This window comes from Crassostrea angulata, chromosome 2, assembly GCF_025612915.1.
Source record: "Crassostrea angulata isolate pt1a10 chromosome 2, ASM2561291v2, whole genome shotgun sequence".
NCBI lineage: Eukaryota > Metazoa > Mollusca > Bivalvia > Ostreida > Ostreidae > Magallana > Magallana angulata.
The window spans coordinates 14130483-14265470 of NC_069112.1; the positions used below are offsets into that span (position 1 = coordinate 14130483).

The 134988-nt window shown below is 32.6% G+C and overlaps 5 protein-coding genes and 1 pseudogene across 6 annotated transcripts; 3 read left to right on the forward strand and 3 right to left on the reverse strand.

Moving 5' to 3' along the window:
- The first annotated feature begins 6960 nt into the window (after positions 1–6960).
- Positions 6961–9134, forward strand: LOC128173380 (lactosylceramide 1,3-N-acetyl-beta-D-glucosaminyltransferase-like). The gene is made up of 2 exons (XM_052839058.1): positions 6961–7012; positions 7319–9134. The coding sequence occupies exons 1-2, from the start codon at positions 6971–6973 to the stop codon at positions 8264–8266; spliced, it is 990 nt and encodes a 329-aa protein (XP_052695018.1). The 5' UTR covers positions 6961–6970; the 3' UTR covers positions 8267–9134.
- Positions 9135–12776: 3642 nt separating this feature from the next.
- On the reverse strand, positions 12777–13618 carry LOC128173924 (uncharacterized). Its single transcript, XM_052839591.1, has 2 exons — positions 13545–13618; positions 12777–13441 (listed from the first exon to the last, which is right to left on the reverse strand). Exons 1-2 carry the CDS (start codon positions 13616–13618, stop codon positions 12952–12954), a joined length of 564 nt encoding a protein of 187 aa, XP_052695551.1. The 3' UTR covers positions 12777–12951.
- Positions 13619–15011: 1393 nt separating this feature from the next.
- On the reverse strand, positions 15012–20100 carry LOC128173376 (uncharacterized). Of its 2 annotated transcripts, XR_008242492.1 has the most exons (4): positions 19984–20100; positions 19455–19503; positions 15397–15499; positions 15248–15283 (listed from the first exon to the last, which is right to left on the reverse strand). XR_008242492.1 is itself a non-coding variant. In XM_052839055.1 (3 exons), the coding sequence occupies exons 1-3, from the start codon at positions 17533–17535 to the stop codon at positions 15246–15248; spliced, it is 1110 nt and encodes a 369-aa protein (XP_052695015.1). In that variant the 5' UTR covers positions 17536–17679; the 3' UTR covers positions 15012–15245. The 2 variants fall into 2 exon arrangements, 1 of the variants encoding a protein (XP_052695015.1); XM_052839055.1 differs by lacking the exons at positions 19455–19503; positions 19984–20100 and adding an exon at positions 16567–17679 and having other exon boundaries at positions 15012–15283.
- Positions 20101–20147: 47 nt separating this feature from the next.
- LOC128173379 (scavenger receptor class F member 1-like) lies at positions 20148–25834 on the forward strand. The gene is made up of 5 exons (XM_052839057.1): positions 20148–20205; positions 21190–21486; positions 21921–22286; positions 25159–25261; positions 25412–25834. Exons 1-5 carry the CDS (start codon positions 20148–20150, stop codon positions 25575–25577), a joined length of 990 nt encoding a protein of 329 aa, XP_052695017.1. The 3' UTR covers positions 25578–25834.
- Positions 25835–28918: 3084 nt separating this feature from the next.
- Positions 28919–61888, forward strand: LOC128173925 (multiple epidermal growth factor-like domains protein 11). Its single transcript, XM_052839592.1, has 10 exons — positions 28919–28961; positions 49245–49321; positions 52194–52427; positions 53163–53414; positions 54255–54392; positions 55899–56036; positions 56769–56909; positions 57643–57780; positions 59334–59486; positions 61866–61888. The coding sequence occupies exons 2-10, from the start codon at positions 49246–49248 to the stop codon at positions 61886–61888; spliced, it is 1293 nt and encodes a 430-aa protein (XP_052695552.1). The 5' UTR covers positions 28919–28961; position 49245.
- A 24445-nt stretch (positions 61889–86333) lies between these two features.
- LOC128171184 (probable ATP-dependent DNA helicase RecS) lies at positions 86334–88243 on the reverse strand (annotated as a pseudogene).
- Positions 88244–134988: the final 46745 nt, after the last annotated feature.

Sequence of the window (134988 nt, forward strand, 5' to 3'; positions counted from 1 at the left end):
TAAAAAAGGGTTATGTACATCATTTCGAGGATGATCATGATTTATAAAACACAATAACTGTCAGATTGTGTTAAAATAATTCAATAACTAAGCACAGGTACGGTTTTACTATATTTTATATAAAAGTATTTAAGCGGATCGAAATGGAATGACAGTAATTTGTTCTATGTTGATTAATCTAAAATTTAAATGATGCCCCCTTTATGCGGCGGTTGCCGGCTTTAGATATGCTTCTGTGTGCCAACATGTACATAATCGTGTGCACGGATTTAGAAAAGGGGTGGGAGTGAGGGGTTCAGACCCTCTCCCTCCCTCCCCCCTTCCAACCCCCCCCCCCCCCCCCCCGAATGAAAATTCGTTTACATCAATAGTAAAATTACGAAAAATACACCTCAGACTCCAATGCCCTTACAGACAAGTAATTGCTCAAACCCATTGCGCTTCAATGTAAGGTAATATTTTTTTGGGAAAATATTATATTTGTACTTTATTGTTTGTTTCAATAGGAAGTATACATCACAATATGCAGGTGTCCTGCACCACCTACAAGCTGTTATTTGCCTAATAAAATAAAGCAAGGGGCTTTGAAGAATAGGTCATAAAAATACATGCATGTTACAAATAACTGATCTTTGAAGTTACGTACACAACACAGGTCTCAATTGCGGGTACTAGTTTTACCCAGCTCTTCGATTTACATGTATGTGTTTTTCATATGCAGAAAAGGATTAGTTAACATGCATAAACAGTTCTTTTGTGTTGATCAGCTAAAGGGATTCATATTGTATTCTAAATGGATTATCATTATAATGTTGACCAATATAGGTAAGCATAATACATGTATAGTGAGTATTATAGTAGCACAATATTATGAGACACCAGTATGTACATAAGTATTACTTTCACTTTCTAAATAAGTGATCTCCCTTTGCTAGCATACTGTATCATCATCTTTTAATATTTAAATAAGCTTATCATCGTCACATATCCTATTGCATTTCTGTTTCTGTCATTTTAATTGCAAAAGTTATTTTTTCATTTGTCTGACTTACACTATTGAGTTGACCCCTTATTGATCCTGTAACAATTTTGTATTAAATTTGTGTATTACATGTATAAGTAAGTGTAGAGACTTATCATTTTTATATGAGTTATAAATAATTGGAAGGAAGGGGTCTTTCTTTACTAATGTATTATAATGCATCAAATACAATGTAGGCCATGACCCTATGGGATTGTTCTGACCCCATGAAACAGGAAAATACAAAATATCTTCTTAAGTTATATTGATGCATCAAATGATGTAAAGTACATGACCCCCAGGTGTTGTCTTTAGCCCCCCCCCCCCCCCTCATGAAATAGGAAATGATGAAACACTGTATATTTTGATAACTTTTGAGATCTTCATCCCTAAACCATATAATTTAATTCTTGCTCTTTGTGTCATTGCGCATCAAATTGTATTTAGACTATGCCCTCTTGGAGACACCCTAACATTCTAGAACAAGAAATAATAAAGAATTTTATATATGTAGTGTTTGATCCATGTGGGTAATTCCTAGCCTAATGATGACACTGCTTTGTTTAGGAGACTTTACAATTGCCCAAAGTAGGCGAATACAAATGCGTATAAAATTTTGTTTTTAAATATATCATGTACCCCGGTACATATATTTGTATTGTTTCTTTGTTCAAGGCATTTCAGATGGTATGTAGGTCATGATCCCAAGTGCTCTTCCTGAAATTATCAAATATCATAAAAACCATTGAGATTCCCACCTTAATCCAAAGATATTATTCCTCCTTTGGTCATTGTGCATCAGATCATTAGTGTATGTAAGTCATGACCCTAAAGGGTCATCCTGACCCCCGTAGATTAGAAATTGTCAATCATCTTTAAATTATTGATGTTTGATGATCCTATCTCTATTTAATCTTTATTATTACGTCTCCCAAATGAAATTTTGAGACTCATTGTTTTTGTACGGTTATTATTACCGGTACAGATATATTATTTTAAGACTTCTTTTTCTTCTTTCCCGCTCTGAACTTGTTTCTCAGAGATGGCTGAACAGAATTGTACAAAACTCTAGGATACAATAGGCCTGCATATCCTAGTTTGATTTTTCTCATTTGGGGTTTGACAACTACTTTTCGGGGGGGGGGGGGGGGCAAAAGGGTGTGGGTCTAACATTGAACCATACTGGAAGAATCATAGACTCTATTGTAAATTGTAACTTGAAAACGGACAAAGATAATAATATAGGTTTTTCATAATCATATGTTGACTGGCAATACATAGGGTTTTTGAGATCTGAACCTTGGGGTCATCCCCACCCCCCCAGGAATTGGACATGACTATATATCTCAGAAAATGTTATAATCATGACTCCCAAACCATATATATTCTTGTTCCTAATATCAAGGGACATCAAATGTTATGTAGATTACGGGCTCTGTTGGTGGTCCTGACCCCCCTCGAATAGCAAGTCCCTTAATATCTTCAAAACAGTTGAGATCCCTACCCTTAAACCATATATATTCTTTTTCCTTGTGTCAAGATGCATCAAACGGTATGTAAACATGGCCTTGGGGGTGGTCGTGACCTCCTTCGAATAGGAAGTGCACGAATATCTCGAAAAAGGTTGAGATCCCCACTTCTTAACCGTATATATTCTTGATCCTTATAGGGCATCAAACGGTATGTAGGTAATGGGCCTCGGGTTAAATTAAATTTTTCAAAACCGTAATGCACATGTCTAGAACAGTTCCTATAATATCCCAAGATATAATGTGTCTATCCATTAAATCATAAGAGGAGTTCTTGGATCTATGTTTTTTGAGTGATAAACGTCAATTTTCTGCTACTATTTGACTCCCTGGATGAAATTTAAATTTTTGAAACCTTATTGCACATCTATAGAACAGTCCGTATCATATCCTAGGATATGATGTGTCTATCCATTAAATCATAAGAGGAGTTCTGGGGCCCGTTTCTCAAAAAGGCGTAAATCTGGGCCTAAGTTAGTCCGACTAACAAAGTTACGCCAATATTTAGTCGGGTCTAAGTTGCGTTTCTGAAAGAGGCGTAAGTTAGGGTTTAAATGTCGAAAGACTTAGACATCTCCGCTGAGTACTAAGCATGCGCATATCGTATTTTGTTTTGCTTTGAGGCTATGATTATATGTGGTGGATCAATTCCTCAATTCATAGTACATGTAGTACCCGAAAGTACGCATGTTATACTTTACCACTGAATGTGCATAGTTCAAGCTGTTCATGACATTTTATATTAATAAAAGTAGAACAAATGCCTATAGATACTTTTCTTAACATAATGGAAATTTAGAGAAAAACAGTTGATTTGAAAGCGGCATATATAAGAGGTTTCAGAAACCAAATATTTGACAATTAAATGCATTGTAGATGATATTGAGGCACAATCTTACATATTAATTGAACGAAACAAAACAGAGAAATTAACTTCAATGTTCGTGTAAACTTCAAATATTTATAGAATACAGGGACAAGGTACAGGGGATATGCCCCAATACGTCTGCAGAATGAGAAGTATGCTTCATAGACACCGTAGATTTTTAGACATTTTCAAATGCTGGGATAAGGCTTGATTCTTTTTTACCAATTCACTATATTATTTATAGAAAATAATATGACCATGAATATAAAAGCAACCAACTGAAATCGAAAATATCTACTGTATAAATAAGATTCCATCCTCTGTTCCAATATTAAAAGAAAGTAGACAATGACATGGAAACTATTCTTGATTTTCTGCGATTCAGATGATAATAGTTTTGAAAGATATTAATAGTCAACAGTTAACAAAACAGGAATTATCAACATCTGAGGCCGGGGTCTCCCCAAACTCCCTTTCCTGTTTTTGGTTTAATCGATCGATTGCTGTTTTGGGGTTTTTTCGGGGGGGGGGGGGGGTGAAACTAATATACACCATAAACAGGGAATAAATCGCTCTGTTTAATTTTCAATCATTTCACCCTCGTTGTCAGCGGGCGAGTTTATGTTGATTTTCAATATCTAATAATAAGTAACTTAAGTAACAGCTATGACTGGGTGAAGTCACGACAGAGTGAAACTGTTTGCAGCGTAGAAGGACGGAAATTACACGGGACCAAAATAACCCTGTATACAGTATCTTGATTAAAATAAAGATATAAAAGCAGTTATCTAAGAACACCCTTAAAAAGGCGTACAAAAATCCCCTATCCCCTTCCGGATAAGACATTTTGCATCTTTGCAGTTTTAACAAGCGCATGTGAGTTTTACTTTTTCCTTATTTGCTTTGGGTTATATGGGAGGGGATGTATACAATTGTTTATATAATAAGTATGACAAACGCAGGCTAGTTAAATTTGTAAATAATGCACACTGTTGTAAAACTGCTAAAACAACGCTTTTGTATTGCAAGTTGACAACTTCGAAATAAACAAAAATCCCTTGATATACGTACATCTTAAATATGATGAAACAAAACTATCATAAATTCAAGTAATTAGAGATCAATTCAGTTAAATGAGTACAAATAAACAATGCATATGAATATGCACGAAGATCATCGATAGTACATGTGCCCCATACCTATTTTAAAAGAATTACCCCGGCCACAAATGTTGTTAAATATGAACGCAATTGATTACTTCTTCCTAGAATTAATAAGATTAATGAATTTGATTTCCAAAAATTCAAGGTGTGCATGTGAAATTTTATAATATTCGATAACCTTGACAAACGCTTGTCAACAGATCTAAAATTGATGCACACTCTGCACGCTTCTAAAACATATTTTTAAGTAATATTTTAACAAACAAAAATTGATTGTATCTAAATGCGAGTTCATAAACATTCCAAAAGACATGTAGCTTTCATACGGTTTTGTAAAGATACTAGGGGTAAAAAAATGAAAATAAGAATGCATACGTGTTGTAAAGTTTTCAGTAATACATGTATAGGTAAAGAACAAACAACCACACACAAGGAGAAATTACAAATGTAAACGTTTTGAGTTGCTCCAATTCAGAATTTTGAAATCAGTTTCGTTTCACAGGTTCAAATTTGATTAGAAACATTAAATTCTAGTTCATGCTTACTGAGTATTGATTAAAAAATCAATAATCTATTCGTACTTATATACATGTACATCTATCTTGTTGGGGAATACATATTTAATTTAAAAAAAAAGCATCTCTTTAATTATTGTGTTTATATCATTTATCGGGGTATACCAATTCTTCACACTTTAGGTAAATTTCATTACGAGTAGTAATGTTTATTACATACGTTGAATAAGGTGAGCCCATTATTTATCAAATTGATTTAATCTTAATTTATTTGGAAATAGAAACAGTTATCGAACAATAGGTTTTTTTTAAGTTATACGTACATGTACAAATATTTAAATGAATGTGAATGTTTTCTTTAATAACACATACAACAAACCAAAAAATAAAATTCTCTGTATATTTTGCCTTAGAAACAAAACATTCGCCATTTTTGTGCACAGACTAAGGACTTAGGCCCACCCATTAGCAGGCGTAGATTTAAACCCAAATTTAGTCCCGACTAAGTTTCCGCCTTTTTGTGAAACGCAGCTTAGTCTGGTTTTGAGGTTTAGTCCCTGATTTAGTCCGGACTAAGCTTACGCCTGGAAGTAGGCCTTTTTGAGAAACGGGCCCCTGGGATCTATGTTTTTTTGGAGTGATTAACGTCAATTTTCTGATACTATTTGATTCCCTTGATGGAATTTTAATTTTTAAAACCTTACTGCACATCTATAGAACAGTCCCTATCATATCCCAAGATATGATGTGTCTATCCATAATATCAAAGGAGGAGTTCTTGGATCTATGTTTTTTTTGAGTGATAAACGTCAATTTTCTGCTACTATTTGACTCCCTGAATAAAATTTAAATTTTTAAAACCTTATTGCACATCTATAGGACAGCTCAAATTATATCCTAAGAGATGACGTAGCTACTCCAAAATTTGTAAGAGGGGTTCTTGGAACCATACTTTTTTGCAAAAAATCGTCATTTTTTGTTGCCCACTGATCCCCTTAGTAAAACAAAAAAATCTGGAACCTGATCACACTTCAATATGACACCCCCAATCATATTCTAGAAGATCATTTGGCTACTGCAAAATGACGTTTTTGAAATCATATTTTTGCGGTAAAAATCATCATTTTTCTGCCATTAAATGACCCCCAGGACAAACTTGAAAATTCCGAAACCTTATTGCGCATCTATAGGATACCCTAAAACATATTCCAAGAGATGACTTGTCTACTGTTGAAAATGAAGGAGTTTGAGGAAGAAGTTTTTTTTGTGAAAAAACCTCATTTTTTACCAATTATTTTACCCCCAGGACTATCAAAGACTTTTTGAAACCTTTTTACAAAACAACATGACACCCCCAATCAAACTCCAAGAGTTCAGTTTGCTGGTTTATAAGATGTAAGAGCAGTTTAAGAAAGTAAAACGTGACAGATGGACGGACGGACGGACGGAACAGGGTAACAACAATATACCCGAACTTTCTTTAGAAAGTGCGGGTATAAAAAAGACTCTGGAATCATTTACTAGAACTTGACCTTAAGATGAGTTCTAAAAATTGATTCAAAATTGCATGGTCTTATTATTAAACAGATTATATCTTACGGGTGATATCTACATATCGTGTTTTCTGATGTTAACCATAATGGAGAGCAGATTTAAGTAAACAAGTAACAAGTATCCAGTGTCCTTGTTTAACTAGCTTAACCATAGTATAGGGCATGTAAATGACGGGCGAATATCCGTCTGTAATTTGGCAATTGCCACATTTAATGTGAGAACAATTGTTCCAATGCTAACGACCTGTTCTCCTTCCGGTGAAGCCATGTATCGAGTGTATCAGTTATATCCGTAATAAGCAATACTTAAAATTAAATTTGATGCACACAAACAATTGGACCCATTCATTCAGAGCAAATAAGGTGCGTAACCATATGATTTCGCTTCTCAATGAATTTTCATTTTAAAAGAATTATATCAGTTGAAAATAATAAAATTTATCAGAAATCAGATATTAAGTGAAATATAAAAGATACAGGTGGATTATCAACTGATTTTTTTTTTAATTCAAAATCCGCACAACGTTCATGTATATAAATCCTTAACGTTCAAGTAGCTATTTCATAGGCAAAGCGTATTGTTTTATAAGAAGTTTCTTGAACTGCAATCTTTGATACTTATTATAACCAGTTTGACTTTGAGTCTTTTTTTTCTCATTTCACCATCAGATGACCATGACGGAGCGTGTGCAATTGAAAAGTTTAACCTTTGTACAAAGTATTAAAACGTTATTTTTCATAACTGGAATAATATCAAGTGTGTATGTTTTGCTTAACATATCAAATGCAAAGTTTGACAATTACAACTATGACTTTTCGTCACTTCTTGCTTGCGGCAAAAATGAACATTCTGTATTCCTCTTAATGGCTGTACCAAGTAAAGCAGGCAATTTCAGAGAGAGGATGGCTATCAGGAACTCATGGGGAAGTGTTGTTAAACAGGATACTTCTATACGGTTGTTTTTCTTTGTCGGAAAAGAGGCTGACCAAAAAATAAATGACACGCTAACCATGGAGAAAGAAACATACATGGACATTGTTGAATTAGATATAAGGGAGACATATAAAAATCTTGTGAAAAAGATAACTGCTCTATTACAATGGGTTACCGTTCATTGTACCAACACCAAATATATTCTTAAAGTAGACGACGATGTGTTTTTGAATTTTAATCTTCTAATAAATTACCTCAGAAACAGCAAACCGGTGAATTCGATTATTGGATGTAAACTAAGAAACGCACCCGTAGTCAGAGATAAGCTTTCAAAATATTACATCTCAAAAGAGGAATACAATCCAGATATTTTCCCAGATTACGTCGGAGGTCCAGCATATGTAATATCCGGTGATATCCTCGGTAAACTTTATTTGGCTACGAACAACGTGTCATCCATTTTTCTGGAGGATGTGTACATAAATGGAATGTGTAGAGAATATATAAATGCTCTGGCAGTTGGACATCCGAGCTTTAGCTGCGTTACCAGAATTAAAGAACCGTGTGGGGGATACTTCAGGAACTTAATAACAGGGCACCCTTATTCAGCTGGGGAAATAGAACGCATGTGGATGCAATTAAATGATAATATTACATGCATAAGTAGTAAATCTTATAGATAATCTGACAAATGTAACATGTATATGATGATATTCACTTTTGATGTGTAAATATCGATATGTTTTTTAAATGAAACCTCTATTTCAATGATACTAAACATACATGTTGTCAAAATATATCTTTTTCTTTAAATTGAATAGATGATATCCCAGGCAAGCGCAGGAATAAACAATTTACATATCAATATTAAACAAAGTTAATATGTTGAACCATATTTTTTTTTTTTTGGTTTATTGTTGTATATACTTTCAGTTTGTCCGGTTTTTTTAATTACTTTTATGACATTTTTTAAAATGAAAAAAAAAACAAACCATCTGTATGGCTGGATATTTAGAGGAGCTGACAGAGGTGAAAAATCTAAGCCGACATTGATGTTATATATACATGTATGTGGTCTTATTTTATGTTGTTGTAGGATTGGAAAAACTTTTCCTTTTTAATTTCAAACAAGTGCATAGGACTTAAGTACATCTTATCTTTAAAGGACTATATGCGGTATAATGTAGTTTTTGCCCCTAAAATCTTAGTTTTTTGAAGAACTTTACAAATAAGGTTGAAATATAACTGAAATCATATTAAAAATAAATAAGTAAAAGGTAATCTTCACAGTGACGTCATAATGTAGAAATGACGTCATGAAAATTGTCCTCATTTGGTAAAACCAAGTTTTGTAGCAAATACTCGTGTTTTTGGATGGTTTTTTGATTGGGAAACATCTAGCACAGGCTTGCTCAAATACCATCTGTAAGATGTGTATAATTAAAAGATTAAAAACATACGTTAACATGGTATTTGAGCAGACCTGCGCTCTATACTTCCAAATGGAAACTATAAGGAAAAAATGACAATATTTTCATTTTTTTTATACGACGCTATTTAAAAATTGGTTAAAATTGGGGGTACATACCAAATATAGTCTTTTTGTTCTTCTAGGTCAAATTGCATCATAATTTTTATTATCATTGTCACAAATAAGAATTTCAGATTAAAGATGTTTTTATTGAAATGTGTGTGTGTGGGTACCACCCCCCCCCCCCATTCAACTTCCCTGTTTTATGAATAATACACTCTGTAGCTGCAGGACTGTAGCTCCCGGTCTAAAAAAATTCGGATGGACGACCTGGGAGCTACAGTGCCTCCCATAGTAAAAAACTGCAATTTACGGCGCACAAAAAATTGCGCTAGTTTTGGACTTATTAACCTTATTTTCACACAAATTCTGTAAAAAAAATTAGTACCATTAAATTCTTCAGCAAATTTACTACTGACATCGTCACTTAACTTGTCTCAGATTTTCTCTTAACATGAAAACCGACCTCGGAAAATGAAGTATGTTTATTTACGTCGAGATCGAGAGTCGCCATTTTTAAATGTAAACAAACTTGCACCACTTCAATTCACAGGGCTGGTGACTATCAGAAGTAAGTGAAGTGACGATATTTGTAGTAAAATGTCCGAGGAATTTTTTGTACAGAATGTGTTCGTAAATGAGATTAATCAGTCCAAAACTAGCGCATTTTTTTGTGCGCCGTAAATTGCAGTTTTTTACTATGGGAGGCACTGTAGCTCCCAGGTCGTCCATCCGAATTTTTTCAGACCGGGAGCTACAGTCCTGCAGCTATACACTCTGTCAATCATATAGTAATATATTTGGACAAAAAATATATGAGACAATGTAATATTGCTTCAACGCTTTTAATATGATATATTGTATCATATGATATTGTTATATAAAATATTGAATATTGTGATACGATATTGTATAATATGGTGTTGTATTATATAACTTATAATACATAGTACATTGTATTTTATCTCAAACACTTGGTGTGTATACAACCCGTGTGCTAAGCCCTCGCTTTATCAAACAGGCGATGCTTTATTAAATACTTCCGGTCCAAAATATTTTTAACACAGCCTGCACTCGCTTGAATGCTTCAGTTAGCTAATTTTTCAAAATTTTCCTGAATATTTCACATGTACAATTTCTACTACCAAAATTGATTTAAAACGAATTTGTCGGAGACAAATATCAAGGAAAACACATACAGTCCCTGAAACGTTCTACTTTCCCATTTTTTCGTCTGGTCACCGTGCGCTCATCGTGCGTTCACTTGTGCTCTCCGCTTCACATCGTTTGCGCTCACCCTGTGCTCACTTTGCGTTCACAAAAAGTTCAGAGTTTGTTCAGCCTTCACTTATCGTTCAGTCCGTTTTCTTTCATTTTCATTCGGAACTCCAAAATGAAAGGATCGGTCATTGTGCTTCACAGCAACATTATAAAAGAACCCGTACATAAAGGTTGGAGAAAACTGATATTACTAATAAAACATCATTTTAATAAGAAGATTGAGAAAACTTATATTACTCATAAAACACCGTTTTAATAAGATTTAATCCAAAGAATTTCAAGTACACATTCTTGAGGAGATCCATATTTTTGTTGCTTTTTATGACTTCATACAGCGATGAATTGCTAAACAATTAATATTTATTGATTCATTCAAATACTTCAGTTTTTTGTAAACAGAAAAAATCAATCAACGAACGATTCCACACCTATAGAAATAAAGAAAATAATAAACAAGCATTCTGAGAGTATTGCATAAGAAATACACGTCCTCTACCGATTTGTATCGTGTGAAAGCAATGCACTGTTACATGTATAGCAGAATATCATTTCTTACCGTCTCAACAGACCAACCCGATAACGAACCCGATTGTATTAATACAAGAAATTTACAACACAATGCTTGACACTATTTTACAGAACTTATTTCTTTGTAATAAAAAATAAAAGGAATGGCACAAGTAATGCACGATATTATTACTGACAACATTCTTTCCTCGTTTATTTGATACACAACGAGCCCGATAACGAACCCGAACATTAAAAAATTGAAATATAAAAAAAATTAATTTTCTCGAAAATATGTCAACTAGACGTTACAAAAGTGTAAACTTGATCTGTAGTTTGACATTTTGAAGCTGTTCAGCAAATTTCATATTATTCCTCAAACGCATAAAGAAAAAAACTGAAGTGGGACATACAGTCAGACAGACAGGTGGACAGACAGACGGACGGACAGACGGACGCAGAGGAAAGCTATAGTCCGCTCCGGTGAAAACCGGAAGGGGAATAATAAGAAACGGGCGTTGTATTTGTATACTTTTCACGATTCATTTAATTCCTTCGACAGGTCTAGGCAACCACCGTTTTTGGAGGATAGATTTTATCCTCCAAAATTGGAGGATAGATGCTTGCGCCCCGGGTGGATCTTTTCAGATGAAAGGCAATTAACTCTATTTTTACAAAGGGAGTTAATTATGAATAAAAAATAATTATTAGACAATTAAAATATCACCTTATTTAGCTATCAATTATTATATCTATTGATAATATTTAATAAATAAGTTTAAATAACTGCAGGGCTAATTTAAAGAAAAATATTTTATGTGAAGACTCACATTTTTTCTTCAATATTCAGTATAATTGGTATCTATAAATGGTATCATTTTGATTAATAAAAACAATGTATTTTTGTGTGAAGGGTTTTAATTTAAATGATACTAAATAAGCTGTAAATTAATCAGAATAAGAGCTACAAAGTTCCTACAGTATATGCAAACATTTACTTTGTACATGTACAATATAGCAGATCAAGATATCCATTATGAGACTCTAAACGTGCATGAACTCATTTATGTTTGAATGAGGAATAAACATCACTATTTTGCTATTTTTATTAAATGTACAGATGTAAATAGTCAATGTCGTTTGTAAAACTGAACACAGGAAGTACACACTTTCAAAGGATATTGTGAAAATACTATACATGGAATTTCAAATCGCCGCATACAATCATTAGTTTATTTCCTTAACTTTAATTTTCATGTGGTCTGGTGCTTGCAGTTTTTCATGAAAGATATGCACGAAGCCTTTGAAATATACACATGCTATCCCCAAAATACGGAGGATAATTTCACCCACAATGCAAAGTGATTTTCCATCTCTGGTAAAAATTGGCAGCCATCTTGAAATTGAGCTATCCTCCTAAAAATGAGGTTGCCTAGACCTGTTCGATTTCCGATCACAAACGTATCTATGCACGGCAATAAACTGAACAGATCAATTTAAGAATTCAAAGCTAACTATGTATATATAAATATATAGATCAACAATAAAAACAGACAATCTATCAATAAATGCAATGCTTTTAAAATGATTTATAAAGTAATTGTAATTTTCCGAATCGTGTTAACTTTACATATTGTAACGTGTCTGCCTAAACACGCTAATATATATTACAGGTCCCCTCAGATAGCTTGCTAGGGTGTTTGATTTTTATGATAACTGTTTAAGATGTATAATTATTTTCCTTGTCGCTTCCCTAGCGTTTATTGATTCAAAACTCAATTAAATATAAGTATTTATATGTATGGGCTCTAGCCGAACTCTATGCGTCGCTCCGACGTGACCCGTCTCTTTTATCGGTCGCTTCAAACAACTCGTCGCTTCTATCGGTCACTTCAAACCGACCCCACGAAGCACCTTTTTTCTGACAACAAATGTCTACCCGCTGAATCTAACAAGCAACGCTCACGAACACAAAATATGAGATACTTGGAACATCAAAGAGTCGGGCATTTGCGACTTCAGAGTGTCTCTCGGTACTCATCACTCATTTTAGTCTGCTTGCCCGGCTACATTCCTTGTAGATGGCTCCAGATTGCTACTTTCGATACGAAACTTCTGATTTTGATTGGTTTCTTCGGATCTGCGTCCAGTGAACAAGACAGGTTGAGTTTTCTTCCTCACTATTCGTCCGATTTCTAGATCATTGTCTTCATCCTTTGCCTTTGACTCTTCCTCTTCATATATCCCACTACAAGATCCAAATAGAACTTCTTCCAGGTTGCCAGGGTCTTGCATTTCCCATTCACTTGGGCTGTCATCTTCTAAACCTGGTGTAGTGAGTATGGATTCGATCCTTTCTGGAGCTTTCTCTACAGACTGAGAGGGGCTTAACTTCTGCTTCTTCGCCAGTGGCTTTACTGAAGCTGGTTGAGCGTGTCTCTTCATGTGTTTCAGAAGATAGCTGTTCTTCTTAAAGCGAGCTCCACACGTCAAGTGACCCGCTGGTCTTTTGTCATGACAATCCAGGAAGATGCACTTCCTTTACAACAATAGATACAACAACTTGTAAAATCTCTAACCCTGTGTCCGTGTCTTTTACTCGTCTGCACACCAAATTGTTCTCTATAGTAAGTATGTCTAACTGTGACCATAAGGAGCGTACAAATACGCTTTGACTAGCTATCTCGCGAAACTTTGGCTTCTTTTCCTTGCCCATCCATTCGTTGACTAATTATGCTCTTTATCTTGTATTGTCTTTATGTAAGGTTCGTCAAAAGCGAAATCTTTACCATCTGCTTTTGCCCTTCGAACATGCGGCTCTTTGTTATCATCAATATCATAGCTGCATTGCCTACAGGGTAGACGACTTGACGCGTCCGCGTTCAGATGTTGTTTTCCTGGTCTGTGTTGTATTTCCATATCAAAGGTAGACAACACTTCAAGCCACCGAGTTAATTGACCCTTGGGATTCTTGAAAGTAGTTAACCATCTTAATAAACTATGATCTGTCCGCAGAATGAATGAATTTCCTCCCATTGATGTAATGCTTAAAATACTTTGTAAAATACACCACAACCAGGAGTTCTTTTCTTGTCTTGTAATGTTGTCTTTCCGACTTTGATAGAACTTTACTAGCAGAAGCAATTACCATCTCTTTACCTTCATGAACGTGTGATCAAAGAGTCAGGGGTTTGCGACTTCATAATGGCTCTCGGTACTCATCACCCATTTTCATTTACCATTTATGTTAAAATATTTCGCCGATCATTTCAGTCGATTACTGTTAAACTCTTTTAATTACTATGGTTAGGGGACATATTGATGTAAATGTGTGTTTAAACAATAAATAAAAGTTGGTAATCTCTTTTTTTGTTATAATACATATATCTAATGAAAACAAAAATATAATCGCTAATTTGTTTATTTACGTAATTGTGTACGCTCCGCGTACGATTTAATATTTCTGATGCACAGGTATTTAAGTTACCTCGCTCTAAAGATGATCGGTTTTATGTTTTTAAGACATTTTTATTATTACATCACTTGATTATTCGTTGAAAATGTTATTACTGTCTTAAGGTTGTTTTTTAACTGTTATTCCTTAACATAAGTGGTATTGAATAAAATACAATAGGATAAATATTATTTGTGGGATATTGGATAAGGTAGGATTGTTTTATCGACTTTCACGAAAGCATCACTGTACATTTAGTTCATTTGACATTTTTCCTGATTACCGACGAAATACAATATAAGGATAACCCCCGAGGCACTCCGAACAAATCGTTCATCTAGCGTTTACAAAGCGTTCATATATTGTTCACCGTGCGTTCACCGTTCACTTTGCGCTCCGTTTTCGCTCTGCGTTCGCTCATCGTTCAAGTAGGAAAGTAGAACGTTTCAGGGACGTGTAAATGTGTATGTTAATGAACTAACTAACTAACAAGCATTCGCAACTTAGACTATGTCAATACACTTGGCTATTCAAGCATTTCGCTTATATTAAGAATCTAAGAGAAAATATTGTTTATATTAGTATTATTTGTTTACATTGATACTCATAATTTGTACCTCCGACTGAGCATATAATATAGCTATCCCACCTAAAATTAGAAAATGAGAACTCAGATTTAAAAATAATACCAATAGGTCTTGACCTTCAAAACATGGCTATATATAAAACACATTTCATTGGTTCCTTGGTTATGAATAATTAACTTGCTATAATCACTAATAGCAGAGTAAAGACTATTGTACCAAAGGGCAATAACTCTAACTTTCTCCCAACCAAGAAAATGAATAAAATGAAAGATAACTCTTACCGTCTGTACTTATAGTCTTTTTCAAAATGTTGAATAACAGTGATCCAGGTTGGTTGTATCTGAAATAAAATAAATAAGAGATAAATAAACATATTACCTTTATATAAAAGAGAAAACAAATACTGTAAATAAATTTATGTACCAAAAAGCAGTGAATGCCAAAAAAATATACCTTTTATAAAAAGATTTCCTTCTTGTATGTCAATATTGATCTCTCTCTCTGTTAGTTCAAACTCATTGCCTTCCTTCTTCTCTTTATCATCCCAGTACACAACCTGAAATATAATTTATAGAATTATAATCCTGCCCTTATCAGGAAAATATTTTATAGTTCAAGTACACAGCCTAAAATATCATTTCTTGTTCCAAAATTTTTTCTATTCTTATTACTTGCACATAATATTTGCAATTAATTAAGGCATGTGGCTAATTCGTTCATAATTACATATGTGAAGTACTGTACATTTATATCAAAATGAATTTACCGGTAACTGAACATTTAGGCAACACACCTTACACCAAAAACATTAATATGAACAAATAACATTCAAAAACATGCACAATTAAGACATAAACATACAACCAATGATGATGAGTAGTGAATGCATCATGATGAAGAATTAAACGTTTACTGATGTATTTTCAAATAGATGTATAAAATTATACATGTGTAATAATATATCAAAATATTAATTATTACAGAGAGTGGGAGGTGATTTTCTTTTGTTTTTTGCACACCACCACCCCTCTTTTTGAAAATCATGAACATTTTCCTAACATTTGGGAGATATGATTAAAATATAAGCTAAAAAGTTAAAAACTAAGCCTGTTAGAGTATGTAATTGTGGACAAAGTTTAAATTAAATTTGTCAGGAGAAACAGACTGAAAAGAGATTCATTACATATATGGCAAACAATTCACAATATTTGTAAAAAAAAATAAAATAAAAATCTTGATGCTTTCTTCTAATAGGGAATATCTGATAATTTTTAGAATGGGAAACTGCTTAATATGGATTTTATTTACACCTTAAAAATCATTCTTTTAGTCGTAGGTGGTAACCATATAGAAATGCATATTATATACAGTATTTTTATAAAAATATTCTCTAATTATTTACTTCGGTGGACCCTTTACAGTGTTGTTTTATTATAAAGTTACCATTTAAAAGGCCCTTTGGGCCCCTTGTATATTTATTTCAAGGATGTTTTACAAAATTCATAATGTTATTAAGTGCCATGCATATAAGTTTAATGCATTGATTATATATGTGAAACAGTGTAAACTCCTCATTGTTAGGATGAAATACTTGACGTATTTGAATATCTGATATTCAATTACTTTGAAAACACCATCTTCGAATCCTCTTATCTCTCCTTCATACTCTTTATTTTCTCCATTCTCCAGTGTCCATGTGTGTATGATGGCTTTGCCCACTAAATCACTTGCTTTGTATTTCGGTGTATTTCTCCTTAACATTATTAGTTTTGTAAGATTTTGTTGTAATTTGCTTATGTCATATATTTTGCCTTTTGATGAGAATTGTAAAAGTTCTTTATAATTTTTGTCGATCTCAAACACTTTCTTGTATATGTTTATTTGTTTTTTTAGGCTTTCCATTTTCCCCTTTTTGGTTCTCAATTTTTCCACCTCCTCCTTGATCTTTTCTTCACTCTCCCACAATCCTACTGTTCTCATGTCCTCTATTGCCTTGTCAATCTGATTAACTTTTCTCTCCTTCTTTCTCTTTGCTTCATTCTCTTTTTGTTCTAAAATCTTCGTTTGTTTAATAAAAAGTTCCTCTTGTCTCTCTCTGTCCTGTTTCATAAAAACTCGATTTTGTGATCTTGCACTATCTATAATTTCCTGCTGCTCTTTCGGATCTTTATCTTTAAGCCAATTTTCTGTTCTGTTGTTGGAATATAAAATGCAGCTTTCTATGCTGTTGACAGTTGAGGTAGAAGCTGCTTTAAGTTTAAAATCCAATTGTCCCATAAGTCTTTCTAAACATATATTATTAGTTGAACATGAGTTACATTCAGGTAAATCACCTTGATGAACATTAAAATACTTCCCTCCTTTTAAAAATTCATGAAACAATTTTGAAACTTTGCTTTTTAAAACAGAACATAAACGTTTTATAAAAACACAAGTAAGATCGTTGTTAAGCGAAGTTTTAAGTAAAAAATCAAAGACACCATCATAAAAACAAGGACCATAAAAAAGTGAAACTTCGTTATTCAATGCTAAAATAGGGTTTTCTACCAATAAATCTAAAACATATAAAAGTCTCTGGAATACACTGCCCATAAGTAAAATGTTTCCAACTTCTGTAGCTTTAACAAAATATGGTTCAGTAATAATTTTACAAATAATACCCAGAGCTCTCAGTAGAGTTAAAAATGTTTTGTTTTGCAAGCATAAAACAATAAAATTCTGAATAAAATTGTAAGAACTTTTCAAAGAATAAAAATACTGCAATATATGTTTATGCATAGAAAAAGTACCAGCAGCATTATAAAATAAAACATTAAAACGGTTACCTCTAATATTTACAATTGGAATATTTTCCACACCATGGTTTTTCATGTAAACCTGTAAAATATTTGGGTCACCTGTCCCATCTTTGTAAAATAATTTTGACACAGATTTTAAAAGAAACAAAATAAAAGGCTCTCTTAAAGAATGGGTATAGCCAGGAAATTTAAAACACAACTCTTGCTCAATATTAAAAATCTCTTCAATGCATACATCAGAAAACTGTAAAAGGGGGTGAACAGAACATTTAAAAGAATGTACAGCATGATCAATGTCTCTAGCTAAAATATTATTAACTTTCTGCTCTGTCGCACACCTGTCAGTCATAAAACATGAAACGTTATTTAAAATATTCTCACTCTCACCCTCTTTCTGCGATATATCACATAAAATTTCTCTTGTTACATCGACATAAGTCTCACCCTTTCCATCACACACCTCTCTCACACCTGCAGACAAAACTTTCTCACCAGTATTAAATTGAACTCCATAAAAATGTTTTCCCTTTTTTGTAGTAGCGTCTCTATGCATTGTTATGTTACAATTATTTTTCATTTCTTCATTAATTTGATTTCTGGACACAACACCCATTTCACTTGTAAAAATTGCTGCTGTACTTTTGGAGGGAAGATTTTCAACATTGATATCAAATAAATCTAAAACACATTGAATTATTGGTCCAATATGAACCAAACCTATGTTTCTGCTTCTAAAATTGTAGTATAAGTTTCGTAATTTAAAATTATATGGCTTCCCTTTCCCACTCTCCCTAAAATCAACATTTTTTTTTACATGTACAAAATCATCATCAACATTTTCATTTTCTTTCTGAGACAACAAATAATCAATTTCAGTTTTTAACTGAGCAATCACATTTTTTATGCTATTACACTGTACACTTTTGTCATTTTTTTGAACATTTTCTTTTTTCTTCATTTTTTTTATGACATTTTCTAATTTTTTTATTTTTTCTGTTTGTTTTTTTTATTTTTCTGTTTGTATTTTTTACATTAAAAGACCTTATTCTGTCTTTGAGACCTGCATTTTCCCTCCTCAAATGAGTAATCACAATGCTCTGCTCAGATATTATCTCCTGCAGCCTTGTATTACATGTATCTTCCTTGAAATTCTCTTCTCTCTCCATGGATGAATTCGACTGTTTTTCTTCACATCCACTTCCATCACTTGAGGTTTTTTTCATATTGGGTAACTCAAATATATTGTTCACATACTTGTTCAACTTCTCTTTGTTTGTGTATTTCTTAAGTTTTTCTATTTCTTTCTGAATTCGCTTCACTTTATATAATAAACTTACTCGGTTCACCTTCGAATATTCAATTTTTAATCTGTCGCACACTTCATGATGTAGACATTTCATGAAGTTAGCACGGTCTTTGCGCTTCAAATATATTTCACTAACATTTAAGTACGTAAGTACCATGATTATGTGCAAAACAGTGAGTGTTATCTGAATTTTTACCATAAATGCTGTGCAAAATGAAATACCAAACAAAAAATGAAGACAGACACACAAACATAAAGTAAACAAAATGTACAAGACAAAGAAATATACTAAAAAGAAAAAAATAAAGAAAACAAACCAAATAAAATAATATGAAAATGATGAAATGAAAATATCAGGCATAAATTGGTTATGCATATGTAATATATATATAAATATATGTATTTACCTTCTATGGAAAAATTCAAGCACTGTGTCACTCTTTACTCTCTGAAGTCCTAAAATGATACAAATAAATTAATAATTTTTTTTAATGAGAATATCGTTGTCAATCTGCCTTCTTAATGACATTATGTTTGAAAGAATATCTGAAGTATAAAAAGAAATGGACTATATCAAGGGCAGGTAATTAGATTGAGACCAAATTACTGTGTTGACCAATCTACTTAGTTTTAAAAAAAATCGTGCAAAAACGTGCAACATTACAGAAAAGAATTTCAATTTCAATAACCATCAATAGCATTTGAAAAATCATTTAGCATGTTTAAATGGATGCTACTTCTTATCTAAGTCAAGAAATCACAAAATATACAAATGTATTGACCTTTCCTGCGGATATACTTATATTGGTTTTATTATTTTTTAAAGAAAATTAGCAGGTTTTAAAGGGTTCTTGGCAAAGCACATAGTAAACCCAAACACCAACACAGCTTACACACCACTGTCATCAACATAAGAGTCCATCAAGTGAAACTTACCTCGATCTATCTATATGATCCAATCTCCGTACACTATAGCATGCAAATATGGCTACCAGGTGCCTTCCGGTTGTTACTATTTTAAGATTAAGATGGCGTTAACTGGAATAGCTATATAATACGTATGACTTAGTATGAATTTCAAATAAACTTCCTGTTCCAAAATGAAGACTGCATTTTGTACTTTACTCGCTGGACTTTACAGTTTTCAGTTTTACTACGGTATTGTATTGCTTTCTTTAGTTTTTGGTTATTTCAGCAAAACATTATTATATAATTTAAGATCAAAAAATGTGTGTTGTTTGAAACCCCTAATTAAAACATATAAATTTAAATACATTACCTGTCTGATTTCATTGATAATAGTAATTTCGTGCAAGTTGCATATATGAAAAAAAAATTTAATAGACAAAATGTTTTTAGAAATATTGTAAATAATAAGGTCTTTGAAATTGGTATAAACAAATTAACAAATTGATATAAACAAAACCATTATAATGCGTTGTTCATGTACAGTGTCCTTCTTACGCTTATATTATCATTACTGTAGGCCTTGGTAAGAAGGAAATGTAAGTGTAACGAAAATGTCCGGCTTGGAGTCTTTTGTGAATGATGTCAAGTCGTTTAAGCGAGGAAATAAATACAACTGATTGCAACAATTTTATTTCTATTAATAATAATAATGATTAATATACTTCACAAAATTGTACGTTAACTACTGTTATAATATTGGAACATTTTTTTTATAAAGAAATACAATATTCAATGAAGTCATAAAGCATTTTCAAAGAACGCTTATTTACACATGTTGAATGATAGCTATTCGATTTGGTTTTATTTTTTTTTTTTTTTTTTTTTTTTTTTCTGATGTTTCATTAATATTCAAGGGTATCAATTTTCTTGGATAAAGCGAAAATCACGTTTTCAAGGATAGGTTAATTTGTGGCCCTTGATCAAATTAATACAAAATCTTAATAGAACTGCAATTCGATGAACATTATACGTCTTGGATCAACTTAAATGTAATCCACAAAAATTGGTATACAACGAATATTGATGAAACCACAAGTATGCCATTTGTTAATTCATTATTTTTTTTCATAATTATTTTTTAATAAAAAAATATGACTTTTTACAAACTAACTCATTTACTAATGAAAATTAAACACGCAATTGAATTAACTAATGCAAACTTCTTGTTTTCAGGAAATCAAGGATGTAGTTTGAACTGCAAAAACAATACATGCGATGAATCACAGAACTGTACTGAAGGGTGTAATGAGGGGTATTGGGGGACTGCTTGTACATTAGAATGTTCATCGACTTGTTTTCGACAAGCTTGTAACCAAACTGTTGGTAAATGTATATACGGTTGTATACAGGGACGATATGGTGATACATGTGAGAGACGTTGCAGTTCCCGATGTCTTGAAAACTTCTGCTACCAAAATGGCACCTGTGTTAAGGGCTGTACACAAAATTGGGCGGGAAATCAATGTGATCGTAAGTATAATATGGACTTGTCGGTAATTAGTCAGAACCCAATTTATTCGTTTTCTTCAGGATGATCACTCTGTTCTTGGCATTTAAGTTAATATTCTTTTACTGTATACAGGTAAAATGCACTTTACACTTTTTGCTCCTGTTTTCAGTGGCAAATTTAAAACTGGGCGAATTACAACCTTAAAATAATATATCTTTAAAGACAACTGTGTCTTGGCGAATATAAGACGGAGCAAAACTGTTCGCAAGAATAGAAGGGCGAAAATTACCCTGTATACAGTAGTATGTATAATAGTTAGTGTGCCGTATTATTGGTGTCATGCTTTTGAATTTTCGACATTAAGTCAGAATGGTGGTGAATCACATTTTTCATTTAATTTGGTTATATAACATAATCGGGTTTTTTTTATATAAAAATCACACAATACTTTCAGAATGCAATTTCACACATTACGGAGCTGACTGTTCCCAATCGTGCAGTGTCAATTGCGTACAAAGCGCATGCACCAATGATACGGGTGTCTGCACATATGGGTGCAAAACAGGATTCTACGGAGACATGTGCAACAGTAAATGCAGGAGGTGTCCACAGGGCTGTGACAGGGAAATGGGGAATTGTAGCGAACATTGTCCAGTTGGAAGATTTGGAGAATTGTGTGAAAAAACATGCAACAAAGGGTGTGTGAATGGGTGTGCCAAGTCTTCGGGAACATGCAACAGCTGTGTCGTTGGAAGATGTGGAGATTTCTGTAACGAGTCATGCTACATATTCGATAAATGCCAATACAACTCATCTAAATGTACGTATTTTGAATATTGTTTTTTAAGGAAAAGTGTGGCCATCTTGTACATTTGAAGAAAAAATGTAAACATTTCTTGAACTGTTTTTTTTATGCCCGAAACTGTCAAAAATGCTACCAAAAGACACAAAAGCAATACATATGTAATGTCCTACATGTCATTTTGTTTAAAACGTATGCATACAAGAACACTACAATGCCTTTTAATCTCTTAGAACAGCTGTCAATTTAAAAAAAATCTGACAATGATATCAAGGGTGTTCACTGGTGTCCTCTCTACAACTATTTGTCGAGGATAAGGTCAAAGTTTGTTTATTTAATTGTAACTTTGCCTCCAGGTAGAATATCCTATTTTTAAAATTGGCATACAGAATTATAAAGTCCCACAAAACATATTTGTCTGTTTCTATGGAGGTACATGTACATTGAAGATTTTTATTCGTAAAAATAATGCATACTCTTTTTTTAAATTTAAGACAATCACTTTTTTGTACCCCAACCCCACTTCTAAAAAAGACTTTAATTAAAATTTACACTATAGAACTGAAATAAATTCTATAAAACAAACATAGGTCAGGTGTAGAATTGTATATTAAATTCAACACGGACTGTTTCGATTTACATTTTAAAAACATAACAATGTGACGTTAATGTGTCTTCATAGACACAGGATTTCCAAGTATAGACTGGATTTTCCTTGTTCTTTAAATAGATTCAATGTCGACTCATAAACATAGGGTACCCTATTTTGAAGCAAAGTAACAATTTAATGTGCAATATTCAAAATTGTTAAACAAATGGTTGTAGAGAGAACATCAATGAACCTATTTCATACTTTTCAGATTACGAAAGCCTCAAAGTCAGTCTGTAGCTGCTCAATTTGATAGCTTTATTGAGCGATATAAAAGGCTTTGTCCTGTTTTGTATGCACAATTTGAATACAAAACAACATGCAAAATCCAACATTTATTGCTTTGTATCATTTGGCAACAGTTTTGGTCAGTTTCGGGCAGACACAAGCCATTTTAAGATATGTTCAAATTCCTATCTCCAAACATATAAAATGGCCGCACATGAACAAAAAAAAAACATTTTCATAATGTTTTCCTTGATTTCATAAAAAAATGATCATACAGCGACTGATTAAACTTTTTATGGTCAAGTATGTAACAACTGTTCTTTCGAAGGTTGCCATTATGCTCTAAAGTACAAATAAAAGCTTTTTTTTATAATAATGACATCTGTTTTCCTTTGAACAAAAATCTAATACACTTTAATTTTTCCGTTTGAATTTTCTTTATAATATACGCAATTTACTTCCGTTTGAATTTCCTTTCTAATATACGCAGTGCCTTTTAACGATAAAAGGGAAGATTTTAATTGCATTGATGCATTTAAGATGGAATAAAATACCTGGAAAAAATCACTCAAAGGCCGAGTGCACTTATGGGCCCCGGTAAAAAGTGAAAAAAATGAAGATTCAAATCAAGCATAATTTTTACCTCATATTATCTATTGATATCTATTCCACAAGAATAATCAAGTTTTAGCGCTGAATTTATTGTATATTAAAAACAAGAAGCTTTACAACATAGTAAGGATCAGCAGACATTCGTGTTTTTGTATAGTAAATCGAGGACGGGCATTCATTTCAAAGTCTTTGTTTACTGTCTGCCTAACAGAGTACAAACTTGTGGAAAAGGCATAATACGCATTATACATTAAAAAAACTCCTGTGAAAGTAAGAAGTTTGTTCTTCATTAGGCTGGTGCCTAAAAAATAAAAAACGATGAAAATTTCAAGGTTTTTCCTATAGAAAGCAAAAACTATTACCTGCGTGACCCATGTTTGAACCCACACATGGAATAAATTATTTCAAACAATCACGTGGGTTCTATCCAGGTAAACGATTGTCAAATATGCTCACTGTATAGTGTAAAACATTGACACGTTTTATTTTGCTCTCCATCATCTTTGTATGGTCAGGAATGTTTGTTTGGTCACTATGGTAATATGCAACTTCAAAGCTTTATTCGATTTTTTTTTCAGACGTAAAATAATGCATAAAGTATAATTCAGCTAACGCGCCAATCGATCAACCAACAAAGCTATGTTGATTTAAAGGTCTCCTCCCTCTGATTTAAATAGACACAATTCCAGTAGCTTCGGTTTAAACTATTTATAGGCATTTAAAAATCTTCACTTTTTAAAAACTGTATGCTGATTTTGGTAAATTTGAGCGTGCATGTAAATCAGAATTATCCATCAGTGCTTAACTATTACGAGAAAAAACAAATTGTTGATATTTCCTGCCTAAAAACGGCACTGAAAAAGGGCCCATTCTCTATTGCTTAAATGCACTTGTTCTTAACAGTAAATTATTTGATAATGATATATAATGATGAATAAAACGTACATAAATCAAATAAGCGTAACATTTACAGTTTGGGGGATAACAAATGAATATCTAAAAGATTCAATTTACAGTAACAACAAAAGCCCCTGTGCGATTCGATCTCGCTATGTACGGGCATAAGCCCAAAACTCTGTCAACTCAGCTACGGTGTATTTACATGTTGCCGTCGATAAAACATTTTAGTAAAACGAAAAGACGCTTTGATCAGAGGTCAGCCATTATGTGATGACGTTTTATTCTACCTTAAAAGATAAATGCTGTTATTTCAATAAACAAAATCTACCATAAAGAGTAATAAACCGTCGACTCGTTGACCACCCGAGCTGCATCGACAACACAACGAGTAACCCCCCTTAACTAGGCTGTTCAGCTAAAAATGTTAAATTTGTTGTTATCCTCTTGCATATTAGCTCTTTGAAAATTAACATTAATATTCATGAATACTTGTTTTCAAAGTAGAGGAATTAGAAGATCGAAATTCAAGGAATATATCTATCATCAAAACTGTGATTGCATTTCTCTGTATAAGTCTCTTTATCCATGGATGCAGCATTATATGGTAAGATTTCATAGTCTTTTTTTAGGTTCCGTACATATTTAATGTAGCAATGCACCTGTATGCTATGGTCTCGTGTTCGATTAATTGTTCAGTAAATAAATGCACCTGGTGTTGCTAAAAATATTAAAAGTATCTCTTTTACTTTCAAAGGATTTTGAGGCAAAGAGTATGTAAAACACGAGAGAAGAAACAGAAGACGAAGAATGATAAATCTGCTTCCAATGAACGCCCGGGAATTTACGATACAGTAGGGGAAAACGGTGGCTATCAAGAATTGGGTTATGTCAGTGGACCATCACATTATGACCGACTCTAAGAAGTTCAGGAGGGACATGGTGATATTTAAAACTCTGAGAGGACACTCCCACCAACAAACAATTTCAGGTCCTGCAATTATCTGAAAGATAACACTGGAAATATACCATTCAATTTTATGATCAAAAAATTTTAATTTGTTAGACTATCATCATTCAAATACAGAAAGTGCTAAAGAGCTTTTAATGAGTGGTTGAACGCGTGATCATAGATCATTTAACTTACAAACTACAGGTTGAAACAGACCGAATTTATACATGTACGAATATATATGTATCAGGGAATTCCAATTTAGCAATCACGTTCAATTTCCAATGTTTTAACACTGCATAATTATGAAATTCTTTACTTTTAGGGACTTTGTTCGCTTACGATTTTTTAAATGTCTCTGTTACTTTGACTGAAACGTTAGAAGAATTCGTACACAAAATTATTAAATGATTGAATCTATGTCACTCTCTATACACCTCTCACAGCGATCGAAGCGAGCTCTTAGAACCATTGTACTCGGGAAAAGAATGAGCTAAATCTACAGATTCATCAATATTTTTTTTGGTCTATGTCCCATAATGCTCTCTTATGTTTTCTCACGTAGTGCTATGCCAAAAACGGCTAAAATTGAACTCATAATACAGGGTGTCTTGAAGTTTAACAATTTTCGTTTAATGGGTACAGCAATTTAATGAAATTTAATTTTTACAGTAAATATGAGAAAAATGTTCTTGTTTCAAGTTAAAAAGTATTAAATCTAATTTTCATTTAGTGGTTTGACTTTGAAATGTTCTCTTAATAAAACTCTTTATCAATTTGTAATGTTTTACCTTTCCAATAACCTTTTAACAAATTTATCGACCTTGGAGTATTTTTTTTTCAAATTAGTTCTTAATTTTGTTTGATTTGTTAATTTCCTCATAGTGTGTTTTGTAAAATAATGTTTTTTTTATAAAGCTCCTATATATTTTTAATATTGTTTGTTTGAGTATTGTTATGCTTTTTTAAAATTTCTAACGACTAAATACCTTCGATCATTTTTTATTGTAATTCAATAAATGTTAAAATTGAAAGCGGTACTTTGTTGTTTTTTTAATGCTCACACATTAAACCTAAACACCACCTTAAACTATATGTCTCTCTCTCTCTCTCTCTCTCTCTCTCTCTCTCTCTCTCTCTCTCTCTCTCTCTCTCTCTCTCTCTCTCTCCTCTCTCTCTCTCTGTGTTGCTTTGCCAAGTTTAGAGAGAGAGAGTAAAACATACGCCTCAAATTGTACAACTTCAAACACTTAATGTGATGTTGCTACTGAAAAACTCAACAATACAAATCACTTTGGTAAAAACGTATATTAAGGTGGTATGGGACACTTCCATATTGTGACATACGGTTTATCGAAATAAACAATTAAATAAAGTGTAATTTTTTAAACAATTGTTTTCCTAAAATAAAACACAGACAGCGTAGCGCACTGGGTCAGAGGGTTCACTTCGAATCTGTAATTCGTTAAAATTCTAAACCGGTGACAGTATTTCAATTATAAATAAAACTGTAATCTATATTTATATCGTCAAGATGTCCCATACCACCTTCACAAATTTGAAAAACATGAAAAAGTTAATAAACTACAAAATACTTCAAGTCAAGACAGTAAACCTGCAACTGACTATGGCATGGCCAAAGGAAAACACAGTAAAGAATTATCCGGATCCCAATAAATATTTAAATTCACCCCCTAAATACATTACCACATCCACCTCATCTGGAAATGTCCCTATACCTATCCACCAAAGCCATTTACATTGAGATGTACACAAAAATATACAACAAATTATTCATTTTAATTTACAATTCTGGGAAAATTGCTACAACATTTTCTTAAACAGTTGATCATTCACATTACAATTGAGAGTTTACACAGAATCTAAATTATCAGAAAACACAATTTGTGAGGTCCATTACACTTGGTCTCGCCGTCCTTTCCCAATTAGGTGTCCATGGTCTGGCATGTCGATTAAACAAGCTCAATCACCAACCGTCATAGATGTACACGCCCCCGCAGCTACATTTACATCTTTGCTAGATATAATTTCAGACTGCGGAGACATCTTAGCATGTGCTACGTTCTGTGCCACGGTGTTTATCTCTGCAGCGGTATCGACCACCGCACTTACTGTAATATCATTTACCTTCACATGAATTTCCATAAACTATTCGTAGAAATGAGCTGTATGTATTTTGTGTGCATTATTAGTGAAATGTGAATATCATTCAAGATAAACTCTTATAGCCCTACAGGTCTTGTATTATCAACAGTTTGCAATTCTTTGGCCCCTGGAGCTAGGGTACATGTACATTATCCGAAATTCCTTCGAATGTTACCTTCCTAATCACATTTTCTGTATTGAATGCTTTTTAAACAATAATAAAAGCGGGAAAACAGGCAAAACGAGTCTTAAAGTATGGTTCAGATTTCAAAGGAAGCTTAATTTGCAAAAATGATACTTTCTGACATGTCAACCTATTAGCGATGGAACACAGGTGATTTTAAGGGCTGTCGGCCTCTTGTTTCATGCTTCACTAAAATTAAAAGTAATGTGGATCCATTTATTTCTATGTTTTACAACCGAGTAAAGTTGCGACAAAATTTTTAATCAATAGTATCACCAAGACGATTTCAAACAGCAGGGCACAATAGACAAATCAGATTTCATATTTATATTGATCGTAAGGTATTTGAAACCAATCGATATATAATTAGATTGGAGGCATTGCTGGAGATTGGATGTGTTTGCGCATTTAAAAAGTGGAATGTAGGTAATCATATAATTTAAACACATTGAATTCATATTTGAATTACTGAATGCTAAAAAGCAAGAATGTCAGCTAAAAAGAAGGCACATTGAAATGTTTGACAAAATTGAGTTTAAAAATAGACCATTCTTTAAAACACAGGTATGAATAAGCATTATACGTCTGACATTTCAAAATGTAAAACAAAGGTTTGAAATAATTGTTATGGTTTATGCTTATCTTCAGTATTCTCTATCATTTTCTAATTGTTCAAATTCCCTTAATCGTAACCCATGTTGTGAAATAAACGTTTTTGATTATACTTTCTAGCGATCAAATTATTTTTCCAATCCATTTCTTCTATTCTTTTTTTTTTACCAATATGTAGGGTGGAAATATAACGAAAAGTTTTTTTTATTTTTTAAATAACTGCGCATATTGGTAGCTATTCATGTTTGAATAAAATCGTTAATCCCTTTACGCAATACCGTAACCCAAACCGAAACTGTTGTCTTTACATATTGCGAACTTAAGCCTGAACAGAATTTTTTAATGATTCCCATACCGATATCTTCTTGAAAAAGCAACCTACCAAAATCTAAGGTAAGATTTGGCATCAATGCGTACTTTTTCTCTTAAGCAAAACATTTATGAATTTGATTTTTTTTTAACAAATAGACAAGATATATAACTAATCAAGGAACCTCTGATTTGTTAAGCTCAGTGTTATTATCACAGAAGAGGGAAACTTTGATTTTGAGATACTAAAATGCTCATTTACAAGATGACCAAAAACCCCTTTTTATGATTTGTTCCTCTAAACCCGAGGGTGTTAAGAGTTCAAACTTTTGATAAATTCCATATTACTAAAAGCAATATTGGACGATACTTTTTTCTGCACATCATAAGAAGTACATACGAATGTTTATATATATCGCCTTAAGTTTCAAAGTTTAAGCCACATTTGTTGCACCTTCTGGGGTATGTTATGATGAATCTCATTTTTAAAGTTTTCCTATTTCGATGTTTTTTTCACTTGTTTAAAAATAAATTTTCGGCCTTACGTGTCCTGTCCCGCGACAAAAAAGCTTGTCACCTCCAGATCTCATAAATGGTAAATATTGAACATCCCGATATTTTGGGATGACACACCTATGTAGATAAGTGTGTTTAAACTATTTTGTTTCATTCGTCGTATATTTCGGTTGTAAGGTTTTTAAAGTATTATTTCTTTTTAACATGTAATGAGTATTTTTGGTACAAAACCGACATATATCTATTTGACGTTAAATACACAAAAATATTACATCCAGTGATATTTCTCAATTATTTCATGTTCTTTTTTTTCAAATAATGTACCCACGAGATCTCGAGAACTGATCTGATTTTCTTTTATTAAATTTGACTGAAAATGCGTTTCACTGTTTTTTTCTTCGACCCTCACTTCAGGTCCTGACCTAAAAGATTGAAACAAATCAAGTTGTTTATAAGTTTGATTATTGTTTTTTACAATTTTTTTATCAAGATTAAAAATAATGTACATCTAGCAAATATTAAAAATACCTTGTATTCATTCTATGCATGTACATTTGTTTACATTATTCTGTTTGATTCGTCGTAACTTCCAGTCGTCATAGGGAGTACTTCAAAAATTGTTTCCTCCTTTTTTTGTATTTTACATGCAATAAATATATCAGTACTAATCCTCACATATGTTAAAAAATCTACTTCTGGTTAGATATCTCAATTTTCTAAAGTAGATTTCTTAATTAAAATTTAGTACCCGCCAGATCAAAAAAAAAATGTGATAAAGTTATGATACCTCAATCAATTAGAAACATTTTCTGAAGATGTGTTTCACAAGTTTCGTTTCGCCAACCGTCACTTCTATTTCCCGACGGAAATGTTCAAACAAATCATGTTGTTTATAAGTTAAGTTTTCATTTCATTGTTCAAGACAGAAAGGTAAACATTCATAAACGTAGAGTAAAAAGTAAAGAAATCTCTATCATTTGTTTACATTTAGCACTTTCGATCGTCCGTTTTCGCTCCCGACCCAAGATTTAACAGGTACTTGAACAAAATCAACTCTACGAAAAAAAAAGAACTATGTATAGGGATGTGTTCAACATGTTTTATTTTGAATTGGGTTAATTTTCGGTCGAAACAGTAGGTACTCAAAACATCAAGTTTTTGTTCCATTTCATTGTTCTATATGAAAGTAAGCTCTGGAAAGTTCCTTCACATTAAATATTATAATTATTTTTTTCTACATGGAAGAAGCAGTTTATTACATATACAAATTCACACATCGGTATCTGAACCGTATACCCTTTGTTACATTCTTGTTGCATTCTCGATATACTCAGTATTTTTAGAGAAAAAATGGAACTTATTGACAAACATTTATTGACAAAAAGGTCACATATGTTACTCAAATGACCAAAAATGAATTTAAAGGATGACTCGAATTAAGGACATGGGATATTTGTGAGAAAACACTTTTAAAAAGAATTTTCTTTTAATTGCAGAAATTGACAACATCGCAACTGCAACTTTACGTAATCGCGTTTAACAAAAGTATGTTGTTAACGAGTACGAATTTGTTTTCATTAGTGAGGGTTATCACGATTTATTTAATCTATACGATAATGGGACGTCAACTTTAAAACTGACTTTATAGTCAACGCATGTTTATTTATTGTTCTCTGTTTAAAAGCAGTTTTATATTTGCATTGTCTTAGTTATGTCAAAGGGATTTTAAAGGGCAAACATACGCTTATTGTTTGAATTTAAAAAACTGTTTCTCCTTTCTTTCGCTTTCTCTGTGGTAACCAACGGTGGTTATGCTAAGCAGCTGTATTACAATAGACAATGCAGTAGTTTTCCAGTCATTTTAGTCATAATTAAATAGAAATATAATGTACTTTTTTAAAACAAAACAAACGACATAAAACGGGTATCGCGTGATTTTGCCTCATATTCCAATTTCTCACTTTCGTCGAAGTGCAGATGATGGTACATGCATATTACGATTTTGACATCGTTTTTAATGGAGTTTAAATATATGTAGTGTTCTAGTAAATACGAAATAAATCTGTGTCACGTTGTTCACTATTATTTCTGAGGTTTTGTTTACAGTCGATACATAAAATCTGGGTTGAATAAACCCAAACATTCGGGGGACAAAACCAAACGGGTGCCTTTTCTAAATATCCCCATTATGCATTTTTGATTGTTTCTGTATGCCCTAAAACAGAGTATTTTTATTTACTTTAGGTATATCTAAATCTGAGAGTTGATGGATTCTTCTGGTGTAAATAGGCGAAATGCTATAACTTTTTAAGTAACTTGTTTAAACAGAAAATTATTTCATACTGTAATAGTTAGAAATCGGACCATGCAGCTTTAAACAAGTGGTCATTCACATAACAATGGGAGTTTACGCAGAGTCACACAGTCCAGTTCATTTCATAAACCAAGGAACACAATGTGTGAGGTCCATGACACTGGGTCTTGCCGTCCTCTAACAATGTCAGGTAGTCCATGGTCTGACATGTTACATAAAACCAACTCAATCACCAACTCCTAAAAAGGATGTACCCTCACACGACGCATCAAATAAGCCTGCCCAGAGGATTTTGCATTGACCGCAGAATGAACCCCATTATCTTGCAGGAAATCGATTCCAAGGAACATGTCGACCTGTATAGTGCAATATGCACAAGCTGTTTAACCTGGGCCCCTCCTGTCTCCCTCAGTCGTGCTTTCCCAGCCCGTAGCTAGGTAGATTTACATCGTTTAGACTGCGTAGACATCTAAACATGTGCTACACTCTGTGCTACGGTGGATATCTCTGCATCGGTATCATTCACATTCACATGAATTATACCCTTCTCTACTGTTCGAAGAAATGAGCTGTGTGCATTATGTGTGTAGTATGAATGAAACTTTGAATATTGTGAATATTGTAAATAGAAACTTATAAAAGGCCTGCACGTCACGTAGCAATAAATGTTCGAAATTTTAGGCCCCTGAAGATAAGGTACAGTTACATGTTCAGTTCGAAATTCCTCCGAATCTTGCTTCCCTCCCCACATTTTTTGATTGAATGTTTTTCAAACAACAGATATTAAAGGCGGTATATCATGCGGAGGAGTCTCAAAGTAGGGTTTGAGTTCTTAAACGAAGCTTGAATTGCAAAAATTAATTTTCTGATATGTCAATCCATGAGTGAGGTACACAGGTGACTTTCAAGGCCTGTGGGCCTTTTGCTTCATGCTGCTTCACCAGAATGAAGAGTAATAAATTCATTTTTCTGCATATTTTTCACTGGCATCCCACAAGTTTTTGATATGAAAGATTTACTCAGTTTATCAAAGAAATTACATTAATATTAAATAGAGTAAAACAACGGCATATTAGAAAGTAAAGATGCGACGAAATTAAATCAATAGTATCCCCAAGGAGATTTCAAACAACAGGACACAAAAGTCAAATCAGATTTCATATTAATTTTGATCATAAGGTATTTGAAACTTTAATTTGTCCATGAGCTGGAGGCAATCGTTTTTAATTAAAGTGGAGGCATTGCTGTAGATTGGATGTGTTTGTGCATTTAAAAAGTGGAATGTAGGTAATCATTTATTTCAAAGACATTGAATTCATATTTGAATAACTGTCATGCTTATATTGATCACAAGGTATTTAAAGCAATATGAGCTGCAATTTTCATGATGAATTTTTTCTTAACGAAAACGTTTTTTTTCTACTGAAGTGACAAAAATATCATGGTTTTTAAATTTCTTTTCGCATAATTTTGGTGAAAAGGGCCGTCCTGGAGCATTAATTGGAGCGAAATTGAATAAGTGTCGTCCTGTACAAAAATTGATTTGCTATATGTTCCTTAGAAAAGATATATTTCCTGTGACAAAAGTTGATGATTTTTTTCCAACTTATTTATCATAAAAGTTAAAGTTACATGCAGACTTAGCATACTATTTAGGTTTTTACAGCAAAATAAAATTCTAAAAAATACAGCTCATATTGCTTTAAATTGATCGTGAACTGGACCTAATCGATGTATAATTACTATCGAGGCATCCGTGCAGATTGGATGTGTTTGTGTGTTTAAAGAGAGCAATGCAGGTAATAAAACGGGTTATTTTTCTAAATATTCCCATTATGCATTTTGGTTTGATTTTTGTATGCCCTTAAAGAGAGTATTTTTATCTACCTTAAGTATATTTAAATCTGGGAATTGATCGATTCTTATGGTGTAAATAGGCGAAATGCATTAACTTTTTAAGAAACTTGTTTGTACAGAATTTTTTTTTGGATACAGTATTATTCAAAAATCAGACCAAGCGACTTTAAATAGGTGGTCATTCACATTACAATGGAGTGTTTACACACAGTCACACAGTCTAGTTTATTTCATAAACCAAGGAACACAATGTGTGAGGTCCATGGCACTGGGTCTCGCCATCCTCTTACAATGTCAGGTAGTCCATTGTCCGACACGTTGCATGAAAGCAACTCAATCACCATCTCCTAAGTGTACCTTCACACGACGCACCGAAGGAGCTTGCCAAGAGAATTTCGCCTTGACCGCAGAATGAATCCCATTATCATGTAGGAAATCGATGCTAAGGAGCATGTCGACCTGTAAAGTGCAACGCACGCAAACTATTTGACCTGGGCTCTCCTTTCTCCCTCAGTCGTGCTTTCCCAGCCCGCAGCTAGCTATTTTTACATCGTTTAGACTGCATAGACATCTAAACATGTGCTACACTCTATGCTTCGGTGGATATTGCAGTGGTATCGACCACCGCGCTTATTATGATATCATTCACATTCACCCTCACAGGAATTCTCCACTTCTCTACTGTTTGTAGAAATGAGCTGTATGCATTTTGTGTGTATTATGAATGAAACTGAATATTATAAAAAGACAAATTATTATAGGCCTACAAGTCACGTAGTTACAAAAGTTTAAAATTGTTGGCCCCTGAAGATAAGGTACATACACAGTTCTTTGAGATTCCTCCGAATCTTGCTTCCATCACCACATTTTTTTAATTTAATGTTAATCAAACAACATATAATAAAAGCGGGGTAACATGCAGAGGAGTCTTACAGTAGGGTTTGGAATTTTAAACGAAGCTTGAATTGCAAAAATGATACTTCTGACATGTCAGTCTAATAGCGATGGTACACAGGTGGCTCGTAAGGCCCGTGGGCCTCTTGTTTCATGCTTCACCAAATGAAAAGTAATAGATCCATTTATTTCTATATTTTGAACTGTGTCCCAAAAGTTTTTGATATAAAATATTTACTCAGTTTATAAAAAAAACACCCTAAAAGTAAATGAGTAAAACAACGGCATATTTAAAAGTAAAGATGCAACGAAATTAAATCAATAGTATCACCAAGGAGATTTTACACAACAGGGCGCAACAGTCAGCTCAAATGTCATGTTTATATTGGTCATGAGGCATTTAATTTGATCATGAACTGGAACCAATCGATATAGAATTATTGTAGAGGCATCTGTGCAGATTGGATGTGTTTGTGCGTTTAAAGAGTGGAATGAAGGTAATCATATAACTTTAAACATAAAAACTTGTATTTGTTGTGGAGATTTGCAAATTGGACTTTGGACTTGAATTACCGTTAGAAAGTCAAAAAATGTCAACAAAAAAAGAGAAATATGGAATTGTTCAACTTAATCGACTTCAAAAATAGACCATTTTTTAAAATACAGGTTTAAATGATCATTTTACGTCATGACTTTGCAAAATTTCAAAAAGGGTTTGATTTAAAGGTTTTAGTTAATGCTTACCCACAACATTCTCTCTGATTTTTTAATTGTTCATATTTCCTGAAACGTAACTGAATAAAACGTCTTATGCTTATACTTTTTAACAATCAAACTATTTTCCAATTCATTTCCTCTATTCTATCATTAGGTAATCTGGCAATATAACGGAAAGTTTTTCAAAACTACTGCGCAAACTGGTGGCTAGTCATGTTTGAATAGAATCATTAATCTCTTTACGCAATACCCTAACCGAAACCGAAACTGTGTTCTGTATATCTTGCAAACTTCAACCTGAACTGGGTATCTTCTGATTCAGATATGAGTTTGATTTTTTTTTAAAAGAGAAAAGATCAATAACTAATCAAGGAACCCCTGATTTGCTAAGGTTAGTGTTATTATCATATAAGTAGGACACTTAAATGTTTAGATACTTAATATTCATTCACAAATGACCAATAGAAACCATTTTAATTTGGTCCCTAAACTTGAATTTATTACAGTTAAAACTTTTTATATATAGATGCCATTACTAAATGCATCATATCTTAAACGTTATTTTCTTTTGCACATCATACGAAGTGCATGCGAATGTTTATAAATACTGCATTAAGTTTCAAAGTTTAAGTCACATTTCTTTCACCCTCTTTGGATTTGTTATAATGAATCACATATGAAGGGTCTTTCGATGCTTTTTTCCAATTAAAAAAAAATGATTTCCGGTCTTTCTTTTCCTGTCCTGCGACAAGAAAGTTTGTCACCTCCAGATCTCAGAAATGGTAAATATTGAATATCTAGTCGTTGTGGGATGACACACCTATATAGATAAGTGTGTTTAAACTATTTTGTTTTATTTGTCGTATATTTTGGTCGTAATGTTTTTAAAGTATTATTTCTTTTTACATGAAATGAATACTTCTTGTACAAAACCTTTCATATGGTATTTATTTGATGTTAAACACACAAAAGTACTACATCCGGTATATCCATAAAAGAAGCAGTTTCTTACATGTACGAATTCAGAATTCGGTATTTGAACGGAATACATTTTGTTGCTACAGTTATAGCAACAAAAGTGTATTTTATTTTTGAATTTGTGAGTATTTGGATATTTGCATTATCTTAGTAATGTCAAAGGGATTTTAATAGACAAACATGCGCTTAATTGTTTAAATTAAAAAAAAAATGCTCCTCCTTTCTTTCGCTTTTTCTGTGGTAACCAACGGTGGTTATGCTAAGGATATGTATTACAATAGACATTGCAGTAGTTTTCCTAGTCAGAATTTAATGAAAAAACAATGTGCTTTTTTTAATAAAACAAAGAACATAAAAAGGGTGTCGCGTGATTTCGCCTCATATTCAAAATTGCCACTTACGTCGAGGTGTGGATGATGGTACATGTATATTACGATTTGACCTCGTTATTAATGTTTGAATATGTGTAGTGTTCTGGTAAATAAGAAATAAATCTGTGTCATGTTTTTCACTATTATCTCTGAGGTTTTGTTTACAGTCGATGCATAAAATCTCGGTTGAATGAACCCAAATCTTCGGGGGACGAAACCAATTGGGGTTCCTTTTCTAAATATTTCCAATATGCATTTTGGTTTGGTTTTTGTATGCCCTAAAAGAGAGTATTTTTATCTACTCTAGATATATTTAAATCTAAGAGGAGATCTATTCTTCTGGTGTAAATTATTGCATACTGTAATACCCAAAATCGGACTATGCAGCTTTAAACACTTGTTCATTCACATAGCAACGAAAAGCGTACACAGTCACACAGTCTAGTCCATTTCATTATCCAGGGAACACTAAGAGTGAGGTCCATTGCACTGGGTCTCGCCGTCCTCTAAAAATGTCAGGTGGTCCTTGGTCTGACATGTTGCATGAAAGCAACTCAATCATCAACTCCTAAAAAGAGTTTACCTTCACACGACGCACCAAAAGAGCCTGCCAAAAGGATCTAGTCTTGACCGCAGATTGAACCCCAACTCTAACGTCCCCGGTGCTACAGTGATGTAACACTCCATTCAAGGCATGGAATTGTTACCCGGGAGCATGTCGACTTGTAATGGTGCATCGTATACATGATGCCTGACATGAGTCCCTCCTTTCTCCCTCAGGCATGCTCTCCCAGCCCACAGCTAGATTCAAATCTTTGCTTAAGATAATTTCAGGCCGCGGATACATCTAAACATGTACTACGTTCTGTGCTACAGTTGTTATCTCTGCATCGGTATCCCCACCGTGCTTACTGTGATATCATTCATCTTCCCTTAACAACCCCCAGACCTGATGACACAACGCTCTTCTCAGCCTCAAAAGTTGGAAAATTCTTTAACCTCGCATGCGTGTTTTCCACTCCTGTACCAGCAGATAAATTTTGACAAGCTAAGGACTCCTCTGGCCATCTCCATGAACATTTCCCTCTGCAATGCCCCTGCTAATTGCACTTGAAGCAACAACCGGACTACCAACTGATTGTCTTTTCCAGAGGGAAAAATTCCCTGGCTAGGTGGTGATACCCTACCCCCGAGAAATGAGCAAGTCCCAGTGACTGAGTGTCCGCTGAAACCGTGCGCACGTTCCTGCTACACCGTTCAAGGGCTTTATGACTTAGCTGGTATGGTTTTTTTTTGTGGACTGCTTAATCTGCAGTAAGGGAGGGGGGATTTTATATCAACTTGCACTACAGCTGTGAATTTTGTATTTTCGTGTGACGGTGCATTGAACAGCGTTCAACTCAACATTTCAACCTTCAAGTACCCTCTCTGTGTATGGTGAAATATCTGCAATAGCTTTTCACACAGTTTACAAGCAAAACTTATTAAAACGTATCACCATAAAGATTTCAAACAACATCACAAAACAGTTAACTCACAGTGCATGCTTATATTGATCACAAGGCCCTCAAAACAGTATCCGTGAATTGGGTCCAATCGATATGAAATCACTAAAGAGGCATGGATGCAAATTACATTGGTTTGTGCATTTGAAGAGTGGAATATAGGTAAATTTAAAACTTAAAACAATTTTGATATGTTTTGTTGTTGGATTAGAAATTTGAATTTGTATTTGCTTGCTTATATAATTGTTGGTGGAAAAAGTTTACATCTATCCCCATTAGTTTATCTGAAATAAGTATTTTTTCCTATTAAGTTTGTTGTTACATTATTTCTTATCTGTTTAGGTCTTAATACTCTTTCATCAGGGCATAAAACTAAAACTAAGCTAAAACTTAAATGTTTAAGAATTGTTAATGCTTTATTTTGTTATTTCTTATTATTAGTCCGATTTTGCATGTCATTAGTCGAGTAATATGACAGAAACATAGCTCATTGTCCTGTGTTATTGAAACTGAATGTATGTATGTATTTGTCGTTTTATAAATATGTTTTTTTACTAAATGTACAAGGTTTTTTTGTAGAGCAAATTTTCTACCTTGTTTGTTTGTTTAGACACAAATCAAGAAATCAGTAATGTATATTCTTTAGATTTAGCAATATGTTAACAAAATCAAGGTCTTTTATACAATCAATTGATCTTTGTAACTCGCATATTATTCAATAGCTGTCCTTTAAGTATGATTGACTGTTTGAATTATCATAATAAAATGTAAGTATCCACAAAATAAAGGCGTAAGATAGAAATAATTAACTAAATCCACTTTAAGAATCGACAATATATCAAGAAAAATCTTAAGGCTTGTATTAGCCTTACAAGCTCCAAAAAGTTTAAAATTTCATTGGCAATTGTCCATTTCATTTTGTATGCTCTATTTTTCCAATAGGTATGTGGAAAGGTCGTTTAAATCTTTCAAAATAATTGCGTATATCCACCGGTATTCACGTTCGAACAGGATTGTGAAATCCCTTTAAATTACGCAGTACATTAACCGTAACCAATACTGTTGCCTTTGCATATTACAAAAGTAAAGCATTTTATTGATATCTTTTTGAAGGAAAAACTTATTTTTCAAGGTAAGATTTAGCATGATTAATAGGGTTTGCTTTTTATCTCAAGCAAATCAAATGTGTATTTGAAGACATTTTTGGTCAAATTTACAAAGCCGTTGCGAGGTTAATTTGTAACCTTTATTGATCGATTACTATAAATGTGAAACTAAACCGTGAAGAAATATTGGAAGACATCAATATTGTGACGTTTTTCCTATTGAAAAGAAAACTCATAACATCGAGTATGATTTCAGACATGTTTTTTTTTTCTTTTTCCCAAAGGTTTTATCTATCAACATAACACAGTGAATAAAAAGTTGACTACAAGTTGTAAAGCATATTTAGTCAAGTTATGTAAACTTTGGAAGCAAAATTTTGTTTTAATGTCCTTTTGACATAATAATATCAACAAATGTCTTTTGATATCTCTTTAATATTAACACAAATCACAAACATAAAAGGGGTGTTGTCACGATTTTAGTCAATTTTATTTTTGGTACTTTTATTGTTTACAATTATTAAGTAAGGCATTACTAATCATAACAAAGATACAGAGCTCATAATTCGTTCTCTTGTAAACAAGGCCGGAACCCTGTTTTTGTTTACGTTGGTTCAGTTAATCAGTAGTCAGTTTTTTAAAATCCTTTCTGCTTATTCGTTTTAAACATAGATAAACACTTTTTAGGGTTTGTCATATTCTTTTTAGGTCTACGGCTGTGATTTTTGTTATTATTCAAAATGAAAACAGGTGCAAGGTTACACATCAAACACTTGTGAACTGAGTATCTCGCTTATAACATAAGAATGTCGCTCAAATTTTAGATGATCCTTAGAAATGTCCTATTTAAGAATTGAATACATTAATATCGAAAGAAAATGTTTTATCAAAATCGTGACCATGCCACTTAATAGCTTTCATGAAATATTTAAAAATGAAAACATACCATATTATTAAAAATTCAAGGTTTTCCAATATATGCGTCACGTTTTGTAATTAAAAATTCAATCCTTTATTTTTTAATGACTATCTGTGTGTTTAAAGTATAGAATGGGACAGGTCAACCAACTGAATTCCTTTTGTTAAGAGCTTTTATAAAATACGGACGCAAAACAGTCTCTTGCGTAAGAATTGATTTAAATACCTCCACACATAGAATATCTTTAAATCCACAAGTTGTTTTTTTCTATTAATCTTGTACTTCGCATGCTGATTGAAAAATAAAATTATGATATGTTCCTTGATCGAAATGCAAGAAAACTCGATTTTTTTTCTCATACAAATATATTGAATAAGATATTTTTAGTTAGTGTACGGATATAAAAAATAACATGTAACTAGAATATCAACTTCATTCATGTTTCGATGTGGATGAGTACATTATCTTCTTCCCTCATATATAGCTCAATATTTTTTCCCGATAAATTTTATTTTTATAAGACATCATAATATATGTTATACGTCACCATTTTTTTGTATTATTCAAACAATATTTACTTGAGTAAATGATTAACTTTCTACATCAAGTCATGTGGAACTCATTTCCATTTCATAAATGTTCCAAACAAATTTACCATTAACAGCTATCAACTATATTCTATGGCAGATTTTATGAGCTAAGGCAATGACAAATAGAGAAAAAATTGTCTTTGAAAGTAAGTTAAAATATGTTTTATAGCTTTTATTAAAAAAGGGGGAGGGGTAATGCCGATAACATTTGACGTAGCGTCTTCACCTATTTGAATGCATCAGTTTGCCATTGACCTGCGCCTGCCTTGAAGTAACGGCAGGCAAATTTTATATCAGGGCATGCAATAAAAACGAGAACCATTGATTTGTGGGCATAATTTTGCAGGACTGGTCTAAAACAGCTCAGAGGTATTATTATACATGGGGTGAACTATTAGTTTAAGATACTTAATACTCATGCACAAAATAACCAAACGAAACCAATCCTTATGTTTGATACCCTTAATCCGAGAGTATTGATTTGAAAATTTTGATAGATGCCTCTTTATTCAGCATTATACCTTAAAATGTATATACGAGGGCTGTTCGAAAATTCTTAAGACGTCTTTCTGCATTTGGGAAAAAGATAAAACATTGAAATTTTACACAAAAAATAAACTAGAATACCATTTATTAATGTTAAAATTTTCCCGTAAAAAAAATCAATAGATCATCCCTATTAAGCTGTCAGACTTGCTAACGCCCATGGCCTAAAGAAACTTCAAACTTCAAAAAAATGAGTTTTTTAAACAAAACTCAACCTTCTGTGGAATATTATTCTGTTTTTTATTAGAACTGTTGCTATACGTTTTCTTGTAAAAAGCAGTTGATATTTAGTCCCCTTGTTTAAATTTCAGTTTAACAATAAGGAGAAAAAACCCAAACAAAATGAAGCTATTGCCTCCTAAATGTTGTATGATTTTCTTTAAGCAATTGTTTAGTCTAAAAAGGATTCCTTCAGAGATTACAACCAGTTGACGTTTTTCGCCGTGACGTGAAAATTTAATTAATCGTCGTGGTCAGATCTCTATTACTTGGTAAATATATTTCTACTATCCCCATATATCCACTCGAACACTAGTGAAACTTGCACAAAGGTTAGTTTCAATAAATAACAAGAAAAAACAAAAACAAAACATTATTATATAATTCGATTGCCATTATTCTTATTTGTTGAACCACTGACACTTAGGAGGAAGTAGTTAAAGTATATAGTTTTTTTTATAATTTATTTCTTTTTTCAAGTAACAGACATACAGAACAGACATTCACACACACACACACACACACACACACACACACACACACACACACACACACACACACACACACACACACACACACACATACACACACACACACACACACACACACACACACACACACACACACACACACACACACACACACACAGTGCAACGCTATAAGATTTGTAAACTATGCTGTGAGAAATTGAAATGAAGGCTTAATGATATGGTATGGTATGCTATTAGATTTGAACAAAAACGCCTCCATACACAGAAGTGTTCAAGACATATGCAACGGTATGATATGACGAATAAAAATCTATAAGGTTCGCAATGATAGGAGATTCCAACCACCCCTGCGAATGTTATATCATTTGAATAAAAGACCGTTTTATTTGACCCTTTCAGTTTCGTAGTTAAAATCATACCTCGTGTTTATAATCTATTTAATCTAGGTATTTCTAATCAAATTTAAAATCTAGAGGTTTTATAATTATAAACTTTATATCATTTATTGGTGGATAAAATGTGAATTAGAAGTAAACGTGACAATACAATGATATAGTTTTTTTTTGCTGTTGCAACAATTAACATGCTTTATTAGAGATCCCCCATAGGAATTTTTTCGATCCGCGCCCGACTTAGTAATAGCATCAATAGTGAAACAATCTATACTATTTTATGCAGAATGTTCCTTTAAAATGGCTCAATATACTAGGTTTTTATGCAAAACAGACACCCATTGTTTTTCTAAAAACATGGTATTGCACCCCACAAACATCAAACATGGCTATGATTTTATTAAGCAACCCAATGTTTATATTTTCAACCACTCTACACATGGTTGAACACGAACGATATCTCTGTTCTGAATATCATCGCTAGATGGTGAAATAAGACATACATTTTAAAAGATTTTCATGTTTTAGCATAAATCAAAGCAGGATATTATATGAAAAACGACCAGTACTTACGTATTTTTAAAATACTATCCGAACACTTATACTTCCGCTCGAAGTTTCACAGGAACTGAACAAATCTCAGTGAAGTCTCGTGAACTTTCATTCGAGCACCTCTGGATTTAATACATACTTAGCAACGATAAAGAAAAACATTCCGAACAAATTCGCAGGGGTGCCAATGCTATGGTATGAAATTCCAATGCTATGCTATCAGATTTCAATGATATACTATGCTACGGTGTATGATATAAAAGATATGCTTGAACTTATTGTAACAATATTTTTTCATAACGTGTATATGGATACGTTGTTTGGGCCATATAATACAAAATGACATAAAAACAATTCACTGCATGTGCCATTTCTTAATACAGGATGAAGCCCTGCCATTCCGTCAACTCAATGTTAACTGAATGGTCTGGAAAGGTGACTGAATGGCACAGATATGCCATTCAGTCACTTTTCAGTTAACTTTCAGTGGCCTTTCAATTGACTGATTGGCAGAGATTCATCCTGTGATATTTAACTATCTTTTAAACTCAAACTTTACTTAATAGTATAAAACGCCAAGGTAAACGCAGTAGAGTCTCGTACAGCGCTGTAACAACGCAAATGCATCTTCGTCCGTCGCGGTTGGATCGCTTAGAACATTTTAGAACGCTGTGCCACGGCGCGCACTTTGAACATGCACAAAGTACGCGCCGTGGCTCTGCGTTCTGATAAACACGCCGTAGAAGCGTAGTGAAGTCGGCGTGATAGCGCTGTTAGATCTCCAACAGCGACACGAAAGCTCCGTCGGCGCGCTCAAGGAACGCAGCTTATCGCAGTGTAGATGCAGTGATAAGTTAATTGCGCTTACACGGAGACCTCACAGAGTTCTTTTGGATCTTACTGCGTCTTTATCGCGCTCTCACTGCGCATCCACGGCAGTTGAACAAGTTTTTTATTTGGCTGCGTTCACACACCGACCCCAAAAAGCTGTTGCCGCGTTCATCGCGCTCTCGTGACGTTTTTTCTGCGTTCAAGACAACGAAAACTCAAACAATGACTGTTGTACAATAGCAAGCGAATTAATAATTAGCAAAGTAGATGTAGATGACTATGTACAAAGTAGCATTTGCTAATATTCCAAGATCTATCAATGGACGTAGATGGAATTCTTGCCATTTGGTTTTGATGTTTTCACATTTTTTCTATGTTTTTTAACAACTAAAAACGGATCTTTTTGTAGACCTGACTACTGTAATTATGTTTTAATTACAAAGTACCTTTTCATAAAATCAAAACAAATTTTTAATCATTTATTTGCTATTTGTAAACTCTTTTTTCTTTCCAATACAATTGTACAAATTAAAATTAACCTACCAAGAAGTAAAAAACGTCTTGTGCACGCTGTCAGCGCGCAGTGGACGCGCTGTAAAAACTCCTAGCACGCCATGATCGCGCTCGGCAGAGTCTCGGCGAGAGCGGAGTTAATCGCCAAGTAGAAATCAGTGGAAACGCAGTTACACGCTGTGGGAGCTCCATATAAACGCCTTGGTCGCCGTCACGACACCGGGACATCTCCATTTGTTAAACTTTAATATAATACTGTACATTTTTTCTCAATTTTTCTTGCGATCCTACGGCGATTCCATGGATTTCACAACGCCGTGGGGACGCAGCTTGGTGTGAGAGGGCCTTTAAACATTAGGTAATCAATGGATTCTAAATACACCAAATTATTTTTTCAATTGGGGGGGATGTTTGTCAAAACAAAAATGATGTACAGGTTTTCATAGTCCTGATCATATTTAAGTTTGATATATCATATATCCGGGATTAACGAAATGTTAACAGTATAACAAAACACAACATTTTGTTTAAAGATTTTCCTGCAATGTTAATGCGTCATAATGATATGAATTTACCTATGAAAGCGAAACTGCAAATCAATATTTGAATGTTTAAAATATCTAATTCGTCAATTATATTTAATCCATCGCCCTTTTTGCAAGCTTGAACTTGCCAACCATATAAATGTATCTAACCATATCTAAACTTTTGGTCATTGTGTGTAATTTTTTCCTGAAAATGTCATTCGTTTTAAATTTTTACCCACCGAAACGCGTTCTCTCAATTTCATTCATTTATTTCTCTCATTCAATACAGTGGAGCCTCAGTTATCCGGACGCTTTCGTTCCCAAGTTCAATCGTCCGGATAGGTGAAGCGTCCGGATATCTGAAATGTGTCTATTTTTGTCATGAATGATAATGTATTTGTATACAATGGCTCCCAGTGTTGATACTAGGTTTTTTTACCTTTCATACCATATAGCAACACATGCTAGAGTTGTCTGAACATTTTTAAGAGATAAAGAACTCTGCTTTATTTTATTATTTTGTCATGAAATATTAACCGGACATAAATGATAACCGAATCTAGCTAAATTTTTTGTGTCCAAGTGTGATATGTGTGTGATACACTGTTGTTCGCAATTTTTCAATTTTTGAAAGTGATTTGGGAAGCCAGTGTATTTATACAAGCTACTCATGAGGGTCTAGCACATAAAAAAGGTGTGAAACTTAATTGACAGGGGTAATCTTTTGTACTGAGTAGGGTATCATCAAATTTTACCGTCCGGTTAAATGAAGCAAGATTAGTAGTAAATCAGTGTTTTGTGGTAAAAACAGGCCGTCCGGATCCGGAACACGAAATTCCGGATAAATGAGACAAAATAACGTATAAAAAATCTGTTCCCAAATAAAATCGTCCGTAAACTGAAGCGTCCGGTTATCTGGCGTCCGGATATCTGAGGCCCCACTGTACATACAATACCGTTGTAGTTGCTTTTTTGTTGGCATTGCTTACAAGAGATATAAATCAAAATTAATACCGAAAACCCTACGTAAAAGTCAAAAATATGTCATTCTATCGTAAATAATTAGCTTTTTTTGCTTTTATAAGAAAGTAATCGAAAGTGAACATGTAATAGAATACGGTAAAAATATAAGAAAAATATAAGAACATACCTGAAAAACTTACAACAAGATCTATAGTAGCATAATGTTAAAAGGTGTTTGTAAATGTATGTGACCTTTAAGACAAATATTTGAAACGATTACCCAGATAACAAAATAAAAACATAACACGGCTCTCTGAAATAACTGGAAATGTATGTGTTAAAAGATAATACTAATGATAAATCAAAGTACTGAAGTACTGACGGGAGTTGACTTCATCGATTTTGATATATAATTTAAAAAAATCAACGATATGTAATTTTGCTTTGCAAGTATTTTTTTAAGCTGTATTTGATTTACGATCTACCAGACGCTTGGCTGTCTCCGTAAATCTCCGACCTGTATAGAGACTGCTTGTCAGAGATTTGCGGAGACATCGAGCGTCTGGGAAAACGAAACTCGATGAACTCTGGCGTAGGAATACATTCTACTTAAAGGTATTTAAATTGTTCTTACCATTTAAAGTACTTCACTACACCGAGACTTATACTTTTTAAGACACTACGTCACAAGATGGCGATTTAAATGTTTTGTTAAACTGTTTGTATCAATCGATTTAGATGTATATCGTCATAGCTCAGTGGTTAAAGTATCAGGCTTGTGAACCGTAGGTCATGAGTTCGAATCCACCTGTGGCTTTTGTTTATGTTTACCGAATGAAATTTTTTAAAACATCATTTTTTATCTAGAATTGCACATTTTTTCGCCTATTTGACATGTATACTTCTTATCCATCTTGCTTTCTATCATTTTCAAGTAATTTTCTGCTGATTTGAGAAACTATTTCACGGTGTAGTGAGGCACCTTAAAATCTGACTATTTTCAAGGTTATTACAAACGAGTGTCCTTAAAAAACAATGCTTCTGATTACATTACATCGAATTTATCGATTAGTAAGTCTTCCTGCGGTGATTATTTGTACTTAGGTCCAAACATTGTTTCACTTTCGGTTTTCTAGAGTAACTGCATAGGAGAGTTGATTAAAATTAACTTCCATACACCGAGTTATGATTTATTCATATTAACACCATTCAATTGTAAGTTTCGACAAGTGTAAAGTGTATAGATTTTTTATAATTTATAGCGAGTGTTTTTTGCTGGCGCCAACTGTCTGTGATATATTCTAAAGCACGGTAAAATAAACTATCTACATTCATTACCTGTAAAGTATCAATTTTCATAGGCTTTCTTTTCGACATAAATTTGGTAAGTGAAGAGTACGAATATTTGAAATATGTGCATTGTTGTCTTAACTGACAATGCATTCGTTTAAAAAGCTTGGTTTTATTATTTGTTTCCTCTGTTTTTGTTCTAAAGATTTGACCGTTGAATTTTGTTTACAGAGACGAATTCGCTTAATAATATAGGTTAAAAAACCCTACACAATGTAATTACTTTCTTAAAGTTATGTTTTTCAAATTAATGAGTCATAATGACTTCTAGACCGAGAAAAATGTATGGGTGTTTTATTTAATTTTTTTTTAATTTATCTTTTTTTTTTGGTCAAATGAAGCAACCGCTAACAGTTTTTATCGAAGCTAGAATGGCAGACTAAAATGTCTGTTCTTTATCAGATATTGTATGGGTTTGTAAAGGAAAGAGTAATTAGGTCAACAATTACAAAACGTAGTTATAATTCGTCATATATTTTTTCCTGTAAAAAGCAGGTGAGGTAAACGTTTTTTAAAACACAGATGGTTTTTATAGTAGAATTTTTGAATTACTACATCTGAGAAATCTTCTTTTTTTTGTAATTATTAGTATGGTTGAGACCCTTTTTTTCAACACTGGTATTCAGATTAAGAACAAGATCTGTAAACTGTGTTTTGAACATTAAAAGAGCATGGTCACGAATTTGGCTTCACCTTTTTTACCGATTTAAATGTTAACAAGGCTTGAGGAAGGCATTTTTAATACGCAACCAAAATGTGAGTGTAATTCGTTATTTATAAGTTACAAAGCTTACAGTTCTTCGCTATGTTAAAACAAAGTTTTTGTTTACATTTTAAATATTAAGGTAAAAATTCCAGTTTTTAACCTAAAATTAATGTTTTAAATGTTTGAAACTGTTTATTTATGCTTAAAATGAATAAGAACATTTTGGGATTTTTTGAATGAGAATGAATAAGTACATTTTGGGATTTTTTTTTACTGATATATTAATCTGATGTAATCAAAAACAGGGTACGTGCCTTGTTTATATGACAAAGAATTGTGAGTCCTGTATATTGCTTATAACTCTATGACTAACTCTGACATTTCATTTAGTCATAAGAAATGCATTCTAAAAGCATTGTTAATAATGAAAACAGGAAAATAAAATTTGACCAAAATCGTGAACATGCCTCTTTGAATTTTATGTTCTCGACTTTCCATTTTAAAAGAGGAAAATCAACAAGAAAATGCAGCAAGGAGCTCAAGAACTCGGGCTTTAAGTGAGTCATGTGACTGTTTTTAATTATTTTCGGAAAGTAAAAAAATGGAAGGCATTTAAACGATCAAGAAATCAGCTTCTGACGAAAACACAACTACAGAAAACATTGAAATTTGCTCGTGATCATAAGCACTTGACAGATGAAGACTGGGAGAATTACATCTTCAGTGACGAATTTACTAAATATTTGTTTCACGTTCCGATCCAACAAGACAATGTTGTGTGGGGGTCCCAGTCGGATGAGGTACCCGACGTCAGCTGCGTCAAGTCAAGCCCCAAAGTCATGATCTGGGGTGCAATGAGAGTTAACGGTTTGCCAAAGCTACACATTGTTCCATGCAGCAAAACTATAAATGCAAAATATTATGTGGATACAATTCTTCAAAAAGAACTTAAACCTGCACTGAATCGACCAAAAAGAAAAAAAAAAGAAAAAACAAAACAAAACACTGGCAGGATTGATGAACGAAAGTTGGTTTAATATCCAGGACACTCAATGTTTATACAAGATTGTGCGACACCTCACAATGCTCTAGTAACACAGAATTGGTGTCAAGATAATTTATTAAACTTTATTTCGAAAAAAAAGAATGGCCGCGCAATTCCCCAGATCTTAATTCTTGAGTATTCTGGACGGTGAGGCCTAAAAGGATCCGCGCCCGACATCAGTGTACCAATTTCGCCGCCGTCTTCAACGAGCATGGAGGGGGAAACCTCAGAAACATTTGATTTCTTTAATTCATTCAATGCCAAACAGAATTTAAAATGTACTGAAAAACAAAGGCGGTCTATCTGGTTATCAAAAATAAAAAATCTTACATACGAGTTGTTTATTAATGAATCTAGGCTAAAGTAAATCACGAAACGAACTTTCTTAACACCCTATTTAATTTTTATTTGCAATGTTTCTGTGTTTTAATTTTGTCAAACGTGTAATATTTTTTTCTTTTTTAGAATGGCCTGGTTAACACTGCTCATCAAAAGTGGAATAGTTCTGGTGTTGTTCTCATTAACTTGTAGCGACGGATATGGTAAGTTTTAGCAATTCATCTTTTTTTTTTTAAACTTCGCTATGAATAATTTTTTTGTTGGGTTTAAATGTTTAAATGTTTGTCCTTATCAAGATATTTTTGTTGTACCTATAATGTATGTAATTTTATATCATATAATGAAATACTTGATATTCAAAAAAAGTTATATAGCAGAAAAAAAAGGATTGCTTTAAGTTATTCTAGAAAAGGGAAAAAGTTTATTCTTAAAATCATTAGATCGTGTGTATCATAAATGCTACCTTAACACATTAAAAAGTCTAGTTTGTCATCGACCTTATCTATAAAAATAAAATGTCAGCTCCTTATTTTCAAAAATTTAAAAAAGTATCATATCATAATACATGTATGATCAGTTTAATACATTATTGAACAAAACCAACTTTTTTCATTCAAAACAAATGCGGGAGTAAATGTTTTCGAATTCGATATTCAACCCACTTAAAACTTAGTCAGATAACGGACTACTGACATCTGTTTGTTTAAAAAGAACGTGGAAAGCAGGAAATTCAATAAAATCACTTATAGTTAAATTTCTTTCAAATATAAAAAACGTTGCGTTATTGGTACATTAAAGAGGCTCGCTCTTTATGTTGAGGGTAGCCATTTCGGGTCACCTCTAGTCTGTCCATTTCTGCATCACATATCAATTCTAGTATAATATCTATAAAATGTAAAATTAATGTTATTGAAAAAATTAAAAAAAAACTCTCATTTTTACAGAGTTACTAAATGGACTATATTTTGTGGCGCGAGGTTTTCAAGAAGGAAATGAACAATTTTTATAACTTACTAGTTTAAAAGTAGTCTTACTCTAGCTTCCTTATTCTCAGCGCATACTAAGCTTCTATATAGCTTGTGTGTTAGAATATATTCATGATGTTCCAGAAACATATTGTTAAAATGTTTTGATAGTTTTTTCGATATAGTTTGGGATATTAAGCTTATATTTCATAGAAGTTTAGAAAAAAATTAACTTTTTCCCTAAAATTAGCTATGTCTTGCAATATCTGATTTTTTTTAATGTGACCCTTACTTTTACTTTAAAATCTATTCTACTATATTATAATAATAGACTCAATTTTTTAGGCTTTGATATCAAGAGATCGGAAGAGTACTATCTTTTGTTTTATATATTTTAAACATCATTGGTACTTGAAGATTACCAATTTGTTTTTATTTTTTTCTATTTTTTCTCAATCAAGCTATTTTATAATAACGAAAATTCCTTTTAAAAATCCGGAAATGATCTAAATTTTGGATTTTTACAATCTTGTGCATGCGCATTACATTCACATTACATTCACGCTAAATCACGGAATGCTTCTTAGTTTATGTTTCTACAATATTACATTTGTATGGATAAACTCAGAAACTATAATACAAATACATGTATATTTTCATAGAACATTTGTTATTCATTCTGTTTATCAAAGGAAATACGTGAGATAATTCTAACTCAGTGCATTCCAGAATGTCAGAATGTGTAAATTCAAAGATAGCAAAAAAAAAAAAAAAGAAAACGTGGGTGAAAATGTGTTTAATTATTCATTTTTTATTTATATGAATTTTAGTTTCTTCTTCCAAAATTCAGTAAAATTCATAATCCGAGGGGGTTGCAGGTATACTTGTCACTTAATTTCACTGTTATCCTTATTTTTATTTCAATTTTTCAATGGTTACAGAAAAGGTGTGTGTGTGTGGGGGGGGGGGGGGGGGTAAACTCCATGTTAATTCAATTTTTTGTTTGTATATTTAAGAAACATCTTTGCTGCGCAAAAAAGTGGGGGGGGGGGGGGGGGGCAGGCCCCCTGGCCCCCCTGATGCTACGTGCCTATATTTTCAATGCAGCTTCAATAATTTTCTCCAAAATAGTATCGCTACGATTCTGCTATTTTTTTTTTTTACATTACGGGTATATAGGACCAGGGCGGTCTTTTAACTGTTGTGAAGGCCTGTCCAGAAACACAGTTAGATTATTCGAACTAAGCAGAGTGTAGGAAAGTAAATAGCATTATTGAAGGCTGAAAGCTTTGTTATGTAAATGTCAAAAATACGGTGTGTCGATGTATCTATTATGTAAATGTCCGGTATCATATACAATGTCAACCTGTGCACGCACGTGACAAATTGTAGTGAGACATTAAATATGTGTCAATTTGCATGCAATATTTTGGAAAGATAACTTTACTTTATATATATAGATATATATATATATATATATATATATATTAATTACAATTGGATTACTCCAACATTTTGTTTCATGTGTTGTTTTGATCATTATCTACTGGCCTTTGAGGCCACCAACAAAGCATGAATTTTGAAGCTTTGACTAAGATGATACACTTTATAGTCACTTCATCTATTCAACTTCATATTGTATTAAAATCAAAACAAAATGATAGTTCAAACTATAAACCTTTCTTTTATTTCTTCAAATTATCAATTTTCATGTAAAATTTTAGGATAAATTTTAGGAAAATTATTATTTCTGTTTGGAGCCCTACATTTCCAAAAAATGGGTCAAAAAATAAATGAACTTTCTGATATCCCCATCTTTATATCCAAGTTGTTTTCGGATGATTGACCATACCATGATTTCAGGTGCTAACCTCCTTAAGTTGTATATATTATGTTTATGAATGATTTTCCATCATTTTATAGGTTTCATTTAACTGCTTTTATGAAAAAGGTGGTTCAGCTTGAACTTCAAGCGGATAAATTATTTTGGTTGCATTTCATCTATAAATTAGTTGTAACAATAGCAATTTTTTTTTTAATATTTCCCATTTTTTTTCTTAGTTTATCTCGTTTACAAAATCAAACGTCATTTCTGTTTTGTAATCTTAAGAAAATTTAGCGTTACGGAGACCTGCATGGGAACAGCATCCATGGCCATATACAGATAAGGACTATGGAAGTCATAATGCGGTGGATGGAGATTACTCTGATCGTTCTGCAGCGGGAGGTCAATGTTCGATATCGGCTGACAACAATTACACGGAGGCAACTTGGGGGGTCGACTTGGGGGAGGTGGTCAGCATCAGCCATATCGATATTTTCTACAGGACAGATAATGAGAAAAGTAATGTATAGCATAAAATGATAAATCAAAAACGTTATGTGCATAAATATTCATTTTCAATGCGATGATAAAGTAAGCCAATTAGTTCAAATACTTACGAATTGTAATGTCGCTGCCTGTGTCACAAAATTTAAAAAAAAATCTTTTTAAAATAATTTCATGGTAAATAGTTATAAATATATTATTTACCAAAATGAGAATAAATAACAACGACAAGGCAAAGCATTTTTAAATGATTTTGTTTTGCTCCGTAACAAAATAAATACAAATAATCAAATGCTATTTTCTATTTTATTAAAATATTACAAAGTGTTAGTTTTATGTATGCTGTACGTTATCTAATTGTGCAATTATAATTCATTACCAAGATTAAAAAAGTGTTTCTGAAAATGTTATGGTTATATTTGGAAGGATATTTTGTAAAATGTCCTGATTGAGGCAAATTTATAATCTCTTATAATTATCTATGTACAATTGTCATATTCTTGCAAAAATAATGAAAAATTTCTTATGTTGAAAAATAAAACTGCAAGCACAAACATCAACATTAATAACAATAATATACCACGTATGATATAAATCATATTGCGTTTATTTACCAAATGAGTAAGTGGATATTATGCAGGTTTTGCCTTCAGATATATGTGCCTATCCTTACATTATGAAATTGGATGCATCATACTAAAAACTAAGCATATTCTATAAATCTTAATTTTTTTTTTTATTTTTTAATAGGACCAACATCATTCACATCTCGGATGGCAGGGTTTTCCTTGTATGTTTCAAATACAACCTCAAAGGACGACGGTCATCTTTGTTTTCATGAAATACAAAATGCTGTTGGCACGCCATCAGAGGACCACCGAGTTCAATGTCAATTTTATGCACGTTACGTCATTTATTACAACGAGCGCAGACCGGAGGTTGTTTATCCGAGCTATTACTCAGAGTTTGCGTACAGTGATTTGTGCGAGGTTGAAGTTTATGGTAAGTTGATCGTTACCAACGAATGAATTGTAAATCGTAAAGAATCGTTATGACGAAAATAGGAACTATACATACATGTACAATGAATTTAAACACAATAGTTAGATTATATTAGTTTTCTGCTCAATTCAAAAGCTATTGTTTATACTTCAATCACGGATCAACAATTTATTTTTGAGGCCCGCCAAAAAAGCATTCTGTTGAAATACAGTGAAAACTAAGTAGATCGGGCAGTAATAGAAAAAAATGCGTTTATTGAACCCAAGAAAAAAACCCGATAAAATGAAAAACCAGGCCCCGCCGTCACCAACTTTCCTCAAGTCAAAACTCATTGTTTTGTTCAATTCAATTGATGAATAGTCCAAAAATAACTCTAATTTTGTAGATCTTTACAACAATATTTCAAATGTAATTCACCGCTGTTTTTTCATTTGCCGAATAAATGAAGACACTGCAAAAGATAGAGCTTGTTTTATCTTGAAGTATGTCATATTTGTCAGTAATAATGGATTTCAAGGTTACAAAAGAAAAATTCATAGTGCAAAAGGCATATATTTTGTAAAAAAAAATTGAAGCGCGAGAAGTGGCAGGGGGCTCTTAAGTTTTATATATTTTAATGATTGCTTGTAATAATAAAATATAAAAATAACGTCAGAGCAGATACGTTTAAGTTTAATGTTCAGATGTGTAATTGTTTTGTAGAAAACAGAATGACTCAGTTTAAAATAAACACAATGCAATGGAATACATAAATTCAGTATGAAAAAGCAAACAAATAAAGCATTCAATCTTAAGATGTACTAATAACAGAGATGAAACGTCAAAAACTGATTTTTCAAGGTTGTAGAAAACCCGGATATTTTGGCAATGATTGCAATTTAATGTGTCCAGTCAACTGCCAGGAGAAGAGGTGTAATATCAAGTCAGGATACTGTCTCGGTTGCCTTCCAGGATACAAGGATCAGAGCTGTAAACACAGTAAGCTTTCTTGGTTGCTTTTCTGCATATATTTTAAGTTTAATTGTCCCCCGCTGCAAAGCGGAGCGGGGACATAGAAATGCCGGGCGTCCGTCCGTGTGTCCGTGCGTTCGTGTTTCCGTCCGTCACACTTTTTTGTAAGAGCTCTCATGCCTACAAATTTTGACGGATTTTCATTAAATTTAGACCAAATGTTTTTACCACTATTACCTTGGTCAAGTTTAAAAATCAGCATTGGTTGATACTTTTTGTTGGAGTTATGGGACTTTGTGACCTTGTAAGCGCTCTTATACTTTTTTGTAAGCGCTCTCATGCCTACAAATTTTGACGGATTTTCATTAAATTTATACCAAATGTTTATACCACTATTACCTTGTCAAGTTCAAAAATCAGCATTGGTTGATACTTTTTGTTGGAGTTATGGGACTTTGTGACCTTGTAAGCGCTCTTATACTTTTTTGTAAGCGCTCTCATGCCTACAAATTTTGACGGATTTTCATTAAATTTATACCAAATGTTTATACCACTATTACCTTGTTAAGTTCAAAAATCAGCATTGGTTGATACTTTTTGTTGGAGTTATGGGACTTTGTGACCTTGTTAGCACTCTCAAGCCTACAAATTTTGACAGATTTTCAATACTTTAGTCAAGTTGGAAAATCAGCATTGGTCGATACTTTTTGTTGGAGTTATTAGACTTTGACTACAATAATGACTGTTTTATCCAAAAATTGACCTTGTAAGCGCTCTCATGCCTTAAAATTTTGACGGATTTATCATTTTTTTTTGTAAGCGCTTTCATGCCTACAAAGTTTGACGGATTTTCATTAAATTTACACCAAATGTTTATACCACTATTACCTTGGTCAATTTCGAAAATCAGCATTGGTCGATACTTTTTGTTGGAGTTATGGGACTTTGTCACCTTGTAAGCGCTCTCATGCCTACAAATTTTGACGGATTTTCATTAAATTTATACCAAATGTTTATACCACTAATACTTTGGTCAAGTTCTTTTAGATTGTAGTATTTTGGATATATTTGCGACAGGAAAAAAAAGAAAAAAATGGGTGGTGGGGGCTAAGAAAATGTTCCTCCCAACGTCCCCACACATTTAATTCTGGAACAGCCCTAAATGTTTGAAAATATTGCAATTTCATATACAGTATACTAGTATACTGCTTTACCGGCGGGGGACCCAGGAATTCTATTCTTGTTATCTAGAAAAAATGTATATATCGTTATTATGTATAACTAATAAAAGAGGATAAAGAAAAAATGTCACTCAAAACAAGTCAACATTATAGCATTATCAATATCATTATTATTGGGGATTAATTTATTTAGGAAAGCAAAATATGAGAAATGATAATTTAAGAAAAATATTTTTCGATTTTCTTTTGTATTTTTTCAAATGTAATAAAATCAAATAAATCAACAATATTTTTAAGAACATGTGCAATAAAAAATAATGTCGTATCTCAATTAGTATATCTTTTGATATAGTCTGTGACAAGATGACCTACGGATTGGAATGTGCTTTTAACTGCAGTAGATGCAGGGACGGAACATCGTGCCATCATGTAAACGGAACATGCATTCATGGCTGTGATAATGGCTTAAATGGTGACATGTGCCAAAAAGGTTTGCATATTTAAATTACAACCACGAGATGATGCTATGTCTTTAAGTCATCTAAAATGTTGCTGAATTGCTGTATTCCATACTTTGTTTCACTGAGTGACAGAAATATATAATGCTGTTGTCACTTTTGATTTAGGATATTCAAATGGTACAGCTTCATGTATTAAAACATTGATATTCACATTTAATTTTAATTAAAACATTTAAGCTTAAATATTTTTTTTAGATTTTTAAAGTAATATTAACAATTAAAAAACAAAAATATGCAATTATTCTTGAAAATGTAAATTTAATCTTAATCAAAGTGACATGGACATGATTTTGATCAAAATTTATTTTTCCGATTTTAATGTTAACTATGCTTCAGTAAGTGTTACAATTCTTTGCAATGTAAACAAAATCCTTGTGTACATTTTGAATGTTGAAGCAAAAAGACAAAAAATGAAATTGTTAAATGTAAGGAACTCTTTATTTATGCTTCAAATGAATAAGAAAGTAGGCAAATCAGCTTCGAAAATATTTTTACCGGTATATTGAATTTTTGTAAGCAAAAACAGGGCACAATCCTTGTTTACCTGACAAAGAAGTGTAAGCCCTGTATCTTGCTTATAACTCTACGACTGACTCTCAAATTTTATTTAATCATATGAAATACATTCCTAAAGCATTATATATATATATACATGTATATTAAAAACAGAAAATTAAAATTTGACCAATATTTTTTTTTAGAATGCCTCTTGGGGTATTACGGCCAAAATTGTTTGCAACAATGTAGTAAAAATTGTTACGTTACCTCAAGATGTGACCGAGTAACTGGGCAGTGCGACCGTGGATGTAAATCAGGTTGGACGACAATCACTTGTGATCAAAGTAAGAATGATTTCCTTTCCTTAGTTAGAGTTCCGCCGCTCTGTTTGCTAGAGTATTAAGTTATTTGTAAACTGAGCAAGGAACTGAAGAAAACGAATGGCTTGCTCGGGAAAATAAGGCGACTATGCAAATTTATAATATTATTATCAATATTATTAAGCTGATTATCTTGCATGTATTGCCAATAATGTCAATAAAGATATAACACACTAGGACATACAAATAAAAAAGATCATCAGTTAAAACAAATTCAAAAATAGGGTAACTTCTATCCATTTTTTTTTAAAAATCAAACTAGTCAAGTCTCTTCAAAAAGTTAGCACACGATCAATAATACGGAGAATACCTCACAATTTTTTTTAAAAATATATAATTCAGGACGATATAAGTCTTTGTTAAACACTTATATAGTTATGCCTTTTGTAATCTTCAAAATTGATTTTTTTCTAATCAACAAAGTTCTCCTAAAATAGAAAACAGCAGGAGAAAAAAAATATTAGTTCGTTAATGTAAATTAAGTGCTTAAAAATCAAGATATACTGAACACTTAATTGTCTGGATAATTTGTATTTTAAAACTCTAAAGACGGTCTAAAGCTTTTGTTGGTTATTGTTGCTTAAATGTAGAGATGTTGTGCCTTTGCCTCTTGTGTTTAAATATAATGCTTGGTACATATTTATGTCTCTTTGAAATATGAGTATATAGATGCTTTACTGCATTTTTTCGTTCAAAGAGTGCGATATTGGTTATTTTGGACCAGACTGCAAGTACAAGTGTGGTCATTGTTTAAATACCAGCTATTGTCATCACATCAATGGAAGCTGTTTGAACGGATGCTCGCAAGGGTTTAAAGGAGATGATTGCAAAGAAGGTAAGTAACATTTTAATAAAATTTTTGTTGATTTATTTTTTATAAAAAAGTATAAATTAAACATTTCTTTTACAAAACTTAACAGGATATCAGGTTAATCTATCGATTTTCTACTTTATTTTTTTTTTCATATAAGTTGCTATTGTTCTCTTTGTTTTATATATCGGCATATGATAGAACAAGGCACTTATAATAAATGTCACGACTATATATATATATATATATATATATATATATATATATATATATATATATATATATATATATATATATATATATATATATATACGACTTTCACTACGAATTATTTTACTAGTACAACTTAATTAACAGCAACCCCCAATTAGGTGGCAGGGGATAGTTTTTTTGGTCGAGGAAATGTGAGGCAGATAGTGCTCATATCTGTGGTTTAATTTTTCAGTGGATTTTTAAATTTGCTAAAATTGGTTTGCATGCAGGGGACACATGGTCCCGACTCTTGAGAATTTTTAAACATTTCAGAATAAAACAAGTACAACTTACAAATAGCACTATATAGAATAGCCAGGGATGGTCTCAAAAATTTGTGAAATTTTTTCCTTTTTTCACATTTTCACGGATCCAGCACCACGCTACAGTTCCGAGCAACTGCCATAAACTACCATAGGATTGGTAGCTTAATGTATACCCATGCAAATAATCACCAAATGGGGTCAATCACCTTCTTTTTAAGTGACATTTCGTGTTCTGAACCCACCCTACTTTTCAAGCACAAAACCGAAATTGAAAAGTGTCATATATCAATGAAATTGATATGAGCTCCTCTATCCACAAAATGAAGGCAATAAATATTCTAGCAATTTATACACCTCAAATAACCAGCCAAACCTCAGGTTCTCCCTTTATTTCCAAATTTTGACCAAGTCTTTCCTTCAAAACTATTCCCTGCCACCTTAGCAAGTTAATTCGTTCGCGTTATCTTTCAGCACTTCTTCACAGACCGTCCGCTGCGTCGGACGGGATTTTTCTGTCTCGGGCTCGAAATCTTAAATACAAAGATGTAGCTGCCACGTTTTGATCCGGTGTTTATACTTTATCTAGTTTTTATATATTATTTAGTTTGTAGTTTAGTGCTAGTTTTGTTTTTATTTTGTTGTCCTGAAAAAGGGACGGGATGTCCCGAAAATTTGACAATATTTTACTTTATTGTTCGTGTAGTTGGTTATTTTTAGTGCTTTTATATATATATATATATATATATATATATATATATATATATATATATATATATATATATATATATATATATATATATATATATATATATATATATATAACACATGTATTACTTTGTTCTTCACATTCATGAGAATGTGATAAGATTTACAAAGATTTGTTGTAAATATTTCACAGTATAACAAAACCATTTTTGGGATGAAATGTTTGACAATAAAATTTTGGTTTGCTTTTTGATTAATCCATAGGATAATCAATGAAATGAACTTATTATCAAATTAATGTATTTAGACACAAGAATATAATATTTGAAATGTTACTGATTCTCTTTTCGACAGTGTGTCCGCATGGTTATTTCGGAATAGATTGTGTACACAAATGCAGCACTTACTGTAGTGGAAATGGATCCTGCAGCCCCTTAACGGGAGTTTGTGATAACGGCTGTAGGGTCGGATGGATGGGTTCAAAATGTGGAACACCTATTAATACAGGTATGTTTACAACTGTAAAATATAATATGCATTACAAGTGAAAATTAACGGCTTTCGAACTTGACTCTCTTGAAGTGAAATCAAGGTCCAATTTTTTAGGTGCTAAGGATTCTAGAAAAGTTGTATTCTGAAAAAATCTTGTAACCATGCATTAGGAGAAACTTGATATCTTTAAATTAAACCCGAGTGAAGATGAATCGAACTGGCAATAAGGTTTACACCAACACAAACCGGCTCACAACAACACATATCCAGACACGCGAACATACACACACACCCACACACGTTAGCGGGCTGTCCGAAAAGTTCGTGGACAATCGCTCTTTTGTCATTTTAAACGAGTTTTTATATGCATATGTTATACCAAAATATTTGTCGTAAAATTCCAAATTATATTAAAGAGGATTTGAATGTTTTCATTAAGATTAAACTTAAATTTTACTGTAGTAAAGTGTCGCGAAAATCACGAATGACTCAGTGTCAAAATTGTCCAAACTTCGAGATTGAGTTTTTAGATAGGATAAACAGTATTTTTTAAACAGATCAAAAGGTCAACATATTCAACTGTGACGTAGTCAGAATTGTGTACGTCATTTTCATACGTCATTTAAGGATTACGTTTACTCAGGGTTTGAGATTTCAAAAAATATTTTTACCAAGTTCAATATCTGAAGTCCAAAATTGTTTTTTTTAAAACACAAAATAACAACGTAATTAACAAATATCGATATTGATATCCATGATTTGTTCATTTGAGGAAGATATGCTCCCACAAAGGTAGATTAATATTAAAACAGAGGAAATTCGGACTAATTTTTTCATTTCCTTTTTTTCCCAATAGTGGGGCTACAATGTGGAATAAGTAGTTTTTCGTTCCTATTAGTGGATTTTTTTTCGCCCCTGAGTAAACGTAATCCTTAAAGCCGTTTTTAATTGAGCAGATAATATTTAAAGGTCAAGATCTAGTATTTGGAAGGTGCCTACAAGTTAATGAAATTCAAGATATAAATTCTTTTAATGATGTTCCATAACAATATCTTTGTCTAATAGGGTGTACCGGGGCTTAAAGTTTTTTGTAGACACAATGAAAATCATGTTTTAAACAACCATTTTCTATGAAATATGAAGGAAGAAAGTAACAAATCTTGAAATTTTGTCCAAATAAAAATATATCTAGAATGCCTACAGTCTCTCCAAAACGGCATTTAACAAGCTATTGACCTCCTCTTTAAATTGATGTCAAATTAAATATAGGTACCAGGATGACTTTTCCCGTGATTAAATATAGAATGTCAAAATATTGTTTTATTTTCTACATAATTCCTTTGAAGCCGTAAAATACGGGTAAAGATTCGTCAAATCAATTCTGACGTCATAATGATTTTAGCACCAAAAAAAAAAAACAGTCTGGAGTCATATACTAGATATTGACCTAAAGAAGTTTACGGCATGATTATGTCCTTGAAAACGCCAGAAAAAGCGAGGTCGGCGGATCACATGGAACAGCGCGCCATCATTAAATTCTATGTAGACTCGGGGAAAACACCTATCGAAACGAAACAATTAATGGAAAACACAAAAAGACATCGACACTTATCAAGATCGCTAGTCTACAAGTGACACAGGCGATCTTCGGGTGGAATGTATAAAATATATTAAAAGACGCTGAAAGAAGTGGAAAGACTTTGATTTGTGACTATATAACGAAATCCAGCATCCTTGACATTGTCAAGAAAGACAGACGTCTGACGTTATGAATAGTCGCGTCAATAAGTGATGTTGGCAAATCTTCGGTTTTCAATATCCTCACTTAAGACTTCTGTATGAGTCGTGTTTGCTCAAGATGGGTGCTCAGACTTTATCCGATGAGCACATAAAAGGACAAATGCAGACAAACAAGGCGTTCATATGGAATTTCAAAAGAGGAGGAGAGAAGTGGCTTGACAGAATTATTACTACGGATGAGACTTTGCTGCATAATTTTGATCCAGAAACAAAAACAGAATCCAGCATTTGGAAACACCGGGGTTCCCATGCACCGAAAAAGGCAAAGGTTGCGAAATCCGCGGGTAAACAAATGTACATATTCTTTACTGATCGGCACAGAATGATTTTGGTCCACACTGTATCCACCGGCCAGACGGTAAATGCTGCATACTACTCTCAGGTAAATAACTTCCCATTTCATCACATTTAGATTGTAATTACGGATTTAAAAACATTCATTTCGCTATATTTAGCATATCGGAAGTTATTAATTTAGTACCCGGACATTCTAATGTTAATTTTCATACATTTAATTACTATACATGAATAAATTCACATATTCGAAAACAACATATGGTGCACTAAACGAAACATTGGTTTTATTTTTTACAGGTGTAACGCTGCGACCTAGTTAAGGCAAATAAGAAAAAAACGCCCTGTCATGGCTGTGGACCTTGGAAATATCATCCTACACCAAGATAATGCACCTGCACATACGGCAGTTTCCACGTGTTTGGAAATCGAACTCCTAGGATTTGATCTTCTTAAACACCCGCCATATAGTCCTGATCTTGCTCTATTGGATTTTGCAATTTTTCCTTTTATCAAATCACAGTTAAGAGGAGTTAGATTTGAGGATTCTGATAAACTTAAATATGCATCTCGAACCACTGTATCTAAAATCGACAGCAAATGGTATTCAGATGTGTTCGATTCATGGCTAAGAAGGTGTGAGAAGTGTTTGCAGTGCAAAGGTGACTACGTTGAAAAGTAACAGAAACCAACGCACTATGTACGACGTTTTAAAAACGTCATGCAACCGTCAGACTGGGCCGTGCGGTCGGTACATTTTGTAATTGTTTGTAAACAAATGTAAATTGAATATTGGTTTCCAGTAAACTGATTGTAAATATGTTTGTGTTTATGATTAAATTTCTTCTATTGTTTATTGAGAATTTTAGTTTCATATTAAACAACATAATACTCTCCAATAACGTGGAGGAAATAACGAATATCAAACTTTTCACACACACACACACACACACATGTCATAAGTCATGCATACTTAGAAATAATTTTACTATTAAAAGCTATTCATTTACTCATGACTAAGTTTTAGTTTATGGTTATAGAAATGCATTAACGTAGCGGAAAATACGAAAAAAACATACTTAATGTAAATTTATCTTACTAAGTTTTCAATGAACACTTGCGTGTACTATATATAATATTTTTCTAACTTTTTAAAAACTTTCGATACCCAGAACTCTTGATTTTTCGAATTGATCAAGGTTTTTGAAGTTTGAGGTAGAGGTATGGAGGATGTTTGAAGTACATAAGTTTTAGAAATAATCGTAGTTAATCATAATATTTGTTTCAATAGCTGATACATAGTGAAAGAAAATAATTGTTCAACATTTGATATAAATAAGCTCAGCCTATTGGCATTGAATAACGCATAATATATTTACTTCGTGTGAAATCTGAATGGCAAAAAATAAGACAGAGTTTTTATGAAAATGATGTTCCTGTTTCATTTAGAGGGATCTCAAGGCCTTCATCCAAGTATCATCGGTGTAGTGAGCGGAATAGGCATTGTTATCGTTTTGGTGGTTTTGTACTTTGCAGTGTCGAAAATTCGGAATGGTAAGTGCTTACATCAGATTAGATTGAAGGAATGGTAAAACAAAATGGGTATATATTTCATTTTTAAAATCTTTGATAACCTAGTTTTCAAGGTTCTTTTTTCCAGTTAACAAAATAATGCAATTTTATTTTTTGTTTACCATCCTCGCGCCTGGCTTCAATTACGAAACACGATAAAGTGAATCCTAGTTCTTGATATGAACTTGTAAGTAACTCGAAGATTACAATAATATAACAATGCTGTTGGTTTAGCCGATATCTCCACTCGTTGAATACTTTCAATGCCCTTGACTTATTGCGGCGCATGTTTTTATTCTCCTGACTTTTTGAAGCGCGCTAATGTCGATGCTTGACGCAGGTTTTCTGAATCTAGTGTCCCCATTGCGGTTCGATTTCTTACTTTAACTCGGGAAAAGCCTCCAATCATCAAACTTTTAGGTCGTTAATTTTCTCGCACTGATCTTCTAAAAGATCATATTGTTTTGGATGAATGTTCTGATTTAGATCAGATTGACTCAATTCGTACTATACGACGGCCTTGTAAGTCGTCCCTGTCAAATTTGTTCATCGTCTCTGAGTGCGTTGTTAAAAATGAATGTCCAGCTATGGTCATTGATCACGTGGTATGCTTTCAAATAATTCGGTAACTTGAATACCACAAATCCTAAGAGTTAAGAAAGTCACGTGCTGTTGTTTAAGAATCATTATAAGTAGATGAGAAAAAATACAAAAATGGGGAAGAGGTCAATTTAAGGTCATATGATAAATCAGTCACATGATTGACAGCTCGATGATGCATGCAAAATATCCCTTTGTTTTGCAAACTCGGACGCTTCGCCTCCTTGAGTTCAAAATCTCAGCAATATTTTGGATGCATCATCTCGCGTCATCATGTAATCATTACACATTAGCATTTGATATAATTTTATGTTATACAAAAATATATTTATTTAATAAAACAATATTATATCATACCATATTGTATTATATGATACACACAATATTACAAATAAAATAGCATTGTATCATATGATACAATATTATATTTAACAATATCACATGAGATACAATATCATATTTTAATCTACAATATCATTTTTTACATTATCATATAATATAAATCAATGAGATACAATATCTCTTGATAGAATACTATAATTTTAGAACAAAAGAATATTATACAATATGTATCATATGATCTAATATTATATATAGCAATATCATTAGATACAATATCATATCATAATTTACAAAAAAGTTTGATATATTATTGCATCGTATCATACATTTTTTGTCATTATAATTATATTATATGATATAATATTGTATCATATGATGCAATAGTGTATCATAGCATACAATATATATTGTAAAATATATTATAAAAATCATGTTTTATCATTTAACCACAAACACATCTATCAAGCAAGTTTGAGTAAGGTGGGAGTTTTTTAGCATCATTGATAATGGATATCAGGCTCTGCATCTGAAGCTACCCTTGCAATTCATATATATCAGCTTTTAATCAACAGTTCTGTTATCTAATAAACGTGTGACTTTTTTCCAAAAAAGTTATCATATTCCAGCATCTGAAACCAATCGCTCTGATTAAGCATCCCTATAAAAAACTTTAACCTGCTTAAAAATCAAACCCTTTACCAGCACCAAAAACTTATGGCTCAAATAGGAAGTTAGGACCAGAAATAACTAAAATATAATCATCAGAGGGCACCTGCTCTAAAAAATTTAACCAGCTTAAAAAACTTTTAACTTTTTCAAGCATCCAAAAACTATGGCTCAGATTCAGTCAAGTGAACCAGTATTATAAGACACACAATCTCACTGGATGAAATATCTGGTTTCAGCGCTGTGGAAACCCTTTTGGAAACTCTGCTGAAACTTAAGGTTACTTCAAGTTTCCGACAGGTTTCAGCACGGAAACTTCAAACTTCATAAAGTTTCCGCAGTGCTGAAACTTAGGCTGTCCAAGAATCCAAATGATTTCCGCAACGGAAACTTACTGAAACTTGAATTTTCTTCAGAATGTCAACCCCCATATACGATTGGGATACATATTGTTTACAAATCGCAGTCACACTGCGACTGAAACGTTCTGCAACTTTTTATTTTTTTGCTTTCACAAACGCTCAGCAAGGTTTCTACTTTATGTAAAAACAACACAATTTCAAACAGTTCCAAATTTATTTTGTTCACAAAACTAAAATTGTTTTCAATAATAAATAAAATACAGCCAAGATACAATAATGGAGAAACATCCATATGGCAATTCCCTTATTAGGGACTTTTATTTAAAAATGATAAAAAAGAAAAAAAACTCCCATAAGAATCTTTACATTTGTACTTGTTTTCTTCTCGATTAAATGCTTATCAAATCTCCCTTTAAAAATGCAAAAAAGAACTCACTTTATTTTGTTAGTTATATATAATCTAATGTTTTACATTAGAATAGGATTTGACAGCATTTATTTGATAATCCATAACGTCCAAAGTGAACTTCTCATTTCCACCCATGATGTACCAACTGATCAGATTTGAATATTATAAGCCTATCAGTATTTAAGAGATGACCCAGCGGGAGATATGAAAAGTTTGTTGGCCGAAAAAAAGCTAACAATGGAGCAGTCTGTCAAATCATGTGCAAAAATACGATGTACACATTTAATTGATTATACAACACACTTCATTCCTGATGAATGTTGTTCTTTACACACGGTTTACCCTCCTACATTTCACTTTTTTACTTACATTAATATTTTTAAATTCACGTAAAATATACATTGTTTATATATGTCAAGTATTACTACATGTACAAATACTTGCTTTTTGTAGCATGAATGTATAAAATACAAACTGTCGCACAGATTATTTACCTTACAATTCTCATCAATACCAGTATTTTACTTATGATATAAAAGCTAACTCCAATATTAGTTACATAACAAAGATGAAAAAAAAAAACCCACATGGAAACAACTTTCCATGCAAATAATTTTGTTATATAAAAATTGTAATACATGGGGTATATGTTGTCTTTACATATTTTCATATCCGACATAATTGAATATTGTTTGGTGTATTTTATCATTTCATTGACAAATGCAATCATCTCCGTATGCAGTGTTTTTACAATTAAGACTGGTTTCTTAATTTTTCATATATTGCTGCAAATAAAAACTAAGTTATCAATAAATGTTAAGAAAAATAAAATGAAAAAAAGCAATCAACACTTATCATCTTGGAGTTGGGAGGATGTATGTTACATGGAGTCTAATATTTTATGCTATATTTGCAAATATAACAAATTATTTAAGAAAATGAAAGTTATTTTTCAAAGTCTTATCAATCATTCTAAGATTCTAGCTTACAGAAAGACATTGTAATATACTGGTATTTAATCAAATAAAAAAGTACTTTTATAGTTTAAATGTTTTTTTAAATGAGAATACTTTACAGCTACTAAGTCTATTATACTGCAGAAGTTTAGTCAGGTCGTAGAGACGTGTCCCTTTGAATCAATAATGAGTGTCCTTGGCTGTTGTTGATGTAACCTGAGTCGTAGTTTATGTAAATAGGCCTTTTGGGGGGATTTTCGATCATTGCCCAGGCCAGTGAAGCACTCAGATACGATCACATTATGGTTACAGCAGACTTGGAAGTTCTAAACAGTGGTAGCATTAAAATTCTTCTTCTTGCGATGAACTTGTTCCTTTCACTGGGCTGTACTTTATGTCTGTTCTAATTATCTTAAACAAGAATAATAAAGTTTCATTTAGATTTTTAAACAATAAACATTCAGCCTAACATGTAATAAAAACATTAATTTCATTCTGAATATAAAAGCTACTATACAGTTGCCAGTTGCTGTTTAAATTTTGTCTTAAATGACTAAAGTAGAATCTGGTCTAAAATGTTCCATTTTTTGTTTGAAACTAGATTATTTTAATTTTTATTCAATTTTTCTTATTGAACAATGAAAAAACTAACCAACAATAAGTCTGTTTCACCCCCCCCCCCCCCCCCCCATCAACCTCCTATTCAAAAACTTAGACCTGGATTTCCCGAAAATTATTACAGTAAATTATAAACATTCAACACATGTATAAGTCAATGGCAAAACTAATCAATTTCAAAGCAATACCTTCCATTCACATCGTACAGCTAGTAAAAATATTCACCGAAGAGAGGATGCAACAAATCACCGAAACCATTGACTCCGTATGCTGTCAATGCTGAAAAATGAAAAGCGCGAACGATTTCATTTTCCGGATTTATTTAATATTTTTTTAATACTTACGTTGCATTTAGAGTTTTTAAATTGTATAATGTGTGAAAGATTCATTGTTCGTCTTGTTTACCAACAAAGCATCCATATATTAGGGACGTTTATATATATAAACGTATACACTGGATAATCTTGATTATCGTGCATAAAAAGTTGGTAATTGGTTAACTTGTTCAAAACGTATATTTTAATGAAATTTGGTAATAGAAATTAAAATGCCGTACTAAGTTTCAAAAAAATGACGCCATTTTGATTTGATGGCGCGAGATCTCGTTTACAAATGAGAGATAAAAAAGAGCGTTGAAAATGTAATTGAGAGTATTTATATTGTGAATTAAGTTACCTTGATATTAGTTCTCCGTTCCTGCATTATCTCCTTGTTGTAGAGCAATTAATGTTTTTCAATTCTCCATTTTACAACAGCACCTTCTTGTCCATTTTTACTTTCGCTCAGAATTATAAAGTGCGCCAATACTGACCTATCAGAACGCGGTAAATCTTGGAAAAGTGCATCTTGTGATAGTTTAAGATAAATAATGTTTAATAAAAATTATTATTTTTTACCGAGTTGAATACTTTTTACATGTATTTATTTTAAATAAGAACTGTTGGAGTCAGTATTTCCTGGTTAGATACCATAAAGTATCAGCGTGTTTTTGTAACAATTGTATTTGTAACATGTGATTAAAAAAATGGCGACCGTTTGTTTTCAAATTTCAGATGAAATTAAACAAATTATAATGAAATATATGTATCGGATTTTGTCTCTAACTATATTTTAATTACATGTTCTGTTGATTTTGCCCAGCTTGATATGATAGAGCCATATATAGTTTACTGACAAGTTAATCTTGACTTGTTTAATTTTCACCGCGATTCTAAGCACGGTCATTTTCTTATACAAAATATAGTGGTGTGAAAATATTATGTTCATCACAGAGCAGGTTCTGCATGATCACACAAAAATCACAAATATAATTAGATGATGATCAATTAACGGGGGTCTTGACTGTGGTCTGGTTAACAGGGTTCGCCCGTGCGACTATGATGAATTGATGGCAATTATTTTACAGTTACACATGTGCACTGCTTGGTCATACGATGAACAGTACGTGAAGAATACTTATAAAATTAAAATACAAAAGCATTAAACATTAAACAAGCCGGGAAGTAAGACGTACTCGTATTACTGATTTATAAACAAAATATAATTTTATTTATTTGGTATACTTTCTACATCAAATGTATAATCAAATTAAAAAAAAACATGGTCGAAATCACCTGCACCACATGACTAGTGCTGGATTTTATAACTTCAGTAAAATTATAAATAATGCTTGATTTTATATTAGCTTATCACAGAATCATGTGCATGTTTCCTATACATGTATCAATATTACGAATCATGACCCACACACACACACACACACACACACACACACACACACACACACACATCCATCTAAAATGCATGTAAATAAACAATTATTATATTAGACTCAAACTCCAAGTGGTTTTTACTTGTTATTATCAACTGTAGATTTATAAAATGGTTCTTTTTACTGTGTACATGTATTGGCGTGGTATTTGAAGGAAAAAAACCCGAATTAAGTCTAAACTTCAGGTTGTATGATTATTTGCTATGATTTGTAATAATGTAGCATTTACAACGACTTAACCTTAATTTGTTTGCTTAATTAGTTACTGTACCTCAAGGCTCATTGATTTATTCATTCAAATGATAATTAAAGGATATAAGAAGGAATCTTACAAAATAGGTATATTAATTAAATAAGTGTACTAAGTAAAATACTTCACCATACACTGTTTACGATATACAACTAGCTAGATTTTTTTTTACTAATTAGTTTTCCTAACTCAGGTACACACAAATTGAAAAAAAAAACCCTACCGGGTTATAGTTATAAACTCACTCTTAGTACTGTTTATATGTTATGTAACAGTCTTTTGTTAACTCCTGACAGAACAAAAACCCTGCAATCCACACAGAATATACAGGAAAATCACTAAGACGAAGTCACCTCGAAAAAAAACGTATACACATGTATACACATGCCTGAGTACCTAAGATAAATGATTTCATCATTAAACAACATCAGACATCAGTTTTGTTTCTTTTCATATTCAGTTCTATACTTTGTAAGGTTGTTCATCGCCATATTTTCCACATTTGAAGATAGTTACATATATACATATAGGTTCAATCACGCTGAAACCTACTGTACATATAAGTATGTAAGGATTCATTATCATTAGGCTAGAATTAAACTTACATCTGTTGAAAATAAATGATATCACTATTAACCTCAAACCAATTTTAGTAATAGTTTCAGCAATGCGTAAACCATTTGGAGTCTTAACTTAAAGTTTCAGCATACTGAGACCTAGCGGAAATGTGCTGAAACTGATTGATATTTCCATAAGAATTTACACAACTTTTCATACGTTTCAATTTTAGTTTCCGCATTGCAGAAACCATCAGGAATATAAGACTAAAGTTTCTGCTGACTGAAACCTAACGGATACTTGCTGAATCGATATAATGGTTTTCGCATTGCAGAAACTATACATGAAACTTCAAGTTCCAGCATATAGTTTCAGATTTTTCCTCCAGTGTCTATGCAAGAGTGATGATGTTATGATCAATAATAACCAATATGTAACGATCAGAGAGGTTTTTTTGCTTTCAAAACTTTAACCATCTCAAATAAACTTAACCTCATTTAGCATCTGTAACCTATGGCTCGGACTCAGCATTTAAGCCTGTCAAGTGCATCAGTATCATAAGACGCGCCCTACATGCAAGTTTGGTGAATTAGGACCAGTATTAACTTAAAAATGGCCATCAACGTGTGTGTGCATCGAGATTTAGCACCGAAGTCTTTTTAAGTTCATAAGTTGGTTCAGATTCATGATCCATGCAAGTGTGGTGAAGATAAGACAAGTAATAATTTAGGTACAGGACCCGCAACATAAACATTAAGAAGGTCCGGACGCTATCGTCGACGCCGGGGGTAAAGCACATGCTCCCAACGACTTAGTGTCGGTGGGCTTAAAATAATCAATAAATTTTTGTATGTAATATTGTAACTGCTATGAATGGTCATTATCAAGATGCATGTCTACTCATATACATTTGGAACAGAAATGTATACATTTATAATGACCGGACACTGAAAAGACAGACGGACGAACAGCTGCAAAACAATACTATACAAGGAAATATTCGTCCCGTTTTATTTTTCCACTTTTGCCCTCCTTGTCAGTGGGCGAATTTAAAACTACGTTAATTCAGATAATTCAGATATATTTATTTTAGACAACTCGGCTTGTACCAGTACTTCATTACATGTACCTACAAAATTAACAAGACGAAATTATAATAAGGGCAAATATACAGTTTCCCAATTGAGCCAGGCAAGCAAAAGGGTAGGGCTAACTTCATAAGCTAGGATATTTAAACACTTTATTTCAAGGGGGGGGGGGGGGGGTGTGTTTACAATGAAACCGCCTTATACTCTCATGACCTATAACCTCCACGTCATTTGATGCCCGATTACATTACGAACAAAAACACATATACAGACCCTGAAACGTACTACTACACCATACGCTCGCTGCACGCTCGCTAAACGATTAACACGAAACGCTAAACGATTTAAACGAAACGCTGAACGGTTTACACGAAACGATTCTTGCACGAAACGATTTGCTTAGTTTTCACACGCTTTTATCCTGATCGATTTTCGTTTCCTTTGGGTCCGCTCTGATTTTTTCTCTGACTCTGTTAGTTAGAATTAATTTTAAGATAACACGAAATAATAGAAAAACTGATATTAGAAACATGTTTTAACATGAGTAATAAATTGATTAATTAAATTAAATTGATACTATAATATTCACAGCAAGAAAATATAAAAAGAATATTTTCACAGAACTAACAAAAAATACTACTTAATATATTTATTGCTTAAACAATATCCATGATTAATTTGTTGTGTGCCTTAAATGATAAAATATCCAGAAAATAGTTACCGTAACTCAGTAATTAATACCAACAAAGATCCGTATAATTACAAACTGAAATCGGTTATGCAGTATTTGGCGGGATTTATATTTCTTCTCACATTAGTACTCTTATTGGTTTTTGAGAATACGATGTTAAAATACTAACAGTAAATAAGCCTTTAATTATTTACATTGATAATTTTGATAGTTAAAATTAAAGTAGTCGCATACGTTAGAAAAAAAAATGTTATACAAACAACATATTATACTTTTTCTTATGCCGTATCATCGCGTAAATAAATATGTTCCGTACATAAAACACTGAAAAATTCAATCGATTAAACAAAAAAGAAAGTTGTCATTACTATTTCGAGTTTTCTTCCTAAAAGTAGTTCAACATTGTATTTGAAACAATTAAAATAGAAGTTATTTAAATTTTTGACTCAATATTCGTATTAAACCGGCGCCTCGTATAACGACGTAAATTGTATCCATCAAATAGTATTTAAATTAAGTACTATGTATATAGATTCCCATAATAATTCATTGCATGTGTACATTGTAGGCAAATCTCTTTGTGTTTATTACTTCTGAGACTTGTTGTTTTCCGTTAACAATGTTTAATTAATTAAAATAATTATTTGTAGAAATATTTTAATCGTGATTCCAAAGAATTTACTTCCCGAATTTTATAGAAATGAACAACAAGTTTCTTTCAATGTTTACTTTTAATTTTGTTCAAATAATTGTTAAATTTTCTATCATTTAAATTGTGTGCTTCATCAAATTCCGACTACCTTTAACAGGTCGGGGAAATTACCTTATATGGAAGTTGTTGTCATTGCGCAGAGCGATGCGTACCGTAAACAACTGTCCAATCAGTGAATAAAAACCAACACATATGATTAACTACATGTTTACGTTTTTACAATAAACACGTGGTTTAGACTAATTTACGAGTTGATTTCAAATGACGGCGGGAACGTCAATTTATAAAGATTTTCAATTTGTTTTGTAATAAATGCAAAGATTGGGTACTAATTAAGATTTTTTATGTTACATTAACAAACATTGCCGATTGTCCATGTTAAATAGTAATTTGAAATACTCATAACGTCTTCACAAGTCATTATATTCCAGTATTTGATTTTCGTAAATTTTGTGTTTTTCGCTGTTGTAGTGCTATTTGTTTACTAAAAGTTAAAACTGAATTCATGTTGATACATTTTTATTGTTGTATGACATTTGTATAACGGAATAGTAAAAATCAATACCATTGTCCATCGATCATTGTACATATGTACATGCATGTTTAACTTTTTTTGTATATACTCGCTCTAATGGAATGCCATAAGTCCGAGTAGATGCATACACTAACTGTAAGTACTGTCTAAAAGAATTCATGGATTAATATCAAGAGTACGCACCAAACACGCATCTTGTGACCATTTACACTTAGGCTTTAAATGGCCACATGAGGTTTTGAATGCCTGACAATGTACGAACACCTCCGAGTCTAATGCTTAGGACCATGAAATCACGTGAAATCTGTCTTCACTAAAAAATATCAGCGCTAGCAGTTAGGCTTTTGTTAACGAAAAGACTTATACAATGCAGCTGATGAACCCAAATTTTCACCATTGTAAAATGAGTGTATAAAATGTGAGCATGGAAATAGTAGATGATGATGTAAATATTGTTTTAAGTGTACACAATTCTTAAAAAAAATTAAATATTCCTTTCCAAAAGCAATAAGAAAAAGTAGCATTTTTGATACGTAGTATTTTTTGTAGAAGCCCATGATGCATTTCAACCCAGGAATGTCATTCAGCTGATAAGTCAGTTTGTCGATTAGGTCTGTGCCTCATTTAGTATGTAAATTTATTCCGACGTCACAGAAAATAATTTCCCCGCCCTGTTAAAGTCATTAAATTTCTATTGGCGATTGACGAAAAAAAAGAGACGCGTGACCATTCAATGAAAACAAAAGCACAGAGTCTGATTGACAGGTTCAGCTAAGAGCTGGGGATCGTAATATAAAGGGTACTTAAGTATAAAACAGTGCTTAAGTAGGACCTTTGTACATTCTTAGACTTAAGTCCGTAACTAGAAGAGTGCTTAGCAAGGACAATTTACCCAAAACTTAGGGGTCCAATAAATGTGGATTTAGTTTATCCTTAGTTTGTTTTACGCAAATTTATAAGTTTATTTGTTAATAATTTCAACTAAGCATGTAAATACAGTGTATTCATAACATAATTAAAAAAAATAATATCTTGATAATCACCAAAATCAAAGTTTTGGTTTAATTGATATAAACATTAGCAATGGTCGTAATGAGCTGTAACATTTTCCATATATTATGCAAGTGGGCTGCTGAATAGTCTGTAAACACGTAATGGTCAGTTTACAAGTATTTGTGACAGTATATGTAAACTCGCAAAACCTACGAAATTATAAAAAGGACGTTTAAAGACAAAAAACCCTCAGTGAGTTTAAAGAGAACGGTTGCCTCATTTCATTACAATATCTGACTTAATGAAGATTGATCGGCAATAATGATACATAGATAGCTAGAAGCAATCAACATGATCAATTTGATGTAAAATAATCAAAAAAGTACTGTATTTTTACAAAATATAGAATATTTTGAATCAGTACACCATACGTTCATCATTATAAACCGTCAACAAATTTAATTTTGAAATAAATTTGGGGAAAGCCGTGCGTAAACTCCTTGTCTAGTTTTATATTTTTAACGTAATTATTAAATGTTAATGTATCTTCTTCTTCTTCTTCAGAATACTGAGTAGGGCTCTTCAAAGAGCATTAACACGTATACAAAGAAAAAATGTATTAAAATAATTAATGCGACTGAAAACATAGTATAACTTGCTATTGAGGTCGCATTATAACGTAACCTTGTTTATAAATCAAGCCGTCTTCCTAGCTAATATTGTGCAACAGCAATAGATCGAGGTCAGTTCTTATGATTGAGGTCAGTACGTCGAGGTCAACTGCATTACTGAATGAATCCTTACGCGTGAGACAAAATGTGCATTCTTAAATTAACAGATCGAACTGTATTTTATGTATGTTTGCATCTCTTAAGGTAAATGAATTGAAATAAAACTGAGTAAAATGTTATATAAATACTAAACCAAAGCTTCAAGTTTTTATAAGAACTACGTATATAAGCGGAATGTGTGCGCACGTGGAAGCATTTGCCGGATGCCTCATATAGACACAATAGTGATCGGCCGAAGCCGATCACAAAAATACATACTTATCAAGACATGATAGTGTAAGTAAAAGTTGATTTAGTTTTGTTCCTATAGAAGTCATGTTTTGTAAATTTTTTAGTAATTTTTTTTTAAATTTTATTTTTTAATTTTACTCAATCTATTTAATACTTCTTTATGTGGCGAACTTTAATATTGTACCAGTACTGAAACACCGTATAACAAGTGAAAAGCTGTCAATGTGACAGCAAACCGGGTTTTCGTTTATGTGAACTGTATCCATAATCCATGTCAACCCGTATCCAGTGAAATGGAATACCCTATATGCAATATTTTGCCGAAAAATGACTTAGTTCAAAAGCTAGTATTTTCTTGATAAATTATCAGAAATCAAAATCCTAGCAATATGCACACCTCTAATATAAGTACAATTGATCTGCAAAAGAACAACTTCCTATCTTGAAAACTGTGGGAGGAGTTATCCGTATAATGAGGGTACCCTATATGCAATATTTTGCCAAAAAAATGACTAAGTTCAAAAACTAGTATTTCTTTCATAAATTTTCGGAAATCAAAATCCAAGCAATATGCACACCTTTGATATATGTACAATTGATCTGCAAAAGCACAAAATCCTATCTTGAAAACTGTAGGAGGAATTATCCGTACAATGAGGGTACCCTTTTGGCAGCCGCCCGCCCGCCCGCCCGCCATTTTCACCATTTTAATAACCGGATTTTTTCCGTTGGAAAACCCGGTTAAAAATGTTATACATGTACTCTGTAGTTGGTCTTTATACCCGCACTTTCTAAAGAAAGTTCGTGTATATTGTTGTTACCATGTTCCGTCCGTTCGTCCGTCCGTCTGTCACGTTTTACTTTCTCAAACTGCTCTTACATCTTATAAACCAGCAAACTGAATGATTGGGGGTACCATGTTGTTTTTTAAAAAGGTTTCAAAAATTTTCTGTTAGTCCTGGGGGCCAAATAATTGGTAAAATAATGACTTTTTTCACCAAAAACCTTCTTCCTCGAACTCCTCCTACATTTTCAACAGTAGACAAATCATCTTTTCATCTTTTGGAATATGTTTTAGGGTATCCTATAGATGCACAATAAGGTTTCGGAATTTTCAATTTTGTCCTGGGGATCATTTAATGGCTGAAAAATGACGTGTTTTTTTTTTTTTTTACAAAAAAACTGGTTTCAAGAACGTTTTTTAATTTGGGAGTAGCCAAATTATCTTCTAGAATGTGATTAGGGGTGTCATATTGAGGCGTGATCAGGTTCCATAATTTTTTTTTTATTATTAAGGGGATCATCCAGTGGGCAACAAAAAATGACGTTTTTTTGCAAAAAAAATATGGTTCCCAGAACTCCTCTTACAACTTTTGGAGTAGCTACGTCATCTCTTGGGATATAATTGGGGCTGTTCTATAGATGTGCAATAAGGTTTTACAAATTTTAATTTCATCCAGAGAGTCAAATAGTAGCAGAAAATTGACGTTTATCACTAAAAAAAACATTGATCCAAGAGCTCCTCTTATGATTTAATGAATAGACAATCATATCTTGGGATGATAGGGACTGTTTTATAGATGTGCAGTAAGGTTTTAAAAATTTAAATTTCATCCAGGGAGTCATAAAGTAGCAGAAAATTGACGTTTTTCACTTCAAAGAAACATAGATCCTAGAACTCCTTTTATGATTTAATGGATAGACACATCATATCTTGGGGTATGATAGGAACTGTTCCATAGATGTGCATTACGGTTTTGAAAATTAAATTTAACCTTGAGGCCTATTACCTACCGGTACATACTTTTTGATGCCCTTTAAGGATCAAGAATATATATGGTTAAGGGGTGGGGATCTCAACCGTTTTCGAGATATTTGTGCACATCCTGTTCAAAGGGGGTCATGACCACCCCCGGGGCCCATGACCTACATACCGTTTGATGCCCCTTGACACAAGGAACAAGAATATATATGGTTTAAGGGTGGGGATTTCAACTGTTTTGAAGATATTAAGGGACTTGCTGTTTGAGGGGGTCAGGACCACCCACAGGGCCCATGACCTACATAACATTTGATGCCCCTTGACATCAGAAACATGAATATATATGGTTTAGGGGTCATGAATATAACAGTTTCTGAGATATATGGTAATTTCAAATTCCTGGGGGTTTGGGATGACCCCAAGGGTCAGATCTAATAAACCCTATATATTGCCAGTAACAGCCAATATATGATTATGAATACCCTATACTATTATCTTTGTCCGTTTTCAAAGTACCATTTACAATAGCGTCTACGATTCTTCCTACAAGGTTCAATGTTAGACACCACACCCTTTTCAGGAAGAGCACTTGGGATCATACCATCTTAAATGCCTTGAACAAAGAAACAATAATATAATATGTACATGTACATGATATTTGATTCAATTTAAGAACTCAGATATAGATTAATCATCTGTTTTGTAATACTTCCTATGTAAATATACATGTACATGTATTAGTTTGTGTTTTGTTCTATACTATTCATGTTCATGACTGTAGTATGGCTTAGTCATATTTTAAATTACATTAAAAAATTGTCAAATATATGACTTGGAACCCCCACTCCCAAACAAACTCAAATATAAACTGCCCCCCCCCCTCCCTTGTGGAATGATCTATTAAAATCAAAATATAATTTGGGTGTCTATCATCGTTTATAAACTGGTAAAAAATGTTATTCTTAAAAAAAATATATTACACCTTGCATAATTGACAAATAATCTATTGAGGTATGATCAGAGGTCATATTTCTACCTTGGGATCAATAAGTAGTATTCATTGAAAAGTTAAGATTAATAACAATCAATGATTCAAATTATAAATGTTTTTACTCCACATTCACCCCCCCCCCCCCAAATCTAACCTGGTCATAAAGATTCAGTCTTCTTAATACATGCTTACATGTGAACAGTAGCAAATTTTAAATCATTTCTTGATTGCTTTTTCTCTCGTGATTCGCTTTAACATTTTGGAAATTGCTTCATTCAATTTTTCAGATTTATAAACAAAATGTTATATGCATCCCTTCCATGTGTATTCGCCTATTTGGGGCAATTGTAAAGTCTCCTAAACAAAGCAGTGACATCATTAGGCTAGGAATTACCCACATGGATTAAACACTACTGTATAACATATAAATAAGATAAAAAACATTATCATTTCTAGTTCTAAAATGTTAAGGTGTCTCCAAGGGGGCATAATCTATATACAATTTTACGCGCAATGAAACACAGAGCAAAAATAAATTATATGGTTTAGGGATGAGGATCTCAGATCTCAGAAGTTAACAAAATATACAGTGTATCATATCATTTCCTATTTCATAAAGGCAGGGTGGGGTGGGGGGGGGGGTTAAAGACAGCACCTGGGGGTCATTAATGTACTTTACACCATTTGATGCATCATAATGACATAAGAAGATATTTTGTATTTTCCTAGCTGTTTCGTGGGGTCAGAACAGTCCCATAAGGTCATGAACTACATTGTATTTGATGCATTATAATACATTAAGAAAGAAATACTCCTTCCTTCCTATTATAACTCATTTAAAAATTATAAGTGTCTACACCTACTTACATGTAATACACAAATTTGATAAGAAATTGTTTATACAGGGTCAATATGGGGTCAACTCAATAGTGCATGCAGTCTGACAAATGAAAAAAATAACTTTTGCAACTAAAATGACAGAAACTTTACAAATGCGATAGGATAGGTAACGATGATAAGCTTATTTAGATATTAAAAGATGATGATACAGTATGCTGTCAAAGGGATATCACATTTAGAAAGTGAAAGTAGAACTTAATATATATATGTATGCTGGCATTTCATTATTTTGTGCTACTGCTACTACATGTATTATGCTTACCTAAATTGGTCAACATCATAATGATAATCCAATTAAAACACAATAATGAATTCTTTTAGCTGATCTTAACTAATCCTTTTCTGCATACGGAAAACACAGACATGTATGTATGGGTGTTGCTAAAACGCGGAACGGAAAACGGAACGGAATGGAAAATATCATCACGTTTATCGCTTAAAAAGGGTATAGACTGGCCAGAAACGATTTACTTTGTATCTTTTATTTATATCTAATGAATGATTATCATCATGTTGTTATCTTATTAATATTCATATGAATGTCTATCAATTATAGCATTGTATTCACTCGGCTTTAGTTGAGTCCGAAACGGAAAAATCAAATGTATACGAATTGTGAAACATTAACATGATTAAAGGAGCAAATTAGCTATAACTTTTCACTTATTTTTCTTTTATAGTATTACTGGCATATCAGCGTAACGTATGCAGTTAGTGAAAGCGTTTTATGCGTGTTTTGAGTATTTTTATATTTCAAATATGATGTACATGTATATACTTACATCAAAATTGAATTTTCGGTGTTCTAGACGATTATTTATCATACAGGCGATACAGTATCATTGAGATGGAAGAAAAAAACCGTAGGACTGACGACATTAAACATTAAAATACAGTAAACATTAAATTACCCGGTAATTTGTGAAACTAGTAATTTGTGAAACTAGTATTTTTAGCAATGCAATTTTGTTTACGTTTGCATTTCTAAGCAGTTGTTTATTCCAACAGCTACATGTATATACATATGATCCGAATAGAGAGCTCTTGACGTTGCCTGGTTTGATTTTCCGATTATATATCGGGACTATAGTCTGTAGATCCCAAAATATTCATGCAGCACATTTGGACGATTTATAATGAAAAATGTTGACATCTTTTCTCCATTTGGAAGTCACTCAGAAGACCTTGCACAATTTTTCAACACTATCATCCGGGACTATTGAAATGCAAAACCCCGTAGACTTTTTTATTTTTAGCCGTGTATTTATACCAGCTGATAAGCTAGAGAGGACGTTTTAAAGAAAGAATAATGAGAATGTTTAATGCTTCTAAAAGAAAATCGCTTGAACCCTGAGGTATATATAAATATACAGCAAAAGGTGAATCGAGGATATTTTGGGACAGAGTATAGTGGTCAATGCATGTAATGTTAATTTTGAGGAAATAAATATTCTTGAATAAATAATCTAATATTGCTAATCTTTGAAAAAAATTTAAAAAGGTAGATAAAGTATATCGTTTTAGCATGATTAACAAATCTATGAGGTAAATAACATTAGATAAGATTTTCCGTTCCGCTTTCCGTTCTGTTTTCCGTTCCGCGTTTTAGCAACGCCCATGTATGTATACACGTGAACCCATCTAATCGAAGAGCTGGGTAAAACTAGTACCCGCTAATGAGACATGCAGACCTGTGTTGTGTACGTAACTTCAGACAAAGATCACTAATTTGTATCATGCATGTATTTTTATGACATATTCTTCAAATCCACTTGCACTATTTTATTAGGTAAATAACAGCTTTAAGGTGGTGCAGGACACCTGCATATTGTGATGTACATGTATACTTTCTATTTGAGATAAACAATAAAGTATATTAAATATTGATTAAATATTTACCCCCCAAATACTGTTTAACACCTAACATTGAAGCGCAATGAGTTAGAGCGTTTACATGTCTGTAAGAGTATTGGGGTCCAAGGTGTATTTTTGGTAATTTTACAATTGATATAAATGAATTTTCATGGGGAAAGGGGAGGGGGGGGGGGTCTGGACCCCTCACTCCCAAACCCTTCTCTAAATCTAGGCACACGATGATGTTCATGTAGGCACACAGGAGCAAATCTAAGCCGACAACCGTCACGGGGAGGGGGCATAATTTAATTTTTAATTTTGTTTGTAATAATTATATAGATCATTATACTTTCTATGGCATAAAATGTTAAGATTATTGATTAACTGAAAATTCACTGCAAACAGTTCTACCCCAAATTGCACATTAAGTGCTGCTCATGTCACGATGTGTATTATTATATGGGAAGGGATCTCGTCCTTCAGTTATGAAAATTATAAATTCTAATTGTATTCACAGGATGAATGACCATCTTTAAGTTCTCCTTAAAGATAGCTTAAAGGTGTTTAAAGGTAGCTTAAAGACGATCTTTAAGCCACTTTTAAGCTATATGTGTTGCTTAAAGGTGTCTTAAAGAAAGCGTAAAGATGACTTAAAGACTATCTTTAAGCCACCTTTAAGGACAACTTATAGGTCCTTAATGTCCAAACTTCTTTAAGCCACCTTTAAGCTACCTTTAAGCCATCTTTAAGCCATTACAATTTTTTTAATTCAATATTGTGCTTAATTTACCAACAAAATGTATTAACTTTATGAAAGAAAAGGTATTAAAAACGGTTTTTGTTCTAGAAAATAAAATTAAAAAAAACACAAAAAACAAAAAACGCCCATGGCGAGAATTGAACCCGGGACCCTTTGTTTACTAGCATCAACACACTTCCACTGCGCCACTGTAATTTACATATATACGGGTGATTTTATATCCTAGTCATCAGTGGATAATGAATCAATGTATTGAATTTGTTAACTTGAAAAGATTTTGACAAACCATTCAGTTTGTAACAATCTTAATATATATTCTTTATTTGCACAAGACATACATCTTATGGCATAGGTTATTACATATAAATAATAGCAATATTGAAATAATGGTATGGTACATGAACATGTAAAGTACATTGATAATGTATATAAAATAAAATTTTACTAACAGGCGAAGAAACCAGAGAAATGTTTCTTAATTATCATGAATATTGAAAGCTAGATGGAGATACTTCCCCAAATTACACAGTTCTTTGAAATTTTGAACACTTAATAATTGTATAAATTTGTATACAGAAGGTTTTTTCCAATAATATATCTTAATATATTTTACTCGGATTTCTCTATACTGCTGACATTTCAAAACAAAATGGAATTTATCTTCAATATCTGAACAAAATTTACATAAGCGTCTTTCTTTTGGTACATTAGTGTGTCGTCCACTTTCAATTGCAAGTCTATGAGATGACAATCTAATTCTTGTAATTTGTTTCTTATATGTAGAAGGTATTGATTTTGTTAAATAATATTGTAATGAAAACTGGTCAATAATATGCTTGTAAAAATAACATCGAAATGAGGAACTAATCTGTTCTACAAGATGTTGAGTAAAGTGATTCTTTACTTAATTAAAGAAAATAGGTTTCACAATGTATATACTCCTGTTCATACCATATATGTCCTAGACCTATTTCAAAAAGTTTATTCCTAATTACAGTAACCCAATTTTCAGCAGGTGTCAAAGACGATTCACACTCATTATACAGCATTTTGTAACAGGACTGCAAAATACAATTCTGACTTTGTAACAATTTGAACCAAAATTTAAATATTCTAAACATTCGTATAGTTTTCATAGGTAGCCTCCCAGTTTCAAAATATACAAGTGCAGTGTTTGTATTCTTCTTCACACTTAACACAAATTTAATATATTCTAAATGCACTTTATCTATATCATTTGCAGCATGCATGCCCCATATCTCACAGCCATAATTTAATATACTAGCAATATAAGTATAAAAAATTGACAGCATTGTTTCTGTATTCAGATACAATTGACTTGTTTTTGACTTTAAAGAAAACATGGCTTTTCTCCCTTGGCTCGCCAACTGTTTCTGTGTATTGTTAAACTTTCCATTATATTGTAACAAAAGGCCTAGGTATATAAAGCTATCGACAACCTCAATTGGCTCGCCATTTAAATGCCACCTTTCACAATTTTGAATTTTACCACCATTTCTAAAAATACAATTTTGGTTTGTTGTACATTTACAGTAAGATCCCAGACAGATGTATAAGAATACAATGTATTTAACATTTCTTGTAGCTCATGTGCAGTTTCTGAGAAAATTACCATGTCATCTGTATACATTAAAACAAAAAGATTTAACTTATAAGATTTAAATTATATCTAATTTATAAATTACATGCATGCATGTATTTAGAATGAAATACGGAACTTGGTCTTCAGTGAAAAAAAATATACTATACCTAAATGGAAACCGTTAAGCTCACTAGTCGGCCTTCTAAGGTAATAAATTTAAACCGAGTAGATATACGTTCATCTAATTTATAGCTATAAAAATGTAAGAAAGAAAATGAAATCATTTCTTTTATTAAATGCATTGAAACTATTAAGGTATTTGTTTAATTTTCCGCGATTTCCCGGTTTTCATGATCGCGGCGCCGTTCCAGTATGTTTAAAAATTTAATTGTATACATGATTTTTAAACTATCAATTCTATAGCAAACAATATTACCAGACGTATTTACGGCATGTGGCAATTGCAAATGATGTTTACATATACTTGTACATACAATTGTATGATGTACCAGGCCGGGTATGTGACATATTTACCCTTAAACATTTATTTAAATAATTAACCCCTATTTATGATCACCGGTACATTAATTAATTAGCCTCAAGATTTTACTCTTACATACATGTATCGTTAATTTGTAGACGTAACAATTTTGAAACCCTGAGCTAGGAAATAATACTTTGAAAATGAATTACATATGTAAATAAACTGTTATATACATGTACTAGACTTATCGTATACTCGTACATACTTAGATTTCAACGCCTTTAGAAACCCTGACGTGCACCTGGGCACACGACACACCTGTTGTGTATATCTTGTATATTCTGTGTTAGTTCCAGTGGTTTTCGTAAGTTTGACAAACAATAGACTTTAATTAGATATACACAAACGTGCACCTGGGTACAGGACACAACTGTTGTGTATATCTTGTATATTCTGTGTTAGTTCCAGGGGTTTTCTTAAGTTGGACAAACAATAGACTCTAATTAGATATACACAAACGAACAAAACTATGTCTAGACAAACAAAGCAGTAATATCCTGCCCGATATAACAAAGGCAGTTGAGAGTCTTTTCATCTTTAACATGTATCTAGCAGATCTAGAATTTGACCTAGAAATAATGAAAATTTAAAAAAAATACAAACCTTAAACCGATTATTAAATTAAATCATGTATTTTTGGTTCATTAACTTTATTTTGTTTAATAACCGGATGAACTGAGAGAGAGAGAGAGAGAGAGAGAGAGTTTCACCGATTAATTTATAATAGGAAACAAACATACGTTAATTAGTTTCATGTACAGATTAAGATACAGAGACTGCGCTATAACGGCAATCTGTGTCCATCGGAGCGGTGTTGATGATAGCGATCTGTGTTTAATGGAGCGACAATTAAAACCGCCTGGAACCCCCCCCCCCCCCCCTTCCTTGAAAATGATATTATCACTTGGATGACCCCCTCCCATTACAATAAAAGAGCTTTTGCATTTAAGATATGTTTTTAATTGTTCAGCTTGATCAAACTTGACTTAAAGGGAACTTAAAGATGGTTTAAAGACAACTTAAAGAGAGCGTAAATGCCACTTAAAGATGCTTAAAGATGGCTTAAAGGTGACTTAAAGAAGTTTGGACATTAAGGACCTATAAGCTCAGCTTAAAGGTGACTAGAAGTTTGTATATCCTTTAAGCGACCTTTACGCCACCTTTAAGGACTTGCTTAAAGATTGTTTTTCGCCCTGTGATTACCGGAGCTTGCATGTAGCCTTCTTTTTTAATAAACTGGTACAAAACAGTGTTATTTAGGGGCAAACACATGGTGTGGGTATTACTGTCTAATGACAGCATCTAGTTTTTAAATACAAATTCCTGTCTTTTGTATGTTAAAAATTAATTCAATTTTGTAAAATGATAAGTTTATCATTTCTTCTTGATATTTCTTTTCATGCGAATACCTACAAAAAGATTTGCAAATTACAAACAGTTTAAAGTATTGTAAAACACGGGCGCCATTTTGAAACAATAAATTGTCAGAGAGTTTTAAATGAAATCTGATTTACGTATTTACGTTTTACACGGTTCTCGCACGCTTTGCCCGAAACGCTCAACGGTTTACAAAAACGCTTCACACGAAACAATAAACGGTTTACACAAAATGTTTCTCCCGCGAAAGTCGCACGCTTTTTCTGGTCTAGTAGTACGTTTCAAGGTCTGTAGAATTTAGGGATGGGGGTCTCATCAAACCAGTTTTTAAGATATTTGGTCACTTCCTGTTTAGGTGACTGGACCAAACTTTTCACTAAAGACCTATATGTAGGTACCATCTGAGGCCCCCAGTACACTCAGCATATTAATCTTAAGGCCCGTTATCAATACATTTAACAGTTTTCAAGTTATAGCTATTAACAAAAAAGTGTACATTATTTTTAACTTGATTCAATGTTTGACCCTACCCCTTTTTGACACCCCAATAATAGAGCTGACGAACCTAAACTTGCTTTGGCCATAAAACAAAAGTAAGCATCCTTGTCCATTCAAAGGAATATCCCCACTTAATTAATTTAGTTAGTCACTTTGATGTCATTACTGAAATCCATAGCAGAAAGGGCTTCCATTACATCCCTTGTTACAAGGAAGATGTATTAAAGGTCTTAAAAGATTTACAAAATACTAATATGCTTTCTATTGTTCCAAATCGAAAATTCAAGTCTCAAGATATTTCAGTGGACAAAAACCCATTTGACAATGCATTTGTTGGACTATCTACTATGATACATTGACATAAACCAAGCCAACCTTTTATTCGACAGAGAGATCCACGGGTATAACTGTGTTATGCTTAAATTTTTCTAGCCATTTCTTCCTTATGACTGCAACTTTAACACATATCGGTACATAACGACTGCTTCTAGTTTTTGAAATGGTAGGTACTGTTGTACATGATTTATCATGCATAATGTATTACACATTGTTTCTATGGTGGTTTTTTTTTTTACTGTTTAGCATGTATTGTTACATGTACAACCTAACTGTGGTGCATTATATCAAGTCAATCAGACATACGGGTAGATGTAAACGAATCATGTATATTATTATAAGAATTTTACTGTATATGTTTTATGATGCATTTTTGTTCCGTGCAACATTGTGATTGTATCACGATATCACAAATATGCATTGCATCTTTAATAAATATTATATAGCCACCTTATTTGATATTTCATTGTAAATGTTATTTCAATTATGATACACTTGGTTTACATTTTCTCTATCATTTTATTTGGTAGCAAATTTTAATTACATTTATAATATAGGCTGGAAATGTTTATTAAGAGACTAGATTGTCCAATCATTTAAGGGTCTTTTTAATCTCCTTCAGAAGAAATCTATAAAGCATTCATATTTTAAAAAGCCAAAATACCTAGCTTATGTCTATATCATAACTAAAATTTTAAAAACGATGTGAAGAATATTTTTTTACCAACTGATATTATGTCTAAATAATGAAACAGAAACTAATTTTAACTCCAACAAATCTATGCATAACCATTGTTGAACATGTTTTGGTATAAAATGAAGTACATGTTTCTCTAGTAACACTCTCTATCAAAAGACTTTGTAAATCCTTTACAGTGATTTCAAGATAAATTCCAAATTCAGACTTATACATATTGTTTTCAGTAAATTAGACAGCATATAACAATGAATTTCAGAGAACAATAATTGATGGATAGAGTTATAATGTTTCATATAAGTCAATCAGATTCATATTCCTCTATTTTGTCACTGTCACTATCATCACTTTCCTCTGTGTTCACATTAAAACCAATCATTTTTTCAATTGGCAATAATATACATTCCTTACACATACATTTGAGGGCACAATTATCACAGCATGCATGCTGTCCCACTATACTTTCTTTTACTTAAATCAGGTCGTAGTCAGCAAAAAAAAATGTCCAACGACGTCTACAATCATTCGTAAGAAGTATTTTCTTCATGGCTTGATCAGCCATACGAATCAAACATTACTAAAGCAATAGATGGCATGTTGTCCCTCCCTTCTCTTCCAATTTCTTTCACAAAATATGAGACATTTGACTGCACCATATAAAATAACACTGTTAAAACCTTTGGCATCTATACCCATACCTAACTAGTTGAAACTAGTATACGAAGTTTACTGTTTGACTCTTTCAGTTCATTAATTATGAAATCTTTCTTATAGTCTTCAGCTTCTGAATGATATAGGTCAATATGATGGACACAAGATGGCACCTTTTCTATTAAAAAATTATACACTTTGGAGACATCATTAATTGATGACCCTTGGGAAATTTTCTTATAGTCTTCAGCTTCTGAATGATATAGGTCAATATGATGGACACAAGATGGCACCTTTTCTATAAAAAAATTATACACTTTGGAGACATCATTAATTGATGACCCTTGGGAAATGTTCTCTTAAATCTTGGAGAGGGTCGATCAGCCAAAACATGGCAGTTTCTATATTCTTTGACACCTTTTTAACAACTATTTTAATGTAAGGTTTATCAGGTGAAACAATGATTTCTGAGGATTTGTCACTAAGATTGAGGCACTTCTTTACACGTTTGGCTGTTTTCTTCGTGCATGTTGCACTCGGAGCCAACAATGATCGTAACTCTCCAACATGTCCAAACCATTTCCTAAATGCCTCTTTACACCCTCACTCTGCCACCTATATAATACAACGCATATTACACAAAATGTTATTGTCTAAAAGTATTTATTATATCTCATTAAAATTTGGTTGGTTTAAACAGTTTTAATATATATTTCACGATAACCTCATTTATTCAATAATAACCAGAAAACATCATTTGCATGTACACCACAGGCCAACTTATTAGATACTTACTATATTATGTATCAATATGCAACTTGAAAATATGTGCATTTACCATGTTGCTATTGTATGAAACTCATCAATAACAATCGTTGAGACTTCAAGACTACTACGAATTGATTCTCTCCATTCTGGGTTGCCAACCAATACCTCTGGGGAGCCATACAGAATATCTACTCTTCTGTCAAGAATATTTCTATCATCCTCATCACTGAACCCTATAAATAAATATTTCAATAGATTCTGAATACCCGGTATATGTTCTTGTAAATTCATTCCAAAATATTAGGATGTTATAAAGGGTATTTCGGTAATTTTAAAGGGCACTTCGGTATTTTCAACGGACATTTCGGTAAATCAGGGGCATTTCGGTAGTACTATGAACCGAAAAGCACACTGCTTTCAATGTATTTTATTCAAAGCCGATTTAATAAAGCAGAACAAAATATTCAATATAACTTTCCATACACCAACCTTTATATGATGCAGTCAAGTTGGAAATACTTCGTAAATATGCCACCTGGTCCTGCATAAGAGAAATCAACGGGCAACATACTAAAATGTTGCCAACGTTCATGCCCATCTCTCTCCAAATCCTGTAGGAAGGACCGCCAAACAGTCTTCCAAATTCACTAGACACTGCAATATTTGTCTCTGTTCTCCTTTCAAACTTGGAATGTTTAATTTCTTCAACACCTTTTCAATTGCTTCGTTCATTGTCTCTTCCACCGCCATTTTGCTTGCACAACCGAACATTAGAAGAAAGACGTTTTTCATTGGTTAAGAAGGCATTTCCGTCTCCAAAACGATTTGTCACTATTTTTAGGCAAATTTTGCTCCCTGAAGTGACCCTCTATGGGATGTTGTTAGATGTTTGTGGAACGAGTAAGCGAGCGGATTTAACATCTAATTTTAATTAGATTGACACTACCCCGAAGTTCTTTTGTATGTGCGATATAATAAATCGATCGACAATTAGTTCATGTTTATTAGTATTACTGCTAGAATCCTATCGTTAATCACATAAAATAAATATTATCATTATTTATCGGAAACCTCCTCGACGTCTTCAATTTCATTGAAAATATTACGTATGTATTATTAACAACAACAAAGCACGGGATTCTAGCAGCACTTTTCAAGTAGTTTAGGTCATATGCTTTTGATATTTGCTAAATTAAACTTTCATAATATTGGGGGTAGTTTTACACTTTTCTTTTTTGTACATTGACAGACGAAAGGCCGGTCAAGCTCACCTTATAACACTCGCTAATAAAACAAAATATCCATGCCCTAATGATATCCAAACTGACATTTATCTAAATCTTGTGTATCAGTATGAACTAAGTAATTTTTCGGCATTGTTAACTCTGCATTCTGATGACTTGTCTCCCGACATTGATCTTATACATTAACATGTGTGTAGTCATCATCAATGATTATTATACGTAATACAGAGTAATCGAAGATATATTCAGTTAGAACAGTTTCTAGTGACATTTTTAGCCTGTAGTTTTCATATTAATTTAACCCAGATAAAAAGTAAAAAAATTGACATGTTTCTGATTAAAATATGACATCATGCTGTTTATTTTGACGTCATATTGATCACAGAAATTTTTACTCAATCAATCGCTGAAAGTTGAACTTTGTAAAATGCATTGCAAACATTAAATGGGGCCAAAAAAAATTGAAAAAAAAACTAAGACCTTGCTCATTCTTAATTAAGAATCAATGTGCACACAGTGCTACTGTAACGTGTGTCCAGCCGAGCGGTTGTTATTAATTATATGGACACGTACCCGGTTACACCTGGGACTCTGCATAACACTTTATCATGAATTGGCCTGTTGTCTTTCAGGCTAGAAACAAACTGAATCAATATATTTACGTCGATTACGTTAATAAATTTACTAAATCAAGATATTCACGACGATTGGTACTTAAATCAAAATATTAATTTTACAGGGATTTACCTAAGCCCAAATCAACCACAAGTTTCCCCTTGCTAAACTTAGTCCCCGACAACTAGCTCAGGCTATCAAACTACCCTTTGAACAATGCCCCCAGACAATTGGCCTTACCAAGGGTTCTGGCTACTGACCTGAGGTCTCTAACCAGTTGATTCCCCAGCTCCCTTTGACACTGGTGCACAGGCTTATTCAGCCTTTATTGCCAAGTGTCAAGGCTTCGGTGGTTGGTTAACTGGCGCAACCTATACAATAAAGCTTCTTCAGCCCTACGTAGCCTTTAATCTAATAAGGCCTATTCCACCCTATTATGTAGCCTTTTTATCCAAATAATCCTTATTCAGCCTTATTTTAGCATTTTTACTTACTATACTCTCCTATAGATGTCTGCACTCTGGCTGCAGTGATCATAAACTCTGCTTCTGCCGACTACCGCTGTTTATATAGCCTCGAGACATTCCATTTTTACTTCCAAGGGGGAACAGGCTATTACCATGGAAATACCCTGTACTACCCTATTTTCTTCAATTGGTACGACCTGATTCGTCACACTACTAAATATCAACATTTTGAACAATAACTATATACGATGTTTCATCAAATTTGTATTTAGACAATTCTGTTGATACTACTATATTAATATTCGTTTATTACAAATAAATTTACATCTAACAGTAACTTATTCTGCTTTTATACATACATAGAAATCACTCTTTAAAATGTTGCTTTTTTTGCACATATGCAGTCGAAGATTTAAAAGCTGTTGGGCTATTTATAACTCTTTTTGTTATACTTTCATGTTGAATACTGAAATCTGATTGGTTTAGACGCAGTTCATAATCTGTTCTATAACCCTCAGCGTTAACATCGCTCTTAGCAACGGGTAACATTACAAATTGTTACATGAGCCTACGGTTTGCCTTAGAATTCACGTTATTCCTATCTAAAAGCAGTGATGTTTTTTTTAAATTAAGACATTCAGTATAACAAAATAAAAAGTGCCTGTTTGGGAGGATAACAGTTGAAATTGACACCCCTCGAAAACCATTGTCAACCTTCGCTCGCGTCGGTTGACAATGGTTTTCTCGGGGTGTCAATTTCAACTGTTACCCTCCCAAACAGGCACTATTTTTATAATTATTACCAAACAGCTAGTTATTAAATGGAATAACCAAAAAAAAAAAAAACCAGTTTTGGTTAGCATAATAATTGATTGGGAATAATTAGCACAATGTGAAGTAATGTACCTTATCCATAACTGTACTGTGAAGTTTTATAAAAGCAACTCAGAGCAAAAATAGTTAAAACACCACTGCTTTTGAGCAGTTTTAAAGAAAACATGCATTTTTTATTGTTTGATTACCAATAACTTTATGTATGGTACCTTGTGTGCGATGATGCATGGATAAGTAAGATATTTAATGAATTGTTTTCAGATCAGTTCAAATTTGAAAATTATTGCTGCAAATGAGTGCTACTTTTGGTACAAATGCCCATTAAAGACAAAAGTTTGATTAAGTAGCTAAATAAAGCTACTTGATATAGGCAAATTAAGCTATGTAGGTAAATCAAGCTACGTAGCTAAACCGAGTGATTGCACTGGACCTGTTTTAGACCATGGTACGTGTTTATCCTCTATTTGGCTTTTCCTTATGATCTGGTTGATGTAGTGGGTGCATACAACGTCGAGAGTCTTTATATTGAAAAACATCCATTGAAACACAAAATATGCCACTACGAAACAGCAGCAGAAGTCCTTCTGGGATTCTTGTCGGACGTATAGTTGAAGCTTGACATCGTTATAAATGCATCATCAGTCAGTCAATGAGATGATACTCTCTTGAAACCCTTCACATGTTCTATATCTGTTAGACCTAGCAAAGTCATGTATTCATGTTTTTTGCCCATATGTGTGGGAGTAAAAAAGAAAATTTTCTAAGATTTAGTTATTTTTACTATATGGCCATACTGGCCCCACCCTAGAGCATAAACCCCTGACCCAGGGGTCATTAATTTCACAATTTTGGTAGAGGGCCTCATGGACCTCATAACCAGGCATTTAGTTTTCAACAAATATATATGGGAGTAGAGAAGAAGATTTTCTAAGATTTAATACATTTTAACTATATGGCCATATTGGCCCCACCCTAGAGCCTGAACCCCTGACCCAAGGGTCATTAATTTCACAATTTTGGTAGAAGGCTTCATGGACATCATAATCATGCATTTAGTTTTTAACAGATATATATGGGAGTAGAGAAGAAGATTTTCTAAGATTTAATACATTTTAACTATAAGGCCATATTGTCCCATCCTAGAGCCAGAACTCCTGACCCAGGGGCCATGAATCTCACAATTTTGGTAGAAAGCTTCATGGACTTAATAACAATCTATTTTGGTTTTTTTCCTCATATGTGTGGGAATAGAGAAGCAGATTTTCGAAAGTTTGGCCTTTTTGTGCATGTGGAACCACATGTGGCGCCCCGGGGGTTGTAGAGCCATGAATTTCACAATTTAGATTTTCTTACAATAGAAATGCCTCACGCCAAAAATAGTAACAAACAGCCTTGTAGTTTTTAAGAAGAAGTTAAACATGTACAATTGTTAACGCACAACGGACGAAAACGGATAGCATTAAGTCACCTGAGTTTACTCAGGTGACCTAAAAAATCAAACATTCTCCAAGCGTTCAAGGCATTTTTATTATCAAAACAAAGCCGTGTTTTACAATGTTAAATGCTTGCGGTAGATGCTGGCAAGATGCAAGAATTGTCCGAAATTGAGTGATGCTGTTATTATTATTAGGACTATTCAAATGAATTTGTAAAGAAGTGTAAAAATGAATAAATTCAAGGAATCACATGATCACATTTGTAGTTCTGTTTCATTGTAAAATCAACCAGTTCGCTGTGACCCCCTCTTTTCCAGTGCTAAAGCTTTTTTTTTCTTAATTGGTGGAAAGAAATTGGAATGTGGCAAAAATCATTTTTTGTTGACTCATTATGAATAGAATGTAATCTTTATATCTGTTTATTTATTCGGTCGCTTTGTGTAAATTCAATCAAAACATGGTAACGGAAATCCACTATCGCTTCAGTGCACACAGCTATGGTTAAATAACCCAAGGTGACTTAAAGCTGCAGATGTTCATTTATAATGTAATTGAGTTACACATGGAAGGGCAGTTCTTCTGCAGTAGCAGTAATTGTTGTTTAACAAGAGGAGTCTTATTCGAAGTCAATATACTCGCTTTAAATGAGAATGGGGCTAACTAAATAGTTGAACTAACTAAACGTCTATAGTTATTAACAGAATTAAATATACAGTATAAGTCAAAGATCTTTAAAAAAATAGCTAATCAATCTCGTGTATAGAGGTTTTGAATTACGTTATGCAATGCAGTTGGTCGACATAGAAACCATCAGAGTACTGCAATTGTCGACAGTTTTCTGATTTCTTTGACACCTTGGAACATAATTCACCTGACTAACAAACTAGAGACATATTTGTCCCATAAAAATGCACTTCTCAAAGTAACAATTAAGTGATTTAATTTGAATTCGTAAAAGGAATTAATTTATTGTTATATACACATTGATAATAACTTTTTTATCTGAAGCTGTGTAGGATGAGTTTGTCATGTAGCTTAATAGACTTATAACCCAACAGAATACCGTATATCCTTTTCGTGGTGAATTTTTTTCTCTATTTTCGGGGTCTCTTTTTAATCCTCTTTTTCCCCATATCCGCAAATTTTGCGACACGCGAAAAAAAACACCGAATATACGCGGTATTTTGTTTTCATACCCCCGCTCCGAAGGACAGGGGGGTATACTGTTTTACCCTGATGTGTTTGAATGTCTGTCTGTCCGTCCTTCTCTCTGTCCGTCTGTTCGAAAAAAAAATTTCTGTCCCATTTTTCTAAGCAACCATAATTTGCAGATGTTTGAAATTTTGACACACTATTTGTTTTAGCATGCCACAGTGTGAGATAAATTGAAAGTCAACTTCCTCTAGCTTGAGCTTCAAATTGATATTTAGTGTAATAAAGATACTGTAAGAATATTTTGCCAAATAATCAAAAAAAGAAGAAGACACGTTTTAGTACTCAGAAGCGATGTACATAAAGTACATGGAGTAAACCTGTAGGTTTCGCAAGGTATCCCCTCATTTAATTGTTTACCCGTAGCATGGAGTGTCTCCAAAGCATTAGTTTATAAACGATCAAACAAGCTTTAAAACGGAATACCGAATATTGATTTGGATTATGTACGTATTAACGACGGAATCAATGAAAGAAACTAGAGATGTTTACTGGCTCATAATAACTCACTGCATTTCCTAGGAACTACCGTATACCCGGGTTTTTTCGCGTGTCACAAATTTGCGAAAATGGTGAAAATATGTAGCATTCTTAATTTGGGTCAGTCATTTTTTTTTATATTCTTAAAGGGGCATGGTCACGGTTTTGGTCAAAAATTGTTTTTTTCGATTTTAATGTTTACAATGCTTCAGTAAGGCATTTTTAACAGGCAACCAAAATTTGATTGTCATTTGTTGAGTTATAAGCGAGTTACAGGGCTTACAATTCTTCGCTATGTAAACAAAGCTTTTGTTTACATTTTGAATGTTAAAGTGAAAATTCCAGTTTTAGACCTTAAATGAATGTGTTAATCGTTAGTAACTGTTTATTTATGCTTAAAATGAATAAGAAGATAGACAAATCAGCTTGAAAAAGATTTTTTACTGGTATATTGAACCTATGTAAACAAAAACAGGGCACGCGCCTTGTTTTACATAACGAGGAATTGTTAGCCCTGTATCTTGCTTAAAACTCATTGACTGGCACCCAAATTTCATTTGATCATTAGAAATGCATTTCTAAAGCATTTTAAATAATAAAAACAGAAAAATAAAATTTGATCAAAATCGAGACCATAGCCCTTTAAAGTTTTTCATAGAAAATAATACAGGATATATTTTTTTCCGTATTCAATATTTTGCGATTTGAAATAGATCGCGAAAATTAGATGATCGCGAAAATTACCGGCTATACGGTATCAAATAAAAAGCATATATATTTACATCGAAGTTGATGATGACGTCATATCGTATGAAGTACAGACAGGTGTTATATTTACACTGCACATTGTTGTAAAAAAAAAAATGGAAGCATTACTAAACCGGCGTTGTACAATTTAGCCTTTTAATCGTTTTATTATTTCAAAAAATGTAATTAAGATCATAGAATTCCCATTATCCATCAGGAATTACAGAAAAAAATAATTAAATAACCTTTTTTATATTTATTATGATTTCCTTTTCGTTAGTTAATTATGCCTAACTTTCTGATTTTGCTTCTTCTTTTTTTGGCAGTCTGTAGGAAGAAAGAGGGATTAGGTCGATCGTCCTTTTCAGACCCATTTTCTCGGTTTGAACCTCCTTCCTATTCTGATGCATGCGATTTTGAACTCAAGTATCGGGATTATTAACTGTAAATTTTTAAACAAGAGGTCAAATAGCCACTTCGCTTACGAAAAGAACAATTATTGTATCATTGAATTTGAAAATTAGAGCTACTTTAAAAAAAAAAAAGATATCATTTAGCTCTCATATTTTCCAATGTTTTACAATACCTTAAGCAATACATAAAAGAGGCTTACTTTTTGGGTATAATTTTTTTGTAAACAAAGGTTGTACTGTACACGGTATTTACACTATTTTATGATAAAGTCATCCTATAACTTCTAACAAACTCACTATTTCATCTCATATTGCAATGCTTATAATAATAAAGAGTGAAATAGTTGCTTGAAATAATTGTGAAACTGAGTGCCTAAACACTAAAACTACAACCTATGAAAAAAGAGAGGAAAAGAAACCCATAAAAAATACTAAATGATGTATTATTGCAAATATACAAATTTCTAAACATCTAAACTGCCAGTTGATTAATTACATCATTCCATGGAGACCATGCTTTTTCAAATCTTATAATTTCTGATTACGGAATATAATTAGGCTTTACAGTTTTGTACCTTTGATTTAATTAGGGTAAGAACCTTTAAAGATATTGGCGTCTTTTTTTTCTTTTTTGTTTTAAAAATAGACAAATATATCTTTGTTTATAAGATTACAAAATTTAAAATAATGATCTCCCAATTACGGAGATAAACATTTAATGATTTATAACATCAAATCTATCATTTGTGTACCATTTCTCATATAAAGGTGTACTAAATACATTCCATTGAGGTTCTAATGTTTCATACTGCAAAGACATGTTGTATAGTTTCAGATACATTATTACAAAAAATAGAGCAATCAGATGTAGTGTAACCATATAGCCTTATACATGAAATATAATTTTATGATTGTATTCTGCGAAACGTTAATTAGTCATTAGCTTGTTGTGCATTCGATACAAGATAAGTGTAAAGTAAACAATGTTAAAGGTCATTGACCGAAAAGGACACTTGACGTAGTTGGAATTCGTGGTGTCAGCGGAATGACCAGGAAGAATAAAACCCTCGATGATGATTGGACTTTGGAAAGTGGTCAACGGATGCAAGACTCTTAATTGTAATTAACCTTTAACAATGGATTTCGTTGATAAGTCACTTATGAACTGTGACCCGACAGGATGTTTTAACAATTGCTTATTCTATATACTGATTTTTTTGCTTATGATTTGCTTAAGAAATATAAAATTGACTTTATACCACTATACGATAACTGTGCTTAATAGATACCATAAAACATGAACTGACTTATGATTTCAAAAGTCTAAAGAATAACAACAGAAGGATCACATAAACTTTTATGATCCCAGTAACCAGGATAAATCGAAGTGCTAAAGGAAAACTGAACTATTAAGGTAAGAACTGTTCCTTAATATCTCGGTTCACTATCTCAAAGTAAATAACTCAGATCGGCAACCTAAATGGCAACTGAAAATGGGTATGAAAGAAAAGAATTTTAAAATCAATGGAACAATTGGAACAACAATTTGCGGGGTTTGGTCAAAGTAAAGGCAAATACTATTCAAAATGACGATAACAGACAGACTGTTTCAAGATTTGACAATATCACGCCTTTATTAAATGAAAAATTGGTTAACGTTTCCCCGACAGAAACCAGACAGGAAGAACCCATGGAGGTTGACCACACGAGGAACAAAGGGAGTTTTAAGTGTTTTAAGTGTAAGGAAATAGGTCATAGGGTAGGATTCTGTCCACAAAATTATGTTGAGCAAAGCCCACCGCCCACCGATTGAGTGCTGGACTTGTGGTAGATTAGGATATTTGCTTGCAGATTGCTGGAGCCCACGCAGATTTCCGAGAACACAGCAAAACAGAGGTAGGTCAGCTGATCGTCAAGAACAATCACGTGATTTTAACAACCAAGTTGATAGAAGATCACCCAAAATCTGGACCCGTCGCGCCATTTTTGATTAACAAAATCAGGAAAACTAGGACGTTCTTCCTTCGTTGAAGCCTGAAGGAAGAACCTTAAATAAAGACTTACATTTGAAATTAATTTTACTAACAACCCCAGTAGCTGTTTATTAAAAATTGGTAAAAATAAATTTAAAGTGTTATTAGATACTGGTGCGGCTGTATCTGTAATTAGTAAAAAAAAACATGGATGATAATTTGTTCCCCCGCCCAAAATTGTGTGAAAATGATACTCCTTGTCTTCAAGCCGCATGTCGAAATTATAGTCTAGAATGCTTACATTTAACTAGTAACATTTGGCAGGAATATTTTTCAGATCTTGCGTGCGAACAACATTGTCCGGGTTAATTCGATAATAACTTTAACTAGAGGTAGTGTGAGCAATCTCACAATTGATACCCCCCGCTAAGAAAAAATTCATAACGCGTGTATTTTTGCTATTATAGAAAATATTGGAAGAATCTATTTCACTGTCCACTTTCTATAAATAACGACTGCTCTAATTTTTAAAACTGTTAATACTAATAGGAGTAAACAAACCAATTTCTATTCTCTAATTCCATTTTATTTTAAGTTAACTGTTAATGCATGAGGACATTTGCATCCTTCCCTTAACAACCATGACTCGAATCAAACGAAATCCACATGTCAAGCAGCCATTTAATATTCAAACATTTTGAATTATTGGTATACTGAGCCCGATTTTTTCCCAAACAATTTTCCCACACATTTTTTTCGCAAATAGAAATTTCAAATAGCAATTTTCAGAAAGACGGAAAAAATAATTGTATGTGGCCTGAGAAGAGCAAGCTTTGTGTCAAGTTTTAGCTTCTAATAATTCCATTAATACACGACATGACACAGACAGAATTTAGCATTTTTGAAACAATGACCTTGAACTTCCTCAATTGACCTTGGGTCAAGGTCATGACACACCCTTAGGTCATAAGCAATCTTTGTGTTGAGTAAGAACTTCCAATGTTTTTCCATAAGAAAGATATGGACCTTAAACAAATTTTGCATTTTTTCTGTCAGTGACATTGACCTTTCCCGAATGACTTTAGGTCAAGATCATGACACACCCTTAGGTCATAAGCAATCTTTGTGTGAAGTAAGAACTTCCAAAGTTTCTCCATAAGAAAGATTTGGACCGGACACGAATTTTGCATTTTTTCTGCCAGTGACCTTGACATTGCCCAAATGACCTTGGGTCAATTTCATGACAAACCCTTCGGTCATAAGCAATCTTTGAGTGAAGTAAGAACTTCCAATGTTTCTCAATAGGAAAGATATGGACTGGACACTAATTTTGCATTTTTTCTGCCCTTGACCTTGCCCGAATGACCTTGGGTCAAGGTCATGGCACCCAATTAGGTCATAAGCAAGCTCTGTGTGAAGAAAAAACTGTCAATGTTTCTCCATAAGAAAGATATGGACCAGACACGATTGCACAGACAGACGGACAAGGTGATTCCTATATACCCCCCCCCCCCCCCAACTTTGCTTGCGGGGGGTATAAAAACTGCATTAATGAAATAATAGAAAACATCGATAACAATCTAACCTATCAGGAAAAACCATTCACGGAACAAGGCGCTATAACAGTTGAGGAAATAAAGCATCATATTGAAAAACTCCAAAAAGGCAAAGCCCCTGGACCAGACTTTTTTTTACCTCCGATCACCTGATATACATGTTCACATTCATACTTTTTAATGCTATAATGAGTGAAAGTATGTACCCGAAATGTTGAAAGTCTGAAAAAATTATATCTATCTATAAAGGTAAAAATAAGGATAAATGTGATCCTACTACAGTGAAACTTCTCTAAACCGGCAAGCTGCCGGACCGGACAAAAGTGCCGGTTTATAGGGGGTGCTGGTTTACTGAGGTTTAGTAAAAATTGCCATTATCAAGGAAATTATGTACATGTATCTGTTTGATCCATTTATATAAATACAATACGTGTATAAATATACAGGTATAATGCTTTTTAGCTCACCTGAGCTGAAGTGAGCTATTCTGATCACATGTTGTCTGTCGTCCGTCTGTCTGTCTGTCCGTAAACTTTTCACATTTTCAACATCTTTTCAAGAACTACTGGACCAATTTCCACCACACTTGGCACAAATCATCCTTAGACAAAGGGGATTCAAAGTTGTGAAAATTAAGGGTCACACTCGTTTTCAAGGGGAGATAATTAGAAATTAATGAAAAATTTCGAGAAATCTTTAAAAATCTTCTTCTAAAGAACCAGAAAGCTGAAACTTGTGTGGAAGCATCCTCAGGTAGTGTAAATTCAAAGTTGTGAGATTCATGACCCCCGGGGGTAGGGTGGGGCCACAGTGGGGGGTCAAAGTTTTACATAGGAATTTATAGAGTAAATCTTTAAAATTCTTCTTCTCAGGAACTAATCAGCCAGGAAAGCTGAAACTTGTGTGGAAGCATCCTCAGGTAGTGTAGATTCAAAGTTGTGAAATTCATGATCCCTGGGGGTAGGGTGGGGCTACAATGGGAGGTCGAAGTTTTACATAGGAATATATAGAGTAGATCTTTAAAAATCTCCTTCTCACAAACTAATCAGTCAGGAAAGCTGAAACTTGTGTGGAAGCATCCTCAGTTAGTGTAAATTCAAAGTTGTGAAATTCATGATCCCTGAGGGTAGGATGGGGCCACAATGGGGGGGGGGGGGGGTCGAAGTTTTACATAGGAATATATAGAGTAAATCTTTAAAATTCTTCTTCTCAGAAACTTATCAGCCAGGAAAGCTGAAACTTGTGTAGAAGCATCCTCAGCTAGTGTAGATTTAATGTTGTGAACATCATGACCCCAGGGGGTAGGGTGGGGCCACAATGGGGGTGGGTCGAAGTTTTACATAGGAATATATAGAGTAAATCTTAAAAATTCTTCTTTTCAGAATCTAATCAGCAAGGAAAGATGAAACTTGTGTGGAAGTATCCTCAGGCAGTGTAGATTCAAAGTTGTGAAAATCATGATCCCTGGGGGTAGGATGAGGCCACATTTGGGAGGGGGGTGTTAAAGTTTTACATTGGAATATATTGTTAATCTTTTAAAATCTTCTTCTCAGAAACTAATCAGCCAGGAAAGCTGACACTTGTGTTGAAGTATCCTCAGGTAGTGTAGATTCAAGGTTGTGAAAATCACGACCCCCGGGGGTTGGGTGGAGCCACAATGGGGGGGTCGAAGTTTTACTAGGAATATATAGAGTAAATCTTTAAAATTCTTCTTCTCAGAATCTAATCAGCCAGGAAAGATGAAACTTGTGTGGAAGTATCCTAAGACAGTGTAGATTCAAAGTTGTGAAAATCATGATCCCTGGGGGTAGGATGAGGCCACATTGGGGGGGGGGGGGGTGTTAAAGATTTACATTGGAATATAAAGTTAATCTTTAAAAATCTTCTTCTCAGAAACTAATCAGCCAGGAAAGCTGACACTTGTGTGGAAGTATCCTCTGGTAGTGTAGATTCAAAGTTGTGAAAATCATGACCGCCCAGGGGTAGGGTGGGGCCACAATGGGGGGTTCGAAGTTTAAATAGGAATATATAGAGTAAATCTTTAAAAATCTTCTTCTCACAAACTAATCAACCAGGAAAGCTGAAACTTGTGTGGAAGCATTCTCAGGTAGTCTAGATTCAAAGTTGTGAAAATTATGACCCCCGGGGGTAGGGTGGGGCCACAATGGGGGGGGTCGAAGTTTTTACATAGGAATATATAGAGTAAATCTTTAAAAATCTTCTTCTCAGAAACTAATCAGCCAGGAAAGCTGAAACTTGTGTGGAAGCATCTTCAGGTAGTGTAAATTCAAAGTTGTGAAATTCATGACCTCCGGGGGTAGGGTGGGGCCACAATGGGGGGGGGGGGTCGAAGTTTTATATAGGAATATATAGAGTAAATCTTTAAAAATCTTCTTCTCAGAATCTAATCAACCAGGAAAGATGAAACTTGTGTGGAAGTATCCTCAGGCAGTGTAGATTCAAAGTTATGAAAGTCATGACCCCAGGGGGTAGGATGAGGCCACATTGGGGGGTGTTAAAGTTTTACATTGGAATATATAATAAATCTTTAAAAATCTTCTTCTCAGAAACTAATCAGCCAGGAAAGCTGAAACTTGTGTGGAAGTATCCTCAGGTAGTGTAGATTCATAGTTGAGAAAATCATGACCCCAGGGATAGGGTGGGGCCACAATGCGGTGGTCGAAGTTTTACATAGGAATATATAGAGTAAATCTTTAAGTACAGGTTCACGTAAGAATCAGGCAAACAGTGATAAGTCATATATTTCATATTGAGATGATAATTTACTTTGAGAACAGTATATAAAAGTGTTCTCAAAAAAAAAATGATAAATTTTTTAGTGAATCGTGCATAATTGTGAAGCTGTGTTACTAAAAATAGATCCACTCTGTCACAGTTTTTAAACACAATGAAAACACTATGGTATGAAGATCTGACAGGATTTTCAGAAATTCAGTGTCAATTCATTTAATCAAAAATGTTGGAGAGAAGACAATGCCCTCTTTTTTTTTCTAATGTTAAAGATGTAGTATCCCATTGGTTTCCATGGCAACCACAACAATAATGAGCCATACAGTCTTTAAAATTAGAGAAAAACGATCACTTTTATGTCTCTTTTTAAAAACAACAGCAAACATATATGACTGTGTATTATAAATAAATGAATAAAGGATATTCTGAAATATTTTTTTACATAATAAAAAGTTTGAAAAATTAACAGACGGTTTACATAATCTAAGCAATCATGTGGGATTCCTAACAAAATTTTTAAAATCTTTATCATTTTTACATGTATCTAAGAGTAATAATATAATTATATTTCATATTCATAGTTTCATTTTAAAACAAGGATTAGACTTTGATTTCATTGATGTGTAAATGTTATTGTTTTAACCCATTACCTGTGAAAATGTGATCTTACATCATTATTGATCGGGATCGGAATACCAAATATTGTGTAACAAATTTATACCGAATTTTCTCAGACTTCTAAAAGATACGTTCATAAAGTTATCAAAAGTTTAGTTTTCAACAATATTTAATGATGTATCACAAGTCTTAAAACAATATCAAAAAATAATGGAAGTAGCCAAAGTTAGCAAGGCTTACGATAACTAACAGGGAAAATGAACAATATTAACTGTCCGACCTGCTGTATATCATGGTTATAGTGAGTAATATGTACAACCATTAAAAACTTATATACAATATTGTTTGTCTCGGTGGTCAATAATACCTTAACCTACATGTACTTTTGAGGAATTCATATTATTTTTACGTAATTTGAAATGAGGTTGTTGGGGATGTTGACTTTAAAAAAAATAACACAATTCTTTTTTTAACAAAGATGTCTGCAGATTTGTTAAATACCATGTACACCATATTAAGCAATTAAAATGAATTTATCATATTATTTGGACCCTTAGCCCAGCCTTTCCAATCAAAAATAAATATATTTTATACTATTACAATGTACAGTAAAACAGGCTAGCTCATATCTGATATATAAATTTAGAATATGTTTGTAGACTATATGGGGGGGGGGGGGGCCTCAGTAAGCATCAATTTATTGTAAGCGTAATTATTGTAACCCTGTATTAGTTTATATAATGTGCATTGGATACAGTTTAATCATTAAGGGCATGCTTTATATTCCAGAATTTAACAAAACATATAAGCATTTTTCACTCCCTTTATATATATAGATATAGATATACATTTTAAGATATTTATTCAAATATACTACAAGGTAGTATACTTAATAAAAACAACCATATGTAGAAAACACGTGTGACACCATAACAAGTACTTTATTAAACTGACTTCCAGTCATACATATAATAAACAAGTTGTACATGAATAACTCAATATACATGACACCATACATGTCAAAATGTATCACACATACTATAGATGGCTATATCAAACATCAACCAATAGATTACATATTGATTTTTTCCCTCAATTTGGACCCTTGAAAAGCTAAAAGTTTACAATTTTTTGACAAAAATCCTAAGTGAACGATTGCACACAAAAAAGACATGTTTGTGAAACAATTATGCCCCCTCCTTTGGAAACATCTGAGAAGAAAATGCAAATAATTGGATTTTTTTTTAATTCCAAGGTCAAAAATTGCTCAATCATACCCAAAAATAACTTTGCCTAGATCTTATTCAGATAAATCTGTATACCAAATTTCATTTCAAAATGTGGTTGAAAATGAATGGTAACTGTTGGTGGACTGGCCGCCTTCTTCGAAGGGGGGATAAAAATAGTGCATACATGTATATGAATGTGCAGCAGTTGGATAAATGCTGTGTATACAAATTTATGCTATAAGAATATTCCTATATACATGTATATGTAGTCCAAAAATGAAGCTACCATCATGGTAATTACATAAATACAAAATATGAATTTCATGAAAATGCATTAATTATAGTGCATATCATGCAGTACATTTCATCAGATAGTTATATTATTTTTACCCGAAGTGATTTTGCCCCTTTGTAGGCCCTTTAACGCTGCATCGTGCACCTACTCTGACAAATTTCCCCCCATGCATCAACAATTTTCTGGGGAAAACACTGAATGTAGTCCAAATAATATAGCTACAATCATGGTAATTACATAAATACAAATATTAGTAATTAAAGATGAAATCATGATATATCATGATAAGTACATAGTATTTCACTAGTTATCTTATTATATAAATACCATAGCATTCTGAGATTCTTTTTTTATATTGGAAATTCAATTAACTTAATCATTCGTTATTGTTCTGTCTTCCTTGGTTATTAACCATGCAGCTAAATTTGTCTTTCTTAATGCTAATTACACATAATTTTTCTTGAAGTAATGAGATATAAAATTTCTTTCTTCTTTCTATACATGTATAATGGACAATCAGTGAGAAAGGGACATACATATATGCACTTATCTTCTACATAAATTAGTTATACATGTACATCTTATTACTGTTATATATATTAACATAGTTTTTTGACATTGAAAAAATTTGAGTGTGAAGTTCAAAGTTAGTTATTTCCTCATATACATGTAGTTTGTAAGCTCTTTATCTGTTGGAGTTGTTTTAGGTCCTCACATAATCAATTGTTTTAATTTCTCTGATTGCCCTGGTGCAATCAGATTAAGCACTGAGTCAACACATTCTTCGACTTCGACTTTTCGCTTGTTGAAACATTCCGTAAGATATATTCTGCCTCATCAGTTCAGTTTGATGTTATGACAGGGTCTATGATTGTCAAAGTTCTGAGCCCTGAAATAGAAAGATTTAAAAACTAGAAATGTTGTTACTTTTCATATGTAATGTAAAACAACATATAAATATTAATACACCAGTCATGTCAATAAAGCCTAGATAAAACAGTGATTCCTATTCCAGTCTGAAAAGAAAGAATCAGTAGATAGGGAAAGTTGATGGTTGGGTGGATTGGTCTATGTTAATAAAATTGAAGGTAGGGCCAACTGTGGAACCCTCTTATACACAATTAAATCAATGTAATCTTAAATGAATTAATCAAAGAAGATTTGAACTTCTGCAATGGGATCTCAACCCATGACCATTTATGATACACTGAATGGTTTGGAATAGGGAAAAACAACAGGGGATACTTGCCAAACCATTACATAAATTAAATAGATCTTCAAATACCAGCAACAAATATAATTGTTAAGGGTTGGGGTGTATTGACCAATGAATTATAAAAATATGGGATAAGAGATAACCCCCGGGCATTTGCATACCAAAGTAATCGCCACGCCTTATCATGAGCTGTATCAAAGAATTTACATGTACCCGTACATTTAGGGGTGGGGATCTCTACTGGAACACAGCGAATTACCAGTATATATTGAGAGGGTGGAAATGACCTAATCATTATTTTAACCTTTGCAATTATTTTATAAAATTATATTATTGGTCAAATATTGTTAAAAAGAAATTTCTAAAAGAGTGAAAGTGTTTTGATTATAATATACTTTTATCCACATCAATACCGACAGGTGTTCCATACCCCCAAGTTTAGTGAGGGAAAAAACCCCACCTTATTTTTACCCCACAATGAAAACAGCTGTAAAAAAAACCTACAATGTGGAACTTTTCATTCAAGATTGACTGGTGTTTTGTTTCAATTGTTGATTGAGGCATGAACATATATTAGTTTCTAATATACATGTGCATGTAGGGATACATCATTTTTCAATGTATCTGAAAACAAAGGGCAGTGTAAGGCTACTGCAGTACATTTATTCAAATCAAGATATGAATATAAGTTATAACAACGCACCTTTTATAATTAGACTTGTAAATGAACAGATGAAAGCATACATTCGTAAAGTATGCAGTTATATTTGAGTGTCCGGATAATTGCCAAAATCAATCGCTTTGATGTTCTAAAAATAGATTCGGGGAAAACCAGTATGATCACCGATACATGTAGTGAAATATGCCAATAAAACGAAACTTCACTGCAGTTGTTAGTTAACTTATATCACTGTTTGAAAAAGCTTATTTCATTCAACATGTATAGCGTGGATATGCAATAATATACCTGTATATAATGTGGGGTATGACTTCCTTCGCTGTCCGCGGCTGGGTTGACAGGTTGTCTGTCGGCCATCACTAAGTTTTAAACTTTGCAGATGTCTTGTTATGTCTCTGCAACAATTACAAAGGGTCACTGGAGTTGTTTATTCTGGATCGGCTTTATACAGACTTGTGAAACTGTTTGCGTAGTGTCCCGAAACTGTGTAGTCTTCTCGAACTTCCATTTTCGCGCACTAGCGTACGTAGCAACGAGGCGCCATCTAGCGACGATATTGTGAATCAACCAAGAAAGACAACCAGATTTCACTCGAATTTGCTAATTTTAACGGCAATTTAAACTCAAAACTCAAACTTTTCAATACTTTTTAAAATTGGAAATCATTGAGTGAGTTTAGTTACTATTTATAATCAATTTTTCTCGTAAGGTTTGCTGTTTTTAGTAATTTGATAAAAATATATGCTATTTTACTAAGACTTGCACGGCGTAAAAATTGAGCGCCTAGTCAATATATCGGGCCCGTATTCAAAAACGAAACGGAATATTTCAGAATAATTTGGCATATACATTCTAAACATCCCAGTTTCTTGCTGGGTAAAATTTCGTTTTATTTTGCGTCTTATCACTTATCACAAAATTTCGATATTGCCTGATTCTTACGTGAACCTGTACTTTCGAGAAATCTTTAAAAATCTTCTTCTCAAGAACCAGAAAGCCAGAAAGCTGAAACTTGTGTGGAAGCATCCTCAGGTAGTGTAAATTCAAAGTTGTGAGATTCATGACCCCCGGGGGTAGGGTGGGGCCACAACGGGGGTCGAAGTTTTACATAGGAATATATAGAGTAAATCTTTAAAAATTTTCTTCTCACAAACTAATCAGCCAGGAAAGCTGACACTTGTGTGGAAGCATCCTCAGGTAGTGTAGATTCAAAGTTGTGAAAATCTTGACCCCCAGGGGTAGGGTGGGGCCACAATGGGGGGGTCGAAGTTTTACATAGGAATATATAGAGTAAATATTTAAAAACCTTTTTCTCAAAAACTAATCAGCCAGGAAAGCTGAAACTTGTGTGGAGGTATCCTCAGGTAGTGTAGATTAAAAGTTGTGAAAACATGATCCCTGGGGGTAAGGTGGGGCCAGAATGGGGGGGGGGGGGGGTCGAAGTTTTACATAGGAATATATAGAGTAAATTTTTGAAAATCTTCTTCTCAGAAACTAATCAGCCAGATGATTCTTTATAATTGTTAAGACTTTGGCTCCAGGACAATTCTTCGGCCTCACAAGAAGGTTCAGAGTTTGATGTAGCTTAATATCCCATATATAAACAATTGTAAAGGATCTTTTAGAGGACTGTAATACTCAACATGTGATATGACTATAAAATCATCCTGTTAGAAAAGGGACTAATGATTATAAACATAAGAATATCCAGGGGGAAAATGGATTTTATTTATACAGGATCTACATGTATTATTGTACATTGTCCAGATTGTTTGTATTATGACTCCATTAAGCTGATTTTATCATACCTATTGTTCCTCAGGTGAGCGATGTGGGCCATGGGCCTCTTGTTATTTGTAACTTATAGTCAAAAATAAGATTTGAATTTTTTTATATTTTATTTTGAAAATGAACTATGCATGTTAATAATAATTAGAAATATTTTACAAAATATTATATCTATCTATAAAGATAAAAATAAGGATAAATTTGATCCTACTACATGTAATTACAGAGGTATTACATTGACATCTGAAGTGAGCAAACTGTTTGAAAAAAATAACTCTATCAAGAATTGAAAATGACTTCGCTAGCAAAAATGCATCATTCCCACACCATTTGCAATTTGGGTTCAGAAGTGAATATGGTGCCATACCAGCTTGCTATGTCTTAAAAGAAGCAATAAGTTATTATGTTGATAAAGGTTCATCGGTATTCTGTGCATTTCTTGATAATGAAAAGCGTTTGACAGAATTTGGCATAATGGACCCCTATATAATCTATATAATCTTAATATTGATTCAAGGTTATGGCAAATTATAAAATACTGATATAATGGCAGCGCCATGCATAAATTCTCTGAACCACGTCCTTCAGTTTTTTGTTTACATAGAGACTCCACAGTGTATGTATTTTTGTATTTTTTATATAACATATAGAGTTATGAACAGTATATTTCTTTCTTATGCACTTTGACTTGTATAAAATTCCATTAAGGTATATCTTACTATTTGAATGGGCTATGTGTACTTCGTGCAGTAAACAAACATGTTTTTTATATCTACGATATGTATTGTAGCTTTTACTAGATTTAATGTCAGTTAATTTACATGAAGTTCAGTGCATAATCGTTTACTTTTAATACTACCGGGTTTTTATATATTGTGACAATAAAATGACTAGAGTTAAAACGATAGACTTTTTAACATATGTGTAACTGTCTCCTTAACCTATATTATGTAATGACAAGTTCATGCAATTGTGTAATAAGTGATTTTGTTTATATTGTAGTATCAACAGTTTATTCCTGAAAATAAATGATGTTTACTAGCTGTCTGTGACTCATTTCTGAACATGGGACAGCATACAACGTATTTTTAAAAACATACAGTTTTGATATTATTTGATTTTCATCGGACATCGGCTAACTAACAAGCTTAACCTGTCAATCAAATTTTGAAATGTAAAACACGAGAGAAGAAACAGAAGACGAAGAATGATAAATCTGCTTCCAATGAACGCCCGGGAATTTACGATACAGTAGGGGAAAACGGTGGCTATCAAGAATTGGGTTATGTCAGTGGACCATCACATTATGACCGACTCTAAGAAGTTTAGGAGGGACATGGTGATATTTAAAACTCTTAGAGGACACACCCACCAACAAACAATTTCAGGTCCTGCAATTATCTGAAAGATAACACTGGAAATATACCATTCAATTTTATGATCAAAAAATTTAAATACAGAAAGGTCTAAAGAGCTTTTAATGAGTGGTTGAACGCGTGATCATAGATCATTTAACTTACAAACTTCAGGTTAAAACAGACCGAATCTATACATGTACGAATCTGTATATATGTATCAGGGAATTATTTTTTAAAAATTACAAAAACATTACATTTGAACTACATTGGGCAATATTATAATGTTTAATATCCCATTTCGCAATCACCTTCAATTTCCAATGTTTTAACACTGCATAATTATGAAATTCTTTACTTTTAGGGACTTTGTTTACTTATGATTTTCTTAATGTCTCTGTTACTTTGACTGAAACGTTAGAAGAATTCGTACACAAAATTATTAAATGATGGAATCTATGTCACTCTGTCTACACCTCTCATAGCGATCGAAGCGAGCTCTAAGAACCATTCCCGTACGAAAACAATTTGAAGAAAGAAGTAAAGTTTATTGAGTGAAAGCAACAGACAGTTTATAAGAATGAGCTATTTATAGAACAGAAAATAAACTGTTGTGCGCCTTTAACACGATTTGGCCAAGTTTTAGCCGTAAATTTTATATTATAACTTGCAAAGAATTGCCAATTAGCTAGGTTAAGGCGGAATATTTAATGATGGTAAGAGGGGAAACGGGCAGTGAGAAATAATACGGTTAACTTTGACAGAAAACGGCTAGATGCTGACAATACGGCTAAGGTTTGAGGCTAGGTCCGGTTATTAATAAGATGGAATCCGTCTAACATTCAAAACGTTTTCCAGGTACGCCTTTGATATTCCTAAGTACGGCTACATTTTAACCGGAATACGTCTAAGTTCAGCCGGAAAACGGCCAACATTTTCGTACGGGTTGTACTCGGGAAAAGAACGAGCTAAATCTACAGATTCATCAATATTTTTTGTCTACGTCCCATAATGCTCTATAATGTTTTCTTACGTAGTGCTATGCCAAAAATGGCTAAAATTGAACTCATAATATAGGGTGTCTTGAAGTTTAACTATTTTCGTTTAATGGGTACAGCAATTTAATGAAATTTAATTTTTACAGTTAATACGAGAAAAATGTTCTTGTTTCAAGTTAAAAAGTATTAAATCTAATTTTCATTTAGTGGTTTGACTTTGAATTGTTCTCTTAAAAAAACTATTGACCAATTTGTAATGTTTTACCTTTCCAATAACCTTTAAACAAATTTATCGACCTTATAATATTTTTTTTTCAAATTAGTTCTTAATTTTGTTTGATTTGTTAATTTCCTCATAGTGTGTTTTGTAAAATAATGGGGTTTTTTATAAACCTCCTATATATTTTTAATATTGTTTGTTAGAGCATTGTTAATTATATTAAGGTGGTATGGGACACTTCCATATTGTGACATACGGTTTATCGAAATAAACAATAAAATAAAGTGTAATTTTTTAAACAATTGTTTTCCTAAAATAAAACACAGACAGCGTAGTGCACTGGGTCAGAGGGTTCCCTTCGAATCTGTAATTCTTTAAAATTCTATACCGGTGACAGTAATTCAATTATAAATGAAACTGTAATGTATATTGATATCGTCAAGATGTCCCATACCACCTTCACAAATTTGAAAAAACATGAAAAAGCTAATAAATTACAAAATACTTCAAGTCAAGACAGTTAACCTGCAACTGACTATGGCCTGGCCAAAGGAAAACACAGTAAAGAATTATCCGGATCCCAATAAATATTTAAATTCACCCCTAAATACATTACCACATCCACCTCATCTGGAAATGTCCCTATACCTATCCACCAAAGCCATTTACATTGAGATGTACACAAACATATACAACAAATTATTCACTTTAATTTACAATTCTGGCAATATTGCTAATACATTTCTTTAAACAGTTGATCATTCACATTACAATTGAGAGTTTACACAAAATCTAAATTATCAGAAAACACAATGTGTGAGGTCCATTACACTTGGTCTCGCCGTCCTTTCACAATTAGGTGTCCATAATCTGGCATGTCGATTAAACAACCTCAATCACCAACCGTCATAGATGTACACGCCCCCGCAGCTACATTTACATCTTTGCTAGATATAATTTCAGACTGTGGAGACATCTTAGCATGTGCTACTTTCTGTGCTACGGTGTTTATCTCTGCAGCGGTATCGACCACTGCACTTACTGTAATATCAATCACCTTCACATGGATTTTCCATAAACTATTCGTAGACATGAGCTGTATGTATTTTGTGTGCATTATTAGTGAAATGTGAATATCATTCAAGTTAAACTTTTAAAGGCCTACAGGTCTTGTATTATCAAAAGTTTGCAATTCTTTGGTCCCTGGAGCTAAGGTACATGTACATTATCCGAAATTCCTCCGAATCTTGCCTCCCTTACCACATTTTCTGTATTGAATGCTTTTCAATCAACAAGTAATAAAAGCGGGATAACAGGCAAAGGAGTCTTAAAGTAGGGTTTAGATTTCAAAAGGAAGCTTAATTTGCACAAATGATTCTTTCTGACATGTCAGCCTAATAGCGATGGTACACAGGTGACTTTTCAGGGCTGTGTGCCTCTTGTTTCATGCTTCTCCAGAATGAAAAGTAAGTAGATTCATATATTTCTATGTTCTTCAACCATGTAAAGTTGCGACAAAATTTAATCAATAGTATCACCAAGAAGATTTAAAACAGCAGGGCACAAGAGTCAAATCAGATCTCATATTAATATTGATCATAAGGTATTTGATACTTTAATTTGTCCATTAACTGAAACCAATCGATATAGAATTACAGTGGAGGCATTGAGGCAGATTGGATGTGTTTGTGCATTTAAAAAGTGGAATGTAGGTAATCATATAATTTAAACACACTGAATTCATAATTCAATTACTGTTAAAAATCATTAATGTCAGCTAAAAAGAAGACACATTGAAAACTCATTGCTAAAGACTGGATGTGTTTGTGCATTTAAAAAGTGAAATGCAGGTCATTATATAACTTAAACACATTAAATTCATATTTGAATAACTGTTAAAAAGCATAAATGTCAGCTTAAAAGAAGACACTTTGAAATGTTTGACAAAATTGAGTTTAAAAATAGACCATTTTTTAAAACGCAGGTATGAATAAGCATTGTCTGACATTTCAATATTTGGAAAAAAGGTTTGAATTAATTGTTATGGTTTATGCTTATCTTCAACATTCTCTATTATTTTCTAATTGTTCCAATTCCCTGAATCGTAACCCATGTCGTGAAATAAGCGGTTTTTTTTATTATACTTTCTAGCGATCAAATTATTTTCCAATCAATTTCTTCTATTCTTACCAATATGTAGTGTGTAAATATAACGAAAAGTTGTTTTTTTTAAATGACTGCGCATATTGGTAGCTATTCATGTTTGAATAAAATCATTAAACCCTTTACGCAATACCGTAACCCGAACCGAAACTGTTGTCTTTATATCTTGCGAACTTAAGCCTGAACAGGGTATTTTACTGACTCCCAGACCGATATCTTCTCAAAAAAGCAACCTTTCAAAAATCTAAGGTAAGATTTGATAATTTCGTACTTTTTCTCATAAGCATAACATTTATGGGTTTGATTTTTTTTTAACAAATAGAAAAGATCAATAAGTAATCAAGGAACCTCTGATTTGCGAAGCTCAGTGTTATTATACAGGGAGAGAACTTATATTTTGAGATACTGCATACTCATTTACAAAATGACCAAAAACCCCTTCTTATGATTTGTTCCTCTAAACCTGAGGGTGTTAAGAGTTCAAACTTTTGATAAATTCCATATTACTTAAAGCAATCTTGGACGATACTTTTTTTTCTGCACATCATAAGAAGTACATGCGAACGTTTATATATATTGCATCAAGTTTCAAAGTTTAAGCCACATCTCTTGCACCCTCTGGGGTATGTTTTGATGAATCTCATTTTTAAAGTTTTCCTATTTCGATGCTTTTTTCACTTGTTTAAAAAATAATGTGTTACGTGTCCTGTCCAGCGACAAAAAAGCTTCTCACCCCTAGATCTCAGAAATGGTAAATATACTGAACATCCATACTTTTTGGGATGACACACCTATGTAGATAAGTGTGTTTAAACTATTTTGTTTCATTCGTCGTATATTTCGGTCGTGATGTTTTTAAAGTATCATTTCTTTTTAACATATAATGAATATTTTTGGTACCAAACCGACATATGATATCTATTTTATGTTAAATACACATAAAAGATTCCATCCGGTGATATTTCTCAATTATTTCATGTTCTGTTTTTAAAACAAATAATGTACCCACGAGATCTCGAGAACTGATCTGATTTTCTTTTCTTAAATTTGACGGAAAATGTGTTAACTGGTTTTTTCTTCGACCGTCACCTCCGGTCCTCACCTAAAAGATTGAAACAAATCAAGTTGTTTATAAGTTTAACTATTGTTTTTTACCATTTTTTATCAAGATTAAAAATAGTGTACATATAGCAAATATAAAAAAAAAAAATACCTTGTATTTTTATTGAGCACTGGCGTTTGTCCGTTTCCTGAGCTTAGACGAAAAACCTTGTCTGCATGAGATTTCAGAAATTGAATAACAAACGTTTTGAACGATAGACCTATGCATGTACATTTGTTTACATTATTCTGTTTGATTCGTCGTAACTTCCAGTCGTCATAGGGAGTACTTCAAAAATTGTTTTCTCCTTTTTTTTTTAATTTACATGCAATAAATATATCAGTACTAATCCTCACATCTGTTAAATAAACATACATAATCTACTTCTGGTTAGATATCTCAATTATCTCAAGTAGATTTCTTAATTAAAATTAAGTACTCAAGATCTCACAAAATGTGATGAAGATATGAAACCTCAATGAATTATAAACATTTTCTGAATATGTGTTTCCTAAGTTTCGTTTTGTCAACCGTCACCTTTGGTTCTCAACGGAAATGTTCTAACAAATCATGTTGAATCTACAGGGATTTTAATGGGCAAACATGCGCTTATTATTTGAATTAAAAAAAAATCTTTCTCCTTTCTTTCGCTTTCTCTGTGGTAACCAACGGTGGTTATGTGAGGCATCTGTATTACAATAGATATTGCGGTAGTTTTCCAGTCAATTAAGCCATAATTTAATAGATGTATGATGTACGTTTTTAAACAAACGACATAAAACAGGTATCGGGTATTACGATTATGACACGTTTTTTATAGAGTTTGAATATGTGTGGTATTCTGGTAAATAGAATAGAAGAAATAAATATGTGTCATGTTACTCAATAATATTAATGAGGTTTTGTTTCGGTCGATGCATAAAATCTGGGTTGAATAAACCCAAACATTAGGGGGACAAACCCGAACGGGTTCCTTTTCTAAATATTCCCATATGCATTTTGGTTTGTTTTTGTATGCCCGTTAAGAGAGTATTGTTATCTACTTTAGGTATATTTAAATCTGAGAATTGATCGATTCTTCTGGTGTAAATAGGCGAAATGCTATAACTTTTTAAGTAACTTGTTTGTACAGAAAATTATTTCATACTGAAATAGTCAGAAATCGGACCATGCAACTTTAAACAGGTAGTCATTCACATAACAATGGAGAGAGAGTTTACACAAAATCACACAGTATTGTTCATTTCATAAACCAAGGAACACAGTGTGTGACGTCCATGACACTGGGTCTCGCCGACCTCTAAGAATGTCAGGTAGTCATTGGTCTGACATGTTACATGAAACCATCTCAATCTCTAACTTCTAAAAAGCGTGTACCTTCACACGACGCACCAAAAAAGCCTGCCCAGACGATTTCGCCTTTTACCGCAGAATAACCCATTATCCTGCAAGAAATCGATGCCAAGGAGCATGTCGACCAGTATAGTGCAACGTACACAAGCTGTTTAACCTGGGTCCCTCCTGTTTCCCTCAGTCATGCTTTCCCAGCCCACAGCTCGCTAGATTTACATCGTTGCAAGAGATAATTTTAGACTGCGTAGACATCTAAACAATGCTTCACTCCGTGCTACGGTAGATATTGCAGTGGTATCGACCACCGCACCTACTGTAGTATCATTCACCTTCATAGAAATTCTCAACTTCTCTACTGTTCGTAGAATTGAGCTGTATGGATTTTGTTTGTATTATCAATAAAACTGTGAATATTATAAAAGACAAATTATTATAGGCCTACACGTCACGTAGTAACAAAAGTTTAAAAATCTTGGCCCCTGTTGATAAGGCACATGTCCATTTTTCGAGATTCCACCGAATATTGCTACCCTCCCCACTTTTTTTAATTGATTTTTTTTCAAACAACAGATAGTAAAAGCGGGATTAATGCAGAGGAGTCTTAAAGTAGGGTTTGGATTTTTAAACGCAGCTTGAATTGCAAAAATGATACTTTCTGACATGTCAATCTAAGAGCGATGGTACACAGGTGACTTTGAAGACATGTGGGCCTCTTATTTCATGCTTCACCAGAATGAAAAGTAATAGATCCATTTATTTCTATGTTTTTGAACTGTGTACCACAAGTTTTTGATAGAAAAGATTTACTCAGTTCATCATAAAATTACCATAAAAGTAAATGATTAAAACAACGGCATATTAAAAAGTAAAGTTGCGACGACATTTAATCAATAGTATCACCAAGGAGATTTCACGCAACAGGGCGCAACAGTCAGCACAAATATCATGTTTATATTGATCGTAAGGCATTTAATTTGATCAAGAACTGGAACCAATCGATATATAATTACTGTAGAAGCATCTGTGCAGATTGGATGTGTTTGTGCGTGTAAAGAGTGGAATGTAGGTAATCATATAACTTCAAACATAAAAACTTGTATTTGTTTTGAAGATTTGGGAATTGGACTTTTTACTGGCATTACCGTTAAAAAGTCAATGTAAACAAAAAAAGGAGAAATATGGAACTGTTTAATTTAATCGACCATTATTTAAAACACAGGTATAAATAAGCATTTTACATTATGACATTTAAAAATTTCAAAAAGGGTTTGATTTAAAGGTTTTGGTTTATGCTCACCGGCAACATTTTCTATCATCTAATTGGTCACATTTCCTGAATCGTAACTGAAATAGACGTCTGATGCGTGTGTGTATATATATATATATATATATATATATATATATATATATATATATATATATATATATATATATATATATATATATATATATGGCTAGTCATGTTTGTATAAAATCGCTAATCCCTTTACGCAATACAATAACCGAAACCGAAAACTGTATTCTGTATATCATGCAAACTTAAGCCTGAACAAGGTATCTTGGTGTCTTCCCATTTTGCTTAAATTATGAGTATTTTATGGGTGACTGGTTTAAGCTAAGTGGGAATGGTGCGCTGGTAAGGGTGGCAAAGAACAAAGGAAATTAATTACAGTTAAATTGTAGTCTGACAATTATTGACCTTAAGTAAATGTTTAGTTTAAAACAAATAGCAGGCTTTTTTTTTTAAATTATGTTTTTCAGTGAATTATAGTCTGTTCAATTAATGACCTTTAGTAAATGTTTAGTGAAATGATAAAAAAAAAAAACCAGGCATTTTTAACGATTATGACTAAAATAAAAAAAACAATTAAATATATGTAATAGAATTTTCAGAATTAAAAAGGGTTTGTTCTATGATTGATTGTAGCTAAATTTTATTTCATGTAATATTACTTAATATTTATTCTTTTGAGGAGAAGGAAAACAGACATAGTTGCATTAAAGTTTAGTTTATATACAATCATAGTCAACAACTAACGCTGTTTAGTAGTTAGAACAGTTTTTGAATATCATAATATACAAGTACATAAATAGTTTAGCATGCTAGTTTGATATAATTTACTTTTTAGTGCAAATATCCTTGGGTGGATTGAGGCTTATCTTATCGATAGACAAATAACAAAGAGTGAATTTAGAAGGTTTTTTTATCTGCTTATAAAACAAAACATGCTAGGATAATTGTTGTTTATTTAGAAAATCTTAAATGTTTTTGTATTTCATAGTCTCTTTATACCATTGTAAAGTGGTTTTGAGATTGAAAATTAATCTGAAATACCACAAGGGTAAGTATCAGTGCTTGACCTTTTTGTTTTGTTTTTGATATATATTAATGATACTGCTGATAGCATATGAAATAACATTAGATTATTTACAGATGATACAATACCCCTGTTTTCTATTATTGATAATGAAATTATTATCTCTTCTATGTCCCTTATTCTTAAAAAATAAAAATTATATGGTCCAATTTTTTTGGCCGTTGATCAATTGCTCATATGACATGTTTCAGTAATTTAAGTATTCAGCCTCTTACATGTCTTTTCTTGTATATTTGTTACTATAGTATATGATTAGTCTAAGTTCCGTCAACCTGCAAATGTACTCCTAAATGTGGGAATAAGATTTTCAGAATTTTAGCTACGTGGAAATAAACCGGTATCTAACTGATTCATATATGAGTTTGCATTTTAAAAAAAGAGAAAAAATCAATAACTAATTAAGGAACATTTGATTTGCTAAGGTCAGTGTTATTATCATACAAGAAGGAAACTTAATTTTTTAGATACTTAATACTCATTCACAAACGAACATTTTTTATGAGTTGGTCCCCTAGACTTGAGTGTATTAGAGTTCAAACTTTTTATAGGTGCTATATTACTAAAAGCATAATATATTTGGCGTTATTTTTTTTCCTGCAAATCATATGAAATACATGCGAATGTTTATAAATACTGCATTAAGTTTCAAAGTTTAAGCCACATTTCTTTTACCGTCTTTGGGTTTGTTATATTGAATCTCATATAAAGGGTCTTCTGAGGGTTTTTTTCAATTTTTAAAAAAAATATTCGGTTTCCTGTCCTGTGACAAAAAAGCTTGTAACCTCCAGATCGCAGAAATGGTAAATATTGAACATCCTGACTTTGTGGGATGATACACCTATGAAGATGAGTGTGTATAAACTATTTCGTTTTACTCGTCGTATATTTCGGTCGTATTTTTTTTAAAGTATTCATTCTGTTTAACATGTAATGAATACTTTTGGTACAGAACCTTTCATATGTTACATGTATCTATTCGATGTTAAATACACAAAAATACTACATCCGGTGAGATTTCTCAATTCTTTCATGCAAGTATGAGTTCTTTCTTTTAAATAATGTACCCACGAGATCTCGAGAACTGATCTGATTTTCTTTTCTTAAATTTGATTGAAAATGTGTTTAACTGGTGTTTTCTTGTTCTATATGGAAGTTAGCTCGATAAGTTCCCTTTACATTAAATATTATGATTATTTTTTTACATGAAAGAAGCAGTTTCTTACATGTACAAATTCATACATCTGTCTCTGAACCGTATACCGTTTGTTGCTACATGTATAACAACAAAACAGTATTTTATTTTTAAAAAGTACTATATGTTTTATTCAGTATACATTCTCGATATTGGCTCAGTATTTTTAGAGAAAAAACGGAACTTATTGAGGAACTTCTTCTGTTGACAAAAGGTCACATAGGTTACTTAAATGACCAAAAATGATTTTAAAGCAATATGAGCTGCAATTTTCATAATGAATATTTTTTACGTACAAAAATGACAAAACATAGCATGGTTTTTTTATTTTATTTGCCAAATTCATACATCTGTCTCTGAACCGTATACCGTTTGTTGCTACATGTATAACAACAAAACAGTATTTTATTTTTAAAAAGTACTATATGTTTTATTCAGTATACATTCTCGATATTGGCTCAGTATTTTTAGAGAAAAAACGGAACTTATTGAGGAACTTCTTCTGTTGACAAAAGGTCACATAGGTTACTTAAATGACCAAAAATGATTTTAAAGCAATATGAGCTGCAATTTTCATAATGAATATTTTTTACGTACAAAAATGACAAAACATAGCATGGTTTTTTTATTTTATTTGCCAAAGGACTAAGTGCGGTTTTATGCAATTTTTGCCCCCCAAAATCAAAGTTTAAGAAAGAGCTTTAAAATAAGGTGAAAGATAGTTAAAATCATATTGGAAATAAAGGTGTAAAAGGTTATCACCACAGTGACGTCATAATGTAAAAATGACGTCATGAATATTGCATTATTTTGATAAATTGATGTTTTGTAGCAAAATATGGGTGTTTTCCGATGGTTTTTCGACTGGGAAACATCGAGCGCAGGCTTGCTCAAGTACCATTTTTTAGTATAATATGTATAACTATCTGAAGAAAATCATATGTTAAAATCGCACTTAAGCAGACCTGCGCTCTATACTTCCGAATGAAAAATATAGAGCAAAAAATGACAATATCTTCATTTGTTTGCTAATTTGCGGGAATTAGGTCATTTAAGTGACGTCATAGATAAACAGCGAGTGAGCAATGATGACTGAAATCAAGATTAAAGTTATAGGCTTCCTCTTTACAATTATTTGTGAAGATTTCATTTTCATACGATACTACAGGTGACACTCGATGGCTCGAACTTCGATCTCTCGAAGTTCTTGATCTCTCGAAGTGAACTCACGGTCCCGATTTTTTTCTCTATATAACTAAGCAAATTTACTCTTGATCTCTCGAAGCTCTTGAATTCTCGAAGTAAAACCTGGGTCCCGTTATACATATTTCATTGTTTTTCACTCTTGATAACTCGAAGTGGTTGCCATGTACACACTCGGCCGATCAAGCGTATAATTAGAGCTCCGCGTGGACCTTACCTGGATGGTTGAGTGAACGCCTCGGGCAAGCGTGGTAGTATCAATTGGTTGATTACGTAATTGAAACTACCCCTTGCTTCCTTCAAAGGGTAGATAGGTAATTAATAACTGATCTATTAATTTCAACAACTTTTGAAAGTTGCGGTAAAAAACTTTATTTAAAATATTCTTTGATTAAGAAAACATTTACTATTTAAAAGTTTTTTAACGTGAAAAAGTACACCTCATAACCACACAACTTAGTTCTGATTGTCTAAATTGAAGTAATGTATCAGAAAATACGAATGAAATCATGTTAGACTATCCTTCCATGTTATAAATATAAACTTCCGGATAATATAATTTTCGAACCAAAATGATCGGAACAAATATTTCCGGATTTTTTAAAACTTTCTATCTCTCGAACTCTTGATCTCCCGAAGTTTAATCATGGTCCAATGAAGTTTGAGTTATCGAGATTCACCTGTATTTAAAAATTGGTTGAAATCGGGGGCAGATATTTGACCATACCGCACATAGTCCTTTTCGTGAAAAGGCCGTTAGGAAGCCTTAATTGGAGCAAACTTGAATAATTGTCGTCCTGTACAAAAATTGATTTGCTATATGTTCCTTATAAGAGAAATCTTCTCTTTGACAAAAATTAGTGATTTTTGACTTTATTTATCATAAAAGTTAAAGTTATATGCAGACTTATCATACTAACAGGGTTTGCAGCAAAATAAAATTCTTAAAAAATACAGCTCATATTGCTGTAATTAAAGACATGCAGTATTTGCTAGAAAAAGAAAAATTGAAAACAAAATCCTTTAAAAGCAGAAATAGTCAACATCGCAACTCCAACTTTATGTAATGCGTTAAACAAAAGTATGTTGTTACCAAGTACGAATTTGTTTTCATTACCGGGGGTCATCACGATTTATTGAATTTCTATACGATAATGGGACGTCAACTTTAATACTGACTTTTTACATAGTCAGGGCATTCTTGTCTATTGTTCTCCGTTTAACAGTTGTTGGATATTTGCATTATCTTAGTTATGTCAAAGAGATTTAAATAGACAAACATGCGCTTATTGTTTAAATTAAAAAAAAAAAAAAAAAAAAAAAAAAAACCTGTCACCCCTTTTTTCGCATTCTTTGTGGTAACCAACGGTGGTTATGCTAAGCATATGTATTACAATAGACATTGCATTGGTGTTCCCAGTTAATTAAACCATAGTTTAATAGAAATATTATGTACTTTAAAAAAAACAACAACGACATAAACCGGATATCGCGTTATTTCGCATCATATTCAAATTCACCACTGACGTCGAGGTGGGAATAATGGTACATGTATATTACGATTTGGACATCGTTTTTAGCGGAGTTTGAATATGTGTAGTGTTTTTGTAAATAAAAAATAAATTTGTCCTTGTAAATAAGAAATAAACTATGTTTGTAAATAATCTTTATAATGTTATTCAATATTATTTCTGAAGTATGTTTACAGTTGATGCATAAAATCTTGGTTGAATAAATCAAAACATTTGGGGGATGAAGAAAAACATGTTCCTTTTCTAAATATTCCCATTATGCATTTTGGTTAGGTTTTTGTATGCCTTTAAACAGATTATTTTTATCTACCTTAGTTATAATTTAAATCTAAGAGGAGATCTATTCTTCTTGTTTAAATAAGCGAAATGCTATAACTTTTTAAGTAACTTGTTTGTATGGAAAATTATTTGATACTGTAATACCCAAAAATCGGACCATGCAGCTTTAAACAGGTGGTCATTCACATAACAACGGAGAGCTCACACAGTCAAATTTATTTCATTAGAAGGGAACACAATAAGTGAGGTCCATGGCACTGGGTCACGCCGTCCTCTAAAAATGTCAGTTGGTCCATTGTCTGACATGTTGCATGAAACCACCTCAATCACCCTCACACGACGCACCAAAAGAGCCTGTCCAAAGGATCTTGTCTTGACCGCAGATTGAACCCCAACTTTAAAGTCCCTGGTGCTACAGTAATGTAGCATCCGTTAAAGGCAGGAAATCGATACCAAGGAGCATGTCGACCTGTAATGGTGCAACGTACACACGCAGTGTGTCCTAGACCCCTTCTGTCGTTCTCAGTCATGCTTTCCCAACAAGCAGCTAGATTCACATCTTTGCTAAAGATAATTTTAGGCTGTGGATACAACTTAACATGTGCTACGCTCTGTGCTACAGTTTTTATCTCTGCATCGGTATCAACCACCGTGCTAACTGTGATATCATTTAGCTTCACAGGAATTCCCAATGAACTTTCCCCATAACATTACCCCAGACCTGATGACACAATGCTCTTCTCAGCCTCAGTTGTTGAAGAACCCTTTAACCTTGCAAGCGTGTTTTCCAACCCTGTACCAGCACGTAAATTTGAAAAGCCTAGGACTCTTCTGGCCAACTCCATGGACATTTTCTTCTAAAATGTCTTACTATTTGCACTTGAAACAACAACCGGACTACCGACTTCTCCTGGCCAGGTGGCGGTACCCAACTCTCCGGGTAATAAGCAAGTCCCAGTGACCAAATGTTCACTGAAACCTCGTCCACGTTTCTGCGACACCGTTCTAGGGCATCGTGACTTAGCTGGTATATCTCTTTTGGAGGACTGCTTCATATGTAGTAAATGGTGGGAGATACTTTATATCAATTTCCTACCCGCTTTCGTGTCCTGACAACCCATTACAAAATGTAGGACTACCTGCACCACTCACAGGATGAAGCTATTTCATTCAGTTAACTGAATGTTAGCTGAAAGGTCTGGAAAGGTTACTGAACGGCATAGCTATGCCATTCAGTAACTTTTCAATAACATTTCAGTCACTTTTCCATTAACTGAATGGCAGAGATTCAACATGTGACTGTGAACTTTGTATTCTCTTGTGTCGGTACATTTTACAGAGTTCAACTCAACATTGAAACCTCCAAGTACCCTTTCTGTGTAATGGTAATATATCTGCAATAGCTTTCCACATAGTTTACATGCAAAACTTATTAAATACTTATTAAATAGTATCACCATAAAGATTTCAAACAACATGGCAAGACAGTTAACTCACATTTCATGCTTATGTTGACCACAAGGCCTTCAAAACGATGTTCAATAATTGGGTTTAATTGATAGGAAATAACTGAAGAGGCATAGATGCATACAAGATTGGTTTTTGCATTTTAAGAGTGGAATATAGGTAAATTTAAAACTTTTAACAATTTAGATAAGTTTTGTAGTGGGTATTAGGAATTTGAATTTGTATTTGCTTGCATATATAATTGTTGACAGGAAAAGTTTACATTTACCTCCTCATTAGTTTATCTGTAGTTTTTAAAAGTTTTTGTTAAATTTGAATCCGTAAATATGTTACACAGTAAGCTAGGTTTATAAAATCTGAAAGAAGTATTTTTTTCTATTAAGCATGTTATACATTAATTCTTATCTGTTTAGGTCTAAATACTATTTAAGGTCATAATCATAATTTGATCTAAAACGTCAGTTATCTAGTAATATGACACAAACATAGCTCATTATCCTGTGTTATTGAAGCTGAATGTATGTCTGTGCCGTTTTCTACATATGTTTTACAATAAATGTACAATATTTTTTAAAGCAGATCTTCCTTCTTGTTTGTTTGTTTTTAACACAATTCAAGAAATCAGTAATGTATATAATTTAGACGTATCAATAAGTTAACAAAACTATGGCCTTTATATAATTAATTTATCTTTGTAACTCGCATATTATTCAATAGCTGTCCCTTTATTACGATTGGTTAAGATTGGTTATTTGAATTACCGTAATAAAGTATAAGTATGAGTATGATAGAAGAAATCAACTAGATCCAATTTAAGAATCAACAATATATTAAGAAAAATTTCAAGGATTATATCACCACATCACGTCATTTCAAAAGCTCCGAAAAGCTTTAAATTGTCATTGGCAATTTTCCAATTCATTTTGTATCGTTGTTCGTTGAAATCTTTCAAAATAATTGCATGTATCCATTGGTATATTCACGATTGAACAAGATCGTGAAATCCCTTTATTTACGCAGTACACTAACCGTAACCAATACTGTTGCCTTTGCATATTGCAAAAATAAAATTGATATCTTTTTGAAGGAAAAACTTATTTTTCAAGGTAAGAGCACCATTAATAGGGTTTGTTTTCTTCTCAAGCATATCAAATATATGTTTGAAAAATTATTTTTGGTTAAATTTACAAAGTAGTTGCGAGATTTATTTGTAGCCTTTATATATCGATAAATATAAATGTAAAATCAAAGTACCGAAGAACTGACGGGAGTTGATTTTATCGATGTTTTTTATTATTTTAAAATCAATGATATGTTATTTTGGATGACAGGTACAGGCAGTTTCTAATCTGTATTTGAATTACTCACATTTTTATCATATGAATTTTCGGACTTCTTCGACACAAGAGTGTTGTAAAAAAACCATATGAATCATGTTAAGTAATATTTAAAGATAGAATAAATTCAATCAAACTATGTATCAGTGATACAAATATTTCTGGAAAATGTATGGATCCAAGCAATATTGAACTATCATCTCGTTCAACCAAACGCTCGGCTGTCGCCGTTTATCCCGACAAGCAAGAGAGACTCTCTGTTTGTCGGAGATTTACGGAGACAGCCGAGCGTCGAGCTGACTTAGACTGTATTGAACTCTGGCGTAAGAATACATACAACTACAAAAAATATATAATTGCTCGTACCATTTAAAATCTGACTATTTTCAAGGTATTTATAAATATTGTTTCCTTGAAAAAACAATGCTTTAGCATACATTATTTCGAATTTATCAATTATTCTCAAGAACTAATTCTTGTCAGCGGCGACGATTCGGGTTTTGGTCCAAACACTGTTTCACTTTCGGTTTGTCAGAGTAACTGCATAGGAGAGTTGATTAAAATCAACTCCAAACAAAACCGTGAAGAAGGTTTGGAAGACATCAATATTGTAACGTTCTTCCTATTGAAAACAAAAATCATAACATCGAGTATGATTTCAGACATGTTTTTTCCTTTTCCAAAGTTGTTATCTATCAACATAACACAATGTCTAAAACGTTGACTACAAGTTATAAAGCATACTTAGTCAAGTTATGTAAATTTTATAAAAAATTATTTTAATGTACCTTTGAACATAACAATATTAACAAATGTCTTTGATAACTTTTTAATATAAACACAATTTACACACATAAAAGGGACATTGTCACGAATGTTGGTCAAATGTTATTTTTGTTCTTTTATTGTTTACAATGATTAAGTAAGGCATACTTCCAATCATCAACCAAAATTTAATTGTCGGTCGTAGACTGGAATTTTTTTTATTATTCAAAATGAAAACAGGGGGAAGTTCACATATTAAAGACTTGTGAACTGTGTATCTCGCTTATAACATAAGAATGTCGCTCAAATTTTAGAAGATCGTTACAAATGTCCAATTTAAGAATAAAATACATTTTAAAATCGAAGGAAAATGTTTTAGCAAAATCGTGACCATGCCACTTAATAGCTTACATGAAATATTTCAAGATGGAAACCCAACAACCGATTAAAAAATCAAGGTTTTCCAATGTATGCGTCTTAATTTGTTATAAACAAGTCAATCCTTAAAATTTTAATGACTACCTGTGTGTGTAAAGTAAAGAATGGGACAAGGTCAACCAACTGAATCGCTTTTTTAAGTGCTTCTATAAAATAAACGAACGCAGAAATGTCTCTTGCGTAAGAATTGATTTAAATACTTTCACACAAGGATTATTTTTAAAATCCACAAGTAGTTTTTTTTCTATTTATCTTGTATTTCGACTGTCGATTGAAAAATAAAATTATAGTATGTTGTTTGATCAAAATTCAAGAAAACTAGATTGTATTTCTCATCAAACATATTAAATAAGATATTTTCAGTTAGTGTACGAATATCAAAGGGCCATGGTGACGCACAAACCCATGATTTAGCAAATATCGAATTTTTACACGATTTCCACATAATTTATTTAACATACAAAAAGATAGACTTACGGTGTTAAAAAGTAAATATATCAAATTAAAAAGAGAAAAAATAGAATTACGCGTCGGGCCAGCACAAAACATCGCGTTTACTTTTCGCTTCATAGCCATGCAAGCGAAGGGGAATATAAATACTGCAGCCTGGCATACATCATGAGCCAGAAACCTCTCATTTAAACATGATGTCTTGAAAAACTATATATTTGTTAAGTTGCATTCTCTATATATGCATATTTCTTACCACAGTCATCAATTAGCCTCAAATTCAAATTCTTTCTGCAGTGTGTCAACCCCATTGTAGCTGTTTTTAGACAGAAAACACAATCACGTGACACTATATCAATGTTCAAAATAACGCGATTTGTTTACATGTGCAATTTCCGGATGAGTTTTAATGACCTGTAAATTAATAGGTGATATGACTTATGATGAGCGAAACTTTCCGTTTCGAGTAGCTCGTTTTATTTTCGTTGTCATAATCAAAAAGTAAAACATATATTTAAGTCACCGTGCCACTTTGAAAATAACATGTAACTAGCATATCAACTTCATGTTTCGATGTGGATGAGTACAATATCTTCATCCTTCATATATATCTCAATATCTTTTTTTTTTCGATAAACTTTCATCATAATATATGTTATACATCACCATTCTTTATTATTCAAACAATATCTATTTTAGTAAATGATATTTTTTCATGTGGAACTCCTTTTCATTTCATAATTGTCCTAAACAAATTTACTATTTACACTTTAGCTGTTATTAATATATCTGAGTGAACTATTAGTTTGAGATACCTAATACTCATGCACAAAATAACCAATCGAAACAACTCTCTATGTTTAATACCCTTAATCTGAGAATATTGATATTAAACTTTTGATAGATGCCTCCTTGCTCAGCATAATAAATAAAAAATGTATATACGAGGGCTGTTCTGAAATTATTGAAACGTCTTAATACATTGTGAAAAAGATAAACTATTGAAACTTTACAAAAAAGTAAACTAGGATACCGTTTATTAATGCGAAAATTTTCCCGTCAAAAACATCAATAGATCATTCCTATTAAGCTTTCAGACTTGCTAAAGCCAATGGCCTAACGAAATCCCAAACTCATCGCACCTTTTTTAACGTGTTTTCTTGCTCCTATGTTTTAAACGCCTTACTAATATAAACATGAATTATTTTTAATTTCTCATCCTTAGTTTTCATTTTAAGATACCAACATCTACATTTTATCTCCATGCTCGATTTTGTTGCGAAAAAAATGAGTTTTTCTAACAAAACTCAACCTTCTGTGGAATATTATTCTGTTCTTTATTAGAACTGTCGCTGTACGTTTTCTCGTAAAAATCAGCTGATAATTAGTCCCTTTGTTTAAATTTCAGTTTAACAATATGGAAAAAAACCAAGCAAAATGAAGCTATTGACCCCTTTAGGTTGTATGATTTTTCTTTAAGCAATTGATTAGCCAAAAAAGGTCTCCTTCAGAAATTACAATCAGTTTAATGTCTTTCGCTGCGCTGTGTACCGTCATTACCGCCGTGAGGTCTAAATTTAATTGATTGTCGTGGTTCAGATTTCTATTAATTGGTCAATATAGTTCTACTATATCCATAAATCAAGCGAACACTAGTGAAACTTGCATAAAGGTAAGTTCCAATATATAGCAAAATAAACAAATATATCATAATAATTTGATTACCATTATTTGACCACCGACACTTAGGAAGAAGTTGTTAAAGTATTTTAATCTTAGAGTTTATGTTTGCGCCGGAACCCCGACCACAGACTTGTTTATGTGCCGTCGTAAACCAAGTATTAACTTTTTATATTACTTTGTTTAATAATTTGTGTAGTTTTTTTAATGTTCATGCCAATATTTCATTTGAGTACGTTACTTAGAAACGGAAATATTTGTGTTGTCTCAATAATTTCCGAGAAAACCCTCGAATATACCAAGTTACTATATTTTTCTCCACATAAAACAAAGTAGAGGTAACTGTTGTTTTGTTGTTTTTTTTTTTTAACTCTATCGCGTTTTTAAATTGTAGTCGAAATTTTAACTCCCTGTTAAGGTTTGTGTACCAAATCTTATTTTTTTATTTTCAAATGACACTAAATGTTTTATGCACTGGCTTCGAAAACAGTTATTAGGCCAAAATTGTTAACGGACTAACATTGACAATCAAAAGACTTTTTAAAAAAATGATCTTAAATTAATTGCATATAAAATTTAATTCATTTAAATCTAAAAAATGTTGTCTAAAATAGTAATAAATTATTACCCAAGTTAAGTCTAATTTTCATAGACTTATCATTTATATGGAAAAAAATGAATGCATTGTAATATATTTTTGTTGTCTTAAATATTTGTCGAACAGATTTTATGACTTTCATTCGTAAAAAAGGTAGAACTTTTCTTTATTCGGCACTGAAATTATTTAGCATAGATGAGCCTCAATTGTCTTCAATGTATATCCATAAATCATAACTGAAAATTTCTTGTTACAAGATTGGGGTTTAAATGTTTTGTTCAATTGTTTGTAAAGATTGATTTTGTTGAAATACCAACTAGGATTTTATCATGCATAGTGGTTTTTTTTAAATATTTAAAGTAATTCTAAATTCGACACTCAATGTACTAAATCATTGAGAGTTTAGTTTTACATTACAGGTATGCATTCTAACAATGCATAAACATCAGAGATATTTTTACATGGTTTTTTCGTTCTGGTTATCACCTTTCAGAAATGTGTAGCCCCTTGCAAAAATTTTTAAAATTATTGACAATGATGAAACTTGCAAGACATCGGTTTTGGGGTTTTTTCCCCTAAAAAATATTCTATCAATTTGGGATATAGAAATAGGTAATAAACCATAGTTTAAACCATATCATTCCATATCATACAGTCATTTCATGCATATCTTTTACAATTGTATGCTATGCTATGCGATTTTAATGAAATGCTATTGAATTTCAAAGCAACGCTATAAGATTTGTAAACTTTGATATGAGAAATTGAAATGAAGGGCTTACTATGGTATGGTATGCTATACGATTTGAACAAACACTCCTTCATACACAGAAGAGTTCGAAACATATGCTATGGTATGATAATACGAATAAGAATCTATGAGGTTGTATGCGATGATATGAGATTTCAATGCTTTGAAAAGAAATTCTAATGCTATGCTATGAGAATTAAATAATATGCTATGCTGCGGTGTATGTTATAAAAGATATGCTTGAACTAACTGTATTAATATTTTTTCCAAACTTGTTGTATATAAATACGCTGTTGGGGACATATAATACGACACGAAAAACAATTCACTGCATATGCCATTTCTTAACTATCTTTTAAACTCAAACTTTACTTATTATAATTGATGGTATACTTTAGACGGACGCTGTAAGCTCAAAACCAAGTAGACCCTTAAGAAAATTCTTATCTAGTGATATTGTTCTGTTAAGTATGTAAACAGTATTGGATATATTTAAACATTAGGTAAAAAACGAATTCTAAATGCACAAAAATTATTTTTTTTTTTAAAAAGTGGGGGGGGGGGGGTGGTTTTCAAAACAAAAATAATGTACATGTATTCATATCCTGATTTATCATATATACAGGATTAATGTTGACAGTGAAAAAAATAAATTACATTTTGTTTGTTTAAAGATTTCCTGCAATGTTCAGGCGTCATTATGATATCAATATACTTATGAAAGTAAAACTGAATCAATATTTAAACGTTAAAAATAATTTAATATGTCATTTACTTTAATTTCATTGCCCGTTTTGCAAGCTAGAACTTGCCATTTAAGCATGTAAATGTCAAAATTGTAGTGTAACTTACCATATCTAAATTTCTGGTTAATGGATGTAATTTTATTTCGGGAAATGCCATTCTTTTCAAATTTTTTTACCCACCAAAACGCGTTCTCTTAATTTCACTCATTTATTAATATCATTTAATACATACAATACCGTTCTAGTTGCTTTTATATTGGCATTGCAAACAAGAACGATATAAATCAAAATCAATATCAGGGACCTTAAACACTGCGTAAAAGTGAAAAATGTGTCTATCGTAAGTAATCAGCTATTTTTTAAAAATATTTTATGGCGAGTGCTTTTTGCTGGCGCCAACTGTCTGCGATGTAATCTAAAGTATGGTAAAATAAACGACCTACATTCAATACCTGTAAAGTGTCAGTTTTCATAGGCTTCCTTTATAAATAGATTTAGATAAGTGAAACGTTGGATTATTTGAAATATGTACATTGTTGTCATCACTGACAATGCATTTGTTTAAAAACCTTATCCATAGTAATTGTTTGTTTTTGTTCTGAAGAATTGACCGTTGAGTTTTTTTTTACAGAAAGGAATCCGCTTAATAGTAAAGTTAAAAAAAAATACACTTAATAATTCCCTTGTTAAAGTTATGTTTTTTTCAAATTAATTACTTCTAGTCCGACTATCAAAAAAATCGATGGTGTTTTTTATTTTATGTTTTTTAATCAATGCTTTTTTGTTCACTTCAAGCAACCGACTACAGTTTTTATCGTAGCTAGAATGGCAGACTTAATGTCTATTTTTATCAGATATTGCATAGGTTTGTGAAAGAAAGAGTAATCAGGTAATCAAGGTATTTATAAATATTGTTTCCTTGAAAAAACAATGCTTTAGCATACATTATTTCGAATTTATCAATTATTCTCAAGAACTAATTCTTGTCAGCGGCAAGGATTTGTGTTTTGGTCCAAACACTGTTTCACTTTCGGTTTGTCAGAGTAACTGCATAGGAGAGTTGATTAAAATCAACTCCAAACAAAACCGTGAAGAAGGTTTGGAAGACATCAATATTGTAACGTTCTTCCTATTGAAAACAAAAATCATAACATCGAGTATGATTTCAGACATGTTTTTTCCTTTTCCAAAGTTGTTATCTATCAACATAACACAATGTCTAAAACGTTGACTACAAGTTATAAAGCATACTTAGTCAAGTTATGTAAATTTTATAAAATTTATTTTAATGTCCCTTTGAACATAACAAATGTCTTTGATAACTTTTTAATATAAACACAATTTACACACATAAAAGGGACATTGTCACGAATTTGGGTCAAATGTTATTTTTGTTCTTTTATTGTTTACAATGATTAAGTAAGGCATACTTCCAATCATCAACCAAAATTTAATTGTCGGTCGTAGGCTGGAATTTGTTTTATTATTCAAAATGAAAACAGGGGGAAGTTCACATATTAAAGACTTGTGAACTGTGTATCTCGCTTATAACATAAGAATGTCGCTCAAATTTTAGATGATCGTTACAAATGTCCAATTTAATAATAAAATACATTTTAAAATCGAAGGAAAATGTTTTAGCAAAATCGTGACCATGCCACTTAATAGCTTACATGGAATATTTAAACATGGAAACCCACTAACCAATTAAAAAATCAAGGTTTGCCAATGTATGCGTCTTAATTTGTTATAAACAAGTCAATCCTTTAAATTTTAATGACTACCTGTGTGTGTAAAGTAAAGAATGGGACAAGGTCAACCAACTGAATTGCTTTTGTTAAGTGCTTCTATAAAATAAACGAACGCAGAAATGTCTGTTGCGTTAGAATTGATTTAAATACCTTCACACAAAGAATATTTTTAAAATCCACAATTATTTTTTTTTCTATGTATCTTGAATTTCGCCTGTCGATTGAAATATAATATTATAATATGTTGCCTGATCGAAATTCAAGAAAACTAGACTGTTTTTCTCATACAAATATATTGAATAAGATAGTTTTAGTTAGTGTACGAATATTAAAGGGACATGGTGACGCACAAACCCATGATTCAGCAAATATCGAATTTTTACACGATTTCCACATGTTTTAGGTATCATATGAAAGGATGGACTTACGGTGTTCAAAAGTAAATATATCAAATTTAAAAGAGAAGAATAGAATTACGCGTTGGGCCAGCTCAAAAACATCGCGTTTACGTTCCGCTTCATAGCAACGAAAGCGGAGGGGAATGTAAATACTGCAACCTGGCATACATCATGAGCCAGAAACCTCTCATTTAAACATGATGTCTTGAAAAACTATATTTATTTATATGCATTTTCTATATATGCATATTTCGTACCACAGTCATCAATTCGCTTCAAATTCAAATTTTTTTTGGCAGTGTGTCAATCCCATTTTAGCTATTTTAGACAGAAAATGCAATCACGTGACACCACACCAATGTTCAAAATAACGCGATTTGTTTACATGTGCAATTTCTGGATGAGTTTTAATGACCTGTAAATTAATAGGTGATATGACTTATGATGCGTAAAACCTACCATATGATGAAATCTCGAGTACCTTGTTTTATTTTCGTTGTCATAATCAAAAAGTAAAACATCTATTTTTAGTCACCCTGCCACTTTAAAAATAACATGTAACTAACATGTAACTAGCATATCAACTTCATGTTTCGATGTGGATGAGTACAATATCTTCATCCCTCATATATATCTCAATATCTTTTTTTTTCGATAAACTTTCATCAAAATATGTTATACGTCACCATTCTTTATTATTCAAACAATATCTACTTTAGTAAATGATATTTTTCTGCATAAAGTTATGTGGAACTCCTTTTCATTTAATAATTGTCCTAAACAAATTTACTATTTACACTTTAGCTGTTATTATTATATCGGAGTGAACTATTAGTTTGAGATGAGAGTATTGAAATCAAACTTTTGATAAATGCCTCCTTATTCAGCATAATAAATGAATATGTATATACGAGGGCTGTTCTGAAATTATTGAAACGTCTTCATCCACTGTGAAAAAGATAAACTATTCAGACTTGACAAAAAAGAAAACTAGGATACCGTTTATTAATGCGAAAATGTTTCTGTCAAAAACATCAATATATCATCCCATTAAAGCTGACAGACTTGCTAAAGCCAATGGCCTAAAGAAACTCCAAACTCAACGTGTTTTCTTGCTCCTATGTTTTAAGCGCCTTACGAACGTAAACATAAATTGTTTGTTTTTTTTATTTCTCATCCTTCGTTTTCATTTTAAGATACCAACATTTACATTGTATCCCCATCGATTTTGTTGCGAAAAAAAATGAGTTTTTCTAACAAAACTCAACCTTCTGTGGAATATCACTATGTTCTTTATTAGAACTGTTGCTGTACGTTTTCTCGTAAAAAGCAGCTGCTATTTAGTCCCCTTGTTTAAATTTCAGTTAAACAATAAGAAAAAAAACACCAAAATGAAGCCATTGATCCTTTTAGTTTGTATGATTTTTCTTTAAGGAATTGTTTAGCCTAAAAAAGTCTCCTTCATAGATTACAGTAAGTTTGATGTTTTTCGCTGTGCCGCGTGTCGTCATTGCCGCCGTGACGTAACAATTGGATTAATCGCCGTGGTTCAGATTTCTATTAATTGGTCAATATAGTTCTACTATTTCTATATATCAAAGCAGACACTAGAGAAACTTGCATAAAGGTTAGTACCAATAAATAGCAAAATAAACATAATAATATTAATAATTTGATTACCATTATTATGAATTGTTGGACCACCGACACTTAGGAAGAAGTTGTTAAAGTATTTTAATCTTAGGGTGTATGTTCGTGGGAACCCAGACCACAGACTTGTTTATGTACCGTCGTAAACAAAGTATGAACTTTTTTTATTACTTTGTTCAATTATTTGAGTACGTTACTTAGAAACGGAAATATTTGTGTTGTCTCAATAATTTCCGAGAAACCCTTAAATATACCAAGTTACTATTTTTTCTCCACATAAAACAGAGTAGAGGTAAATGTTTTTTAACTCTATCGCGTTTTTAAATTTTAGTCGAAATTTTAACTCCCTGTTAAGGTTTGTGCACTAAATCTTAATTTTTTTATAAATGTTTTATGCACTGGCTCCGAAAACAATTATTAGGCAAAGATTGTTAACGGACTAACATTGACAATCAAAAGACTTTTTAAAAAAAAATCATAAATTAATTGCATACATGTTTAAAAATTAATTGATTTAAGATTAAAAAAATGTTGTCAAAAATAGTAATAAATCATTACCAAATTTAAGTCTAATTTTCATAGACTGATCATTTATGTGGAAAAAAAATTGAATGCATTGTAATATATTTTTTTGTCTTAAATATTTGTCGAAAAGATTTTAGACTTTGTAAAAAGGTAGAACTTTTCTTTATTCGGCACTGAAATTATTTAGCATAGACGAGCCTCAATTGTCTTCAATGTATGTCCATAAATCATAACTGAAAATTCCTTGTCACAAGGTTGGGATTTAAATGGTTGTTCAATTGTTTGTAAAGATCGATTTTTTGAAATACCAACTAGGATTTTATCATGCATATTGGTTTTTTTAAATAATTGAAGTAGTTCTAAATTCGACACTCAATGTACAAAATCATTGAGAGTTTAGTTTTACATTACAGTTATGCATTCTAACAATGCATAAATATCAGAGATATTTTAACATGCTTTTTTCGTTCTGGTTATCACTTTTCAGAAATGTGTAGCCCCTTTCAAAAATTATTAAAATTATTGACAATGATGAAACTTGCAAGACATCTGTTTTGGGTTTTTTTTCCTAAAACATATTCTATCAATTTGGGATATAGAAATGGTAAAAAACCTCAGTTTAAATCATATTATACCATATCATACATTTCATGCGTATTTTTTATGCAACGCTATGCGATTTTAATGAAATGTTATTGAATTTCAAAGCAACGCTATAAGATTTGTAAACTTTGCTATGAGAAATTGAAATCAAGGGCTTACTTTGGTATGGTATGCTATGAGATTTGAACAAAAACGCCTTCATACACAGAAGAGTGCGAAACATATGCTATGGTATGATACTACGAATAGGAATCTATGAGGTCGTATGCAATGATATGATATTCCAATACTATGATAAGGAATTCCAGTGCTATGCTATGAAATTTCAATAATATGCTATGCTGCGGTGTATGATATAAAAGATATGGTTGAACTAACTGTATTAATATTTTTTCCCAAGTTGTTGTATATAAATACGCTGTTGGGGATATATAATACGACACGAAAAACAATTCACTGCATATGCCATTTCTTAACTATCTTTTAAACTCAAACCTTACTTATTATAATTGATGGAATACATACTTTAGACTGACGCTGTAAGCACAAAACCAAGTAGACCTTTAAGAAAAATCTTATCTAGTGATATCTTTTCGTTAAGTCTGTCAACAGTGTTGTTATATATTTTAAACATTAGGTAAAAAACGAATTTTAAACGCACAAAAAAATAAAATAAAAAGGGGGGTGTTTATCATCGTCATTATGATATCAATATACTTATGAAAGTAAAACTGAATCAGTATTTAAACGTTAAAAATAATTTAATTTGTCATTTACATTAATTTCATTGCCCTTTTTGCAAGCTCGAACTTGCCAACTAAACATGTAAATGTCAAAATTGTAGTGTAACTAACCATATCAAAATTTCTGGTTAATGGATGTAATTTCATTTCGGGAAATGCCATTCTTTTCAATTTGTTTACCCACCAAAACGCGTTTTCTTAATTTCACTCATTTAGATATCTCATTTAATACATACAATACCGTTCTAGTTGCTTTTCTATTGGAATTGCAAAAAAGAACGATATAAATCAAAATCGATATCGAGTA

Bases quoted from the DNA above. Each gene is read 5' to 3' on its own strand.
- LOC128173380 (XM_052839058.1), top strand. From the start codon at position 6,971: ATGCACACAAACAATTGGACCCATTCATTCAGAGCAAATAAG. The intron at 7,013-7,318 runs GTGCGTAACCAT...TTTCACCATCAG, and splicing joins ATTCATTCAGAGCAAATAAG to ATGACCATGACGGAGCGTGT.
- LOC128173924 (XM_052839591.1), bottom strand. From the start codon at position 13,618: ATGGGCAAGGAAAAGAAGCCAAAGTTTCGCGAGATAGCTAGTCAAAGC. The intron at 13,442-13,544 runs GTTAGACATACT...ATTGTTGTAAAG, and splicing joins GTACGCTCCTTATGGTCACA to GAAGTGCATCTTCCTGGATT.
- LOC128173376 (XM_052839055.1), bottom strand. From the start codon at position 17,535: ATGGGCAGTGTATTCCAGAGACTTTTATATGTTTTAGATTTATTGGTA. The intron at 15,500-16,566 runs GTAATTGAATAT...ATTATATTTCAG, and splicing joins TCGAAGATGGTGTTTTCAAA to GTTGTGTACTGGGATGATAA. The intron at 15,284-15,396 runs GTATATTTTTTT...ATTTTATTTCAG, and splicing joins AGGAAATCTTTTTATAAAAG to ATACAACCAACCTGGATCAC.
- LOC128173379 (XM_052839057.1), top strand. From the start codon at position 20,148: ATGAAGACTGCATTTTGTACTTTACTCGCTGGACTTTACAGTTTTCAG. The intron at 22,287-25,158 runs GTACGTATTTTG...TTGTTTTCAAAG, and splicing joins CCAATACAACTCATCTAAAT to TAGAGGAATTAGAAGATCGA. The intron at 25,262-25,411 runs GTAAGATTTCAT...TTACTTTCAAAG, and splicing joins CATGGATGCAGCATTATATG to GATTTTGAGGCAAAGAGTAT.
- LOC128173925 (XM_052839592.1), top strand. From the start codon at position 49,246: ATGGCCTGGTTAACACTGCTCATCAAAAGTGGAATAGTTCTGGTGTTG. The intron at 57,781-59,333 runs GTAAGTAACATT...TCTTTTCGACAG, and splicing joins AGGAGATGATTGCAAAGAAG to TGTGTCCGCATGGTTATTTC. The intron at 59,487-61,865 runs GTATGTTTACAA...TATTTTTTACAG, and splicing joins TGGAACACCTATTAATACAG to GTGTAACGCTGCGACCTAGT.